Source organism: Desmodus rotundus, chromosome 5, assembly GCF_022682495.2.
Source record: "Desmodus rotundus isolate HL8 chromosome 5, HLdesRot8A.1, whole genome shotgun sequence".
Classification (NCBI taxonomy): domain Eukaryota; kingdom Metazoa; phylum Chordata; class Mammalia; order Chiroptera; family Phyllostomidae; genus Desmodus; species Desmodus rotundus.
In genome coordinates this window covers 8694330-8822996 of record NC_071391.1, presented here as the reverse complement: position 1 = coordinate 8822996, position 128667 = coordinate 8694330, and the positions used below count along the sequence as shown (strand labels likewise).

General features: G+C 40.8%; 6 protein-coding genes and 1 pseudogene across 6 annotated transcripts; all 7 read left to right on the top strand.

Moving 5' to 3' along the window:
- The first annotated feature begins 18860 nt into the window (after positions 1-18860).
- LOC112317353 (oocyte-secreted protein 2-like) lies at positions 18861-28857 on the top strand. Its single transcript, XM_024574472.3, has 4 exons — positions 18861-19002; positions 25994-26172; positions 27413-27516; positions 28743-28857. The coding sequence occupies exons 1-4, from the start codon at positions 18927-18929 to the stop codon at positions 28855-28857; spliced, it is 474 nt and encodes a 157-aa protein (XP_024430240.2). The 5' UTR covers positions 18861-18926.
- Positions 28858-36516: 7659 nt separating this feature from the next.
- On the top strand, positions 36517-45418 carry MS4A2 (membrane spanning 4-domains A2). Its single transcript, XM_024574225.3, has 7 exons — positions 36517-36638; positions 37710-37830; positions 38366-38500; positions 40050-40106; positions 40607-40762; positions 41098-41196; positions 42034-45418. The coding sequence occupies exons 1-7, from the start codon at positions 36577-36579 to the stop codon at positions 42127-42129; spliced, it is 726 nt and encodes a 241-aa protein (XP_024429993.2). The 5' UTR covers positions 36517-36576; the 3' UTR covers positions 42130-45418.
- Positions 45419-54411: 8993 nt separating this feature from the next.
- On the top strand, positions 54412-71813 carry LOC112317354 (membrane-spanning 4-domains subfamily A member 7). Its single transcript, XM_045183110.2, has 9 exons — positions 54412-54419; positions 55656-55717; positions 57069-57252; positions 61539-61671; positions 64825-64959; positions 66832-66888; positions 68881-69087; positions 69657-69758; positions 70530-71813. Exons 1-9 carry the CDS (start codon positions 54412-54414, stop codon positions 70659-70661), a joined length of 1020 nt encoding a protein of 339 aa, XP_045039045.2. The 3' UTR covers positions 70662-71813.
- A 4437-nt stretch (positions 71814-76250) lies between these two features.
- On the top strand, positions 76251-93226 carry MS4A14 (membrane spanning 4-domains A14). Its single transcript, XM_071221360.1, has 7 exons — positions 76251-76471; positions 77843-77971; positions 82346-82396; positions 83684-83833; positions 86415-86513; positions 89941-90888; positions 90985-93226. The coding sequence occupies exons 1-7, from the start codon at positions 76334-76336 to the stop codon at positions 92947-92949; spliced, it is 3480 nt and encodes a 1159-aa protein (XP_071077461.1). The 5' UTR covers positions 76251-76333; the 3' UTR covers positions 92950-93226.
- Positions 78076-81665, top strand: LOC112317113 (nucleoporin NDC1-like; annotated as a pseudogene).
- Positions 93227-98053: 4827 nt separating the features above from the next.
- On the top strand, positions 98054-106545 carry MS4A5 (membrane spanning 4-domains A5). The gene is made up of 5 exons (XM_024574020.2): positions 98054-98209; positions 101663-101791; positions 104138-104194; positions 105149-105301; positions 106435-106545. Exons 1-5 carry the CDS (start codon positions 98054-98056, stop codon positions 106543-106545), a joined length of 606 nt encoding a protein of 201 aa, XP_024429788.1.
- A 5255-nt stretch (positions 106546-111800) lies between these two features.
- On the top strand, positions 111801-127967 carry MS4A1 (membrane spanning 4-domains A1). The gene is made up of 7 exons (XM_024574467.4): positions 111801-111960; positions 119476-119650; positions 120077-120196; positions 121575-121631; positions 123194-123430; positions 124196-124297; positions 126163-127967. Exons 2-7 carry the CDS (start codon positions 119492-119494, stop codon positions 126376-126378), a joined length of 891 nt encoding a protein of 296 aa, XP_024430235.2. The 5' UTR covers positions 111801-111960; positions 119476-119491; the 3' UTR covers positions 126379-127967.
- The last annotated feature ends 700 nt before the right edge of the window (positions 127968-128667 follow it).

The window sequence follows — 128667 nt, the reverse complement described above, 5'->3', positions numbered from 1 at the left end:
CCACTGCTCAAAACAGTTTTTGAACTTGTTGATTTTGATGCCTTTAAGTGCTTCTGCTGTTATTTTGATTCACCTCTTCCTTACCGGCAAAATGTTTTTCCCTTTGAGGACTTTTTCATCCAGGGAAACAAAAAAGTTGCTTGGGGCGAGACTGGGTGAATAGGGAGGGTGGGGCTCAGGGTCATGCTGGGTTTTTTCCATCAAAATCTGCTGAGCACTCAATGTGGTGTAGACAGGTGCACTCGTACATCACCCACCATGAAATGGGCAAATGTGTTGAAAGACTCTAAAAAAAATTCACTGAAGCCAAACACAGCCTCTCACAACAGCACCAGCGGGTACACTGATACAGATGGGTTCCTAGAACCCTCACCTAGAGGGGGAAGCCTCTACTACAAGGGGCCTGCCCTGCAGAAAATAATTCATTTTGGGGGGATTTCCCCCTTGTACAATGGTTCTGCTAGTTTATGCCTGATAACACATTAGAATTCTTTTAGTTTAACCACTTGTGAGTGGAGGTGAGAAAGAACTTTCGGAAAGATGAGTGAGTGGTTCCTATCTGCCAGTTAATTAAGCACATCTTCACACCAGGAACCCTCCTCGATATTAGCAATTGTGTTGATCTCCTACTTTTAAACCAATATTGAGTCTGAACTCTCATCTGAGTCTGAATTCTGTTCCGACTGCATTTCACTTACTAGCGTGTGGCTTAGGGCTGGTTTTGTAATTCTTCCATGTGTCACGTGATTATCTATGAAATGGGAGTAAAATAATATCTCCCTCCTAGGACTCTTTTAATGGCTAAATGAGTTAAACATTTTAGAACAAGTGCTTATTTATTTTTTTTAATTATATTTATTGGGGTGACATTTGCTAATAGAATTATATAGGTTTCAAGTGTACAATTCTATAATACATCATCTATATATTGCATTGAATATTTACCACCCAAAATCAAATCTCCTTCCATCACCATATATTTGACCCCCTTTACCCTTTATTACCTCCCCCCACCCCCCTTTCCCTCTGGTAGCCATTATACTGTTGTCTGTGTTTATGAGTTTTTGTTTTAGAACAACATGTGTTTAAATGTTAATTCATGTCACAGATACAACGGATAAGACAAAGGTCTATCTGTAAATTTAATGAGATAAGAACTGAATTGACCAACAGCTTAAATGAGCTCAGAAAGTTTCTTTCCCAGAGCCTGTAGATAAGAGCCCAGCCTGGCTAACACTGTGATTTTGGCCCCATGGGACCCTAAGTAGAGAAGCCAGCTGAGCCCACTTGGACTTCAGATCTCACATCTGTGAGGTAATGAGTGGTATTGCTTTAAGCTGCCAGATTTGTGGTGATTTGTTATGCAGCAATAGGAAAGTAATACCAAAGGCATTCTGAGTGCTTGAGAGAATTGGGTCATAGTTTCTGGAACTCAGAGAGGCAGGAAAGAATTTTAGGGAATACAACACAACAATAAAGAGGAATAGATTAGATTTCACTTAGAAACATGGAGTTAGCTCTACACAGAAAGGTGAATAAAAGAACTCATGGATTCAACAACAGTATGGTCCTTGCAGGGGGTAAGGGGAGATGAGTTTAGGTGGAAGAGGGTGTAAGGGAGATAAATGGTAATGGAAAAATACAATAAAAATAAGTTTAAAAAACACAAGAAAAACCCCTAAGGCCAATAACAGTACATTGTTTATAAACATACAATAAAATATTTTTCACATTTGCACATATGTAAAAAACACTTGGAAAGTAGTATGGAAGGATGGACATTACCCACCTTTAAGGGTGATCATTAGGAATCAGGGAATGGGATAAAAGAAAAATAATACAATTAGAGGGTCTTCACAAAGATGAATGATACTAGTCGGCTATGCTATAGAGTATGATCAATTGATTTCTGGGTCCTGAGGTTATAATAATAATGAGAACATATTAGGACACACACACACACACACACACACAAGACCATGTGTGAAAACACAAAGAGAGGATGGCCATCAACAAGCCAAGGAGAGAGGTCTCCAGAGAAACCAACTTTGCCAACACCTTGATCTCAGACTTCAGCCTCCAGGATCGTGAGAAGGTTAAGTTTCCGTTGTTTAAGCCAGTCTATGGTACTTTGTCATGGAAACACTAGCAAACAAATAAAAGTAATATTTCTTCTGCTCTAGGATATTGGACTCTTATTGGGTTCACTGTTCAAAAACTTTTTTTCTTCTTCTTGTATTCTGCTCCATAGTATTTCGATTTTTTGAGAAACCTGGAGGGTAGGTGTGATTAAACTATTTATAATACTGCAAACAGGTTTTTTCTGGACACGATTACAAATGTCACCTAAGAAGAGGCCTATCCCGTTTCCGGACCAGTTCTGTCCAGAGGACACTGAAAAGACTTCAGTTTGATTTTGGGCTTGGTGGTGGGATGGGACCAGTAGTCAAAGCACCTCCTGCTTTCATGGTCTTGGAATAAGCTTTTCTCTGTGTTGGCCTTCAGGGCCCCTGTTAGCAAAATGGGAACATTTCCAGGGGTCTTTACCTCCCTTTCCCCTTAGAACTGAATAGTGTGTGTGAAACAGGAAAGGTTTCACACATTAACTCTAACTTCATTTGCTTCCAGCAAAATGAAGGTTATTCTAGCCAGTCCCAAACAAATTAACTAGATTCCCAGGTTGTGTCATTCAGGATGACTAGAATTAACCTCGGTCTCCAGGCACTAAACCACTAATGGCAATGGGCGCTTCCAGATACAAGTTGTACAGGTGGTGAGGTGTCACCGCGGCATACTGCATTAAGAAATAACAGCTAGCCCATTAGAAGAAAAGCCGTTTTATTATAACTCCTTATGAAGTTAAAAACAGAGGCAGAGCCTTCTAAATAAAGGATCGTAAAACAACAAAGTCCATCCCATTAAAATCAAATCATCTAAAACATTAAAAAGTGTAAGATGACAAACAGGACCCCAAGACAGCACTCCAGCTTCTCAGACACACTCCTCCTGCAGTCACAGCTACAGGGACTGTACCAGCTTCTGAATCCCCAGGTGGAGAAAGATGAGCCGAGCTAGTGTTTCCAGTGCAAAAATCCTTGTCGCTCTGCAAAGAGAAAAAGGATCAGCATTCTCACAGTGTAGCCTCCTCTTTCGTCTCAGAGACCCTCGTGTTCCTGAGCCCCAGGGAGGGGTGGACAAGGGGGAGCAAAGAAGTAATGTTTTGAATCAAAATATTTGGATCATGTTCTAAAAGCATTAATATAAGTTGTATATGCCTAGCAGTATCAGTATTTTTGCTTTTCTTAACCATAAAATATATCAGAGGTGTGTAATATATATCTGATTTAATATAACATCCATAACACACCTCAAATTTTAAAAAGTGTTTACCATCTCTCTAAGTGTGCAGCTCCCTCCCTCCAGAGAGCCACATCGAAGTTCATAATATATACATCTGTGGGTATTCAGAATTTCCCTTCTCACTGCTCAGGAAGGGAAAGCCATATCATTTAGGAGATGTACTCCCTGCTAGTCGGGCATTTAATCCTTTAAGGACAGAGTCTAAGATATTCCTGAGTGCATATTATCATGGATTATCTCCACCTTATCAAAGTCCACATTCTCTGGTTTGGTATTAATTTTACAACATTTCTATTCAATATTCTATTGATGTGGACTTTGGTAAAAATGTTCCACTTTCTGCCTCGTCCTCCATGGCTCCTGAGAGACCATCTGAGTCCATGTGGTTCAAGCCGGTTAACATGCCGATTACTGCCAGGCAGACCAGGGGCTGCTAGAAAGATCAACACCCCCAGTGAGGAAGGAATGCCTTAACCAGCCTTTGCTGAATCGGAAGTGCAGGCGTTTATACAATTTCCTTGTCAAAACCTTGTTGTTTCCTGTTATAAAACACCCTTGAACTGCATTAGTCCACATACTTTAAGTAAGCTCACCTCAGCTTCCTGGTTGATTGTCTTTCCAATGTATAAATTTGCTATTCCTGATCTTTTCGCGGGGCCACCTTGTGTATTTGCATCATTTCCTGTGCTTATTCTTATAGGAGCGGGATGGCTAGAGAAAGGGAAACGAAGACATGGAGGAGTGGGGTTGATACCTATGCAAGGCCTGGTGATTGAAGGTCAGACCCCCAACCTATGCTGTCATCCTTTCCTCACCTTAGTTCAACAACAACAACAACACCAAATTAAACTAACAACAACACATTAAACTAACAAGCAAAACGGAAGCAGAGGCATGGAAACATGGGACAGACTGACAGAGACCAGAGGGGAGTGGGGAGGGGATAATGGTGGAAGGAAGGGGAAGGGACTAGTCAAAGAACATGTATGACTGACCCATGGACATGGACAATGGTGTAGGGATTGACTGTGGGGGGGGGTTGCTGGGCAGAGGACAGCAAAGGGGGAAAAACTGGGACAACTGTAATATAGTGACAATAAAAACTTTTAAAAAAAGAAAATGAGTTAATAGTTTAACAGTGGAACCTAGGAAGCTTTATATAAGGGAAGGGTCTCCCAAATATACCACCAGATCGCTATTAGCTGATCAGAAACCATCTATAAAAGGCAGGGTCTAAATGAGCCAATAAGAGTCCTATCTCATCAATCATGGATAAAGTTCAAATATTTAACATTAAACTAGTTAAAAGTACTATTCTAATAAACCTCTCTCCCTAGTCTATGAATTTATAGTGATCAGTCTACTATCATTGATTTAATTAGGACCTCAAACATTCCCAGTGGGTCTTGGCTAAGAGATAAGAAATAGAATTTGTAACATGAACACTATAATTACAACAAGATGATTTCTCAGGCTAAGAGTTACTACATATATGGCAAAATGAGACCTAGTACCTGTATACACAGCTTTATACCACCATGAAGAGAATTAACTGAAGGAACGAGGGTGCCGGCCACTACACACATTTTACGAGTCAAGCGCTGTTTAATCTCTTTACCTGCATTGTGTCATTTACTCCGTACCACATATCTATGAAATAGGCACTATTCACTCCACTTCCAAGGTGGGGAGTCTGAGGCACAGAGTTAGTAAGTAACTTCCCCAAAGTAATAAGTAGCAGGTAATAAGTAGGTAGAGCTACTGGTAATAAGTAGCAGAGCTGAGAGATGGGGAACACAGAACAACGTGGCACCGAGAGAGTAAGAGTCTCCCGAAGGCTTGGTCAACCCCGCACTCATCTCTAGGCTTCGGCTCTCCTCTCCTCCCCTAACCAGTAAAGACAGTGGAGATGACACGAAACCAGTTTGGTAGACTCACAGAGGGACAACACAGGCCACAGGTATTGAAGCTTCGAGATCGGAGAACAGTGACAAAAAGATGATTTCAGATATAAAAAGGAGATGATTCCCTGGGAGTTCCTGAGGAGACAAAGGAAGTGCATACATTGACTTAAAGATTTTGTTAGGAATTAGTTGGTTCAGTCAACATCTCTAAAAAATGGGCACACACATTAAAAGGCATCTTCCTAGTGGGAAAGAGAGAGCTGTTTTCTAAGAGGCCAGAAGAATTAACTTGTTATAGGGCATGGTCCACAGGAGGTGAGAGGACCTGCCCCGTGCGTTTAAATAAGATTGCCTCAAGGTGATCATTTATGTTACCAAGAAAGCATTCATAATTTCTTCTCTTGAGAAGCTTTTCTCCAGATTTTAGGCCTTGAGATACTGAGCACGACCTTAGAATAATAGATGAGTAACAGATACATCTAGTTACAAAGAATACTTTACATAGGTTTATGTTCTTCAGAAATAACATTTTTGAAGGAAATGTGAACGGTGTAGCATAGTCAATGTGAAAATTTAATCTCATCATCTGGGGACCGCACAGTGAATACTGGTGCATGTTTTCCGTTTATCCTCAATATTTATTGACCACAAGGGAAACTCTCCTATGAGCTTATCTGGCCCAGACACTAACTGTCATCAGCCTCCTAATATTTTTATAGGAACATGAAGATAATATTAAACTTTGTTTTAAAAAAGGCATTAAGCCTTTGTTCTTTAGTTTTTAAATAGAGAAGAAGTTAAAGGAAATGACACATTTCTCAGGGTTTCTTACTGGAAGCTGGGTGGGGTGAGATTGGTTATGTGTGAAGGCAAAGCACCCAGGTTACCTGTGAGGCTTTCAACCTACCCATACCCTGCATCGGACTGATGCCCTTATTCTGCCCGTCCCAACCCCCGAACCAGGAAGGGGCACCAGGCTCTCCGGTGGGAGCTGAGATGTCAGGGGACGGGACTGGTTGTCACTTGAAGATGTCATTTGAAAATGTCAGATATGTCAACTACTTAAACTCTTTCTCCACTTGCCTGCAGCCAGGAAGCACTCTAAAAATTTGGAGGTATATGAAGCTATGTAGTTAACTTTTTACAATTGGGCAGGGATGGGCTATGTAGCCTTTGGCCCAGCTACTCCACCTTGCCCTTCTAGAATGAAAATAACTGTGGACAATAAATAAATGAATGAGTAAATGAGCATGGTTGTGTTCCAGTGAAGCTGAATTAATGGACACTGATATCTGAATTTTATACTTCTTAACCTATCACCAAATATTATTTTTCTTGTTATCTTCTAAACATGTAAGCATTTAAAAATCTATTCTTAGCTCATGGACCACATAAGTAGGTGGTGGGCCAGATCAAGCCTGTGGGCTGTAGTAATTTGCTGACCCCTTATATAGAGAACAAAAAAAATAAAACATGCCCATTCTTTTCTACAAGTAAGATGAGTTCCATGTCTTATTTAGTTAAAAAAATTGTTTTAAATCCTTACCTAGGACATTTTTTCATTGCTTTTAGAGAGAGAGAGAGAGACAGACAGACAGACAGAAGGAAGAGAGAGAAACCAGGGATGGACCCCACAACCCTTTGGTTATGGGATGACATTCAAACCAGCTGGGCCTCACTGGCCAGGGTGCATCTTATTCCCTTTTGCATTCTCTGGCGGGAGGTACAACTGACTGACCAGTGGACACTGTGCACTTTTACCTTCCTGCATTATAATAACATCGGGCAAAAATCAATTTGTCTTATTACTAGAATATAAAGAAACTAAAACAACAAAATACCCCCAAACCAAAACCATGGTATGCAGTTTGTGGCCTGAAAGCCTCTAAGAAGATTTAGTTAGTTAGGTAGGTATATCATTACCTGCATCCTAATCTTACAATTACTAGGATGGTATCGAAACTCATAAAATCTTTGATACACCGAGGTTACAGGACAACAGTCTCCCAGAAACACTTCTCCAGGGCCCACCGGTAGATCATTACCAAATGCGGTTGACTTGACTCTGGTCAGGAACAGAGAGGGGCTGCATCGCACGTACACTATTGGGAGGTAGAAAGTAGAAAGTGTCAGATAATCCAACGGTACCACGGAAAGTCAGGGAAGCCCAAGGCCAGTTAACGATAAAAGACACGCCCCCGCCCCTGCCCTTGGTAGAGGAAAACCGATTTGAGAGGTGATTGTTATAGTCTTACCTTCCCCCTTGAAACACTCGCTTGCCCTCCCACCTCCGAGAATCATCCAGGTGACCCTACACCTGCATAAGCACTAACCCAAACAAGATCTTAGATGCCCCATTTTACAGTTCTAAGTGGAAGACATCTCCACTATGGTGTTTGTATTCGTAATTATGGGCAATGGTCAGCCAGCCCTTATTCCCAGCTTCAACTCCTGAAAAGCACAACCTTTGTTCTAATCCTGGTATCTCTGTTTAATCTGGGTACTTTCCAAAGCAATACAGACACTTGACCAAACTAAAACCGACAAAGTTGGAATAGAAATCCAGTGATCATAGATAGGTTAACAGAGGGCACTTTTCTGATACTTTTTTTATTTTACTACTAATTGTACCTAGTAATTATTTGCTCTAAAATATTGTTCTCTTCACACGAGAATGGAAGGTCCATGAGAATGAAGATTTGGTTGGTTTATTTCTCATTGTTGCATTACTTAGAACCAAGAACAAGCCCACAATAAACAGTAAGTATTTGTTAAGTGAATACATGAACAACACCATCCATTGCTCAGAAAGAGGGGAGCACTGGGCTGTGTTTTAGGAGACCTAAAACAGAGGGAAACTTGGAGTTGTGATGAAGTCAAAGGGTGAAATATCCTAGAGGTTGCTGATACAGGATTGAAAAGTGTTCGTGACTTCAAGAAATATTATATCTCATCAACCAGAAGACAGTTGAAGCTATATTTTTAATTAAAGCATTGAAGTTTGCTAAAGCAGGATGGTGAAATACAGGTTTTGGCAGTTAAATCCCAGAGTAATTTGGAACTGCTGGCAATTCAGAGAATACATTGGAAAATCTGAGAAGGAATTCCGTGCTCTTTGAAAGGGGCAGGCATAGAACCACTGGAAGCTTAACCTGTGGAGGGACTGATGAGCTTTTATGGGTAACCGTTCACCATACTAAAGCCATCTTTAGCTGCCAGTAATTTCTAACCACTGGAGAATCTTGGTACTAGAATCATGAAAGTGACTTAACATAAACGCATCGACCTGTCCGTTCTTTCTTTTTGGCTCATATGTGGCAGATAGACTAGGCATTCTTCCTTTACACAGAGAGAAAGAGGGCATCTTGAGCATTAAGTCATTTGTCATTCTAGGCAGTGGGATTAAGAGTGCAAAGACCCTGGCTGGTGACTTCCCAAACCAGGAAGTGGCCAGTGTGGTCAGAATGTAATGAACCACAGCAAGTGTGGTATGGAGTACATAGGATCTGACTTATGATTTGGGAAGCTTGTTCTGGTGGGTAGGAGAATGTTGGGAGTGGAATCAGGGAGATCAGTTCTAAGGATATTAAATTAGACCAAGACTGGCTACTGGAGGCTTGGACTTGAGTTGTTGTGGAAGAGATGGTGAGAACCAGTGGGATTCTAGAAACATCATGGATGCATGTGGATGTGGGGCTGGGGAAGGGAAAGCGATAATTCGAAAGGAACCCAAATAGGCCCTGGCTGGGTAGCTCAGTTGGTTAGAGCACTGTTTCAATACCTAAGATTGTGAGTTCAAACCCTGGTCAGGCCACATACAAGAATCAGCCAATGAATGCATCAATGAGTAGAACGACAAATCAACATTTCTCTCTCTCTCCCCTCTCCCTTCCTCTCTCTAAAATTAACAAATAAAAAAAAAAACCCTGAATAGATGCTGCTCCTGTTAACTGAGATAAACAAAACTGGGGAGAGGGGGGCTTGAGATTTTTTTAAAGAGTGCATGCATTTTATTTTAGATATAATAATTTAAAGATACATTTGGACATCCAAGTTAATATGCTGAATAGCTAGTTAGAAGAGTTCAAATGAGATAATGCATTAGTATTAGATCTCAGAGAATTTGGCATATAGAAATTATCAACACAAACTCATATATTGCAGGGAAGAATTGAAGGGCCTTGGCCTTGTCAAATCTTCTGAGAGTTTATTTTGTTCACTATGAGCATGTGCATAAAGTGACTTCACATTGAGTTCCAATTTCGGTTAGAAGTTATGAACTCTCTGGATTTTTATCAAAATTCTACCGTGAATTCATTTGTAATAATTGTTCAAAAGACAAACACCACGTGTTCTCACCTATTACAGGAACCTAATGAACAAAACAAACAAGCAAAATAGAACCAGAGGCATGGAAACAAGGAACAAAGTGACAGGGACAAGAGAGGAGGAAGGTGGGAGATAAGGGAGGAAAGAGAAGGGGAACAGCCTAGTTCAAGAACAAGTACAAATGACCCATGGACATGGACAACAGGGTGGGGAATGATTGCGGGAACAAGGTTTGGGTGGGGCAGGGGGAAAATTGGGACAACTGTAATAGAGCAACAATAAAAAAATTTAAAAATGCAAATTATTTGGCCAAATTCCCAGAAATCCAATTAATAAGGTGTGGAGTGGGACCCAGAGGTCTACGCGTTTTACTATGTACCTCAGGTCTCCTCTATACAAGAAGCCTTCAAAATCCCTGAGGGATATGGGACTCCCGTTTGTCAGAATCCTGAATTAGTCTCTCCAGCTGTGAGAGTTCATTTACTTTTCTTTAGAAACAGCACTAAGAATGGATGCCCAGAGGTCCTTAAGTGTGTATGTCAAATAACAAATTCTGGGGGTGGACCAGACTCTGTATCTTGAAAACGTACTGGGACATAGTAACTCTCTTGGCTCCATCGTCAGCATTTTTGTTACAAGTAATCCCAATCACTCGACATCTTGCTTTATGAGGCTAAAAACATAAAGGTCGCTGTGAAATAGTTTAGAATCCAGAGTCAAGCTTCGATACATACATGTATATTGCGAATGCATTTCTCTCTTTAAGGTTTATTCCCAAACATCATGCTTCATAGCTGAAGCCAAGATAACCTTTCCATCTCGGATATATGGACACCTGTTCTCTACTCAACCAACCCCACTTTCCTTACAGGGTGATAAGCCCTCCTTAAAGGGGAGGGGATATTGTGGGGCAAAGGAAGCGACCAGGGGTGAAGCCAGGTGGGAAAACAAGGCATTCCAACCACAACCACCCGAAGCTGATCGTGCAGCGTACGCCCTTTGTTATTAACAATGTAGCAGCAGATTGAAATGTTCAGATTCGGAAAGTCAAAGAAGTAGCCTCATTATCGATCATCAGCTTTCCACTGTCTCTCCTAGTAGTCTGTAAATACCTGGTTGTTCTCCAGCGCAAGTCCAAATCAGAGAAGAAAGGAGGTACAGCCCCCCTAACACTGGAAAACCCTTCATCTGGCCAGAGCCCAAGGCAGCATTCATTCGGGGAACAGGAAGCTGTGAGAGGACCGCCTGCCTTGAGTTATAACTGAAGTCTGTCAGGTGTCCACAATAATCCACCACCTCGGACAGCTTGAGGAGGGCCCTTGAGTCATTACAAGAAAACCTCCTAAAAGTTAGCATTTTATTCATACAAGTACTAAAGAATAAGGTGAATAGAGTGAAATGTATCATTTGAATACTTCCATAGAACCGTCTTCCTTGGCGTCAAGGTTATATTTGTGAATCCATCACTTTCAGGTGTGTGTTGAGTGCATTTCCTAGGCTGGTCATTGGGACGTGATCTGAAAGCACAGAAGAGGATCATCTTTATTGCTGATGACTCTGAACCTACACAGGAGTTCTTGCAGGTTTTGGTTTTTCTCTTAACATTTCTGAGTACACCTATTTCTTGGTGATGGTGGTAGGGTGGTGCTGAAGTGAGGAGCTTTAAGAAACACTACATTTTCTGTACATCCCCAAAGCAAAGCTCTGAGTACAATTGGGACCCAGAAAACCAGTTTTATCTGCTCCCAACATCACCAGTAGGAAAACTTGTCCAAAGCTCATTCTTTATTTCTTGCATTTAGGAAATAACTTAATGCTAAAGTGAATCCTTTGTCACTCAGACATCTTAAACAAGATTTTTTTTCAGAACTTACTGAGAAAAAAACCTCAGATCATCATTTGATTCATGGGCAGCATATCCTTTTAAAATGCCAAATCCTTTGCTAGACATAAAAGACTCCACAGTGAGTTTCTTTTTATTATTATATTTTATTGATTATGCTATTAGTTCCAATTTTTCCCCTTTGACCCTCTCTGCCCAGCTCCCCCAGCTCCCACAGGCAATCCCCATCTGATTGTTCATGTCCATGGGCCATGTGTGTAAGTTCTTTGGCTACTCCATTTCCTATGAATTTTTCCTCTGTTGCTTGTTTGAAAGGATTTAGGGCAGGGGTGTCAAACTCATTTCCACCAGGGGCCACATCATCCTTATGGTTGCATTCAAAGGGCCGAATATAATTTTAGGACTGTTTAAATGTAACTACTTTTTAACAGTTAAGTGAGAGCTTGGCGCTGCCGCCTGGTAGAAATAAGGTGCCTGGTAGGATAAAACAAGGTGGAGGGCCAGATTCAGCCAGCGTGCCTTGTGTTTGCCACCTAAATTTTAGGAAGTTATGAAGCTTGACCCAAGACCAGCCATTCATATGGAAAAGCTACTGTTAACGGCTGTAAATTGGGTGGGATGGAGCCTCAGGGAATCTCCAGGGTGGGGCAGTGTTAGCCAGTTTGATGGAGTCTCATAGATGGTACCCGCCTGAGGCCTCTGTGGCTCTGCCTGCCTTTCTATCTGGGAGAAAGCTGTCCCCCAGCTCTTGCCTTGATGCCAGACACTTCTGTTCCTCCCTGTGTGCCACTGGTGACTTTGAAGCTGCTACCCTGGTGCTGGAGCCCAGAGGGATTGAGTCTGGATAGGTCAGTCCATGTGTAGGTTCTATAAGAGGAACTGCTGGGGACTCTAGAAGTTTCTCCCACCAACTCAATCCCTGCTGGTTTTTGCAGCCAGAATTTATGGTAACTTACCTTCCTGGCACTGGAACCCTGGGCTGAGGGTCCTGATGTGGTGCTGGGACTCCTTGCTCCCAAGATATCCCTCCCAAATCTTTATCCACCACACATGTATATGGGACCAGCCTGTTCTGCATCTCTGCCTGTCTTATCAGTCTGGATGGATGTGGTTTCTTTAATTCTGTGGTTGTCAGACTTCCATTCAACTCAATTTCTGATGGTTCTGAGTGATGATTGTTTTATAACTGAGTTGTAATTTTGATGTGGTTGTGCAAGGAGGCGAGCCTTGTTTACCTGTGCTGCCATCTTGACCGGCAGTCTACAGCGATTTTCAAACTTCTGCCTGCATCAGAATCACTCAAGGACTTGCTATTACCAGAGATTCTGATGCAGGGTCTGAAGTGAGACTCAAGAATCTCTAATATTAATGATTTCCCAGGTAAAGGTGAAGCTGTTGGCCCTTGATCTATACTTTGAGAACCATGATTGTTTGTCTAAAATTAAGAAGTAGAGGTATCTTTTTATGTAGATGAGTAATCGATGTTATCACTATTTTATAAGAGGGGTATAATTATTAATTTTTCAGTCTGTAGTGAAAATGAAGGGACACATAAATCCCATGGGTACCTTCAGGACTTTTCTCTTTTTTACATGGTCCAACTCATTGTCTTAACTAATTTCATCCTGGTCTATTTACCTTTGCACTTGTGTGCAAAAAGTGGCAAGTTAAAGAAACAGGAATTAAAAAAAACACACAAATTGACAGTTGTTTCTCTTTGAGACTTTTCTGCCCTTTGCAGGTATGTTTTGTGGTCTGTGAGATGATTATAGATTCTACCCATATGAAAATATAAAGTTTTATTAATTTCATCTTAATATGTATAGGAATCACTAATGTCACAATAAACCCTTATTCGTGGAGATAATGTTGCTAAAAAAGGAAGTACCGTGTGATATCAGACCCCGTGAACACAGGTCCCATTCTCAGACATGCACGTTTCACAGTTAACCATCTATAACTACACGTGTGCCCATTTCCTTACCAATCTGGAAAGCTGACATTCACAAACAAATTAACTTATGAAAGTGATTGGTAGTTTGTATCTTATATCTACCTGGTCAACTCTCTTAGTCTTTTTGTGTTAAAGATGAAGGTGTGTATGAGTGATGAGGTTAGTTGCTCACATTTATAAATTCTGTCAAATTTAATCACATAATATCTGATTCTACTCTACAAAATCCTTGAACTCACCTCCTCTTCTTGATTCCATCATTGTAATTCAGGCAGACCCTCATCCTTTCTGGCTGGACTATTATAATTCAGCTGGTAACTTTCTCAGAGTCCCGTCCCTGGATAAGCAGCCAAGCCTGGAAGTCAGGACTGCAGCTTCCATTCTTGCTTCTTTGGGACACATCGTACATGACCCTGGGTGAGTTGCTACCTCCTTACCGATGACCATTGATGTAAGGACACTGGCCATCTTTCTGTTCCTTGAGGAGGCCAAATTCTTCCTTCTGTCGGGAATGCTCTTCAAATGGACATTTGCACTGATGGGTCTTATCTTGCATGTCTTGCTTTATGTCACCTCCCCAGGAGGACTTGCTTTCAACTCCCTATTCAAACTAGCCGTCTTTTCCACATCATTGTTACTGTCTTTGCTGAATCTCTTAAGCTAAATAGGTAACATAACCTGGGGTTGTGTATTTTCTAACTCTGACTCTGCCACTAGGGGGCAGCATCTGCAAAGGTAGCGATTTGTACACAGCTGCATTCCTTCACTGCCAGGAAGGAGGAGCAGGTAGGACAAGGATGACTTAATGGGAGAAAATGGGAGATAAGAGGAAAGACCCATTAAATTTGAGAACCTTCAGACTGTTTTCGAGAGAGAAGATCATGTGAGCACATCAATTATTCAGCAATATTAACCAGACCCAAGGAGGCCAATTGGGACCCCATTCTCAGTTTTTAGGAAAGAACAATCAAACCTAAGCAATTTGCCAGGAAGCCCCTATCTCATGGTCATGAAGAAACTAGTCTCTCAAAGTACTATCAGCCAAAGTTCCCTTGTACCTGGGTCTTGCCCAGAACGTGTCCAAATCACAGACGCGCAGAAGGTAACTTCACAAAGGCTTCCTTTATGCTAGATCACAGGTTAAGAACACCTGAAGCAACTGGAAGTTGAGAGGATCTGAGAAGTTTGAAATGGGCTTATACCTAACGCTCCGCTTAGTATATGATTACTCGTGGCTTTGTAGAACCCAGAGAAAGCCCTCAACACACTCCTGAAGTCTGAAGTGCAGGGTATTAGTATGAACCAATGGAAGCATTTTGAGAGTCATCTTTGGAATATCGTTAGGACTTTTGAAGTACTGGTTTCCAAAGTGTGCTCCCCAGGGTAGCAGCATCAGCATCGTCTGGGAACTTGTTAGAAGTGTAAATTCTTGGGCCCTGCCCCTGGGAGTGGGAGCCCAACGGTCTGTGTTTTCACAGGCTCCCCAGGTGAATCTGATGCACGGCGAAGGTCAAGAGCCACTTCACTTTCAGGGGCTACCCAGGTGAGGTAGTTCTAGCGATGCTGAGGTACTCATTATTCACTGCTAGAGTTAATTTTTCAGATTTGAAGTCTCTCATCTATCCGGGAAAACCTAGAAGAACTGGCTTCATCCACTTGCATTTTCAGACAAAAATCAAACTAGGTAGATAGACATGCTTTTTAAAGAGATCTGAAGAGTCAGGTTAATCCCATATTATTAGTAGCCAGTGCAAGACCCTTCTCTTGATTTAATTGATCAATCCTTCTGCCATCATAGGCAATTGTTTAATGTTTTTAATAACTATCTTTTAAAAAAATTGATTATTACTTTTACCTTTTTTTGTCACCATTGATCCCCCCCACCATACTCTCTTCCACCTTCACCCCACCCACCAATCACCACGCTGTCATCCGTGTGCACGAGCACACGAGCAGTGACTGTTTTTGAGTCCAATGTGTGCTGTTGCTTTGTGGGAGCGAATCTTCAATTACTTTAAATGGCATTAGTTGAGGTACCTCATTCTCTCTCACAAACTTTTCCCTTGCTGTTCCCTCTGTCTAGATGTCCATATGGCTACTTTCTTCAAAACCATCTTCTCTTTGAGTCCTTCCTCCCCTACCTAACATTCACACACATCAACATTTTATATACTCCCTTTCTTCCTTATTTTTCCTTCTTAGCACTGAACACATACTATATATTTTACTTTCCTTATCGATTAGGATGTAAGGTAAAGAAAGGAAGAGATTTTTGTCTTTTTTTTTAAGAAAAATCAATGTGTTCCTTAGCCATAAACCAATATTTTTCTCATAGTGATCTCTCAGTATATACTTGTTAACTGAATGAATGGTATAACAGACAGGCCAAATCACAGATGTTCCTAATTCAAATATGATTTTGTATAGAAAAATACTCTCTTCCCCGACTGAAGTCAGTTGACGGAATGGGGTAGTCTTGCAGTGCACCTGGCCTGGGCCTCTTGAAATGTACAAGTCCTGGAAAATAAGAATTTTTGTATCTATCTGTCTACATTCGTCCACACACATTTGTGTCTGTGTGTGGGAGGAGGTTGATTTTAGAGTCTTGGTTTGTGTGCATTATTTTTGTAGCTGTTGGTGTTGGCAGTTTGGATTGCTTCTTGAATGGCCCTTGTTTACTAAAACATTGGTAAGATCTGTAAAAAGAAAATAAAAGATCAGTACAAGTAGAGGCGGTAAGAGCGAGGAGGCGGTAGGGAAATTATACTAGCAGTGGGAAAGTCTTAATACCGGCGAGGAGAGTTTCCCAGCTGGTCTAGTATCAGGGACTCTGGCCCAGAGAACATAGAGGAGGGCTGTGCAGGGGTGTTGCTTTAAAAGGGTTGCTAGTGTTGCAGAGCCCAGGAATGCACCTCATCCTGACACTGCCGTCTGCACCCCTGTACGTGCGTGCGCAGCCCAAGACAGGCAATTGGAGTAATGGGTCAGAGAAAGTCAAAGCAAAGCAGCTTTCTTTACCTGTAAGGCAAAATGGTAGTCACAAGAAATAATAAGCAGATGCAGGCTACAACAGCTGATTTCTCAACACCTGAGCCCTACCTAGGGAGGTGTGCAGTCTGGGTCTTGCCCTTGGGCAGACTGAGTCATTGCAGACAGCTGAATGCGGGGAGATGCTTGCATTTTCATTTTTTTAATGGGATTTTGACTTTGCATCAGAAGAGATGAAGGTGTCTGTGCTATGAAAGTTCCTCCTCCTTATTTCTATGATTTGGTCTGCTTTGGGTTATTACCTGATATAATGAGAGAATATAGAAGAGTGGATGTGGTTTATAAGGTGTGATGGCCTTTGAAAAACTGTTGCGTAATTAGTTCCTTTATGGCTTTCTGAAATAGGCTTTACCCTGGTTGTAAACTGGTAGCTAGTTTGATGGGCTAATTCTGTAGCTTCATGGTTTCATTGTGGCTGTCACCTTGATCTTCCTTTATGATCATCTAATACGGTGATTCCAACATATTATTTTCATATTTTATGAACAAGTCAGAAGGGTCTTAAGTTTTGCTAGAGTCTCCTTCATCTTGGTCCTTCTCCTAATACTTAGACGACCTATGCTTGTTATAGGACACAGGACATAAATTCAGTCAAAATTAACAACCTAGAGTCAGTTGCTTAGGTTGGGGGTTAGATTTCTGGGCTTTAGGACTGAGAAGATATGGGCTTTCTTAACTCTTGAGTGTGGTGGCTGAAGGTTGTAATGGGCAGTAAAGAGAATGATGGGATTCTCACGGCTTTGCCTCCACACTCAGGCTCTCTGCAGGCTCAAATTTCTCTGCTGTCTATTCAATATTTGCTGAATTACCTTGAGTGAGGTACTTGAGCTTTCTGTGCCTAAGTTGCACTATCTGTTCACATCCTTCTCTCATGGGCACATGCTGAGGCTGCAATTGGATAATACATTTAAAGCAGCTGAACGGTGCCGGTCACATCGTATACCTTCAGAAGTAAGTTGTTTCCATAATTTCCTTCATCTATTTGAGAAGGAATCTTTTCTTTGCTCCAGGATGCCAACCTACTAATATTGGAGTTGATACTGATTAGTATCAATATGGGTGCATTTCACGCACCTTTAAAGTGTTTGAATTTTGCAAAGAAGAACATCAGTAAATGTATTCAAGCTGCTCTTTTTCTCCCCCCTGGAAACCTATGGAGGCTGTGCCCTTGACTTTGCTGAAACCAGTGCTATGGCTTCATTCTCCAGGCTTTCACATCGTCTCGACCAATTACAACTGAAAGCTAAGGAATTTCTCCTTCTCATAATCCTCAGAGCTGCGGAACTGTGGAAACCTCTAGTAAATCTTGTATCATGTGTGCTTAGTTTCCGGTATAGTATGCTTCCAACCCTGCTGTCACCTTTGAGTTTGTGTGATGTTTTTTTTCATATTAGAGTTTTAACTGCTGTTATGTGACCCTCCTCCCCCCACCCCCCAGTATAGATTAACTTCTTCATTATCATTCCATGAGACCTATGTCAGGTCCTAGGTGATTGGGCTTGGATGGGCAATGGTGGTACAGAAAAAATATTGTCCACATCCTAATCCCTGAACCTGTGACTGATTGTGTTTCCTTATATGACAAAAGGGACTTCTGCAGGTGTGATTAAATTAAAGATCTTGAGATGGGAAGATTACCTTGGATTATCTTGGTGGGTCTAATGTAATAAAAGAAAGGTGGAAGAGAGGATCAAAGGTGAAGGGAGAAGGATCAGATGTGATGATGGAAGTAAAGATCGGAGGATGGGACCACAAGGGAGGGGCCACAGCCAAGGAATGCAGGGGGCCTTTAGAAGACAAGAAGAAAACAGGTTCTCCCCTAGAGTCATCCAAAGGAATGCAGCCCTGCTGGCACCTCGACGTTAGCCTCAGGAGACTCATTTTTGTCTGTACCTGCTTCTCTTCCTGAAATACAAACAGTACCTTCAATCATTACATCCATGATCCATAAATTTGGTAATACTAATTTGTTTTCTACCTAAATACTCCTATTTGGCAGAAGAAAGTGAACCAAGAGCTTTTCCTTTTTGGGTTTATAGTCCCAATCAAGTCACTCGATTGTCTCTGCTGCTGATTCTTTCAGCCAAACCCACAGAAATGAAAAAGTGATCATCTCCTGATTTCAAATATGTATGATGCACTTACTAGGTAACACCTGAAAATTACCTACCGAAAACAGTTTCCTACAACTGAGCATCTGTTGGAAGTGTAGCGTGCCATGCCAACCTCCCAGGTGACTTAAATAGGCCTCTCACGCAGACACAGAGGTCAAACAGCACTTTTTGCTTGATATGCCTCTCTTAACTCCAGTGTTTGGGAAATCAGGAGAGTCTCAGCTTGTAGGAGGTTGATACTATAAGCAAACCCCATGGATTATCCAAATAAGTAGGAAAATAAAGGCAGCTGAGCATGGGAGGCCATATAAAGTCACTTAAGCCAGTTACCCCTTCCTATTTCCTGAGAAGCCCTGTGTGGAGGGTCTGCCAAGATGGAGGTCTCTGTGGCTTTAGAGGTCTTGCTTCTCCTTGCTGCTTCGATGTGGCCTTGCACTAACAACATGTATGGTAAATGCCCAGTTTCAGAGAATGCATCCTTGGAGGGGTTACTCCTAATGTTGGCTTCCCACCTAGGCATTCTCCTCTCTGCGAAATCTGATCTTTCAATTTGCTAGAAGAGAAATATTTTACACCAACTAGACTTGAGTCAGTATGTTGAGGACACATTTTCTCTTTTTACCTAAATGCCTGAGGTTTTTCTTTTTCTTTTGTTGCGGTCTTCTCTCTATCTTGATCTTCATTTGCAGGTTCCTCAGAAATAGTCCTTGGCTCTATGTGTCTGTCTGTGTTTTCAAACCCACAGCCAGTTACAACACAATTGCTTGTGTTGTATTGTAATATACTTGGTTGTATCTTAACTGAACTTCCTACTTCCAGACTCTTAATATTTCCCTTGGGGATGATATTGCTCTATTGTTCTTTTTTTAAAGTATATTTCATTGATTATGCTATTACAGTTGTCCCATTTTTGTCTCCCCTTTATTCCCCTCCACCCTGCATCCTCCCTCCTACCTGCATTCCTCCCCTCCCCCTTAGTTCATGTCCATGGATTGTACATACAAGTTCTTTGGCCTCTCCATTTCCTATACTATTCTTAACCTCCCCCTGTTTATTTTGTACCTACCATTTATGCTTCTTATTCCCGCTACCCTTTCCCCCATTCCCTCCCCTCCTGCTCCCTGCTGATAACCCTCCACGTGGTCTTCATTTCTGTGATTCTGTTCCTGTTCTAGTTGTTTGCTTAGTTTTTGGGTTTTTTTTTTTTTAGGTTCAGTTGTTGATAGTTGTTTGCTGTTGCTATACTGTTCATATTTTTGATTATCTTCTTTTTCTTAGATAAGTCTCTTTAACATTTCATATAATTAGGGTCTGGTAATGATGAATTCTTTTAACTTGACCTTCTCTGGGAAGCAGTTTATCTGCCCTTCCATTCTAAATGATAGCTTTTCTGGATAGAATAATCTTGGGTCCTTGCCTTTCATGACTTGGAATACTTCTTTCCAGCCCCTTCTTGCCTGAAATGTTTCTTTTGAGAAATCAGCTGATAGTCTTATGGGAACTCCTTTGTAGGTAACTCGTTTTCTCTGGCTGCTTTTAAGATTCTCTTCATGAGGGAATGAAGAGAGGGAACAATGCTGCTTGCTTGGATCTTAGTGATTTTCAGTCACTTCCCCCACTACCCACAGGCAAATTGGGCCCTTCTGGTGCTGATTCCTGGGTAAGTGGGCTTGTATATGTTCTAGGACCCTGGGAGTCTCTCCAATGAACTCTTCTGTAAGGCTAGGAGTTTCTCCCACCACTGCAACACCCACAGATTTTTACAGCCAGAGGTTTTGAGGCTTTATTTTCCCACACTGGAAGCCTAGGTTGTGTGGTCTGTCTGGGTCTCCTGTTGTTCCTTCTGGTTTATCTGCACACAAATGTGGTACCGCCTAGTCCTCCAGTGGCCACCTTGCCATGAGTCATCTCTGCCCTGGCTTCCCATCTCTGCCCCTCCTACCAGTCTGGATGAATGTTTCTTCTTTAACTCCTTGGTTGTCAGACTTTCATACAGTTTGATTTTCTGTGAGTTCTGGTTGTTTTTTTGTTTTTAAATTTGTTATTGTCCTTCTTTTGGTTGTGCGAGGAGGCAAAGTGTATCTACCTATGCCTCCATCTTGTCAGGGAGTCTTATTCTTTTAAAATACTGTCTGAACTTCACTCATGTCTGAATCATGAATGGCTTTGCAAAGCCAAGAAGGTAAAACTAAATCAATATCTGGTCTGTCCATAAGCTGATTCCAATACTTTTCTGTTTTATCTGGAATATTTTCTTGTGCATGTGTGTGTATGTGTGTTTTGCATATGCTTTCCAGCTTCAGGGCCTGACTAAATATCAACCACTCTAAGGCAGTATTTCAATATTATTTTTTGTGTTCTTTGTGTTTTTAGAAGATCACTTATACATGTATGTTTCCTCCTGTTTTCAGTGGGTCATTTTTGTGTGGAATGACATGTGGATTTTTTTTGTAAAGGCTACATCACATTTTCCAACTGCCCAGTGCATGGGAGACACAGAACAGATCCTCTACATGTTCTTATGACAAGCTACGTCTCCCTGAGGTCCTGTGAATAGGACTGATGATTTTCTAAAATTTATTTTTCAAAAAATTTATTTTAAAATTTCAATTGACATATAAAATTACATTGGTTTTAGATGTATAACATAGTGATTAGACATTTATACGAGTTATGAGGTGATGACCCGATAAGTCTGGTACCCATCTGATGCCACACAGTTATTGCAGTATTGTTGACTATATTCCCCACGCTGTACCTTGCATTCCCATGACTGCTTTTTTAACACTAGCAATTTGTGATTCTTAATCCCTTCACCTTTTTCACCCATCCCTCACCCATCCTCCCACCTGGTGACCACCAATTTGTTCTCCGTATCTACAAGTTTTTTCTATTTTGTTTGTGTATTTTGTTGTTGTTTTTTTACATTACACATGTAAGTGAAATTATGTGGTATTTGTCTTTCTCTGTCTGACTTATTTCACTTAGTATAATACCCTCTAGGTCCATATATGTTGTTGCAAATGGTAAGATTCCATTATCTTTTATGGCTGAGTAATATTCCATTGTGTATATTTACCACATCTTGTAAATTTCTTCTTTATCCGTTTGGACTGTAAACCCTTTGTTAGTAAGGACCTCATCTAGTTCCTGATCTTTCCATTGTATCCAAGATGAATCTTTCAGAATCCTAGAATGCCACAGCTCACATGTAGCAGTTCATTATTATTGACATTTCAAACATTTCAGCTAGGCACATCTGGAGAAAGGACAGTGACTCGTGAGTCAAGGGAGAATCATGGTGATCTTGGGTGGGGTGAGTGGGACGTTCAGGCCTGGCTCTGGTACATGATGCTTGGGTGCCAGGAAGATTCTGCTCCAGTTAATGTATGGAGCAGCTATGCATGTTCCTCAGGCTTTTTCTCAACTCATTTCTCAGCTATTTGAGACAACCTCAGAATGTCAAATGGAAACTTGACTCTAATATTAGTATGAAAGGAAGTAGTGAAGCCAGAAGTATGGACTTCCTGTATGTCCATGCCCGCTTATCCTTCTGAATCCATTTTTTAAAAAAATTTTTTTGTTGTTCAATTACAGTTGTCCCCATTTTCCCCCATTACTCTCCCCTGCCCTCCCCTCCCCCCCCCACCTTCTGCCTTCAATCCCACCCCCTATTGTCTTTTTCCATGGGTCCTTTATACATGTTCCTTGACTTGACCCTTCTCCTTCTTTCCCCACTGTCCCCACCCCTCTCCCCACCCCTCTGGTCACTGTCAGTTTGTTCTTTATTTCCATGTTTCTGGTTCTGCTTTGCTTGCTTGTTTTGTTGATTAGGTTCCACTTATAGCTGAGATCATGAGGTAGGAACTCCTACCCTTTGTGACAGAATGGATGGAACTGGAGAGTATTATGCTAAGTGAAATAAGCCAGGTGGTAAAAGACAAACACCATATAAATCCATTTTAAATCCAAATTGTTGAAACCTTTTTTCCTTTAGAAGGAATCATCTCAATTATCTTATCTGGGTGATATTAGACTAACATTTCACACACATGGAGAGAGGTGATTCGGAGCTTACAATCACTGATGTAGAACACCTGCCTTCTCCAATCCCACTTTTCCCCCATAACATCTCCCTGAATTTTCTCCTTTTCTTGATGATGATTAACTTTAAAGGCCATGAACTTCCAGGCTCCAGTTGTGTTGAGTTTTAACTAGTAATTGGGTGTGTACAGAATTCAAGCCCTGTCCAGCCTGCTGGTAAAAGTCTGCCTCCCTAAAGGTTGGATTGCTAGTCAGGCTTTCCCCTCCCCTTTCTTAAATGGTAAGGTGAAAGTTCAATATGAGATAGGTATGGCTATTTAAGAACAGTCTGGTTGCTTGGAAATTAAAAAAAAAATGTTTATCTCTCATTTGAACTTTGTCTCAATAGGTATGTACGTTTTGTATCATGACTTCTACCTCACAATTGTTTTCATATGTATCTGTTTATATGTATGACTAATTTATTGTCCATGACACATGGAATTTGATGATATGAATGTATCACAGTTTTTGTCTTCATTCTGCTGTTGGTCATTTGGCCTGGAGCATTGTGTTCATTTACATTGGTTATTATTGCTGATATATTTGCAATTCATTTATTGAAATTATTTTTTGTCTTCCCTTTTCATTGGCTTTTATTTTAACATTTTTCCACTTTTTTTCAATCACAATCCACATTTTATATCATTCTATATCAGTTTCAGATGCACAGCTAAGCAGCCAGAAAAACATGCTCCCCAGAGTGGTCCCCCCTGCTTCCCCAAGCACACAGCTGGCCTCATACGTAGTTATCATCACGGCATTATCGACCACCTTCCCCACGCTGCACGCTACATCTCTGCAACTATACCGTAACTCCCAATTTGTATTACTTAATCCCTTCACCCTGTTCACTCAGCCTCTGAACGCCCCTCCCCACCAACAACTGTTAGTGAGATCTCTGTATGTGTGAGTCTGTTTCTATTTTGTCTGCTTATTTTGTTCACTGGAGTCCACATATGAGATCATATGGTATTTGTACTTGTCGTTCTGACTTATTTCACCTAGCATAATACCCTTTATGTTCATCCGTGCCATCACAAAAGGTATGACTTCACCCTTTTATATAGCCGAGGAGTATTCCATTGTGTAAATGTACCACAACTTTTTATCCACTAACTTATTGATGGGCACTTGGGCTGCTTCCAATTTTGGCTGTTGTAAATAATGCTTCAGTGAACATAAGGGTGCATATATTCTTCTGAATTAGTGTTTCAGATTTCTTAGGATATATGCCCAGTATGGGAAATCGTTCCAAACATGGGAAATGTGGCCCAGCCCCCATTCAGAAAAGCCAGTGGGGAGCGAGGTTCTGTGGGCAGGACCCACGCTGACGGATAGGTTCTCCCATGGGGAATCGGGCCTTCATTGTACCTAGACCGCTATAAGACTTGCTTTTGCTAAAACTCCCTCACCCTGAATTGAGGCAGCAAAAGTTTACTGAATATCTTTAAAGTAACTTCCTAAAATCTATGCTGAATCTTTCATGGACCAGTGTAACCAGCTTAACCAGTTTTCCCTTTACATCTGCAAATATCCTTCCTCTTTTATGTAATTAGCAACACCCTCTCCTTTGTTTTCTGTAACTGCCTAAAGCAAACCTGTGCATAGTAAGTAAATAGGGACCATCCTCAATGTAATGTGCCCAGAAAAGCAATAAAAGCCCATCAAGGCAAGGGTTGGGGTGCTCTCCTTTTGAGTGAGTGGCCTTGCCATCCCTTTTCCTCCATAGGACTCGGTAGTAGTCCGTGTGTATTTGTCTATTGCCGCCACAACACAGGATCCTGCAGGCCGGTGGAATCATTGGATTGGAAGGCAGTTCCATTTTAAATTTTTTGAGAAACCTCCCTACTGTTTTCCACAGTGGCTGCACCAACCTGCACTCCCACCAACAGGGTTCCTTTTGTCCACATCCTCATCAGCATGGTTGGTTTGTTGATTTGTGGATGATGGCCTTTCTGACAGGTGTGAGGTGGTGTGTCGCTGTAGTTTTGATTTGCACATCCCTGATGATTAGCGATGGTGAGCAATTTTTCATATGTCTCTTGGCCATCTGTCCATCTGCTTTTAATAGAAAAAAGATTTACAAAATCATAATTATCTCCTTCAGGTGTTAGTGTGGCAAGACAAATTATGTCCAAAGTATTCGTTGACTTAGTTCCTATAGAAGATAGACAAGTGTCTCTTTTTCTCCCTCTTTGTTTTTTCTACTTTTTAAAAATAAATAGAATAAATATTATTAGAAATTTTTACAGCCAAAGCCAGCTTTTCTCTTTTATTCTGTGTGGAAATTTTTGCTTTGATGTATTTATTTCTGCAGCGATATGCTATTTTCTAGTCTGTTTATTCCCCATTTATTCACCTTTCTCTTGGTCAATATTTTGGTTGTTGTAGATTATTTTCCTCTTTCAAATAATTCTTTGATATATTCTCCTGTATGTCTTATTGTTTACATCTTTATTCTTTTGTTTCTTTTGGCTTTTTGTCTTTACTTTTTCTTGCCTTCTATATTGTTTCAAAATTTTTAATTTTTGTCCTTCATTATGTTTCATTCTCCAATTTGGAAGTACAGCTATCTAATTTAAGGTTGCTTTTTTTCTCTGTTACTTATTATGCATTTAAAAATAATTCTAAAGCTGACAAATGTTTGTTTCCTTTCTCAGCAATAGAAAGACCTATGAACTCTAACTCTGGTTGATGCCTGTCCGGAACACGAAATCAGACTCCAGCACACTTTTACCTCTTCCAGAGGAGAAACACATCCATTAGAAATAGTGATTATTATGAACGTACTAAAGATTTCAGTGTAGAGAATAAGAATGGGTTTTACATGAAAAAAATTTCTGGAATTTTCATCCCTGACTTTCATCTCTCTCTAAACTATTTCGCATTGTTTCTGGTTCTGGCTACTCTAGATGTGGCTTCTACTAATACCACACTCTTTGTCCTTCTTCCTCTTTAAAATATTTCTGGGAATACACCACTCCTTTGCCAAAGCGCTGCAATTCATTTCTGTCCCTTATGTGTAGTCCTGAAAATATCACTCTCTTTGGAACCTAATTTCTTTAAGAGGAGGGCGCTCTACAATTATGGTGCTTCTTCTTCTGATGTGTGAATTTTCTTCCCTGTGAAATTACTGAAATGTAATTATTTGGGGATATAATTGGGTAGGTATTTTAGAAAATAATGGTAATACAAAAATCCTTTCTATACTATAAGCTGTGTTTGCCTTTTACTGATCAATTCATGATCAGTTGATTATCTTTTATTTATTACAAACGTCAGAACTGAATATCCTGTGAAGGCTTCTTTAAGATAAATACACATCTGACACTTTGTCTTGTGATTCTTTCTGTAGTGAAAGTGGCTTGTTCTCTGGACTGGATGATGGTCCAAGTTGTCCCACATACTTACAGTGGGCATCAGTATATACTGGCTGAGGAATTACACCTGGGGTCGGGCTGCCCTGCGACTCGGATAGAAACATATGCGTATCATTTTGTATATCTCGTTTCGGACTGCGGCATCAGGGCACAGGTGAGACTAGTGATTGTTCGTAAAAACAATTTAGAAACACTTTTTCAGACCTTTATGCCTGGTGCAAAAATTGGGTTGTTTTTTTTTTTAAGGTTTTGTTTACTTATTTTTAGAGAGAGGGGAAGGGAGGGAGAATGAGGGGGAGAGAAACACCAATGTATCTCTCACACGCCCCCTATCTGGGGCCTGGCCCACAACCCAGGCATGTGCCCCAACCAGGAGTTGAAATGGCGACCCTCTGGTTCACAGGCTGGCATCCAATCTACTGAGCCACAGCAGCCAGGGCTAAAATTGTTTTTTAAGAACAAATTTTGCTCCTGCTTATAATGATTTATGAATAGATAACAACACAGTCCCCACTTACCATGTAATGAACATGGGCCACGTATGTGCACAGGGCCTAGTAACACAGACTAACAGACTGGAAGGGAACTGACCTTAGGTTATCTTCAGGCTACTGTTGTATTTCACTACAGCTTGGCAGACAGTTTTAAATTTCAGTGAAAGCTCCTAAAGCAGAAAGTCCCCGGTCCCGGGCCGGTTTATCATATTCAACCTTATGTCATTTGAACCTGCCCACGTTCTATGAGGACATGGGTCAATATGCGGAGTAGATTTTCACTGGAATAAAATCTGTCAGCTATTTTGCTGGCACAAATCAACTGCATTGTTATCTTGACATGTTATTTTTTAAAACAGACTTTCAAATTTAAACACTGTGTGGTCATACTACAAAAATATTTCATGCCAATTACTAATGATAACAGTCATCTGTGAATAAGGTCTTGTCTCTCCTTTGGAAAGACGGGAACTGGAGCTTCGGAAGGTGCTTTAAAAATGGGCCCCGGGGAAGCATGGCCGGTTGGTGATAGTTTAGAGGCCAAACCAGGATGGTCATCCTCCAGAGCTTATGCTTTGAACCACTCTATTATTTGACCTCCGCATTATCTTTCTCAAAAGAACGGTGGAAAACCTTTTCCATAATAAATCAAAAAGGGGGCTCTAAGTGGCAGTTTAAGTCACTTCTAAGTACTATTCAGATTTTTCCCCTAGACACTTTAAATCCACTCTCCCAGATAACAATCTCTTCTGTCCCAGCGGGTTGTCAGAGGTTTGTAGTTTTCTAAAAGTGAAAATAGCCATTTCTGTGAGCTTGAATGATTTCTACTTCCTGTTCCTATGTGTACATGCCTCCTCTCCCACTAGAAATACCTTCTACTTAAACTCTGTGCTCTCCTAGGTTGTTTCAGAGAATATTCTCCTCTTGCGAAGTGAGCTGTACTATAACCCAAGGGATCTACATTGCCATCGCCAAACAATCCCTCTGCAGTGTTCTACCTCCAGGTGAGTCTGACAGCTCAGGCCCCTTTGCAATGCCTGCACTTCACCTTATCAGGCAGTTCTACGGAGGCATGCATTTCCGAGACTGTCTGCTTCACCCATCAGCCTATCTCCAAACACACACTAAATTAGCGTTACACACATATTTGAATGAATACTCTTGTATTTTGTAAATACAATAACCATTTTAGAATCAACACATAGGGCATCTGGAGGAACTAGGCTATTTTGTAGTAACTGAACTACAAAGCACAGTCATTAAATACGCAGAGTCACTTAGTAAGTGAAAGAATCGAGCATGATATTATCTTTCAAAGCTTTCTCCATCATACTATCTTCTGATACATTTCCGTGTTAGGAGAGTGAATAGCTAAACATTTAAGAGAAAAGCAGTTTTTCATTTTAATACCAAGTCACAGAGATACATGAGAGGAAGAGCTTATCAGCCTAACAATTGAATGTACTTGGCTTGCAGTTTGTGAAAGTGACACATTGAACCCTAAAAGGGCCCACATTGAACTTTGAGACCAGTGGAATGGTATCCTGGTAGACTTGGACCACCTCAGTGAAATATGTACATTGAGTGTTATAAATTTGAATGGCAAATCTGGAAACCACCTGAAAACCACAGGAGAATTCTAACCTTGTTTCATATGTGAAAATAGTTGACACCAAAATGAGAATTTGGAGCTCAGAGCTAATGTGCCATATCTTTTAGCATAATCCGAGTACTACTGGGGGGAGGAGGAGAGAATTTTTTTTAACTGTGGTAAAACATACACGAAATGGCTAAAATGGTAAATTTTATCTTAAGTTTATAATTTAGTGGCATTAAGCACACTCACATTGTTGAATGCCTCTGATCTTCCCTGTATCTCACTTTGATAGGGCAAAACGGAGGCCGGGGGGTTCAGCACTACACACACACACACACACACACGCGCGCGCGCGCAGCAATGGGTCAGATGAAGTTCTGACAGTTTTTATTTGCCATTCTTAGGGTCTGTTTGTCTAGTCTGGGCACTTCAGTATCCTGCTAACGCAGGCATCATGTCACCCTCCTCCAGGAGGTGCAGGTCCTGTTCTGCGCTGCCAAAACACCAAACCGAAAGTGACCATGGTGTTAAAAAGTGATGAAAACAAAAAATAACCTGGCTCCAAGGTTAGCCTCAGAAAGACCCGGTGCCAAGCACGGGAACACTATCTGCTTTCTGTTTTTCTTTCTTTAGGAAGTCAGTGTGGCTTACACCAGTTTCGGCAGATGACATAAGATTGGACCCCAGTCCCTTTATCGCTGACTTCAAGGCAACGCCAGAAGAGTTAGGATTACTATGTTCTGATTAAACTGACTCCCTCCTTAAGGAAAAGTGAAGACTTAAAATTGACATCATGAATTTTGCTGGAAAACATGGGGGTTTATTTTGTACAAAAAATAACTGCTATAAATCTTTCCTTAGGTATCTTGATCCTTAAAAGAACCTTCATTCAGTGATGGTCCTGATTCAGTAAAGGTTTATTTTTAAACAGGATTATTTACCAGGGGTATGGCTTATTAATTTTATGTTAACTATTTGGTACTTGATATTACCCATTTAAATTCTGTTTTCTGTTCCATATATTAATTTAGCAATATGTCCTCAATGACAATAGTTTGATCTATTTGATATGAACCTCTGAAAATTATTATGAGTATTTTTTTTAGTAAGAATAAAAAATAGAGATAGGTATGTAAATGTGCCAGACACTAAAATTTGTACAGAATTTAAAATTAAATATACTAACTCCCAGGAGACATAAAGTCTTTTCATGTGAGGATGCTTTAACTCGGGTGTGGTTTCCTAATTAATCAGTAAAGCTGAGTCTTAAAAATAATGTCCATCATGTTTAAGTAATTATTGCAGGAGAAATAAAATCTACATCCTAGAATTTAAGAACCACTCCCTTCACTGAGACTTGATGCCAGAGTGTCCTTTCTTCCTGACACGACTCTTCCGTGCTTGAAATAATCGATGGGGTGAGATGGTCAAGCATCGCATCGCCCTGACAGGTAAGAGCAATTCATTACACGATGCCTATCGCCAGCTGTGTGTGCTGTCTTCTTTCCACCACGGAGGAAGTCTGCCCAATAATACACCAAAAAAAATTCACTTCTGACTTTGGGGATATTTCTTATATTCAATGGCTTACTGATATGTACATTTTGGGTGCTACATAATTTATGAAACAAATTTTGCTAAGATAGTTTTCATAAAGTTTCTTTAAAAGATTTTATTTATTTATTTTGAGAGGAGAAGGGAGGGAGAAAGAGAAGGAGAAAAACATCAATGTGTGGTTGCCTGTCACATGCCCCCAACGGGGGACCTGGCCCACGACCCAGGCATGTGCCCTGACTGGGAATTGAACCAGCGACCCTTTGGTTTGCAGGACCACGCTCAATCCACTGAGCTACATCAGCCGGGGCTCATTGAGGTTTTTTTAAAGATTTTATTTATTAATTTTTAGAGAGGAAGGAAGGGAGGGAGAAAGAGTGGGAGAGAAACATCACTATGTGGTTGCCTCTCATGCACCCCCCCTACCCAGAGCCTGGCTGCAACCCAGGCATGTGCCCTGACTGAGAATTAAACTGGCGACCTTTTGGTTCACAGGCCCACCCTCAATCCACTCAGCTATATTAGCCAGGACTCATTCAGCTTTAAAAATAATTTAACGTGCTGCTACCTTGTGTTCAATAAAATGTTGCTTATGTCTATTTACTTCTCAGAGAATTTAAACATTGCCATAATGGACACATCCTTTGGCAGTTAAGACACAGGTAAGGGTGACATCTCTGGAAGGCTTAAAATGAATGTCAGACAATACCACCAACTTAAATAAGTTGTGACAACTTATTTAATCCTAACAATCTGAAGAGTTATCCATTACTGTTAAAGATCTTAGTTGCTGAGAACTTTATATTCCTCTGCCACTGAAAAACTGTTTTCTAAGGTGGATACTATGAGCTTAAACTTACAAATGAGGTAACTGAAGTCTTAGAGTTTTAGTAATTTCCTTGCACAGCTCTTTCTACAGTTCTAAATTTAAAACAAGTATGCTCAAAGGAGTACTTTTTTTCACTTTGTGGAGAGCAGGACCAATAAAATGGCATTGGTCCAATCAAGATAGGAAATGGCATTGGTTCAATCAAGATAGGATAAAGTAGAGTCACTCATGTCAACCAGGAAGGCTGTCAGTCAGCCATACCACTTTGGTTCAAGAGGTAAACTACCTAAGTCAGAGCAGACACATCTGACAAGGAGGCACACCTAAGATATCGGCACACATGATCAGAACAGCCATGTCTGCAGAGCAGAACCACCCACAGATAGGCTCCTGGGCAAATTCCCCATTTGCCATCAGGGGTGCCCAGACACTTAACAAAAGACCCAGAATGGTGGAGTGCACCACGTTCAAGGTAAGACTGAGGCAGGTTCCAGACCACTGCCGAGTCAGCTGAGCTCCACACACCAGAGTGCAAATAGCCAAGGCGGAGTGGGGAGGGGACAGTGAGGATAGGGGATTACAGGAACTACTATAAAGGACACAAGGACAAAATCAAGGGGGAGGGTGGAGGTAGGGGAGGGAGGTGGGACAGGCTGGGGTGGGGTGGAGGGATGGGGAGAAAAGGCAGACAACTGTAATTGAATAACAATAAAAATTTAAAAAAATAAATAACCTTTCCTAATTCTGTTTTTTTTTTTTTTGTATTTGTGTTTAGGCATCCTCTCTCTTCTGAGGTCAGCTTAGAAATTAAGATATTTGTTTAATTTGTTCATTTCCCCCATGATGTTTTATAAACTATTATTTACTGACCACTTCTCATCCTCCAGTTTGCTGGTGCTACTCATGGCAGTTTGTGTCCTCATTTTCTTTATTATATTTTTCATGACTCAGTTAATATTTATATGGGTCTGATTTTTCTGTGGATTTTATGGTATTTTCCTTCCAGTGCAACTTTGTATAAGAGAAGGATCACTAATTCAGTACATTTTTTGTTTAATATTTAGTGTTTTAGTTGTTAGGAATAGTGTAAGTGCCCAAACCTTTATGAAGTGCTATTAATGAAATTGTGGAGGAGTGATATTTGTCCATTTTTAAAAGAACTTTCTACTCACCTTCTTCGCTTACTGCTATTCCCATTGGGAGATGTTAGTGACTGGGTCAGACTTTTGCCTCTGTAGCTTCTTCCCCCCATGCCTACTTCACATGGTACAGAAATACAACATCTCTCTCTCTCCAGGAAAAAGATTTCCATGTTTTCAGATTGATGTTGTGTCTCTTACAGAGTGTTAGTGTGTGGCTGTGTATTAAACCTAACTTACGGTTTACTTTGTTCTATTCTGTGGGAGGGAGATATTGTAGTTTAATTTCCTGCTGACATTTTTTTTTCTCTGAATGTTTCTACTGGAATTGATATGAGGCGTCGTATAACCCTAGGGCCTTGGGTTTTTAATTCTGATCTTTACCTTGCTGGAATTATGCATAGCCGTCTCTGTCTCAGCCATGTGGTGCAAAGCAAACTGCTTCAGTTCAAGAGAGGTAGGTTTGTTTAAGTGAGCGATAATTCCCATGGTCTGCCGCCTTCCTCTGGGCTTTGAGGTCACCCCTGACTCTTGAGATTGGAAAGAAACACCTATGCAGTAATAGTGGCTTGTGGGGTTCCTGGAATAACAGATGGTATGAAAGCTAGAGATGGAATGGAGGCTGGAAAAGAATTCTCATGTAAAACATGCAAGAGGAAAGAGTGCACTTCATGCTAAGAGCACACATTTTTTATAATTCTAAGAAAGAATTAAATTGTTATTTTCTTGTAACTTGTCACTTTCTAACTATATACCCAGGAAAAACCCCCACCAATTCCGTTTCGATTTTTGGTAACTGTAAAGTGAAACTGTTTTCATTCATTTCTGATGTTTGTGTAAGGACTCTGTATATAACACTTTAGCACAGTAATAATCAGTGAATTAATATTATTGGTGATGATCATGATGATAATAGAAAGGGATGGAAGGAGAGGCAGGTGATGAGCCTCTTCTTGGAGACTGATGTTTTATTTTTCAGGCAACTTCCTCAACCGCTAGCTCTGCAGAATCAGGCTCACATCCTCATTAAAGTAAATGAGCACAAGGAAATTTGAGCACAAGGAAATTCAGCCTCAGATCTCCGTGAGTTAGAGTTTCAGCCAAGGACTCGAAAGAACGTGAGCCTTGAAGCGCATGCCTACTGTGATGGCACCAATCATGAGAAACATGGACACTTGACTCAACCCTTTCCGTTCTCACTGTAAATTCCATGCTTCTTCAGGCATTCCTGGCTTTGCAACGTCTGTCATCAGCACTCCAAAGTTGTTCCCAGAAAGTGGCTCTTTCTTCTTACCTAACTATGCCATGGTCTTATAAAGTTTAAAGAAGGCAGAGAGAATAATCTCTATCTCATGTATTCTCTCTAACCCCCAACCTCCGTCTACCCAATGAAAAGTTAGATTTTTTTTTTTTACTACAGAAAAATTCTTCTCGACTTTAGGTCAATCAGCATTGCAATCAGCATTGGCAAAAACTGTCAAATGAAAAAAATCAGCATTGTCATTAAGGTAAATTTTAACTATATTTGAGGTAAGGTGGTCAAACCTCAAGATTTTATTTCAATTAGCTGCTGAGATGCATTCACACATATCCTGATACAGAAATAACGGTTTAGATTGAGGGCTTTGAGAGCAAGATCAACATTTATTCTTCAAAGCATGGTGAGAAACTGCACACCAGAGACACAAAGAATAAGGGCTTTAAAGTCTCACAGATACGGGTTCAAATTCCGATACTGTCACTCATAACCTGTGTTAATTTGAGCAAGTTATTTAACTTCTCTGGCCTATTTTTTCTCATCAGTTACTATTTCAACAGTTTTTATGGGGGTGAAATAAAAGTAAAGCAGATGGGAGATAGCACCGCACTCCTTGAAATGATCTTGCTGCTGTTGTTGGTCTTGTTGGTGCTGTTGAGGCTGTGGTGGGATCGTGGGAGGGAAATATTGCATCTACATATTACAGTATCTATAATACTACAATATTTCCCTCCCACAGAAAAGATGGCAGACATCCTCGCTCTTCCACTGTGGCTCTCCCTTCACCCTCCAGCAACTTCAATGGCTTTCTTTTCTTCTGAGATATGCTCAGTCATTTTGAATGCCACAGCCACACAGCACACGTGCTCACTCAATGGTGTCTACCACCCCCACTGACTAGTGAAGTCGTCATTGTTCACGCATGCTCATTCCAGTCCACTCTCCTTGGCCGCCAGGTTATATTGATGTTGCACAAACTGTTCTCATTATATTAACAATGGCTTGACTTTTTCCAGACAGATCTTGTATATATACTATTTTTTTTAGTACATTCAACGATCATTTAGGGAGTGCCTACTATGTGCCATGTACTGCATTAGCAGTTTGGCATACATTAGGGAGTGATTTGGAGCAACTGGGCAGTCTGTATAAATCTTTCTCTTTGCATTTATGAGGTCATATAAATGAAAAGACAAAACTATTCTCTACAAGTTTGGACTCAGCGCTAAGCTTATCGGCGCCACCTGTCTAGTTCTGCGGACAATATTTTTTCATTCCTGTGGAGCATTCGAAGTTTGGTATCAATCTCAGCCTCTCTCAGCCTTGGCATCTTAACCATATTTATTGAATCCATAATTGCCTGTGGGGGGGGTGGGGGGGGAGAGAGAGAGAGAGAGAGAGAGAATTTTCCTTTGGGAGTATCAGAAGACACCTCTTAAGTAATAGTGCACTTTCAATGTGTAACATGCAAATTCATGCCTATTTATTTTGAGTAATTTGAGCATTCAGTTTGAGAAAACAATGGTTCAGATGCAACATGACAGCCAATTTCTTTTGAGTTTGAGGAAAAACCCTTGCTTGTCAGAGAGGAAGCCAGATGGGGAGGTGGATGAAAAGCATGTGCCAATGCGCTGTCAGAAGGAGGAAATGTTTGTGGTGGGAGAGACATGTTAGCTCAATTATCTCTTCCTTTCAGGCAGATGTGTGATTAAAACTCATCTTGATAATTTTGCCCCCACCAAGAGAAAAAGCCATTTTGTCATATGTTTCAGTGTTTGCTGTTGTGAAAGGTGACAGATCATGGCTGTTGAAAGGTGACAGAGCATGGCTGTAAGGACCCACAGTGTGGCTGCAGAAGATGATACGCATCTCAGAAAGCACAGGAAGGGGGTGCTGGTCAAAACTGCGATATGAAACAATTTGGAGATCATAAAGTACGTCTCAGTTTCTGGTTTGCATTTTTCAAGTTTCCACTGAAAATTTTCTTAAAATAACATCATACCCAAACACTGAAGACCATCCTCCATCAGTTTGCTGTCTAAATCTCAAGTCTAATTTCTAATTATTGGCTGCCCACATAATGAACTATTATATACTCCCAGAAAACTCCATAAACAAGCATTTCTTCAGGTCTTTCTCCAACAGAGGTGGTATAATTTCTCTGAGGAAGAGGTAAGGAAGTGAAATCTCCTGAGGCTATGATCTTAAATCCTGGCTCAAATATTCCTTTCTCTGGGAATCTCTTCCTTGAATTCTACATACCCCTTTTCAGGTAGAATTGATATATCACTTGTATGGCCCATCACTTGTCAGCAGCCTCTGACATATTGGTAATATTCTATCATTTATCTTCATTCTATGCTGCTAGATTGTGAGCTGGACAAGGCCTGGGACCCTGGTTCTCATCTGTGCATGCTCAGTGATACCTGCAGTACCTGACATGGTACATTAAGTCCTTTTTGGATGAATGAAGGTGAGTGAGGTTTATTTCTTAATTAAAATAACACATTGGTCAGGCCCAATAATTCTTGAAGACACAGTGGGGAAGATGGCACGTGGGTGAATAAATTTTTATGTCTTCTTGTTCATACAATTATTTTAGTTTCCTAAAGAATGAGGATTTTTATCACACCCCAGAAAAACAATCCAGATGATTAGTGGTACCATTTGTAGTATCTTACAGTTTAATGAAGAGGCATTCGAGGTTATGTCTATACTTAAACTCAAATCAACGTGTCCTAAGTCTGTGTATCTCACCTATAAATTCACTTTGCTATGGTCTAGCTACTTATGCAATCAGAATGAACACAGCAGTTATGCTTTAACCTTCATTGTGGCATACGCTGCTACTGAGACCTACTCATAGGATTTGCCATCAAGTTCAAGTTCATGCCCCTCAGTGTTTTCACTGTCCTGTCCTTGTCATCATGAAAATCAAAGCAACAGACCATCAGTCTAATAATTTAGCAGACAAGGAGTCTTGTGTGTGAAAATGTCTCAGCACTCTATGCATCAGGAATGGCGCACAGTAGTTAGAACTCTTCCCCTCCAGTTTCTGAGACCACCTGTTGCAGAGCGCCATGTATATAGTGTCCAAAAGAGAGGAAGAGAGAGAGAGAGAATAACTATCGAAGTCAGGGATGAATCTGGAGATTCAGAGACTAAGACACACTCCTGCTTGCAAAAAGTGCTTCAGCCTTAGATTAGATTGTGTGTGAATCTCAATATGTCTTAAGTAGGGAAGACAGGCTTTTCAAAGGTATAATTAGAGAAATTCTGGTGTAGAAATAGCTGAACTGGGACACAAGTAGAGAGAGTTCCAAAAGAGAATGACATCCCTTTCTGTTCTGCAGTTCTTCCCCTCACCCTCTCAACTTCCATTAAACTGTTCCATCTTTAGGGTCTGTCCGTCCTGCTGGTCTCAGGAAGAGTTCTCCAGGGGTCTCCCACTAGTTCCTAGTCAGTACACTACTCAGTTTTTCTCCTCAATATAATGAGAAAAACCCTATTGATCTCAATCATCCAGTAAACTTATCTGCCTGACAAGTGTCTTAACTATGAAGATAGCCATCAATGGCGTGAGCCAATCCATCTTAACTGCCCACGAGGAGCAGAACCTGAGAGGAAGCCCACAGGCTTGTTGACAGTAGTTTTCATCGCTGGACAGCTCAGTTAATTAAAAGAAAAATGGACACGGAAAGTAGAAGCAGAGCAACTCTTGCTCTCCCCAGCCCACAGGAGCCTTCCAGGTAGGCACAGGCTATTACTTTTTTCTATGCTCAGTGGGCCAGAGATAGTCACAGTGCTGGGGAAATGTCAATTCATGGGCTCAGTCATGGACTCGTTTGGTTTATTTAATATGTTGATAATATGTTGAGAGTAAGGAAGCTATTTGCTATACTTTACCAGTAGTTCTGTCTGGTTTATGGGGAGGAAGGTTTTTTACTTAGCTTATGAACTGGAAATAGCTTAAGTTTTCTAACAAAAGAAGGTCACATTCTAGGTATGAGGAGGGGAGTTTGTACTAGCAATATAGATCTCTTGCCTCTGTGTCTGATGTGTACTAAGGGAGAGATGCTTTTAAAAATGATCCTGGGCTCCTTCTTGGTTGGTCTTTGTGAACCTCAAGCTGTGGGATTCTGCCCCACTGTTTAGAGGGGAAATGTCTTGGAGTGAAGGCCACTAGAGGTGGATAATTTAGTTTTCCTTTGAATGGCCAACATGAACTCATGTTAAGACTTCCTTTGAACAGTTTTAGGAGAGGCTGAAAACAGCACTTTGTGAATCAATGTCAGATTGAATATTATTGCAAAATGTTAAGTATATTCTAAATCTTTAGAAGGGAGAGTATTTCCAGTTAACCTCCTCTGAGGATGAAAATAGGATTAGAGATTCAACTAACCCTTCAAAGCCATTTCTTTGTGCACCTGAAATGGGGTGTGTCAGTGACAAAATAAATCCCAACACATTTCTATGTTAAAAGGACTGAGAAATACATAGGTAAACCTGTTTGATCATTTTTATTCTCACTCATCAGTACAGATTAATGGGAAGGAACTTGGATTAATTCTTGGATTAATAAGAAGACTTGGCATAGTTTTCATTCTGTTTAGTCTCCTCTAATCACTGACTAGACGGTGATCTTGGCCAGTTACTTGGACACTTTGAGCCTCAGCTTTTTATTCATTTCAATAAAGATTTTAATTGGAAGATTGTTTTGAAAAATAAACAATCAAAACTTCCCTTTTTGGTGAATTTATAACTTTGCACAGGAAGTTAGAACATTTTCTCATGAGTGAATTTCTGTTTCATCTTCACAGAGGGTCTGAAATTGAACTTTCAGAAGCACCTTTCTCTGGTAATATCCTGCTGGAGAAGGATATCTCATTATCACGCCAGACATGGCTGATATTTCTGAAGAGGGAGGTGGAATTCCTGGGGGTAAGTGGGCCTTCTCCAACCTCAATTAAAATAAGGACTGACTCTAGGAAAGAGTATATGGCTGCATCAACAGTGTGCCCACTTGTATTTGTAAGGAGTAAAGAACCCAGTAGATGAAGACTTGATACCAACTGGGCCCTGTTGGGTAGAAAGAAGCATTTCCCCATGAAGATTAGAATGAAAATGACAAATAGGATCGGTCAACTCTGGCCAGCTGCTGGTGGATTAGTGTAATATCTTGCTGTGAGGGATTTATAAACTTTATCTTCTCTTAGATGGAAAGGACAAATATTGATGTCCACCATGACTACCCAAGTGAGGGGACGTGAGAAATATATTGGCCATTCCTGCATCAGGTCATGCCTGTATCAGTTCTTAGCATCGGAGGATACTGGAAATATCACATTTGGACCCTTTCTCAGGACTGCCTACAACACCAAAGCAATTTCTCACACTTGGCTTCAATTGTAATGAAATTTATGCAATCTTGGGAAAATATCTTGTGATTTCACAAAATTTCTGCTTTTTTCTACAGGTAACACAAATTCTGATTGGTTTCATATGTCTTTATTTTGGAACAATTGTCTACCCTGGGATCACAATTTCAGAATTTGAGAAAAATTTTTTTTCATCATTTCAAATAGGCTATCCATTCTGGGGAGCAGTACTTGTGAGTATACGTGTATCCATGGCTGTCTCGGAAATAACACTGCTCGTAGCTCTTCTCTTACCCAGACCAGATCTACCCAATTGTTTGTTTCTAGCATTCATATTATATATGGTAATATATTTATATTATATATTTGCATATGTTTGCATAAAATATGTTTGCAGTTTATAAATCACCGAGATTAATACAAGTTAAATAAATTGCTCAAGGGATCTTTAGCCAATAAAAATAGAACCTAAACTTTCAGAATACAATTTTAGAAAAATGCATCTAAGTCTATTCATCAATAAAGTTATTTTAGTGAAGGGAATGGTGAAGAAACTGCTAATGTGAGGGGAACAAGGTCAAAGTCGATGAACTTCTCTTACACCCTATAAAGTTTTTCAGGTGCTTTCTCATAGAATCTGTTTTAATCATTATACTGCTTAGAAAACTATATGACTAAAGGAGATTACAAAGATATATAGCTTTACTGAGGTGTAATTGACATGCAATAAATTGCATGTAGTTAAAGTGCGTGACTTGATAAATTTTGACCCATGTACACACACATAAAGCATTATCACATTAATGTAATGAACATCCACATGTTTCCTTGTTCCCCTTGGTAATCCCTCCTTCCCTATATTCCCTGTCTTCCCATCCTCCAGCAAACACTGATCTGCTTTCTGTCACTATAGATTAGTTTGTGTTTTCTAGAGTTTAATATAAATAAAATTATACAGTATGTTCTCTATTGTCTGGCTTCCTTCACTCAGAATAATTATTTTCAATGAATCCATGCTATTTTTTTTGTATCCCCATGCCATTCATTCACAGGGTATATTTCAAGTCTAAAGAAAGCAGTCACATTGGTTTGGCACTCTGCTAAAGACTTAGGACCAGATCAGGAGTCTTCTTGAACCTTGGTCGTGTTTCATTTGAAACTTCTCTCTACTGTCTTTTAATTCTAAACACTTAGCTTATTCATGTCTCTCAACTCCTCCTGTAATCTGAATCTTTAAAACGGTTTTGAATGTATGCTATGGATTTACATTTTCACCATGCACATTCTCATAATTACTAAGTATCTATTTGATATATCTTAGTCTCTAGAGATATACATGTCATAAACACACTTCCTGCACAAAGGAGCTGACAGCCTAACACACAGGGTGCTCATACAAACAGCTGCAAGGCAAGGAGAGTAGCGTTACAGCAGAGTCGTGCCCCAGGTGCTGCTGCTCTTGCTGCTCTGAAAGCAACCTGTGGCCTATGAGCGTCAGCATCACCTGAGAGGCCTGGTAGAACAGAAGAATCTCAAGTCCCGTTTAGGACCTACTAAAAACAATCTACATTTTAACAAGACCCTCATAATTCATGTGTACTTTTACTTTTGAGAAGCACTCTCCAGAAACTAAGAATAAGAAAATAGTGAGCTCATGGAAAACCTGAAAGGTTAACTTTATAGAGAATCCACAACTTGACCTTACATTTGGAGAAGGGGAGGTGAAAGGGACATAGAGGAGAGCAGAGACTCACTGTGTTTACCCTTCCTTCCTTTGGACAGTTTGCTATTTCTGGACTTTTGTCAGTCATGTCCGAAAAGAAAAATGCAACATATCTGGTGAGTCACAGTTCTGTCATTCATACTTGAAAAGGTAAGAACAGTCAAATTTTAGGAGTCTTGAGGGAGGCATGTCGTCGTCTCTTATGTTATGAGATAATGTGATTGTTCTTCAGTCTATTTTATGTTGGATATAATCATTAAAATATCAATTGTGTCATTTGAAAATAATAAAATGTAATTACCTGACACTTGTTTAGAAAATACCCTCGCACCAGCCTTATCCTTATAAGTATAGGCATGTGGTCAAGTGATTAATTTTCAATTCAGGAGACTGTTTGAGGAGAGACTCTGGGTGCCCACGTGGGTCTTCCTGAATGTGATCCCAGCAAGAAAGTTATAGATCCTTATTAAATAAATACATTTTCAAGATTTCCCTTTTTAATCTATATTTTGTATAAATGCAGAGTTTACTGGATACGCCCAGCCCTGAAATGCCGATGGCTTAGTTGAATGTGCTGGCAGGTGCAGGAGTGGCTCTAAGGGTTCTTTATCATCAGGTGCAGGGAAGCCTGGGAGCAAACGTGGTCAGCAGCGTAGCTGCAGGAATAGGAATCGTTTTTCTGGTCGCCAACCTGAAGAACACGATGGCTTATCACGACATTTGCAGGGAAGCTTATCAGGATGACTTCTGCTTCATGGTTTTTTTTTCCACTGTAAGTATTTCTTGGGTCCTAATCTAAGTAAGAAGCCCTCATTTTCTTTTCCACGAACACAACCCTTTTTTATTTTGCAATCTCTGTCACGTAATGTGGTATTGTGTAGGCTCATGCACAGAGATGCTGACGGCCTCTTCCCCCCTCCACCCCCAGCTCAATTCTGCAAGGTTGGAATCATCCGCCTTGAGTAACCATCCCCTGGTTTTCTCTGTGTGTGTGTGTCTTTATAGGGACTGATCGTGTGGGGGTGGGTGATATAAGGGAGAGCACCTTGAGGACCTACCTTGTGGCTCTACTTGTCTTTTTGGTTGTTGTTGGTTGTTGTTCAACAGGAAATTGTGGCAATGATCATGTTCCTCACCATTCTGGGATTTGGTGTTGCTGCGTTACTCATAGTCTACAGAGTTGGGGAATTACTCAAAGAAGATAAGGTAGGCAGAGACCTGATACTAAATCCTGAATGGCAGGCTGAAGAATTTGAGCTTACTCGCTAACATATGGCCTAGATATCCTGGAACATTTCTTCCTGAAAAATATTTCTCCAAGTTTCAGTGTTTTGGTGGCCAAATCTCATGTTTTAAAGCACATTTCCCACTCATAAGTAGCACAATAACAGAATATCTCTGTGACTGAGGGTTAGGACAATAGAACCTTCATCATTTTCGAAAATGCAAACATTTTGATAAGTGTTGGGCATGAGATGAATGAGCAAGTAGCATGTGATGGAACCACATGGATACCTGGGCTTATTTTCTATCCCAGAACAGATTTCACCCTCTTGGCTTTTACCTTCATACTTGTTCTGAAGCCTCAGATTTTTTTCCTTTTTAATTCACAACTACCACCTACATTTCCACCTGCCTTGCCCACCCATTGCACCTTTAATGTATTAAAAGAATTGCCAATCCTTGAGGCACACACACTTTCTCAGATCTTCCAGATGAAACACACTCTTCACATCTGTCCACTTGCCTGAAGCATTCAAGCGTGGGTGCCTGGTTTGATCGCTTTCCTCCAAAGACAAGCAAGGCTGCAGATATGCCCACGTTCAGACACACTCACCAACTTGTCATTGGCTGACATACTTTATCTGGGCCCACAGCCAGCCAGTCTGGCTTGGTTGTTTGAAGATGGAGGGAATAATTAGAGTGTAATGGGAGAGAGTGTGAGATTCAGAGACAAAAGGAGCTGCTCTACATCTCTCAAACAAGTCTTCTAGTGGTGGAACGTTCTTGGTGATTGATATTGAATAATTTTTCCCTCACCAGATTCCAGAAGAACGCCTTTATGAAGAATTAAATGTATATTCACCAATTTACAGTGATTTGGAAGGCAAAGAAGAGACATCTCCCACTGATTCATAAGAATCATGTTCAGAACATTCTCATTTGTAACAAAGAGTGTAGAAAGCCAAGATCTTTGTTTAAGAGGCTACTGGCAACATTTCACTTCTCTCTATAATCCTCCAATTTTACATTGTGGTTTCTTCTCCAGATGGCAATATTCTGTTTCTGTTGTTTCTGTACATCTAAGTACCCTGCTGCTCGATTTGTAGGTCTATGATAGACTCCCATTTTTCGTGTTTTCTATTACTATTTTACACCCATCTCTTCTGGGAAATCAACATTTACTCTGTGCCCGTAACTGTGCAAATAGGAAAACTAAGAAGGCTGGTTGAGATTGAGTTAAGCTTTAACAGTTTTAGGTTTGGTTTTCAACCCTTTTTAGCATTCTCAAAAGTGATGGGCATGACACATGTCTCCCACTAGATTGTAAGCATCATTCATCAGACATATCTTGAGAACTAATTAAGTGTTTGAAGTTTTCCACGCCTGCCTCTTTCACATTGTATATCCCAGTGTTTCACCCAGAGTCGGTGCTCAGTGTATTTACGGAGTGGATGGGTAGAGATTCGGGAAGGATATCCTAGCAAGCCAGGCCAGAGATAGAGCAGACGCGGAGAAAGAAATGATTCTGAAGTGAATTTGGAGGTGATAAGGAGATCAAATTGGCGGATTTAAGAACAGAGTAAGGAGGATGCTCAGAGATTTGAATGGAGATTCTGCAAGCACGTATTAAGTATTTTGGTGGATTCATACCGGCTTAGCAATGAATGCTTCCTGCTTATATTTGATCTTATTCTATGGAGAAAACAGCATAGTATGTTAAAAGATCACCAATTTTATACAATGTAGGAAGTTTGTGTTGTAATCTCAGGCCTATTGCTTATTAGTTGAGTGAGTTATGGCAAATAATTTAGCCAGTTACTTAATATGGGTTTCCTCATCTGTAAAATTAAGATATTAGGAATGATTTACCTGCCATCACTAAAGGTCTGTTGTGGAGACACACATACATACATATATGTGTCACACATTAAAAGTGCTCCATAAGAGATTATATAAATTATTTAATTTATATATACATATAAGCAATCTCCAAATCTTAGTCATCACCAATTATATAAAACTTAAGCCCATTTTATCTTAACTTTAGGAGCTTTACTCTGTGGTCCCACTTTACCTTTCTCTTTAATATGCCTTGTGCTTGACCACCTAATATCAGCACCCTGGCTTGACATGTTCTGCCCTCTTTTCTGTACTTGCTTCAATTTTTTCTTTCTCTACCGCCTCTCTTAAATACCACCTCATTCTTTAAGGTATTCTAGCCAACATTGCTCCTCTCTCAAGATGATTACTTTTTCAAGCCAAATATATACACAACCATATAACCTACACCATATATAACTTTTTAAATGCAAATATTTTACTTTTCATTAATGATAATACAGTTTTTTCTAAAGACTCAAAGTCATACGAAGATCTGTGTATTGCCTGAGTCATTGGCACATTCACTGATACAATATTCAATAAACTTTGCAGATTGATGGTGAGATGAACCCGTAAGAAGAAAGACCATTTAAGGAGGAATTTGAAATGAAAGAGGAATAAATTAATGAAAACCTTAGCTAAAATGAAGTCAATGGGCATGAAAGAAATGGTCATATCTAAAACATAGAAAGACCAATCAGTCTTCTTGTTAACAAGTTGAATAAAAGGATAAACTTAGGCAAGCAATTGGTTAGGTAACACATTAAGAGTTTGAGTGTAAGATCAAAGGAGAATATCTGGAAATGTTGACAGAAATGGTAGGGAGTCAGAAATGTGAATTAATGGGGAGGAGTGTAGGTCATTTTTGGGAGGCCAAAAGCAGTGCAGCTGGAGGGAGGGTCTGACGGCATTTACTCCAGCGCTCGGGTACAGATGAAATGTGCTGATGGAGATTCGTGTTGTTACAGGACGGCTCATTATTCAGTGAAGCAGGTTAACACTCTTAAGAGAGCTATTTTAAGATTAAAGTGAAGCCAAGTTAACCTTTGCCTGCCTATAACCAGAGGGAAAGTAGAAGGAAAAAATAACCTAGGGTGGAAGATAGAAGAATTATTCAGAAAAGTGCCTCGTGAAACAGTGGACAGCAGGTAGCCCAAAGTGGAGAGCAATTAAACAAAGAAGGGAAAAGGTAACCATCAGAGACAGGATCTGCAGGTGTGGGCAAGTCTACAGTGATAAGTCAACTCCAGGTAATGCATGGAGATGGGGCAGAGAACAAATGCAAAGGTGCAGAGAAATTTGAAACAGTGTGGCGATGAGGAAATGAATAACATTTACAGAGGCATTTAGAGAGAGAGAACAGGGGTATATGTGGCGTTAGAAGTAAGAGTAGGTTGTGAATACAATGTAGTAAAAGAAGATAAGCAAAATAATTTTGCTGTTAATGCTTTTATTATTAAGAGAAGGAAAAGGAATTTAAATCTTTAGCCGAAGGAGAAGCATCCCTCAGAGGCACTGGAAAATCATGTTGGGGTATTATTCACAATCCATTAATAATTTATTACATTTTATGTATTTAGGATGCCAAAATTAAAAAGAGACAATTAAATGTTAATTTCCCAGACTATAAAAGTGATCACATAGCCACATGATAAGCAATTAAGTGACTTGGTATGCCTAACTAACCTCGGGACCTCAGGGTTTTATTTTCATTTTTCTGAAATAAAACTTTGTTTCTCCAAATTTGACAGCAGAATGAAAATATACCCTTTCACTGTTTAGCTTGATATGCTGTATCTCCATGCTTGATCACCCATAGGTATTTATCATGTCACATCCATGGCGTAGGCATTCACATCCAAACATGAAGCCTGGTCTACCAGGAAGTCTTGCGTTGGATCCAGCTATCATTACAATTGTATAATGTTTTACGCCATGCTTTCTCCCACTCAGTTCATTTTGTAACCACACTGTTGACTGCATTTTCCATGTACACAACATATTTTTTGTCCCAAGACCATTCTGACAGTTGTCCTGTCCCTGCCTGTCTTTTATCATGTGTCCACTTCAGGCAGACACTGAGCATATAACTGCCATGTCCTCTACCCATTCATTCTTCCAAATTACCTTTTGAAAAATTTCAACTTAAAGGTCATATTCTCCATGAACATTGCCGGATGCACTCCTATTCATCCGGCCTTGATTTCTTGCTTCATGACAACCTTACCCCACGAAGTATTGTATTATCATTTATTATTAGTGTACTTGTGATCTCCTTGATGCATCAACTACTAGTGCTTATACAATAAATCGTAACCATTTACCTTGACTTCTTGTCTCTCTTCGCGTGCATAGAAGGGTGAAGGGCTGATGAAGAATACTAGAAGTGAAGCAACAATTCAATGATGCAAAGGACCAAGAACAGTTTCTAGAGTCCCCCCTTTTTAAAATAATCAATGCTTTATCAAATGAGACAGTCTATCAATAACCCCACAGAGAGAAAAACGTTGTAAGGACAGTCATCAGCCATCTCTTGTCAACAAATGGTGGGATGCAGTTGAAAGGACGCTGGACCATGAGTCCCACTTTACAAGTTCATTTGGACTCTAATATATTTGTGAACTTGGAACCGTCTGTTCCCTTTGTGGACCTCAGGTTTTCCATCCGAAAATGAGCTGTTTGGAACAGAGGATTCCCACCCGATCTTTTTGTTTCCACGTCCTGTGCTTGTGAGAATCACAATTGCTAGGTTTGTGGTTGGGGTGGCAACAGCAATCAGAGCCCTTTGTCGTACTGAGTAGCAAGACATCTGGGATGATAACATTTGTTCTGAACCTTCCTGACAAAAGCCAGTTAAAGGGTTCTTTCTGAAAATTATCTTCGAAGTAAAATTTCCCAAATCATTCCTATTGTGTGAGGTATAGCTCTACGTACAAAAATCACTGATAAAATTGGGTACCATATGCATATTTTACTCCATCTTGAGTTGGAGTATTGGGGTATATTTATGTGTACAAGAGTGTGAGAGTTTTTGGTAGTTGCCACCTGTGTTTCCCGAGTATTTCCCTCCACTGGAAAAACATTGCTGACTCCATAGTCAATGGGCTCATTTATGGCTCCTAAAAAGCTTCTATCTGGGAACTCTGCATAGGGTTTTAATGAACAATGTTGGGGAGAAGGGGTCTTGCAAACCTCCAGTCTGAAGCTCCCCATGGGTTAGAAGCACCTGGACTTGCAGTTGATGTTCAAAGTGTGAAGGATGGGACCTGGGAAGGAGTTGGGGGGGAGTCTTGTAGGATTAAGGCCTTAACTTATGGTATTTGACACTATATCTGGGTAGATAGTGTCAGGATTAATTGCTTGGTATCGTTAAAAAACACACATTGTGATAATCAAGTAAAAATTTTATTTTGAAGACAATTACTTGTGGGGAACCATTCCAAGCATGGGAAATGTGGCTCAGCCCCCACTTGGAAAACCAGTGGGGAGCGGGGTTGGCGGGCAGGACCCACGTCCATGGATAAGTTCTCCAGTGGGAAATCAGGCCTGCATTGTACTTAGACTGCTATGAGACTTGCTCTTGCTAAAAAACTCCCTCACCCTGAATTGAGCAAGCAAATGTTTACTGAGTATCTTTATCTTTACAGAATCTGGGTTAGACCCTCCAGGTATGGGGACAAAGCCTTTTCACCATTTCACCATTTACATTGCAAATGTCCTCCTTTGATGTATTCAGTGACATCCTCTCCTGTGTCTGCAAAGATAACCACCCAAAACAAACCTTTGTATAGTAAAGAGGACCTTCTTTGATGTTAAGGGCCTCAAAAACCTATAAAGGAGGGTCACGGCTAGGCTCTTGGCCCTCCCCCCTTGAGAGAGTGGCCGAGGCGCTGAGAGGTGCCCTCCTCTTGAGAGTGGCCGCGCCATCCCTTTTCCCCCATAGGACGTCTGTAGTCCGTGTGTATGTGTATTGGAATACTGCAACCTCAACAGCAGATCTTGCGGGCCAAGATCTGTGTCAATTACTTACATAGTTTCCAAGACTTAATTGTAGGGGCTTATCCACATGCACCAAGAAGTGAAGTATGTGTGATCAGACACTGTACTTTTTTACAGTCCTACTGTAAAACAGCCTGAATGCCACAATAAATCAGTGGATGGCTGTTGTCAACGAAAGGGTACAAGAGAAAGTTGTCTCCTTTACTTCACCGTTATCTACTGAATGAATCACCATTCTGCCTAATTTTACAGGAAATGTCTAGTCAATGGCAATTTACAATTCTGTGCTTTTCTGAAGCCCAAATCTGGCAGATCAAGAGACACCCCCCCCCTCCCAAGCACATATATTCAATGCCAAGAGAAAAATACTATTTAAAAATATTCATTATATAAAAATCTACATTTCAGGGAACTCAAACTTTACCTTCTTGGGTTGGGGTTCTTTGATTGGTCTTCATATATTATCATAAAGACCAAGTAGCTGATAAATATTTCCCCTTTTTCCCCTAAGAAGGCAATAGTTCTTCATATCCAAGGTTAAAAATTGCTTTTACAGGCATGCCAAATTTATTCCTGTCACTCAAAGGGAGGAAAAGCACACTCTAGAAGAAACTAAATGTAATAGTTTTTCAGGCTGCACTCATGTTCAACTTAATATACAATGAGGTCTGTCCAGAAAGTATCCAGCCAAGCACTATGAAAAATAGAGACATTTATTGAAGAAGACACAAGATACAAAAAACATTGTACATAGGACAATGATGTCTCAGTCCCCTTCAAAGTTGGCACCTTGGGACCTCACACAGTTCTCCCAACTGCAGCATGATGCTCCTTCTGCTCTGGTAGCAGAAGCTGCGGGACAAATTTTGCCATGACACGTTTCATGCCCAGATCTTGCTTCAGAATCTTGGACACGGTAATTTTTGGAATCCCCAGGTCAGCTTCTAGTTCTCTCACTGTCAGTTGCTGATCTTTGTTGACTGCAGCCCGTACACATCCAACATTCTCAGGTGTTCTGCTTGCTGCAGACCTTCCAGAACGTGGATCACTTCCAACACATTCTTGACCATCTTTGAAGCATTTGTGCCATGCTTTTATTTGCACTGCACTCATTGCATCATCCCCAAAAACCTTCTGAATCATCTGAATAGTTTCTGCAGAGGAATGTTCAAGCTTAATGCAAAATTGATGCAGATTTGTTGCTCTACTTACTCAGTCATTTTGAATGCAATGGCCAGACAGTACACATGCTCACTCAATGGTATCTACTGTCCCTACTGACTAGTACAGTGAGGTCACCATTGTTTATGCATGCACATTCCAGTACACTCTCCCTGGCTGCCAGGCTGCATTGAGGTCATGCCAACCATTCTCATTACATTAACAATGGTTGGACTTTTGCTGGACAGACTTCATATAGTCTTTCAAATTAATGTTTCAGGATTCTTCAGATATATTCCCAGAAGTGGGATTGCTGGGCCAAAAGACAGTTCAATTTTTAATTTTTTGAGGAAACTCCATACTGTTTTCCACAGTGGCTGCACCAGCCTGCCTTTCCACCAGTTTTATTGCTGGTGTTTACTGGACGTCTGTGTAGGCTGTTGGCTAGAGGCCACTCTCAATTCCTAAAAGCTGTTCACAGTTCCTTGTAACATATGGTTCTTAATAGATGCCTACTTCCTCAAAGCCAACAAGGAAGAGGAAGACACAGATGCTACAACCTTCTGCAATGCAATCATGTAATCACATACACATAATCTCATACATCCTGCCACCTTTGCTGTATTCTATTGATTCAAAGCAAGCTGCAGCCCTGGCTGGTGTGTCTCAGTGGAGTGAGCATTGGCCTGCGAACCAAAGGGTCACTGGTTTGATTCCCAGTCAGGGCACATGCCTGGGCTGTGGGCCAGGTCCCCAGTAGGGGGCATGTGAGAGGCAACCACATTTGATGTTTCTCTACCTCTCTCCCTCATTTCCCCTCTCTCTAAAAATAAATAAATAAAATGCTTTAAAAATAGCAAGCCACAGATCTTGCCTATACCCAAGGGAAGCAATCACACAAGACATGAGTGAGTGCCAAGGGTCAGAAATCATTAGAGGCATCCTAGAGTCTGTCTACTATAGCTATTCAGGAAGGGTAGGTGGTATTGGGTTGACCTCTCCTACTGCAATCCATGTCAAAGAGACTTCTGCTGGGTGGTCTTAACAGCTTACTCCAAATGGACACCAGGTGGAAGCAAGGAGACCTTGAAGCTAGGTATTTTCGCTGGGCCCTCAGGGATGGGCAAAGGAGGAACTCATGAACAACTAGCTGAGTAAGAGCATTAGAATTCTGAGGGAACCATGCCAATGAATTCCAGTGATAGAACCACTGGACACTCAACCCTCACCACCCTGACATCAAGTTGGGAAAGTACCGATGAAGGGAGAAATTTTCTGCTCCTCAGCATTGCTCATTCCTACCCTTCGTTCAGCAAGAATCAGAAATCGCTCTCAGCAAGCTAGCTAGAGAAAAAGGAGAACACTCTTTCCTTCTTCCCATTTTAGACAAGTGTCTTGTCTAAGCAGACCCAAACTGAGGAGAAGAAGACATTTTCACTGTAAATGACAGCTGAGTTTTGATTCTTGAGTAAGACTGTACATTTTAATTACTGCAGTGACTGGAAAACTCTTCACTCACTGTCAGTGATTTATCTTAGATTTTGAATTAGAAGCTGAGGGGAACTAGGCACACAGAGTGTTTGGAACTAGGCACACAGTTGTGGGGGAAAGAGTAAGGTTCTTTTTTCTGTGAGTCCTGCTTATTTAACTATAAGGCACAAAGGCTTTGAAAATCTAAATAGGAGAAAAAGTGCTACATTATTTTTGGGTTTTCCATGTTGTATATATTCATGTTTTAGGGATTGAACTATTAAATTCCTTAACACCATGTGATTCTCCTTAAAGAAGAATTGCCAATGATACCTCTGATAAGGGGTTAATACCCAAAATTTATAAAGTACTCATTCAACTCAACAACAAAAAAACAAACTCCAATTAAAAAATGGGCAGTGAACCTGAATAGACACTTCTCCAAAGAGGATATACAGATGGCCAGTAGACATATGAAAGGATGAATAGTGTCACTAATCATCAGAGAAATGCAAATAATACCACAATGAGATATCACCTCACATCTGTCAGAAAAGTTGCAATCAATAAATCAACAAGTGCTAGTGAGAATGTGGAGAAAAGAGAATACTTATGCACTGCTGGTGGGAAGGCAGCCTGGAGTTTCCTCAGAAAATTAAAAAATGGAACTGCCTTATGACCCAGCAATTCCACTTCTGGGAATATATCCCAAGAAGCCCAAAACACTAATTCAAAAAGATATATGCACCCCTATGTTCACTGCAGTGTTAATTACAATACTGAAGATAAGCAAGGAACCCAAGTGCCCATCAGTAGATGAGTAGATAAAAAAGTGGTGGTACATATATACAAAGAAATATTACTTGGCCCTAAAAAATAATAAAATCTTACCATTTGCAGCAACATGGGTGGACCTAGAGGATATTATGCTAAGTGAAATAAGTCAGAGAAAGACACCATATGATTTCACTTGTATATGGAATCTAAAGAATAGAATAAATGAACAAATGAAACAGAAACAGACTCATAGATGCAGGGAACAAACTGTTGGATGCCGCAGGGGTGGGGTTTGGGGGGCTGTGTGGAAAAGGTGAAGGGATTAAGAAGTACACATTGGTAGTTACAGAATAGTCATGGGGTGTAAAGCACAGTGTAGATAATATAGTCAATAATATTGTATAACTATGGTCAATTAATATTCAACAAAGGGGGCAGCAGCATAAAATGGAGTAAAAATAGCCTCTTCAACTAGTGGTGTTGGGAAAGCTGGACAGCTACATACAAAAAAATGAAACCTGAGCACCAACTTACACCATACACAATAAATTCAAGGTGGATAAAAGATTTAAATACAAGTCGTGACACCATTAAAGTCCTAGAAGAGAACATAGGCAGGAAAATTTCAGATATTTCACACAGCAGTATTTTCACTGATATGTCCCCTAGAGCAAGGGACATAAAGGAAAGAATAAACAAATGGGATCTCATCAAAATAAAAAGGTTTTGCATGGCTAAAGAAAACAGTATTAAAATGAAAAGAGAACCAACCGTGTAGGAAAACATATTTGCCAATGATATCTCAGACAAGGGTTTAATCTCTAAAATATATAAAGAACTCACATGACTCCACTCTAAGAAGACAAGCAACCCAATTAAAAAATGGGCAAAGGCCTTGAACAGACACTTCTCCAAGGAGGACATACGGAGGGTCCAGAGAGATATGAAAGGATGCTCAGTATCACTAGCCATCAGAAAGATGCAAATTAAAACCACAATGAGATGCCACCTCACACCGTTGAGAATGGCCATCATAAACAAAGCAACAAACAACAAGTGTTGGATACGTTGTGGAGAAAAGAGAACCCTAGTGTACTGTTGGTGGGATTGCAGACTGGTGCAACCATTATGGAAAACAGTATGGAATTTCCTCAGAAAATTAAAAACGTAACTGCCTTTTGACCCAGCAATTCCACTACTTGGAGTACACCCTAACAATCGTGAAACACCAATACAAAAGAACCTATGCACCCAATATTCATAGCAGCACAATTTACAATCACCAAGTGCTAGAAGCAACCTAAGTGCCCATCAGTAAATGAGTGGATCAAAAAACTATGGTACATTTACACAATGGAATTCTATGCAGCAGAAAGAAAGAAGGAGCTCCTACCTTTTGCGACAGCATGGATGGAACTGGAAAGCATTATGCTAAGTGAAATAAGCCAAGCAATGAAAGACAAATACCATATGATCTCACCTTTAACAGGAACCTAATAAACAAAACAAACAAGCAAGCAAAATATAACCAAAGGCATTGAAATTGAGAACAGGCTGAAAGTGACCAGAGGGGAGAGGGAAGGGGATTTCAGGTGAAAAGGGTGAAGGGTTTACACAAACAATTATAAAGGACACATGCACAATAACAAGGGGGGGTAGAAACAGGGGAGGGAGGTGGGAAGGGATGGGGTGGTGGAGATGGGTGGGGGGAAAAGGCAGAAAACTGTACTTGAATAACAATTTATAAAAAGAAAAAAAATTGTATAAGTATGTATGGTACCAGGCATGTACTAGAAATATCAGGGGAAATCACTTGGTAAGTTATACAATTGTCTAACCACTACGCTGTAAACTTGGAGCTAATGTAAAATAATATTCACTGTTAACTCTAATAGAAAAAAGAACTGGGATTTCTAAAGTGCTCCATACTCAAATTCTATAATTAAAGAGCCATAACTGTAAACCAATTGTAATATTACTTACTTATTTTAACTAACCCACTGTTTCTACTTAAATAAATGCATTTAAAAATAAAATGCATGTTTTTGTGCAGTATTATTAGTTACAATAAACGGTGACCACAAATGTAATTTAAATGAAAAAAGTTACATTTTAGATAAATATATATAACAATACATTGAGATGACTACTTAATGATAAGAATTAATGTGATTATAATTAATTAAGTGACAAAGAAATTTCATCTGAACATCCCTTACTTAAAAGGAAGATGACATTTCATATTGATGAGAACTTTAAAAAACTTGAACCAATATTAAGAATCTCAAATCACATGTGTATTATTGATTCAGAAGGTTCATACGATTTTAACTCCATTACGTGGTATGATTTGACACATGTCAGAGTGAAATAAACATCAATGGGGCTTCCCAAAAGTGACTAAATAAATAAAGCTGAGTTGATGTGTTTCTATACATGCCCAGTAAGCAAATCTCAGAGAGGAAATTCCCTAAGTATTCACTGGGGAGGAAAGTTGGGACTCTTTCTACCAGCTGTGCAAACTGAAGCCTGAAAACTGCGCTCTGGGTGGGAAGAATGAGTTGTTTAAAACAAGTCCTGTTGTCCAAAGTTTATAATCATTCGTCAGATTTGGTGGGTTGAATTGGTTGTAACGAGATACAACACTCAGCTTTATTTCCTAGAAATAGTTACCTTTTACATTCAATATTAATTGTTAGCTAAAATTTTAGGGAAAAATTGGTGAACAAATCTTGTTTTTTTAAAAATACCATTAACATCCGATATAATTTAAGGCCTGCATGTGTGGGGTTTAAAGATGAAATATAAAATTCTTCCCAATGGACTTTAATAACATTGGAAAGTGATGGTAAAATAGTTCTATATCTACTCACTGTCTGGTTTGAGAAAATACTCAGGAAGAAATCATCTTAAATGTGTTATTTCATAATTTTTCAAGTATTTGCAGCTAAATCTACAAATGAACTCATAATCGGTCTACTTGAAGTATGCAAAACCCACCAAGAAGTTATCATGCAAATTCAACACTAACTGTGAACAGATAATTTGCCTCTTCACTACCTGGCCTCCCTGTCTTCCTTACAGAACCATGGAGACTGTATTCAGCAACAGTACTGGGCACAGCTGAGAGACGTACTCTCCAGTCTTCCTTGTGGATGGAAACGGCAGTGTGGTATGGCCCTGGACCGTGAGTCCTCACAGGGATTTTGCTGGGAGATTTTGGGAATGTGTCAGTTTCTCATGTCGGTATCACCCCTTCTCTCCATATCTTTCTTCTCCTTCCTACAGGGAAGGCGAATGCACAGATGAAGGTGAAATGTCCAACTTGTGACTGTACAGCTCCCCTGAGGATGAAAGCCCACTGTGGATAGCTGAGCAGAAAGACAAAGGAGCCCAAAACTCTGATGACATCATAGATCTTCTTTATTAGCTCCACACAGCCTCCCCAGACTTCTTGGATAACTCTAATTTCCTAAGCTTTGGTGTTTAAGAATCGGTGGTATAGAATTAAATGCAACCTCTATTTGATAGGCTAACATAGGCATCGGTACAAAGAATAAATGTAGTCGATGCAAATGAGAAAATAAACCTGATGATGTTGTACTAAAGCAAGTTTCAAAATGATCTTCACTAGTAATGACCTCGTGTACCTCTTCCAACACTTTGGGACACACCCTTATTTAATGTTGTAGTCAGAATGGCCTTAGAGAGTCACTGGTTTTGTTTGTCCCTAGCATCAAGGAAGAGGGGAAGCTGGGCTGCCTGGAGTTATGATTCAGACTCAGAGCTCCTAACTCCAAGGCCAGCGTTGTTTCTGACACAGTGTATTGCCTACAAGGCTCCGTGTCACCTGTTCTCCTCCATGTATTGTTAATACTCTCAGGAAGCAAGATCAGTTAATAAGGGAACATGTATCGGTAATGCCAAAATGGGCTAGTTCTCCAAGGTAGGAGTGATAGCATTGCACCAGTTTGGATTCTCAGGGTCCCTATAATTGCATCAAAATATCTCAAGGTGACTCTGGACATAAGTAGATTGTGGGTGTAGGCAATTAATTACCTACAAATGCAATTGTGAGGGAGACCACAGACTTAGCTAGCAAATTGCCTGTTCTAGGACTAGGGACACCTCGGTTTGTTTTCGTGAAATTTTCATGTATGGAAAATGCAATGGGCCTGGAAGATGAAGAACAGGATTCTATTTCTAGCTTGTACAGTTATCAGCTGTGTGAATAATCATATGGAAATTTGGGCAGCAGTGTTATTTGTGTTGTATTTTCAGGGGGTGAGGGGATGGGTTATTTGCATGTATATCTGTGTCTGTATTTTTTATGTCTTTTTGGTTCTGCTGGTCTCTGTGGCTTCTCGTGTCTACAGTGGTCACATCAGCCCACGTAGATTCTTTAACCTTCAACTAGATGGCTTCCCATTGGTTCACTCAACATAACAAGTGTAGAATAATCTAGATGTGTGACTTTATCATATGTGCATATTTCTAGAACTCCCAGTTCAAAGCCACAGGTCCTCTTTCGCATGAAGGGATAACCCACTTAGTGCCACCAGAATGACCTGCTGTCACCTGTGAAGGTACGTGGGTGGGAGAAGCTCTCTGGTGCTGTGGAGAGTCGGTGGAGTTGCAAAGAATTAAAGAAATAAAGCCTATTATCTATTAATGTTTTTCTCCTTGGTGGTATAAGAATTATCCCTGGTGGAATAACAATGCTAAAAAAGAGTAAAGGCATTTTTACCTACCTGTAGAGGGAAATTAACTTTATTATAAAGCCTCTCAAATTTAATGAAGCCCTATTGGTTTCTGGAGCCTTCTCAGAGTTTGTAAAAGTTTAGAATAGTAAGTATCAGGGCCTCTCAGAGGGAAAAGGAAGAAACAAGTGCACAGCAAAGGAACACTGTCGTTTCCGCTAAGGGAAGTGGACAACCATCTGGGGAAGATAAGACACAAAGAAGCTCACCGTGTTAAGAGATCCTTTTGTATTACGCTACTTTTTAACAGACAACAACAACAGTTTATAAGTGTTCATAGTATTTGGTTTACAAAATGATGTGCGAAATTTACTTAACTCTCCTAATTATGGCAAATTCTTGGAACAGATTGCTTAATTCTGTTTTAAAGACAGTTATCTGTCCTCTCCCCAGGTTTATCAAGAATAAAGAAACTGCCAGTATTTTTGTGTTTGGGGACTTCAATGATTATATGAGTAAGGCTTGAAGTCAAATTAATTGATGCTTCCTAAAATTCCTTACATGACTTCTAAATCAGATAAATGATCACTACTCACACTAAACATTTAATGCTGTGTAAGTATAAACTTTATGTTAAACTAAATTGGGCTGTAATAACTAAAGCCTTAATAAAAATGGGCTCACATTCAGACAAGTACCACAAATTATGTGACTAGTGGACTACTATCAGAGTCTACTAATATTAAACAGAAGAAAATAATTAAAAATCTTTATTAACACAATCATTTTAAAATAATTTAAAGTTCATAGATACAAAGATCAATAATTGCCATGCTCCAGGTTTTCTGCTTAGAGTCAACACTTTTGTTCCTCATAGCATGGAAACGAGAGGGGAAAGTCCATCTAGAGAAAAACCATTGTCATGTGTTTGATACAATGTGTCTTATATTTTAAAAGTAAACAGCAATGTTCTAAATAATGTCATCTGACAATCTTAAATACTAATGTATTTAAATATACATATTGTTAAAATTAATATGTTTCAAGAATATTGAGAATATAGGGGATAGAACTGGTAAGTTTTTGCCTCCTATGAGTTTTTAGAAAAAAAAATGTTTATTTTTATAACTGCATAATGAGGTCTAAATGTGTTAATTGCTAATTTTTCAAAAGGAGGTGCCCTATTGACAAGTAAATCACATCCACTCAATTCGTGCATAGGTTCCTAGACTCTTCTTTAGTCTTACGGTCAGAGCACCAACGGTAAAACACTTCTGCATGAAGGACAGCGTGATGGAGTAGTAGTCCACTGCATACATGTGCCACCACTTTCTTATCCACCCACCTACTGACGGGCACCCCGGCCGCTTCCAGATCTCGGCTGTTGTCAATAACGCTGCAATGAACATAAGGGAGCACACGTTATTTTGAATTCGTGTTTTGGGGGGGGTTGGATATATACGCAGAAATGGGATCGCTGGGTCAAAAGGCAGTTCCAGTTACTCAGTTTGTCAAGAGCTTGGGAAATGGGAAAATAAATTCTTCCAAATTCAAAATTAACATCACAATTATCACTAGTTATTGAGTGCCTACTTTTCATTAGTGCTTTCCATCCTTTGTTTTTAATTCCCTGAACAGCCATATAGTGGAATTCTTATTTTCCATCCCCATCTAGTAGGTAAGAAAATTCAGGCTGAAAGGAACTAGTTGAATCACCAATAGGAAGGTGGGAAATGAATTCTAAATGGAGCCGTGTAACTCACAAGCTCTTTTTGTAGCATGTTACTTCTCCTTTGTATCACTTTCCAGACGCTGAAATTTAGAAAGAGGAAGCAGAGGTATTTTAATATATCAACTATGTATAAGTACAGCGAGACTCTTGTGTAATCATCAATACCACTCTGAGGAAGGGGCAGGGCGTCTCAGAGGCTGGAGAGCAAAGTAGCAAGGTCATTCTGGCAGGAACAGCCAGGAGGAAGTTCTGGCTGAGAGCTCCCCAGGGGCGACCTGGCCCACCAGCCATTACACACAGGACTGGGCTGCAGGAAAGGTAGGCACCTTGTTTTGATCATACCTTTTGGGGGTGATTGCTGGTTTCTTAACAGACAGCCAGGAATTAGATTCTGACCTCGCCTGTGCTGCTGACCAACTGCAAGGACTGGGGAGACAATTTCCCCTTTGGGTCTCAGTTTACTCACTTTCCAAGTAAGAAAACTGGGGAGACCATTAGTTAGGCTTCCTTCACGCTCTGAGGTGGTGATTTTCTCCAGGTCTCTGCATTTCCTGATGTGTTGCTCAGTCTCACATAAAGTACCCTCTCAACAAAAACTGCAATTAGATTACCGTAAATCCTGCATCTGTACCCTATCGTTCCACTCTAATTCTGCAATAGAGAAAATTGCTGTGTGCAGAGAAGTTGTCCTCCAAGCTACGGTTTGTCTCCCAGGTGGGGATTTTAGAACTGTCTCGAAAAGTTGGAGGCCACCTCAAGTTTGTCTCCATGTGGTGAATGTGAAAGGCCAAAGATCTTTCTCAGCCTGCGGAGTTTGGAGATGATGGCGTCAGTGTGGAGATTTCTTGTGAAGCCACCCCCACGACGGAACTCCAAACCTTTGTCAGCTTCCCAAACTGAAACTCCATGCCCGTGAAACAGTAACTCCATGTTCCCCTCTCCTCCCACCCCCTGTTACCATCAGCCTACATTTTTAAAAAATTAAATGTTAATAAGATCACACAGGTTTCAAGCATACAATTCTAGGACACATCATCTGTATATTGCACTGTGTGCCCACCACCCAAAGGCAAATCTTCGGTCACCACACATTCGACCCACTTCACCCTTCACTACGCCCTGACCCCCCTTCCCTCTGGTGACCACCATACTGTTGTTTGTGTCTATGAGTTTTGTTTGTTTGTTTGTTTGTTTTCTAGTTTGTTCATTTGTTACTTTTAGTTTTATGTGTCTCTATGGATTTAGGTACTCTGGCTGCCTCCCGGAAGTGTAATCACATAATATTCGTCCTTCCATGACCAGCTTAGTTCAGTTAGCACGTTGTATTCAAGGTTCATCCATGTTGAAGCATGGGTCAGAATTTCCTGCTTGGCTTTGAAATTTAGAATTGTTATTGTTTCTATGTATGAGTGTCAGTGATATCCACAGAATAATGTTGAGTGCAAAAAGATTTGGAAATAACATGGAAAATTATTCAGTTTATGTAGAATTATGAATGTATATGAACATAGAGAAAGAAAGAGGAGACAAAATGAGAAAGGAGAAAAAGAGAATGTAAAGGATATGCATGAAATAGTGTGTGGTAGTTAAGATTGAAGGAAATTTTTTATTTTCTTCTTCAAACCTTGTTTCCTTTTTGATTCTATTTGCTGTGTCATGCACTCTTGTGAACAAAACAGGCAGAAATAACTAAACAAATTAAGTGTGCATGGTACCCAAGAGTGCAGTGAACTACCATCTGGGCCTGCGGGTCCTGGCTTCAGCCTTAGAATCAAGCACACGCTGTAGTCCTTGAGTATGAGAACTGAAAATTACAACAAGGAATTCAGAAGGACAGAGGCTTTTTTTTAATCCTTAAGTTGAGGTCGGTCTTTGGTTTTCTTTCTTCCCAACTTCATTTCTTTATTTTTTTTATTGTAATAAAAATGTTTCACATAAGATTTACCCTCCTGACAGCTTCTTAAATGTACAATACAGTATTGCTGTCTACAGGGACAATGTCGTACAGCACATCTCCAGAATTTATCTTGAATAATTGGAATTTTATACATGCTGCACAGCAAATCCCCATTTCCTGCCCAGGTCCTGGCAGCCACCATCCTAGTCTTTGCTTCTATGAGTTTGACTATCTCCCACACCTTATATAAGTTAAATCATGCAACATTTGTCCTTCTGTGACTGGTTTATCACACTTAGCACATTGTCCTCAAGGTTAACCTTGAAAGAAGGAAATCTTGCAATATGTGACAAGATAGATACACCTTGAAAGACTGGTTACTAAGGCTAGAAAGAAGAAGGGGTCTACATGGCATATTTGGGCCATTGAACCACAGGAGAAAGGCAGAAGCCAAGTTACCAGAATACAGGAATAATTCTGGAGTTAGAGACCATCAACCCATCAACCCTAAGGTCAGCAATGTTACTGTGCATGATGGAACTGATGAGTGGAAACAGTGGACAATAGCTATAAGGGATGAAGGAAAGGATACAGGGGCTGAGGATTATGTGTAAGTGGATGGGCAGGCCTAGACCTACAGGGCGTAGAAGAGCTCCGGCATCAGATTACCTGGGTTGAAGTCTTGCCTTCACTACATGTCAAATCTTGTGCAAACTGTTTGAGTTTCTAAGCCTCATTTTTTATCTGCAGAACTCAAGGAAAAATAGTAACTATGTCAGAGAGTCATTGGGTAGATTAAATAAAAACCCACACAAAGTTCTTAACAGAGTGCCAGACTCATAGTAGGTGCTTAATATTGTTAGTAATTATTATCATTTTACCAAAAATGTAGTTGGTTTTGAAACCTAGAATCTCTCCAAATCTGATTATTTTTCTACTTCTCTGGCTTTAAAGATGTGCCAGAAGGGGCCTGGACCATCAATGGCATCCTCGCCCCAGCTCGATTGTGAGGATTTGGTGCCAACACTGTTCCTCTCTCTGTTCATGTAACTTCACCCAAACTTCTGCCCAGATCCCAACATCCCCCTAAATGATCATTATTTCCATAGACAAGGAGACCTTTATTTTGATAAGTCTTTGATTAAGGTACTTGATGCCATGAGAGCATGAGAAACTTGACCAAGACATAGAGGTAGGAGTAGAAATGGGGTAGAGGTCACTGACCTCTCATTGAGGATGATGGAGCACCTGACCAAGACCACAGAGGTGTGACAAAGAACATTCATGTCCATCACCTCATTCCACTCCTCACAAAAATCCTTTGTGATGCTATTTTATAGATAAGAAAACTGAGGATGAATGAGGGGAAATAACCTGCCTGTGGTGAGCTAGTAAGTATCAGAGCTGGAATTCCAATGAGTTTTAGATATAACTAATATATGTTGAGAGTTTATCAATCACTCTGTGTTGAACACATGACATGCATCATCTCATCTATGTAACCCTCACCACAAACGTATGAGGTGGCTAAAATAACTTGTCTATGGTATTTTAGTAATGATTGGAGGGCACAGGATGTAAGCAGAGGACTGGACTCCAACACACATGATCAGAAGTGCAGCTAGATGCTGAAGCTATGACTCTCAGCCCGGTGACCTTTCCCACCTTCCCCACTAGCAACAAGATTGTGGGTGCCAGTTCCAATATTTGGATGTTACACACTCCAAGAACTCCTGGAACCATGGAGGTGATGTGTCAGGGACAGAACTGTGGCACCATCAGATTATCATAAGCCTTTATCCAAACTATGGCCTTCAAGAGGGAGAATGTTGTGCTGAGAACAGATCTGGGGAGCAGCCCAGTGGCTGGACTGTGCTGCTGATGCCACAGAGGCCCAGCAATGCTGCTGAGCTGGTGGACAGCAGACAGCTTACTGCTTGAGTCTAGGTTGGAACTGCCAAAGCCAGGAAGGAAGAAATGGGGAGATGAGGACAATTAATGTGGTAATGAGAAAAACAGCACAAGCTTGAGAGCAAGATCAACTTGGTTCATGCACTTTCTGGTTATGCAAATACAGGCTAATTAGTAATTATATTTGCTACCATGTATTAAACACTTTCTATGTGCCAGGCTTAGTGCTTTGTGCGACTATTTTATTTAGTGAAAATCACTTGAACTTAATTAGTTATGAGTTTCTAGTGTATAAAGTGGATTTAATAATATCTAAGCTGTTATAAGAATTAGAACTGCTATGGCCTAGTGCCTGGAATTCATCAGGAGTTAAAGAAATGTTTATATTAAAAAATTTTAAGCTAATATCGGCAGGGGGTCACTCCAGGTGGTACAGAAAAAGGATGTGGAATAGGATTAATCAACATGTTATTGGAAAGAAAATTCAAGAGAATGATGGAAGCCTGAGCAGGCAGCATAGGTGTAGCATAAAGGTAGAATACAGGGAGATGGTGTGAGACTGCCACAGGTGAAGCAGAGGTACAGGAGGAAGAGAAGCTGGCAGTAGAGATTGTTAGAGGGCGAGCGAAGTGGATTCAAGGCTGCCAAGCAAGTTCTATGTGAATTGTCTGCCTGAGGACAGGTCATCCCTTCGACAGTGGGGAACAATTTTAAGTGCCTGCAAAGTCTACTCCTTGAGAGTTTTATAGCATTAAGTCAAACCTTGGGTCCTAACTGAGTTCACTGCCTCTTTCAGCATCATCAGCATCATGTTATCACAGCCCAAGGCCAAGGAAGCCTTTGACTCCTTCTCTCCAAAGGACACCATTACCCCTCCAGAAGAAGATAAATTGGACAATGATCTCCAAAAAGAAACCACAGTTCTTGGAGTAAGTCCACCTCATATAAGGAGAACCCTGAGGGAAATATTGTGAATGTATCCCAACTACAGTGGATCTGGGAGTTTCTCACTTTTTTCTGTCTGACTCCAGGCTAATGGAGACATGGCATGGGGGCTTTATGGGAAGACTATGTCCTCCTTAGGCCTTTCTGCAAACTAACATAAACCACTGGGTCTTTTCCACCTGAAATCTACACAATAAAGTCTCTTGTAAGTTGTCCTTAATTATACTAGAGATATTGATGTAACCGCATGATTTTACTCAATATGATTGAATTAGATCTTACTTTAAGCTCATTTCTTAAACATTTTGAGGCCACACGATCTGGACTAATCTCACCAAACACTTTCTCCCTGTTCACACGAGTCACTGTAAGACACCCCACCCCAGTGTCCAAGGTCATCGTCTTCCTTCAGATCCAGGACTTTAATTCCCTCACTGTTCTGAATATCCTCTTTTAAGACCCAACTCCTACTCATGCTCAGCTTTGGAAACCTGCCCAATTGTCTTCCTATTACGCTAAAAATGTTGAGGCAATCTGGGCAGAATATCCACAAACTGTTACACATCTACAGTTACCCATACCTGTGCCCTCATATTCTTTTCCCCCACCCCAATTACTAAAAATAAAATGTCCATCTAATTAATGATAACCCTCCCTTCGTGCAGTAAATCCTATCCCTTACCACTTGTTCCAGTAATTCTCCCCTTTCTCTCTGCAAAATTTTAAATTAATTCCATAAACACAGAATCTTACTGCAATTTTTACTGTCTTGAAAAAGAAAAGCAAAAGCAAATACTTTTAAATTCATACTTTCTCCATTGATGCCCTACTCGTTATTTACCTTCCCTGTAACTCTCCCCTATAAGGCAGGAAGTCAATATCTCCAATTACTCTCGAATGATAACCTCTCTTTAATCGTATCCAATGGCATTGATCCCCTTTGCTCCACACTACTAACCCAATTTTCAAGCCTTTGTTGTCAACTTTGTTGAGTTAATGAAAATGTTTGATGCAGTTGACCATTCTCTCCTACTTAAAACACTTTATTCACTTGGCATTTTGGATATCACATTCTTCTGGTTGTTCTCTTTCCTCTTCAGCTGCTCTTTTTATGCATGTGTACAGTTTCTATGAATTTCCCTGGTCCTAAATTTGGAGTGCTCCATAGCTCAGTCCTTGCTTCCATTCTTTTTAAAAATCTGCTGCACATAGAGAAAGAAGGAGCTCCTACCCTTTGCAATGGCATGGATGGAACTGGAGAGCATTATGCTAAGTGAAATAAGCCAGGTGATGAGGGACAAATACCATATGATCTCACTTTTAACTGGAACGTAATCAACAAAAGAAAAAAGCAAGCAAAATATAACCAGAGACATTGAAATTAAGAGCAATCTAACAATAACCAGAGGGGAGGGGATAGGGGACAGTGGGGAGAAAGGTTTTCAGGAACTACTATAAAGGACACATGGACAAAACCAAGGGGGAGGGTGGAAGCAAGGGAGGGAAGTGGGTTTGGCTGGGGTGAGGAGGAGAGGTGGGGGTAGAAATGCAGATAACTGTAATTGAACAACAATAAAGGAATTTAAAAAATCTGCTGCAATACTGACCTCATCCAGTAATATGACTTTAAATATTACCTATACTTATGACTTAGGGGGAAAAGGGCTATGTCCTTGGCCTGGATCTCTCCTCCAAACTTAAGACTCATATGTCCAAAAGCCTATGTACATCTCTGCTTGGATATTTACTAGACATCTCTCCTGTAACCTGTACAGAACTGAAATCCCGATCCTCTTCCTCAAACCCATTCTTCATACATTATTTCCCATCTCAGATCAATTGTCATTTTCATCATTGCAGATGTTCAAGCCAAAACCCTTGGAGGCAACCTTCATTCTTCTCTTTCATAATCCACATTCAAACTTTCAGCAAATCCTATAGGTTTAATCTTTATGGTACATCTAGAATCCAACTACTTCTCACTATTTGTACTATCAAATTTTCTTTTAAGTCAAGATCATCTCACATGAGAGTTAATGCAGTACTCTCCATTTTGGTGATCTCCTTGCTCTGTTTCCTTACAACATATTTTTAACAGAGCATGTGGAATAATCTTTTGAAAATAGAAATTAGATCATGTTATCATTTTGCTCAAAATTATCCCATGGGCTTCCTTTTTTACTAGAAATGAAAGACAGAGTTGGTAAAATAGCCCACAAAGCCCTACATAGTTTGTATCATGCCCATAGTACTTCTCATGTCTCATTTCCTACTACTTTGCTCGTAACTCGTGCTATTTTCTAAGGACATCATTGTAAAGGACATAATACCTGTCAACTGGCAGTGATTTATATTTGCTTTATTCCCCTGATGCTTGGAATACAATAGTTATTCAATAAATCAATTGTAGGAATGGCTCAATTCTCTTGACTTTAGGTTATTTCTCCTATGTTTGCGTCATCATACAACTGCATATTCATTAAACAGTGAGTAAGAGTGTGGGCTCTAGATGAAACTGACAGGGCCTAAATCCTAGTCCTTCCATTCAGCCATTTGTGTGGGTTTGTACAATTTATTTTAACTCCTGGTACCTCATTTTTCTTATCTGTGAATAAGATGAGGTGAATAGCCAGAAGCAGAATGTGTTATCATCATGGCTGTCATAAAAATAGTAATTATTATTAAAATCCAGTGATGATGAAGATGAGATGAATTACAGCACTAAAGAATTCCTGCTCTATTCCATTTCCATTGAAATCGAGCCCTTTATTAACACTCCCTTGGTAAGTTTGCTTTCTATATCCATCTAACTGGACTGTTGTCCAGAAAAAAATGTTCTCTAACTACTTCTCCTAGAACCACAAAAAATTTGTCAACTTTTTCAAAATAAAGTTAAGATGTGCATATAATCACTCCCTGGTTTGCTAGTTTAATAATCCTATCAGAAAATAAAAATTGTTAGTAACACATGAATTCCTCTTAGAGATTGTCTATTGGCTCTTTGTAACACATTTTTTTCCTTTTTAGTATGACAAATTATAACATTTTAAGACTTTTTATAATTCACGATTTACATGCAAAAGCCACTTTTATCTATTTAAAGTGTATTCCAGAACTTTCCCTCTTGTCTCTTGTAGAGTATCCAGATCCTGTGTTGCCTGCTGATTTTAAGTTTGGGGGCCATTTTGGTTTCTTCTCCCTACTCTTCCCACCTCAAGCCAGCAGTTTCCACCATGTTGATGTCCGGGTACCCATTTTTGGGAGCTCTGTGTGTGAGTAGAGTGGGGTCTCCAAGAGGGGATATGCTTTATAAATGCTGACAGGGTGCTAAGTCATGGAGTATCTCAGTCCCAAGAGGAGGGGAGAGAGGCAGGGAAAAAAGCAAAGGCCTTCAACTTTCCCTCTGTTATTATCCCTCATCATGTCTCTACAATTCAGGAGGAGCAGAGAGGGGCTTAATCTGCTATCCTGAGTGAGCATCCCATGGAGTCAATGGATGGGACAGAAGGCAAGAGGGTAATGCGATGGGCATACCAGCATCTCTTACCTGGCCTTACACAGTGTTTCTGGAAAAGTGGAAGATTTTTTTCACACCTTTCTTTGGGCCTTCGATGACCCATTGGCTTCCCTTCAGTTTGAGAATAATTTACCTGTCAGGTAGAGAGTAAAAGGTCATTTTTTAAATAAAACGAGCACCACTGGTAGATGCCACAGGTTTGCAGAGGATTAGACCAGCAACAGTAAAATTCGTGGAAAGCAGGGATACTCTTGCTTTGTGTTCAGAGGCAATCAGTGCTTGGAAAGATTTTTTGCTGCCTTCCATTCAATGGCTCATGAAGAAGGACCCAGTGGATTTCTTTATTTGGACAGTAGCCAGGGTCTAATCATATCTCCCCCCTACATTTTTTTTCTTTGTAGTATCCTCTCCAAAGAGGAAAAAGGCATACATTCTGGGCAGATGAATTTTACCAAGGCATCAGCTCTGTATGGATACAGTCCTTATGTGGACACAAAAAGGACCTAATTTGTCTTTGATTTTTCTATCTAGCCAGTCGTTATGGCTTATATATTAGAATTAACTCCTGCTGGACCCTATTTGTGACAACCAAATCCCTAAATCACAGCTTAACCAACATTTTAGTTTCTCAGAATATCCTTCTAACTCCAGCTGAATCCCTAACACCAGTGGGATCAAATATTGACTTCCAGGGCTTTCTGATGAAAGACTATTCACATCTGGCCCTGTACTGCCCACCTTCCTGCACTCCCAGTCTAACTCAGGCCACCTACACCAATGGCTTGAAGCCCATGTGTTTCTGCACCTGCCCCACCAAGTGCTTCTGTTGGCTGCTCCCATCTTTCTATCCCTTCAAGTCACTGGACTTTCTCAACTTCCTTTCTTTCAACCTTGTAAAAAATTTTTAAAATGTACAATGATGTTTATTATGGAATTACTTTAGGTGGTGAGACGTTACTAACATTGCAAGACAAAAATAATGATTCAATGAGAAAAGGCTTACCAGATGATGTTTAGTAAGAAAAAAAAAACAAACCCAACCCAAAACTCTATTTACAATCAACTTCAGGGAAGAAGAGCCATGCACCTAGACTGTATTTATAGTCAGATTCTGTGATGAAAAAATATAGCTCTAAAAATAAACAAGGCTAATTAAGAAAGATCCCTACCTATTAAAAACAGTTGATTGTAAATGAGGAGTTTCCAGATGTTTCCATCTCACATCAAGTGCTTTGCAGATACAGCTTCTAGACAAGTGTGGCCTGTTGCAACAAGTAGACATCCCTAGAACACTGCTGTAGGGAGATTTCTAGATGATACACTAGGCCTGAGTTAATAGTCAATCTTGTAATTTATAACACTCTTCTCACACCATGCACACCTCCTCTCCAGGCTCCCTCAGCTTGCAATTATTTCCACTAACATGAATTCATTCCCTTGTGCATCTGCTGATTCTTCAAAGTCAATGTAAACATCCTGAAGGCAGAAATCAGGTCTCTCGATCAGTATGGATCCACACGATTCCTACAGTGTCATCTTTCTAAAAGTTTTACAATACTTACTGATTGAGTGATCGACACATTTCCACAAAAGAAATGAATTGATTATTTCTCTCTTTTTGGAACAGTTTGCCATTGCTGGATTCTTCTCCATTATCTCTGGGAAAAAATCAACTAAGCCCTTTGTAAGTATAAGAACCATCACATCTCAGCTGGTTAGTGTAAGTGGAACTTCAGGTTAATTCTTCCAGTTCAAAATCTCCATTTGAGTGTCTAGAGAAATAAGGCTCAGAACAAGTGAGAGAGCTCAAGTTCCCCCTGCAGGTCTGCTGGCAAAAGTAGGAGTAAAACCCAGATTCCTTGCCTTTTGGACCAGAGCTCTTCCCTCTACAAAATGGATCATGTTCCAAGCTTAGAGGAGGTTTTCCTCAGTTGCTTAAGCAGTGGAAATTTTTACATATGCCAAGAATTCTTTAAAGCTTTTTTCACTTTTTATTGAATTTTTTTAGGTGACAATGCTTATGAAAACTATATGGGTTTTAGGTGTACAGTTCTATAATACCCCATCTGTACACTGTATTGTGTGTTCACCACCTGAACTCTCTGGTCGCCACCATTTACCCCCTCCATACCCTCTTCTACCTACTCCTACCCCTTTTTCTCTTTGGTAATCACTATACTGTTTAAAACTTATCTTGGCCTTATTAGGGTACATCCCAGCCAGACCCCAGAGATTCTTTTTTTCCTAGAAAAATCGACCTAATAATGAGTCAACATCCCTAAATGGCATGGACAGAGGCAGAGGTGTGTGGCCTTTGATCTTCTCTGCCTATCTCCTCCACTCTTACAGGAGCCAGAAATGATCAGACTGTGGCCCCTTTCCTGACAAAGGTCAGGAGTTGGGTGTAGTGGGCAGAAGCAGCTGAGGCCTTTGATCTTCTGCATGGCAACCTTTCCCTCTCCCCTGACACAAATGCACAGAGATGACTTAGGGAAAAACCACATCCTGACTCAGGAAGATCCAGGGTCTGGTTAGCCAAGGATGAGGGCACGTAAGATGCACAAGGCTGGTATATGCTCCTGATGCATGAAGCTAGAGTCTGAACCCCAGAACCAGTGGACAGGGTTTTGAAGAGTTCACAGCATTAGATGGAGTCAGAATTCTGGACTTGGAATCAGGAAACCTATTCTTCTGTCCCAGCTTTGTCTCTGATGCATCTCTGTGCTTGAAACAGTTCCTTCCTTCTCTGGGCTTCAGTTTTCTTATTTATAAAATGTGGAAGATGAATATGTGGATCTCAGAGGTGGCTTCCCAAGTGCCCTGAGTACACTTAAAGGAAAGACTGTACTTGGAATGACCTGCTGCAATATGGGCTCCATATATGGGACACAGGATGATAAGTGGGCTCACATGAGAACTTTGGGACAAGGCTGCCCTTTCACTCTGTTCTTCCTTCAGGGACTCAGCATCTTGACGCCATATAGCTACTGGGCCAAGGGAGAAGAGGATAAGACAACCATCCTCCTCAATGCCCAGTACCCAACCATGATGCTCCAACAGAAAAGGGCATGCCCTGGTACAGAAAGGAGGACTGGTACAGAGTCTGGCCCATCAGTGTCTTTGCAGAGGAATGACATCCAATAAGAGCCCTTTTCCCCAAAATGTAGACTATGACCCAGGAGTACATGTTATGAATGAGGTTCTCATAGGCCTGACTCACCTCTAGAATGTATTCCAACTTCTCCAGTGTGCTTCTTCCTTTTCTCTGAAGCCACTTCATCATGGAAGAAGAAGCCATAGATTGGTCTTCCTGGGAGGGAAGCCCTTAAAGCTTCTAGAATGATTATAAGTCTATTGAGGAAGTCAAGGGAGATATTGACAATACCATTTCTGCCTTCAGTGCTGCAGGGAGTCAAGGGGCCAGAACCCCTCTCCCAAAGCAGGAACTATTCACAAATTCTCTTATTCAACAAACATTTACTCATTATATGAGGTGATGAACTAGATAGTGAGGAGGGATACAGGGATGAATGGAACACAGTATGTGCCCATTAGGTGTACACTGGTTAGAGTGGCGACAGACCCAAGGAAGCTCCGTTGCAGTGCAGTGGAAGGAGGGAAACGGAATCACATGCTGCTTCTGTGATGAGATTCCAGTGCAGAATTTCTCTTCCAGGCCGTGAGCAGCCTGACGTCCAACGCAGTGAGTTCTGTTGTTGCTGTAACAGGCCTCATCCTCCTTGCTGACAGCCTGGTAGCCCTGGGGAGTGCGTCTCAACTATGTGGCTCACAAAGGGAACATCTAACCTCATTGCCTAATTCGGAGTATGATTATCCAACATACAAAGTTGAGGGCTGTGTCCTGGACAGTGTCAGTCTAACAGTAAGTACTTTCGGATCAAATATCCTGTCATCTGAAATCTCTGTCCCCCACCCTAGTATAATCTTGCTTTTTCAGTAGTCCCTAGCCTTGTTGGTCTGAACATCTGGAAGCAGACAAAAGAAAAAAAAATATCGTTGAAAGAGGCCCATCAGCAGACTGCATAATATGGGAGATGCATTGTGTAAAATCAAAAAAGGAAATCAAGAAGGGATGTGGGTTGTCCCTTCTGAAGTCTCTCAGTAGGTTTAACTCTCAAACTGCCCCTTTAGTTGAATAGGCATTTTTTCCCCTCAATGAAATATCCCAGAAATATCCCTCTTTATTTGAATTTCATTGATTGGGAATGAGTGTACCCTGCGTTAAGTTAGATAAGGATTTTGAATCTAAAGCCCAGACATATGATTATTATACTTTGGCAGGCAGAGAGTGAGAAGGGGATAGGAGATGGCCCACCAACGGATTCAACCCCTAGCAGAAATGTCCACTGCTAGAGCCTCCATCTCCTGTCTCCTCTCAGTCAGGTGCAAGGGCTAGCTTAGGGTACCAACCATCCCCGTCCTGATTTGCAGGGTGTGCTGGTGGTGATGTTTTTCTTCACTGTGCTGGAGCTCTTGCTGGCTGCATACGCTTCTGTCTTTTGGTGGAAAGAAGTCTACTCCGGCAACCCTGGGGTGAGTACTTTGACGTGTCACAGGATACCTGCTGGGTCCCGAGATCTGAGCTATGATGACCCAGGTCTAAAAAGAGAAGTCCCTTATTGGTCACTGGGTACGTGTGGAAGGTGACTTTTATAGTGAGAAAAGAGTTCAGTTAATGGGCTCCTTCATTAATGACCCTCTGGTCATCTGAGATCAGTTGGTGCCAGTTGGGTAGCAAACTAGTTGGAGGATTGCTTAATATGAAGCTAGATGACTTTAGAAATCACCTGGCCCAGTCCCTTGTAAAAGAATCAAGGTGTGGATTAAATCACATGGAGAAGGAATGATGCAGGCTAATGGGCTGAGGCTGAGGACTTGCATCTCTTTACTCTTGTCATGAACAGCCACCTGTCTCCCTTCCCAGTCCCCTTGCTGGTATGATGAGATTTGACCAGAACATCCTCTGTTCTGTTTATGCTTTCCCATGTTCTTCCTTCCTCCTTCTTAGGTCTTGATGTTACAACTTTTTCAAACCCTTACTTAAAAGCTGTAGTAGAAAAAAGGAGAAATATTTAAAGAGAACAACTGAATTGTGATTCAGTTATGATCTTATCAGGAAATGGTAACATAATTAGCAGATTAGAGAATGGCATTTGCTTGAACTAATATTGATGCAATTATATATTACGAGAAAGTTGGGAGAGCTACTACTCTACAATATTTGTGGGGAAAGCGTTATAAATATGTATCTTAAAAGCCTCGAAAATCAGTTAAATATCTATTAACAAATTTTATCTTTCCTAGAGTTCATTTTCTTTGCCTCAGTCACAAGATTATATCAAACATGTCAAAGACTTCTTCAAGGTCATGGATGTGAGAACTCTCAGCCTTAGAGAAAAAAAGAAGGAGAAACCCAGTGCTCAGGGCAAAGTGTGATTAGACTTCCCTGAACTTTCAGCTATTTTAGACTCTAGGAGAAACTTAAAAAAAAAAAAACAGCTACTGTTTTGTAGTTTGTCAGTGTGAGTAATTTTCTTGCTCTTGAAAATAATTTCCCAAAAGGCCGGGCTAGTAAAATTTTATCAGCCTGTTTTCCAAAATGGTCATAAACTTTATAAACTTCTTTGGGTAAACTGAACAGAAAGTAATTGTCTATCATTAACGAGAGGAGAAAATGTGCCCTCTTGTGCTCGTGTGAATTGGCTACGTTATGTGGCTGCGCAGGCTGTGTTTCTGTATTATTTTCGCATGCATATTGCTTGAATAATAGATATGAGGATTGCAGGAACATTTTAATTAAAAATACTTAAAATATATGGCTTCATTTCCGTCAGTTGAATGAGTTAAATTTCTGTCAACTAAATATAATAGCTTAATGGCCTGCCTCATTTAATGGCTTTATTCTTAAATATCTGGGTTCAAAGATTATAATTAATTACAGTGCTCTGTCCCATCTTAGTTCTAAACCAAATAAGAAATTAGACCTATAGAAATAATGTCAAGTTCATTACATGTTGGTGTAAACAACATGAACTACCTAATAAAGAGAGTCTTAGTACTGCTCCTGGGTCTAGGTCTTGGGTCCTGTCCCAGAGGGGCCTGTGTGACAGAAATGCACATGTGTGTTTTCCAAATGACATGCACAAAAATGGTCACAGAAGTCATACACATGATAGTCCTCAAAGGAAAATTATCCAAATAAAGAGTAGAAGAGACAAATACAAATTGTGGTATATTTAGATGATGAGGTACTACTATACAGCACTGTGAGTGAACACACTACAGTTCCTGCAGCCACATAGACAAGCCCACAAAATAATGACCAGGGGGACAAAAGCTATGTGTGAGAGAGAATATACTGTATAATCCCATTTACATAAAATAAAGTTTAAAAACAAGCAAAACTAACATACAGCGTTAGGATCAGAGGCATGGTCACCTTCGTGGGTCATAATTGGAAGAGGACCCGGAGGGCCTGCGGTTTCCTGGAAACGTTCTTTTCCTTGATCTGGATGTTGAGGCTGTGCATATGTGATGTGTTCTCTTGCTTCTCTGTTATAACAAAATAAAAACCACTTTTAACAGTTACTTTTGACCTCTTGTGCTTGTCTAGTTATTGAGCCATCCCTCATGTCTTCTCCATAGACAAATTCTTTTAAAACACCATCTGCCCCAAATCTTGGAGTCATCCTTGACTCTCCTATTTCTCTCGTACATCATATCTAAGCTGTCATTAAACCCTGCCAGTTCTAACTCCAAAATGTATTGAGTCTGATTACTTCTTGCCATCCCACAAGTACTCTGGTTCATCACTGCCCTTTGACGTCATCACAATGAGCAGCCAGCTGGTCACCCACCCCACTCAGCCTTTTCTCCCCATAGCAGACAGCAGGAGTTTTGTTTTTTCATCTAAAATAGATCATGTCCTTTCTCTGCTCAAATCCATTCCATTTTATTCCAGATAAGAGCGAGAGTCCTTAAGTGTCCTTATAAGATCTAAACTCTCGTTTCCTCTCTGGTCCTGTCTCTGACTTCTCTCCCCCTTGCTCCCTCCACTCCTGTCATACTGGCCTTTTGCTGTCACTTGACATATTCTTTTATTTTATTACACAGCCTCCCTCTACCTGAAAGGGTTTTCTTGCAGTCATTTTCATTGCTTGATTTCTCACTTCTTTCAGGTCTCTCTCCAAATCTCTGAGCCTCAATAAAAGTCACCCCCCCACAACTTATATAAAATTGTAATTCTATAAATATAATTATATCATATTTATTGTAATTATAATTATATTGTAGTATAATAATTGTATGTTATACAATTGTGTTATAATTGTATAATATACAATTGTAATTATATTATATATAATATATATAAATTGCAATCATGTAGAAATATAATTACAATTGTATAATACAACAATACAATTATATTGTATTATAATAATTGTATGTTATACAATTATATAATAATAATTGTATAATTACACAATTGTAATTATATTTATATAATTACAATTTATCTTTATAATATAAAATTTCTATGATATTTATAATATAAAATTTATATGGCATTTACAATATAAAATTTATATGATATTTATAATATAAAATTTACATTGTATTTATAATATAAAATTTCTATGATATTTATAATATAAAATTTATATTATATTATATTTATAATATAAAATTGTGACCCTCTTCCCTTGTCACTTGCTTATTTCTTTCTCCATGGTATTTACCACCATGTGACTTACTATGCATTTCACTTGTCAGTTGTATGTCTACTCCAGTGGTCTGTAAGCTACATTAGGGCACTCAATTACTACTCCCTGCTGAGGTCTCAGCTCCTATTTGAGTGGTTTTTAAGTGTGTGTGCAAGTGTGAATATTTTAAACTTGGGTGCAGAACCTTTGAGATTCCCCTTTATCCCGTACATCAAGCAATGCAATAAAATTATATTTTATGCAGGGCCTATTTCTTATTTGTTTGTTTTTTGCTGTCAATTAACAGAAAGTTTCTTCAGGACAGCTGGAGAACTATATTAAGAATTACCTGGAATATTCCAAACTGACAGAAGATGCAGTAAAGCTGCATCTTTTATTTTCAACTCTCCTCTGCTACTCCCCAACCCCCAACCTGGTTGCCTTTCACAAATGACACGACCAGCCACTCAGTTTCCAAAGACAGAAATTTGGGAGTTGTTCTTGACTCCTTCCTTTGCCTCTTTACCACATTCCCACTGGGACAACTGTTAGGCAAAGACCACTGACAGGAAGGTCTAATGGACTCATGGCAAGAGGAGTGAATGGTTTCAACCAAATCCATGCAGACAGTGCAGATCTTTAACATACACATTGGAACTCTGGGTTCTCACTCTTAATTTTTTAAAAAAATGCATCTTTCCCGAAACGGTAACCCCAGATCAGTGACCGAGCCACACATATTCAGATCGTTATCACAAACTCTCCAATCCTTCCTCCCATCTTGCCTAACTTGGTGCAAGATCTCCTTGCTGGTCTGATGAAGTCAGTAAGCAGCCAGGTGAGGCAGCAAGGCATTGAGGGGACCCCTAGGATCTGATGGCAGCCTGTTGCCTCCAGCCAGCAAATCCAGAGTCACCCATACTCAGACACTCACAAGGAAACAAATTCTGTCACCTATCTGAACATGCACAAGAGTGGGTTTTCCTCAGCTGAGCCTCCAGGTGGAAATACAGCCCGCTGACTCATTGACCGCAGCCATTCGAAGTCCTGGGCAGAGGCACCCAACTAAGCCATGCCTCCCTCCTGAGACACGAAAGGCGCAAGGTAACAAATGTGTACTGTTTTAAGCCACTAGACTTGTGGTAGTTACATAGCAATAGAAAACTAATACACACTGAATTGTTGCATGGAAAATGGAAGCGAAAAAGCCAAGGTCAAATTTAAGCCTCACCACTTACCAGCAGTAACTACAGTACTCAGTTATGTCTTCAAAATGCTTATGACAATAAAAGCCTACTTTCCAGGGTTGTTGGAGGGGTGACATGGTAATACCGGCAGAAAGACGAAGTTAATGAGGGAGTGAATATCTCATTTGACTTACAGCAGTGTTGGCACATACTAAGCACTAAAGGTTACTTGTCAAACTCAAGGAAGAGAGGTCTCCTGCAGGCTGAAGGCAAGAGGGAATACCATTTCCACTCAAAGAATATCTCCCTGCTTGTAGATGCCCCTTAAAGGTTCTGTCATTTCACCTCTCCATGGAAAACCTAGTTCCTGCCTTCTGGTCTGACTCCACAGATGGAAATATTGGAGAGCCCATTTTTAAGAAGTTTGTAAGTCTGAAGCAGGAGGCAAAGGCAGAGGCTGACAACCAAAATGATAAAATGAGATGCATTTTGAAATAACCAAGGCATATAGAGTTATAAGCTTCTTCTGCCTGGTATCAGTAATTCATTCCTAAAAATCAGGGATTTTGCAAGAAGGCAGCTCTTTTTCATCATTTTAAAGGAAAAGAAATTCTATGCTATTGATCAACCCAAAGTCCCATCCAATTTTCTAAAACGTGAGTAAAAGCAAGTAAACCATTTACATGTAAGTAGTAGGTTAACAGGCTGTAAAAGGCTTAAATTATTGTAATCACTTGCTCACCCGGTAGTCACAGTGGTTGGTAAAGACGCTGTGTGCGCAGTTCGTGGCTGCAGTTAGAGTCAGCACCATCAGGGGCGCACTTCCCTTTTCTTGCACGACAGGCTTCCAAAACTCCACATGATTCTGATGGCCTGTCAGTTCTGCTTAGAATTTACATACAGACTTGTCCCACATGTTGTTTTGTTTAAAATGTTGCACTGCACTTTAGACACAAATTAAAATTTACCCGAATTAACATGGGCAGAAAAAGGTTGTGTTGAGAAATACATACCTTCTCCGTGGTTTGGTTGTAAAAAACTAACAGGCATTCTATAAACAAATTAACAGAGAGAACAGTCTGCGATTATTTCTATACATCAGTGGTTCTCAACATGGAATGATTTTGCACCCCAGCGAGCAAATTTAGCCATGTCTGGAAACAGTTCTGGTTGCCATAGTTGGGATGTGCTGCGAGCATCTAATGAGTAGAGGCCATAGATGCTGCCAAACATCCTACAATGCACAGAACCCCCACAGCAAAGAATCATCAGGCCCCAATCACCCGCCAGCAGTGCTGAGGCAGAAACCCTGCTATGCATGGTTGCCACAAATGAGGTAATATTCAAGATAATATTTGTATATATATATATCACTGGTTTTCTGAAATCATTTTGCCTTTATGATTTAATAGTTAAAATCATAACAGATGTAGGAATATAAAGTATTGACGTGGAAAGCAAAATTCCAAAAAGGCTTTCTATTGTCTTAACTGTATTTGTATAATTTAAACCAGGAAGACCTCGAGTGGAATTAGTTTCACTGCTCTTTCTGAAAGCTAAACCATGCTCTGTTAAAGTGGCAACTACATTGGGCCTACACCTTCTTAATGACTGATTTTTATACTATTGAACAATTCATTAACTACAAGTGGGAACTTCCTTCTGAAAGAGGGTGGAAGCATGATTGAAAAGAAATGGCACAGATTTTGGAGACAGATAAGCAAAGTTTGGCTCTTCCCCCTGTCCCTTAGTATGTGACCTTGGGCAAGTTAACCTTTCTGTACCTCGGTTTCAGCATTGTAGAACTGTTTTTTAAAAACTGAATGCATATGAAAACAGAACACCTTCTACAGTGCCCAGAGCATAGCGCATATTCTGTATGTTTTCGTTCCTCTGTATCTCATGAATACAGATACGGGACTTTGCTTTTGTGTATACTGTCCATTTATGTTGTGTTTACCGTCTGTTGCTAAACAAATTGACGAGAAAGTAAGTCCTCCGGATAACTGGCTTCTTCACCAGGAAGATACGGGGCTGGAGAGGCGCTGGAATTCTAAGACTCTATGACTTAATGACTGTGGTTCTGTGGTTCTAGTACTGAGGTGAGGAGTCAGGATGGGCTCATTGCCAAGGACTCCATGTGGGACTGAAGGAAGACCATGACTGTGGCTGCGATGTTCACTCACTCAGTTTTCAGATAGAGTTTCACCATTGAACCATGGGGTCATCATTTGAGGTCAAAAGATCGACCCATGCCATCACCGTACAACCAAATGAAACTGTACTGACTGCGCTTCCCTACGGGCCGCATAGCTCTCTGCTGGACTTCCTCAGGGGAGAGCCAAGAGTCTTGGGGGTAAGTCCTCTCCCATCCGTGGGTCTTCCTGGAAGGGAGAAAAGAAATTATTTCTCCATGTATGTCTCCAGAGATACTTTTCAGGGAGGGAGTGGACCCCCTTCCCCCTTCCTCACCCTTCAACTACAGTGTATTGTTCTTGATTGTTCTTAGAAGTATCATAAATACTTCTAAGTCATTTGTTCGTACAAATTGGATCATCAGTAGAAGAGCCAATATGTATCCAATACCATTTCCCTAGATTTTGGATAAATGAGAGAAATAAAAATTCTGTTTAGAAACACGCACAGTTTGCCTCATGTCTTAGAAATGTTTCTGAGGGCTTATTTAACTCTGCAAAATAGAATATTTAACTATAATTACTAACACCCTGAGGAAATCCTATGGCTGTTTCATGAAGAGTTATTCCTGGTCTTTGAGTCACAGCAGAGGAGATGTGGGAAACTGGTGTAATTTTTCCAAATATTTTATTGAGGAGGTGACCTCAGGGAGTGGTGGCACCTCCGAGCTTGGAACAAAAGTCATTAGAGTTTAAATTTCCTGTCTGTGCTGTTACGGGCATTGGGAAGTCTTTGAGAACCATACTCAGTGCTCCATGGTGAGCGACAAAGTAGACACACCCATAAAAACAATCATAGTCATAAATGTACCTTCCATCCTTAGCACAAGAGTAAAATCACTACTTGTGGCACCATGATGCAGAGATGTAGCCTGGGGACAAAGCCCAGAATGCTGGAGGAACAGCTTTGCACTGAGAAGAGCCACAGACCCACCACAGAGCTCCCTTCCCTGCAGGCTGAAAAGCCCACTAGGTTACTCTCCACTCTATTCAGGCTGTTGCATGAAGATATGGGACATAATCTCACCCTAGCTTCTCCACTCTGCATCAGTGAACTTTATAAACTTTTAGAGAACTGGGCTGAGCTACAATCCCAAAAGCAGACAGTGAATGTGCAAAATGTGTGTGTGGTGGGGGGTGGGGAAACTAACAGGATGCTGGGGCTACAGAAGGGGAACAGTATAAAGGTGAATAGTCTGTAGTCTCTGTCTTTAGGGCGTTTGCAATCTATAGGTAGAGTCAGACATATACTCAAATTTGTTTGATACAAGACAAATTGGTAACACCGGGGGTTATAGCAAGTAGTGATGGATGAGAGTAAAGCATTTGAACCTGAAGGACCCAGGCAGGTGTGATAAGGAGAAATAATAGGCCTTCTGAAAATCTGAGAGTGTTGGTCAATGGAAAGAGGAAGGCATTCAGAAAGAGGGAAGTGTGACAGAGGCTTAGAGGGAAGCCCAAGGGACCTGTGAGAGCCAGGCTATAGACACTGGGGCACCTGTGACCTCATGTACCCATTTCTCTCCTCACAGGCTGTCCAGATCCTGCTTGCCTTGATCATTGTGAGCGTTGGAACTGTATTCGCATTTAATTACTTCAGTTATTCCCAAAGATTTCCGCTTGTTTTCTGCACAGGATATCCATTCTGGGGAGCACTTATTGTGAGTACTGTCAGGGACTTTAGAGCTACTACTATAAAGACTGGCCTCAAGTCCTGGGATAATGAATCCCACGAATATGGTCCCCGAGAAGACCAGTCCCTTCCATGGGAGAAGTGACTCCACTTAGTAGCCACACTGCCATCATCAAAGTAATAACTACTCGTAGGTGTGCTGTGTTTAACGGTTTCCAAAGCCCTTGAGTGTATAACAAGACACTGGTTCCTTTCTATCAATCTGGGAGATGAGATGGGTGAATACTCTGCTTTTCCCTTTGCAAATAAGGAAACTGAGTTTGAGAAGAATTAATTTAAACATATCGGGTTGGCCAACAAGTCTGTATGGTTTTTTCCTGTAAAATAAAAGACATTTTTTATTTTCACCAATAACTTTATTGATTTGGATATTTTGAGTATATCGGCTACCTCCTGCATGGTGGAATGTTGACTGTTCTCAGTTAATGTCTCAATTTGATCGCTAATAACTTCAACTGTCTACACAACTGTGGAGCATCGTCCAGTGAGAAATCTCCAGCATGAAACTTCGCAAACCACTTTTGATACATTCAATCAGTCACAACACCTTCTCCATACAAATCTCCTTTTGCATTTCAGTTGTGTTTTTACCTTTCTTGAAATAATAAAGCATAATATGCCACAAATGTTGTGTATATTCTATTTCAATATTAAAATGGCCACACAGAAATTCACCAATTTTAAGTTTTTAAAAAAAATGTCCACTGATATGACAGTTATCACAATACAAGGTAACAGAACTGTTTCTGAATAAAGTTAAAGATAATTACGTGCTCCCAGAGCCATCTTATGGAAAAAACCAAGAGAACTTTTTGGTCAGCCCAATATCTAGCTAGCACTCATAGAATCACAGACTCTCATAGCTTAGGGAGAATTTTAAGATGAGCATAATGGTTCAATCCCCTTGTTATCCTGAAAGAATTTTATGAGTGTCACTCATCTAGTTAATTATAGAGCTATAAATAAAATTCTTAGTAGAGTACTATTTCCAGCCAATCCTCACAGCCTTGGTTCCTGTTCTTGCACCGCAATATTTAAGGGTAGACTCATTAGAACTCTCCCCACTAGAACACAGTCCCCAAGAGGGCAAGAATATTGTCTTGGTTGTTACATTTTCGGGATCTAGACTCATGCCGAATGCACAGTAGGTGTGAATGAATGCATCATTCAATGAACAAGTGGATGAAATGAAAAACGAATGAGACTACTGTCTCCATTAAAGTCTCTGCTCTTTTGCAGAACATAAATATTCTATGCCTTTTTTATCATCTGTATTACAAAGACAATCAGTAGTGTTTTCACTTCCAAATACAAATAACCTAATATTGACTATGATTTTCAAACCACACACTCGGCACTGCAGAAAAACCAAACAGACCAACTCCTCACTTGTCCTTTTCACAAAGAATTTTCCCAGTGTGACTTCGTGTGATTTGCACGCATAAATTGTAATGAGGTTCTGGCATACGGCTTGTTAAAACTCCACTTTTCATTGAGAAGATATTTAGTGGACACAAAATATATCTTCATCAGTGTCCTAGCTGCTGAGAGTTCTGGTAAACAGACCCTCTCTGAGAGAACTGGTGGGCTGCTCTTAGCATTTGTTGGGGTTTGCCATGGAATAGGGAGGCTAGAAATAAAGAAGTAAAAATAACTTGTACTTGTGCTAAGCACTTATAAGAAAGGAGTCTCAGGCACACCATGTGAGGATTAACGGAGGATGTATCTGGCCTGGGAGGTCAGGGAAGTGCTTGGCACGTAGTTGTCATGTAGTTGCTGTGCTTGGGCTGGAGGAGAGTTGCAAGTATTGTCTGGTCAGTGCTGCTTCTATCCATCTGTACCACAGTATTTACAACCTTCGGCAGCAGCAATTCATTTCATCCTGTACAGTGGCTGTCTGGTTCTTTCAATGATCCACATAGTTTCTGTGTAATTTTTTACTTCCTCCTGCTGTCAGTAGGAATAATAATAATTATTTTCAGTGAAGATTTGTATGCATTGTGCCTTCCATTCTCTGCTCCGGACTGGCCCTCATTCATCCTCAGGGATATCATTCATCCTCAGTAGCTCACGTACTTATTTACTCATCCTGCAATGGGAATGATGGTGGCTTCATATGCTGCGGAGATAACCAAGGGCTGATGCAGTTTTCTTGTGGTTTCCTGCCCTGGTACTGAGAGCTTAGATGACCCAGCTGCACAAACCTGCTTAAATAAGTATCACCTTTTTTCCTACTGGCTGGAGCATTTATGGGCTATAGCTACAGCCTCCTGTATTTTCTTAACAATGTGAACTACCCTCCATTTCCCATCAGACAGCAATACAAGTTCTTGTGCTTTAGGAGATCTTTGCTCTTAGTAGTTAAACACAGTTGTATGGGATCCCTGTTCTAGATTTAAAATATCTGTATTGTGTATTATTGTCTTGGCCATATTCCCAAAGCTTAGATTAGCACTGCTATGGATCTTCAGATTGGTGAGCAAGTTCACAGGCCTCTTGATACTGTGAGTGGCCTCTTGAATCTCATTACTCTACCATGTCTGGTTATGTGGGATCTTTCTCTTGATGACTTGGTACATCTCACGGATACTCTTCGAAATCTATGCTACAGAGGGTCATCTGTTCCCTATTCAATCACCGTTTGCAGAAGAGTCAGATGAAGGCCTCCGAAAAGTTTTAAACCACAATCTGCCCCTCATCATGAAGTATTTGGCCTTGCAGAACCTGAGGTTGCTTTCTCAATACTCTTCATGAAGACAGGAAAAAGGTTTTAGTCTTATCCAACCAAGTGGCCATTCCCACAACTGGACAGCCATTTCCAGGGAGCGTTTGAATCTTCTAAATGCTATGACTCAGGAGCTGGATCTCTACCATGAAGCTGCTGCTAAAAATGGAAGGGTGATGTCTACATCATACCCAGTGGAACCTAAGAAATTGAATTCTCCAGAAGAAACTACTTTTCAGACCCCAAATTTAGCCAGATTCCCTGGCCTTCTGTACTGAATGTTGCAAGACCCTTAGGGTCCCCGTTTGGCTCTAGTGTAATTTTATCAGATGGCTGGAATTTTCAATGTAAACACCTGCTATGGGTCACCTCAAAGTTCTCAGCTGATAAGAAGAGGGCCAAGTTTATGGACTTCTGCTTCTAATCAGCAAATGAGTGAACTTTCTGATCTTCCATCTAGAGCAAGACAGTGAGACAGCCCAGTGTGATTATTCATGGATTCAGAATAAACATGAACAGATTAAGAATTTCTTGTCGCAATGGGTGCTGATAATGTGTCTTTTTCTGTAAGGACCCAGAGGCCTCTATTCAGGCTGTTTTTTCATTGGCAGGTCTGTCTCACTTAGTAGCAGCGTCATGTAGAGAAGATGGATTTGGAGTTGTCCAGACTACATGACCAGCAATTCTTAGTACTTTGTTGATGCTGCAAGAGGCAGTTGACAAGTACTTCAAGTTGCCTCATGCTTCCAGTACACCACCTCAGATTTCAGAAACTCTTGTGGCCCACCTCTTATAAAACATTAGGATTTGCATTCAGAGCATCACGAAAAGCTGCCGTCTATCAAATAACTACCTCATCTGGCGAACATCTGCATGCTGTGCAAACATCTGCTGAACCTCAGAAAAGATTCAACAGTTCCTGGAGTTCAAAGAATAGTTAAGTCATATAAACTGTGTTCATTTCATGGCTGATACAACTACAGATGGGACAGTAAATGTTCAGCATTCTGTATCTGAATAAAATGGGCTAATTAACACTTCCTTTGTCGTGGTGGTTGCTTTGAGAACTATAATGGGAGAAATTATGGGAAAAAGTTCTCAACAAAATAACCAAAAATGGCCTTTTCTGTACCAGTTTCTTGTTGTGTATGTGGTATAATAAAATCTTTATTCAATTAAAAAAAGAAAAGAAGTGGCTGAGATCATTACCAGATTCTAGTCTGCATATCAGCCTTTAGAGAGTTCTGCCCTAGAAAGTCTCCTTCCATCTGCTCAGAGCAGACACAGCTCACCCTTCCCTTTTCCAGACCTAGAGCCCAGGATTACCTTTCTTTTTGGAGCCCAGCTGGGCCAAACATCTGAGTGGTATCCTTTGGATCTTAAAGAGAGGCTTGCCTCTCCCAGCTGACCGTGGCAAAGAGGCCTTGGTCCGTGCTGAGCATGGCCAATGCAGTATTTCCGACATCAGTGCTACCCTCCTCCTCTAATGCTCCGGTAGAGACGCTGGTTTGGGAGAACCACACACCAAGAGATCACAATATAACCTCCTAAGTAAATTATATTGTAAAGTGGTCAAATCCATCCCTTGTTAACTTTTGTCTCTTTTCTTCTTAAAAGTTTGTTATTACAGGATATGCCACAGGATTCAACAGGAAGGATAAATGTCTGGTAAGTCACTTTTGTGACTCCTATGTCATTTAAAATCTTCTACTTGCCTTACCTCATCTTTGTGTACAAAGCCTTCAGTGTCCCAGGGGCCTAATGCAGAGTCTGACACATAGCTGGTGTACACTAAATATTTATTAAAATAGGTGAATGAATGGGTACTGCCCTAAAATTAGGTGACATCACTCTCATTTTTAAAGGTAGAAATTGAGACTACAAGAGATTAGCTATCTTGTATGACATTCTATTAATAGCTCATTAGCACTCAAAATCAGGCTTGATTATAAGGCCAAGATAATTTCTTTTTTAAAATTTTTTTTATTGTTATTCAATTACAGTTGTATGCCTTCTCTCCCCATCCCTCCACCCCACCCCAGCTGAACCCACCTCCCTCCCCCACCTCCACCCTCCCCCTTGATTTTGTCCATGTGTCCTTTATAGTAGTTCCTGTAATCCCCTCTTCCCACTGTCCCCACCCCACTCCCCCCTGGCTATTGTTAGATTGTTCTTAACTTCAATGTCTCTGGTTATATTTTGTTTGCTTTTTTCTTCTATTGATTATGTTCCAGTTAAAGGTGAGATCATATGGTATTTGTCCCTCACCACCTGGCTTATTTCACTTAGCATAACGCTCTCCAGTTCCATCCATGCTCTTGCAAAGGGTATAAGCTCCTTCTTTCTCTCTGCTGCGTAGAATTCCGTTGTGTAAATATACCATAGTTTTTGGATCCACTCGTTTGCTGATGGGCACTTAGGTTGCTTCCAGTACTTGGCTATTGTAAATTGTGCTGCTATGAACATTGGGGTGCACAGGTTCTTTTGGATTGGTGTTTCAGGGTTCTTAGGGTATAATCCCAGCAGCAGAATTGCTGGGTCAAAGGGCAGTTCCATTTTTAGTTTTCTGAGGAAATTCCATACTGTTTTCCACAGTAAGCCAAGATAATTTCTAACACACAATTTTTCTTATCAATTGTGAAAGGTGTGCGTCAAGATAAACATTTTCTTTTTTAGAAACAAATTAACCTTTGTTGTATTTTTTTCATTACCATTTTAGTCCCCTTATCCTAAGTGAGATAAGCCAGTCAGAGAAAGACAAATACCATATGATTTCAGTCATATGTGGAATCTAATGAACAAACTGAACTAACAAGGAAAATGGGGACAGACTCATAGATGAGAACATTTTCTTAAGCATTAACCACAGAGCACCCTCCTCTACCCATTCTCTTTCTTGGCTTCCCAACTCATTCTAAAACTGTTTGCCTTTATTATTTTTAACAACTTTCCCAGGGGAAAAGGGTCATGGCCATGAATGTGATCAGTTCCTTGGCTGCGGTGGCTGGGATTGTTCTCACCCTTTTCAGCTTTCAACATCAGCACCAGTACTGCGGCGCGCCTTCCATCGAAGGAATATGTGCTATAGGTAGAATCCTTTTCAGCGTAAGTGGTCTTGTTCTGTACAATGAAATCTTTGTAATCTTATCTGAGATATTCACGATGCATCGATTCATTAATTTTGATGTCAATAACTGATGTGTCCACATTTGAACTGACTATTGAAAAGCATGTTGTGGTACAAGAGCCACAGTGTCTGGATTTGAAATCCTGGTTTTGTCACGAACAAGCTTGTGGCCTGGCCTAACGTTTTGACTTCTCTGAGCCTCAGTTTTCCTCATGTGGAAAAAGACGATAATAAGAATATCTACCGTATTGGGTTGTTGGAAGGATTACTTAAATTAGAATACTACTTGGTAAAGTATAGTCAACAGATTTTAACTATTACCTTAAGGGTTGGCATGGATTGAATTAAATTCTACCTTTTCAGCCTTAATGAGGAACAGAATGATCTAAAAAGTTTACCCCAAACTAAAAGCAAAATACTGTGGGAGAAGGCATTTAAGTCACTTAATAAAATATATTAATAATTTTAGAAGATAAATCATTGCATATAAATGTGGCCATTTTATTCATTAAGGCAGATGAGAGATGTGTCTTTACCAGGAAATATAATTGTAGGTGTAATTTTATGTATTTATCTAAAAAGTATTCAATGAGATTATTTTTATACATGTCAATAAATCCAAAAAGCCATTCCCTCTGCTTCCCCAAGTGAATGCTGGGGCTTCATTCTCTGTCTACAAGCCACATCTTCACAGCTTTCGTTCTAGATTGTTAATGAGATTTGACCCATTCAGATGGTAGTGAAGTGGAATCATGGGAAATTGTCTCCCACAACAAAGAGGAAAAGGAAAAAAAGCTATTAGTTACTCAGTAGGGGATCTTATTTGATCCTCACGATCACTCATTAAAGTGAGTCTAAGGATGTTCCATGTGTTCTGAGATAAATTCCAGATTAGACTCATAAAAGGCTACCAAAGAAAGCCAGAGATCAATCAATATAAGAGATAAAATCCTGTCCTAATTAGGCCAAGAATATTATATGACATTACAATCCTTACCCTTTTCCTAGTGGGCAGAGGGCCACCATTGCACATTACTTTAGTATATACCAGGAGGAAATTGTGTGCTGAGAGGGTTAAACTTCCATATAAATGAAACTTTGCTGTCAACTTCCTGCCCCTCACGGTTGGGTATTGCAAGATTAGTTTCTGCATACAAATCAAATATATCTAATTTGTTTCAAGACTTCATTTTTATAACTCCACAATTCCTTTCTGTAACGCATACATCATAAACCAAAGATGCCAGAGCAATGGGCTTTAGACATTTCATGGGCTGACTTTTGTTCCAAAGACCATCCATTGTCTACACTTCAGCCTCTACTTCAACAGGTGAATCTGAGGACATTAGTCAATGGCTTCCTGTTAAACACAGAATTAAGACCCCAATCTGAAAAGGCTTATAAGACTCTATAGAAACTGTCCTGCCTACCTTTCTGACATTATCCCAGGCCTTCATCTTTCTCACTCCATACTCCCTCCACTTCCTGAAATTCCTTAAGGTATCAATACTCACTGTCCCAGGGCCATAAGACCAGTTTTCTTTGTTTCAAATGTTCCCCAGACCCATTCCTACCCTTTTCCACCTACTCGTTGAACCCCTCCTCTTTCCTTAATTTCAATGGAAACATCACTTTTTTAAGGACACCCTTCCTGATTGCAGCTCTACCCTCCCCAGTGCAGACCTGGTCAGATCGTCCATGAGAGTCATGCATAGTTCTCAGTACTTTTTCACAGCACCTAAGACAATTTAGTTGAGTAAGTAATTGCCTATTTATTCCTGTCTGCCTTCCTTACTATGATAGTAGTTCCACAAAGATCAAAACCAGGTATCTCTTGTACAATAGCTGAAACCAGTAAATTTACAGTAGGTACTTCATACCTAATAGTTTACCAACAAACAGGATATATCTAAGCTTTTGAATGTATTGCAGAAAGATCAAGATTCAGTTAGACTCAGTCACTTGCCCAAGATTAAGTGTAACCTTGGACCCAATTGTACCAGCTCTTTCTGTCTCCAGAGTCTATGCTTTTTGGACGCCATGCTATTCCATACTGCTTCTTGATCTAAGCATTACCTTAAAGCAGAGTGTGCAAAATGGAAATCTGTGGGCTATATTCAGCCTGAAGATAGGTTCTAGTTAATTTACATAAGCAAATAAATAACTGAAAAATTTCACATTAAAAATATGCATATCAGGCTTTCTTAGGTGAAAAAAAAGACCAGGCATCATGAGGCCCTTATTCCCACATGGAAACTATTACCTGAAACTGAGTAGTGGATGAATCCTAGAAAAAGCTTTATTCTCCACCATTTCCCCTCCTATCTGTTTAAGTCATGTAAGATGGTTGCCTGGCCTCTATAGGCACTGGAATTTGTTTCCTCTGCTTATTGGGAAGACATAAGATGAAAATTATTCAATCGCTGATGGCTATGGAAGCATCTACAATATGGGTTTTGCTTTATTTGGCCATACAGTGTAAGTGGTCCTTTGCTTAGATCTGTAAAATGAAACAGTTTTCATCCCAAATGCCATTTATTTATATTTATTTTTTTGCAGGGCATTTTGTCAGTCTTACTAATTATCAGCTTGGTAGAGCTCAGCATCTCTGTGACTTTAGCCTCCTTTAGAAGCAAGTGCTGGGCAAGGTCAAATGAGGTGAGTTCAATTGTTGTTATGGGAACAGATTCCCACTGGGACACTCCAAGGTGATGTCTGGCCTATCAGTGGGCAGAGCAATATTCTCAGATGCTGAACTAAAACTTTTAAATTTAGGATGGTGAAAGAGGTACAAGCTTAAATTTGAAGGCCTATTCTAACCTTTGAGACAACTATACTACTTTTTTTTTACTCTACTTACTATCTCCATTCAGGTAGCTCCTTATCTCCCTGACAAAATATATGAAAGACTGGACTTAATGGGAACTCATATCACTGTTGTATGAGGAGCTTATACTTTGGTCATACGGGTGTGTGAGGCAATTCCCTCACCAGAGAGAAAGCAGAGAAGAAGAATATTTAGCAGTGATACTAATATGACTTATAATAATTATTAGAGATTACCTTTACTTCAGGCTATGTCAGTCAGTCATTATTATGATCACTTAGCACCAACTTACCCAATCTTAACAAAACTATTAAAACACCTGTATTTTACATATAAAAGAACCAAAGCACAAAGAGTAACCTCTCTAGTGTCTTATAACACCAGGAATCTGACTCAAGTAATGCGGTTCCATTGTGCGCTCTCTATCCCGATGACAATTCTAGGCCCTGTGTTAGTGGTTCCCCCCCTTTTTTACATCAACTTCATAGAACTATAATTTAAAATCATTAAAATGCACCAATTTTAAGTGTATTATTCAAGGAGTTGTGATGGTAGTTAAACTAACATCAAATAAAAATGTTGTGAATTCCTGACACCCCAGACGGTTCCCTGGAATCTCTCTTACGGTCAAATTATCTTCATTACCTCTTTCAGTTGTTACTTTCTCAAACTTCATATGCATGGGATTTTGTAAGTGCCCTTTGTATTTGGCTTCTTTCATTCAGCAACATGTTATAAGATTCATCCATACTGTTGCATGTATCAATAGTTTGTTCCTTTTATGTAAGGATACACCACAATTTGTTTATCCATTTACTTTTGATGGGCATTTGCGTTCCCGTCTTTGTGTGGACAGATGTTTTCATGTCTCTTGGCATGTTGTGTCTAGATTTGATTGCTCGGTCATATGGCAAGTGGATGTTTAACTTTATAAGAAAATGTTAAACAGTTCTCCAAAGTGACTGTACCATTTTGCGTTCTTATCAGCAGTATGTGAAAGGTCAAGGGCTCTATATAACTACCAACACTTGGAATTGTCAGTTGTGTTAATAATGTAGCCATTCTAGTGAATATTTAGTGTTCATCATCGCTTTAATTTGCACTTCCCTGATGACAAATGATGGTGAGACCCTTTCTGTATGTTTACTGTCCATCTGTGTATCTTTTTTTGAGATGTGTTCAAATCTTTAGTGAGCTTTTATTGCATTATCTTATTGAGTTATAAGAATGAGTTATAACTTATTCTTAATGTAAGTCTTTTTGTGAGATTTATGTATTGCTAATATTTTCCCCAGCTTTGGCTTACTTTTTCATTTCCTTGATAGTTTCTTTCAAATAACAAATTGCATAATGTATAATTTATTATTTCTTTTCTTTTATAGTTAGTCTTTTCTGTGTTCTAATAAAAGTTTGCTTACACCACAACTGTAAAGATTTTCTTTTCTATTTTCTTGTAGAAGTTTTACAGTTTTAGTTTTTATGTTTAAGACTGTAACATATTTTGAGTTAAATTTTATGTGTAGTTGTGAGGTAAGGTTATATATTCATCAGCACACACACCCATACCACCATGGACAGTTTCAATGTTATTTGTTGAAAATGCAATACTTTCCCCTAATACCCTGGCAACTTTGTGAAAATCAATTAACCTCTTATCTATAGGTCTCCTTTGGACACTTGATTTTGTCCCATTGATCTACGTATCTGTCTTTTCACATATTTCACACTGTCTAAATTTCTGTAGGTTTAGAATAATTCCTTCTCATTGTGGTAAAATATACATACTATTTATCATTTTAACCATCTTACAAGTACAATGGCATTAAATAGACTCATAATGAATATAATTATCATCACTATTTATGCCCAAAATTTTTTCATCATCCCAATACAAACTCTATACCACAAAACACAAAATTATTCCTGGGATTATGATTGGAGTTGCATTGAACCTGTAAATAATCTAGGAAAATTTTATTAATCAGTAACATTTACTGAATTTTGTTATGTATAATGCACACTTTTTGCCCAAATTTTTGAGGGAAAAATAAGGATGTGCAGTATACATGGGTAGTGCTAATTCCATACCTATATAAATTTTAAAATTTATTTATGCTTATGTGTTAAGGGTATAACTCTAGAAAGCAATAACGATATCCATATACAAAATGATACCCTGGAACATGATAATTGGTTTTGCTTCTAAGTACAAATAAATAAATAATTGAATTAAAAAATTAAAATAGAAGATTTTTTTTCTTGAAAGTCTGGGCTAAAATGTGGGTGCGCAGTATACACGGGGGTGCATTATACACAGCAAAATGTGATAGTCTTCTTATTCATGTCCATAGGCTGCATCACAGTTTCTTACATCTCATTTCATTTCTCTCAGCAGTATCTTGTAGGTTTTAGTGGACAACTCCAGTGCATGGTTTACTAAATTTATACTAAGTATTTCATGATTTTTCTGGCCATTTACATTGTATTTTAAAATTTTATTTTCCAAATAGCCATGATTACACATAGAAAGATTTAGTTCACGGCACCTAGCATACCATCTATCAGTATCTACCTGTCTACCATTGGCCATCACACTATGCTGCGTCACAACCTTATGTTTTTGCATCCACTGCTTCCTCTTTCCGGACTCGGACTCCTATCTTACTTCATATTACCTTTTTGCCTGAGGAATTCCTGCTCATCGAGGTATAGATCAAATACCACCTCTTTCTTCTATGAAGCATTTCCTGACTTTCTCAGAATTAGGTTATCTTCTACATTCCTATAAAGCACTTATTAGCTATTTACACAATAACTTTTCCTCAACTATATTGTTATCTAGTTTTGTAATGAGCACCTTATGGGCAAAACCCACATCTAATTTTCTTTGATCTCCAGCATTTAGCTCATTTAGTAGGTGATCAATAAATAAATAAACCTGAATATATGAATACTGACTGGATAATTTAAAATGTCTTAGAAGTTTTATAATGTTAAGTATAGAAAGACTTTCAGACTATCTTAATCAAATTGCCCTATTCAATATTTGAGATAATAGAGGGTGATGACTTCTCCAAAATAAAACTGGTGAGTTGATCATAAGGGCAGTACTGATACTTGTTTTCTTATTCCTCACGTAGTTGTTAGTTTCTATCTACTGTCTTAAGGCAGAGATGAAAAGAATTTGGGAATACAAGAAGAAAAGAACATCAAAAATGACTGTTATACTAATTTTTCTCCTACCCCTTGGTTTTATAGATTGTGTTTCTCTTGCCTTTGGGTGCTACTCACGAGAGTGAATTATCTATCCCCGAAGAAAATGCTGTAATACAAATGGACCTTCCAGAAGAGTCAAACAGAGATGACTCACCAACAAACATACAACCTGTTTTCTTTGGAGGTTATACTTTCTTCAAGTTAAGAGTCTCGAGAAATCCTTTAACTTTCCATCATTCGGGGAAAAGAGGCAGTAACAATTACTACACATCTACTTCATCTGGGTCAGATGAACAAAGGAAAAATATCCCTTCCCCTTTTAGTAATTATGAGGAAGAAATTGAGCCGAAACCTTTGCCTCCCGTATTAGAGAAAAGGCCCCCAGAAGATACCACACACACTGAGCAAATAAATGATGATCTACAATTTGCTGTCGAACACCCCTCAGAAAGGCAAACCCAATTACTGCAGGCTGAAGCCTTGCCACTCCAAGTTTTTCCATCCCATTCTGTAAAAAATCTTAAAGTATTACCACTCTCTCACTTGCTGTCTCAAGCTCTGTCAGCAGAAACCCTGATACGTGAAGCCCCCACACACCACATCACACAGTCTCGTGACCTGATATCCAAAGATATGCCAGCACAAGACATACCTTCCCAATATATGCTTTCCCAAGTACAGGTTCTGCCAACACAAGCCCTACTATCTAAAGTCCCAATACCCCATATTACACAGTCTTATGACCTGACATCTGAAGACATGCCATCCCAGGACATACCATCCCAAAACACACAATCCCAAGACATACCATCTCAAGACATGCCTTCCCAAAATAGGCTTTCCCAAGTACAGGTCCTACCAAAACAAGCCCTACTATCTAAAGTCCCAATACCCCATGTTACACAGTCTTATGACCTGACATCTGAAGACATGCCATCCCAGGACATACCATCCCAAAACACACAATCCCAAGACATACCATCTCAAGACATGCCTTCCCAAAATAAGCTTTCCCAAGTACAGGTCCTGCCAAAACAAGCCCTACTATCTAAAGTCCCAATACCCCATGTTATACAGTCTTATGACCTGACATCTGAAGACATGCCATCCCAGGACATACCATCCCAAAACACACAATCCCAAGACATACCATCTCAAGACATGCCTTCCCAAAATAAGCTTTCCCAAGTACAGGTCCTGCCAAAACAAGCCCTACTATCTAAAGTCCCAATACCCCATGTTATACAGTCTTATGACCTGACATCTGAAGACATGCCATCACAGGACATACCATCCCAAAACACACAATCCCAAGACATACCATCTCAAGACATGCCTTCCCAAAATAAGCTTTCCCAAGTACAGGTCCTGCCAAAACAAGCCCTACTATCTAAAGTCCCAATACCCCATATTACACAGTTTTATGACCTGACATCTGAAGACATGCCATCCCAAGACATACCATCCCAAAACACACAATCCCAAGACATACCATCTCAAGACATGCCTTCCCAAACTAGGCTTTCCCAAGTACAGGTTCTGCCAACACAAGCCCTGCTGTCTAAAGCCCCACCCCATGTCACACAGTTTTATGACCTGATATCTGAAGACATGCCATCCCAAGACATACCATCCCAAAACACACAATCCCAAGACATACCATCTCAAGACATGCCTTCCCAAACTAGGCTTTCCCAAGTACAGGTTCTGCCAACACAAGCCCTGCTATCTAAAGCCCCACCCCATGTCACACAGTTTTATGACCTGATATCTGAAGACATGCCATCCCAAGACATACCATCCCAAAACACACAATCTCAAGACATGGCTTCCCAAGGTATGCTTTCCCAAGTGCAGGTTCTGCCAATAAAAGCCATGCAACTTGAAAACCAAACATTTCATGCTGTGCAGGCCCTTAGTGTACAACAGCTAGAACAGCAATCCTTGGGTCTTCATCTACAAAATACCCAACATCTAGACCAGCAATTTACACATATGTCATATCAGGACATTCAATCAGAAGTAAATTTGCTGACCCAAGAATGGAAATATGAGAAACACCAAAGCAGGAAATCCACCAAGCAGCATTCCTTCGACCAGCATAGTAAAGACCGGCAATCTCCAACAAAGAAATTCCTAGATGTGCCGATCCAAGCCCCACAACCCCCAAGGAAGAAATCCCTAGACCAATATATCAAAGGCTGGCTATCCCCAAAGAGGCACTCTATAGATAAACAAGTCCAAGATAAACAATTTTCAGATCAGCGAGCTGAAGACCAGCTGCCCCAAGGAAAGCAATCCCTAAAACAACAATCCCCAAATTGGCAAGGTGAAGACCAGCAGGACAAAGAGGAGAGATCCCTGAGGAAACAAAGACAACATAAAGAAGCTGAAGACCTGCAGGCCCAAGAGGAGAAATCCCTAGAGCAGCTAGACCAACATCTACAATCCCAAATCCAGAAGTACCAAGACTGGCAAACTTTAGGCCAACAATCCCAAGAATGGAGTATGCAAGGATGGAGAAACAAAGAGTGTAGAGCACAAGAATGCCAATTTGAAATGAAGCGTGCCCTAAACTGGGAATCCCAAGCCTGGCAAACCCAAGATCTCTTAGAGAAAGAATTCCTAAAGCAGAAAGTTCTATTCAAAGAGACCCACATGCTGCACGCCATACCTCAACATCACCTGGATCAGCAATCACAAGACGTCGTGTTTCCAGACAGTCAGTATAAAGATAAGAACCAACAAGATCTTCGATCCACTGGTGTCCCAAAAGAAGATATGCAAATAGTCCCTATCCAATCAAAAGACCTCAAACTAGTGGACAGGAAAAGTCTATGCCAAAACTCAAGTGACCTACGATCAGAAGACACAAAGCTGGATTTTCATCATGCCTCCTGCCAAAGCTCAGTACAAGACGCATCTTCCACCTATTCCTCCAATGTAGGCTCGGAACAAGATATGCAAGACGTGCAACCAAACACTTCAATGAGCTCCACTTTAACCTCGTGCTATGCAAGGGATCAACAGCAATCTGAAGACTCCGACTAACCTGCAGGATCTACCCAAGTACCACACTGCTCCCAATTATGGAACCAAATCAGGGGAAAACAATGTAGTTGCCTCCAACCTATATTCTCTGGTGCTGTTGCCACCTTATGTTCTCACCAGAAAATGAAGGGCAACCAGAAAACTCAAAGGATTTGTCCTTAAGTGAAATAAAATGACAACAAATATTAATACTGTTTCAGAACTTTGTGAGGGTAAAGGAACAATTCATATTTAAACTCTTTGTCATCATGTTAGTGTCTCAATTTATGATCAGCAATCATTTGACCTAATACCTACCAGATCTGCTTTTCCATGGTGCTGATATTTATTGCCTCATCCTCTGTGTATTATAAGAGCTTACTACGTCAACAAGGAAGAAGCCTATGTAGGCTCTTTAAAGGCTCAATAACCAAAAGAGTCAGCAAAGGATAAAAGTTAATTCCTCCATTCTTCCGTTTTGCTGTTTCCAATCACCTGATTTAATCCCCCACCCCCAAGGGATTAACCCCCAACCCTAAGGGGTTGTTAACCATCCCTTCTTTCTGCAGTCTTCATCACCCTTGTTGTCTTCTGTGTTTTTCATCTCATTTCAAAAAGTCTCAAATAATGTACACTCTTTATTTGTACACTCATTTGTAAAATCATGTACACTCTTTATTTTTATTTTTTTTTCAATTTCAATCTGTGTTGAGAGTACATTCTCTATGTCTGTTCAGTTATTAATGGGGTTATGTGGCAACGAGGACAGAATGTGGCATAGGGAGAGAAAAAGAAGTAGGACACAGAACAGGTTAGATATGGGGAACCTTTCCACGCATGGGACATGTAGCCCAGCCCCCACTCGGAAAAGCCAGTGGAGAGTGAGTTTGGCAGGCAGGACCCATGCCCATGGACAGGTTCTCCTGTGGGAAATCAGGCCTGCATTATACCTAGGCTGCTATGAGACTTGCTTTTGCTAAAACTCCCTCACCCTGAATTGAGGCAGCCAATGTTTACTGAGTATCTTTAACTTCCTAAAGTCTGTGCTAAACCACCCAAGTATGGAGTGTAACCAGTTCAACCAGTTTCCCCCTTGAGCTGTAACATCCTTCTCTTTGAAGTAATTATCAGTATTCTGTCTTTTGTTGTCTGTAAAAGGTAATCACCTGTGGTGAACCTGTGAATAGTAAATGAGGACCATCCTCCATGTAATGTGCCCAGAAAAGCAATAAAAGCCTCTGCAGGCAGGGGTCAGCTCTCTCTCTTGGGCTCTCTCTAGCCCTCTCGCCCTCTCTCACTTAGAGTGGCCATGCCGTCCCTTTTTCTCCACAGGATTTCTGTAGTTCGTGTGTATTTGTACATTGCAGCCACAACACAAGATCCTGCGGGCCAGGATCTGCGTCAGTTAGAGAATGCGTGTCATCAAAGAAAGTATGGAAGACTGCCATCTGATGAGCGATGCTCTGGCTCCCTTCCACATGCCTGCATTCACTGTTTTGAATTTCTCAACACTTACGACATGTAAATGCATCCTCAGTGGTCAGAGGAAATTGTGTGAAAAGCCATCAGTTATCCTCCATCCTCCAAGCCCAATGACATTTTTCTAATTCTCTCTGTCCTTGACCCCTTTGATACAGTTGAGGTTGTTAACCATCCCTTCTTTCTGCAGTCTTCATCACCCTTGTTGTCTTCTGTGTTTTTCATCCCATTTCAAAAAGTCTCAAATAATGTACACTCTTTATTTGTACACTCATTTGTAAAATCATGTACACTCTTTATTTTTATTTTTTTTCAATTTTCTTTTTTTTATTGTTATTCAAGTACATTTGTCTCCACTTCCCCCCCCCACCATTCCTCCCACCCCAGCCATCCCCACCTCCCTCCCCTTATCCCACCCCTCCTTGGTTTTGTCCATGCATCCTTTATAGTTGTTCCTCAAAACCTTTCCCCCTTTCCCCCAAAGATCAGCTCCCACCTCTTCTCTGGTTACTGTCAGTTTGTTCTTAATTTCAATGTATCTGGTTCTATTTTGCTTGCTTGTTTGTTTTGTTGATTAGGTTCCACTTATAAGTGAGATCATATGGTATTTGTCTTGTAGTTCTCTTACATTCTTGTGAATACCCAAACTGTGTCCTATCTGTCTTCAAGAGAATTTCATACAAAGGCTTGCTTCTAGCAGGCATTCAGTCATTTTTAAAAGCATGAATGAGAGCCTGAACACCTAGAGATGAGTGAAGTTATGTGTAGTAGAATAATGAGCACAGGGCCAGAGAGACTGGCCATATGTTCCCTGTCTTTGCCTCTGTAGTAAGAATTAGACTCATGACCTACCCAAGGTTGTTTGACCTTGGTACAGGCCCTACATGAGTTTGCATCCAGTTCCTAAATGATTGTCACTTCGTACTCCACTTACTCTGACTACTACTAATCATTCCCCATTTTGCTTTGACTGGATTCGCACATGTTTGTAAGGTGCTTGTATAAGGGCTTTCCCTTTCAGTCCACAAACTCAGGTGTTCAGGAAACACATATTGGCAATTCTTAATCAAATTCTTTGAGAATCCAGTCCACATAGTCTTTCCTGCCCATAGAGCCCTGTACCCATCCAACACACTCATTCACATTGATGCACTCCTGCACAAGGGTTCGGGGGTCTTAAATAGTGCCAAGTCATCGCAGAGATGATTCCTGTTGTCACTGACAAGTCCACACCACTTACCACTGAGAAACTCATTGTCTCAGTTCACATTGACCCCACATGTACTATGAACTTCATGCCTCTGTACCACGCTTGGAACACAGGTTTTTCTTCCCTGGTAATTATAAGAATACAGTGCCTCCTAGGACAGGGGTGTTAAACTCATTTTCACCTGGAGCCACATAAGCCTCAAGGTTGCCTTCAAAGGGCCGAATGTAATTTTAGGACTGTATAAATGTAAATACTCCTTAACTAGGGGCAAGGAGCTCGGCACTGCCACTGGGTAGAAACAAGGTGCCAGGCCAGATAAAACAAGGCGGAGGGCCGGATTCAGTCTGTGGGTCTTGTGTTTGCCACCTCTGTCCTAGGGCGTAAACTCACAGTATGAAAATGTAAAAATGTTTTTAAAACCCATCATTTCTGAGGTTTTTCCATCCCGGTGGGAACGACGCTAGGGAGAAAGTCAGAAACCCCTTGTGCCCCTCAGACCCTTGGGCACCTTTCCAACGTGCAAGAATCTCCCATTTCTATCTCTGCTTTCCAGGTACTCTCCCCCTTTCAGAGATACCTAATACTGTCCCATCAATGAGTTTGGGCCTGGAGTTGACAAAGTCAGATGTGTTTAGGAGCCAATAAAGGAGTATAAATATGTGATGTAGCAGTTTATAAGGCCAGGGGCAAAAGTGGATTGTGCCCTCAGGGAGAAATCTTATATTGTACTAGGCCAGGCAAAGCATAGAATTGTTTGTCACAGAAGTTATCCTACTCTGAACAATAGTCACTAAGGCTCAAAATGGTAGAGCCTTGCCCTTAGCCCTTTGTATTGTCTATCGACATGTAACAAATTACCACAAGTAGAGTTACTTAATGAAACACAAATTCATTCTCTCAGTGTCTGTAGGTCAGAAGTACTGGATAACTTGGTTACATTATTTGCTGTCTCACTTAGCTACAGTCATAGTACTGGCCAGGTCTGTGGTTCTCAGGCATGGGACCCTCTTTTAAGCTCACTTCTTGTTCGAAGAATCCAGTTCCTTGCACTGTAGGTTTCATTGTCAGCTGTCAGTTGTCAGCTGTGTGGGGGTGGGGAGGTGACTCTCTCTGCTCCTAGAAGTCACCTGATCTCTTCTTATGTGGTCCCCTCTATCTTCAACCCAGCAAGGGTTTGTCAAGTTCTTCTCAAACTCCTACTTTTAAGAGGTCCTGTGAGTACATGAGACCCACACAAATAATCCAAGATAATCTCCCTATTTTGAAGTAAACTACTAACTTTATTTGCAAAGCTCCTTCTGACATTTAAGGTAACATATTCATGGGTGTGATATCATTTCCACAGTCCTGGGAATAAAGGAATGGGATTTTCTTGGGGGGCCACAATTCTTCCTATCACACCCCTGATGAGTGATAAAGGTAGCAGAAAAAGTGATTCAATATATTTTGATGTATTATTTCTTCATTTAGTATATTAATCTGCATTGTCACTCATGAAACCAAAGTACATTTATTTTTGAACAACAAGGGTTTAAACTGCATGGGTTCACTTATCCATACACTTTTTTCAATATCCAGTCAGCGCTCTGTATCCCCGGGTTTCACATCTGTGGCTTCGACTAATGGCAGATCAAAAACAGTCTTTTCCACTCAGATTGGGAGCCCACGGAGGTGGAGGGGGAATGTATGCATCGCTTTATGCCATTTTATATAAGGGACTGAAGCATCAGAGGATTTTGGTGTCTGTAACGGGAGGCCATACTAAATCATCTACCTCTGGTCACTTCGCCAGTTGACCACAGGTGCATGAGAAAACCCGAAAGCAAAGAGCTGAGCTGGACAAGAACAGTAGAAACACCCACATGATCCACAGAATTGTGAGCAAAATCAAATAGTGGTTGTTTGAAGCCACGAAGATGTGGGGTCATTTTTTCATGGCTAAAGCTAATAAATTCAAATGGCAAAATGAACAAACAAACCCTGCCAAAGTGACAGGCTAAATAGAGACTACACCGAAAGGGTTTTGTCCTTTGCCTTCCTTAAGATAAATAACTAAAATAAACGTTCACAATGCTCCTCTACTTGGGAATTGAAATGCCTTTGTCGATCAACTAGTCCCACCTGATCGATTTACATACAAGAGAGCTGAAATCAAGAGAGGGGCTGGGACCTCCCCGCAGTCACGGTCACAGCCTGACTGCACAAGGACTACTGGGCAGGTCTTCTTCTCCCCGCTCCTGGGCTTTTGACTCACTCGCCTCAAGCTCCTGACCAACCCTGAGATTCCATGACTCTGTGATTCTGTGGTTCTATGATTCCAAGACAAACTACAACAATGCCAGCACTCCAGACAATGTGGGGGACAGGAGAAGAGCATGGTCTAGACTGAAATACCAACTAAATCACTCAACACTTCAAAATATCAACAACACCATCATGGATTCAAACACTGCGCACAATCCTGTGTTTATGGTACTTCCTCCAGAGGTCGCTGTCCCCGAATCTCATCAGTCATGGGACCACACAGCCACAGCCCACGAGTCTACCACGCTTTTTCCAAAATTACTTACTACAAAAATAAAAATCTCTGGGGTAAGTGCGATTGGCCCTAACGTAAATTCTACTGAAGGTGTGTTATAAACTTAATATTTGTGTTCCCCCAAATTCACATTTGCAACCATAATCTTATGTGATGGTAACTGGAAGTGGGGATGTGGGGGGGACAATGAGTCCGTTGATGTGGAGCTTTCGTGGATGGCATTAATGCCTCGTGAGAAAGGTCAGAGAGCTAGCTAGGTTTCTTTGTGAGGACTCAACCGAGAAGTCTACAGTCTGCAAACCAGAAGAGGGTCTTCTCTAGAATCCAATCACTTTAGCACCCTGACCTCAGACTTTCAGCCTCCAGAACTGTGAGAAATAAATTTCTGCTGTTCAAAAGCCACTCAGCTCATGAGGCTTTGTTACAGAAGCCTGAACTAAGACAGGAGGTGAGGGGGGAAGAGGGAGGGAAAGTATCTGATAGCACAATGTTCTAAGATAGGAGCCAGTTCCAACTTTTGTTTCCATCTGATTCAGGAAGTATCACCTTCCTATATTAATTATGTGCAAGGATCTGGGGAGAGGAAAGCATAAAATAAATAAGCTAAGGTTTCTGGGCTCCTAGAGGTCACAAAGTAAAAATCTCCAAACTGACCACTTCAGAGATTTCTTACAGTCAAGCTGAAAGAAAGGAAAGAGAAAAAGTAAATAGAAATCAATAGATCAGATTCTATACCCTGGGCTACTGAGTTCTACAGTTTTATATTTCCCCAACAACAACAACAACAACAAAATCAGAATTCGGTTTGACAACAGGACATGGTATTTTTATATGTGGGGCTTTTGTAGAAAATCCCCTAATGTTGCAAGCGCTCATCACTCCATTCACCCATCTCTCTATTTCATGAATATTATCTTTTATTTACCAATCCTCCTTTCAGACAATGTGGGAATTCAGGTATGTTCGAGGCTGTCATATTGCCCATATCTTAAAAAATATTTGTTCTTTTAATTCCTAGCCTCCACGAATGATGTTATTAATATTTCAGAAAAAAAAACACACAGAGAATTAGAGAAAGATGGCTCACTGACATGCCAAAGAGGTCCTCCAGTCTAAACTTCCCTGGTGTGATTCATATATAATGGTATCCAATCTGCTAAAGAGTTCAAATTATTTTAACAAATGCATATTTAACTGTGTGTAAGAAACTATGTTATACACCGTGGGAAATAAATGTAACTCAGTTAAATTTTTCTCATTGAGGAGAATAAATATGTAATTTAGAAGTAATAAATTGAAAATATTAAAAACTACACTTCAATGTACCATCTAAGAAGAGCCATAAATGGTGTTGGTGGTTGAGCAGGGGAACCCGGAGAGGGAAGAGTTACTTCCCTCTAAAGGAGATGAGACAACAGTGCAGAGAATTTGGCATTCATCTGAACTCTGCAGAAGTGACAGAATTTTTTAATGGGTGGAAAAGAAAGGAGAGAAGGGAGGCGGAATGTTCTAGATGGAGAAAGTACCATGAACAAACCCTCAGGGTAGCATAGTCTGGGAACAGCAAAGGAGAGCCGGGAGAGAACAAACTAGACTTAAAAGATGTGAGAGGATTAAAAATACAAATTAAGGAATAAGAAAAATAAGAATGGATAAATAAACTGTGGGACATCTATACCATGGAGTATTACTCAGTGCTCAAAGTAAATGAGTCATCAGGCCAAAAAGAGACACAGAGGAACCTAAAATACACACGGTTCAGTGAAGGAAGCCAGCCTACAAAGGCTACAGACTGCACGATTCCCACTACATGACATTCTGGAAAAGCCAAAAAAATGGAGACAGTGGGAAGATCAGTAGCTGCCAGGGGATGGAGGGGAGAGGGAGGGATGAACAGGCGAGGGGCAGAGGATTTTGAGAGCAGGAAAACTATTCTGTACTGTAATGGTGGATACATGTTATACATTTTCCAAAATCCATGGAATGTACCACACAGAAAGAAGGGAAGGTTTAAAGAGAGAAAAGTGAACTTGTGTTTGGACATGTTGAATGTGAGGTGGGGGTAACCATGGGACATTCAAGTGGGGACGTTTGACAAGAGCTAAAATTGTGGGCCTGCAGTAGAGGAAACGAGACTGTTTACAGCTCAGCTACTTAAAGGTGAGTGAGGTTGGTCAGATTGAGAAAGTGGGCGGGAATAGAAGAGGGCAGAGGACACAGACTCATACATTGTACACCTTCCTTTCTTCATGTTGCTCTCATCCGTCGCCCCTAACATTCATCGAACCACTGCTTGGTGTTATAGTGCACTACAAGTGTGAAACAGGGAGAAAAGTAGAGAAGACGGGGGTTCTGTGAGCCCCGGGATATGGCAGTACCTTCACAGGCTCAGAGCATTTGGTTGTCCACAGAAGGGTTTTCAGACAGTTTGCTTCTGCTTGAGGCTTGGTGACTCAGAATTCAGTGCTTCTCAAACTTCAGCATTCATATGCCACAGACCTGGAGGGGTCCCCCCAGCCTCACTGAGATGTAATTGACATGAGACATTGTGTAAGTTTCAAGTGCACAATGTGATGTTTTGACACACACATGTATTGCAAATGCTTAGCGCAGTAAGATTGGTAAGTTAGTTATCACGTCCTTCACTTCACATAATTGCCATTTTGTTGTTATGGTGGGACCATGAAAACTCAACTCAACAGCGAGTTTCAAGTAGGCAATACAGTGGTGTTAACTACAGTCACCACGCTGGACCTCAGATCCTGGGACTTCTAACTGAAGCTTGTACCCACTGACCAACATCTCCCCATTGCCCCCACTCCTCAGCCCCTCACAACCGCCATTCTACTCTCTGAGGTCAATGTTTTTAGATTCCACATATAAAGGAGACCAGACAGTATTTGTCTTTCTCTGACTTACTTCACTTAGCAGAATGCCTTCACCGTCCATCTATGTTATTGCAAATAGCAGGATTTCCTTCTTTTTTATGCTGAATAATATTTCACTTCCTTTACCCATTTATCCATCAGTAGACAGTCAGGTTGGTCCCCCGTCTTACCTATTGTGAACGGTACTGCAGTGAGCATGATAGTGCAGGTTCCTCTTTAAGAAAATGATTGCTTTTCCTTTGGAAGTATACCCAGAAGTGGACTCCTGGACCACATACACGGTAGTTCTATTTTGAATTTGAACTTGGGGACTCTATTCAGCAAGTATAGAATAGGGCCTGATAGTTTGCATCTCTAGTTCCCAGGTGATGCTAAGGCTGCCAATCCGTGAACTACGCCTTCAGGAGTGTTGATTTAGGTCATTTTGCTTATTACCAAATGCCAGATGGAGGGATCTGAAAATACCTGGGTGCATGATAAATGAGGCTTCTACTACCCAGCCCTTATTCATAAAAGGGGGTAATGCCAGATCCTGTTACCAAAAGGAGATCTAACTTTTCGAAAGGGGAGCCCACCATGTTGCCTTGACCTGACCACGTCTTTTTCCTCTGTTCACAGGCTATGCAGATCCTGCTTGGACTGATGAACTTCTCTTTTGGAGTTATTTTCGTTTTCACCTTTGTAGATCCGTACCCCAGGTTTCCCTTTATATTTGTGACAGGATATCCATTCTGGAGCTCCATTCTGGTGAGTTTGGTCAATCAAGTTCAATTTAAAGCCACGTCATCAGGGATACTAGAGAATTCTCAGTTACAAAATGAGCTACATTCACTTGCATGATAGGTTCCGAAACGTCAAAATAAAAATCAATCTTGTTGAAATTATTTTCCCATTAATTCATCAGAGTTACTGATATTCCATCATTGGGTCTTGAAGGCCCTTTGGGAATATATCTTTGGATCTTGAGGTTATTTGTCCATTCATTCATTCATTCAAAATGATTTACTGTCTAAGTCAGATAAATAGAGGAAGTCAACGACGATTCAAAAGTTAATAATACATGGGCCCAACACTCTGGTTTCTCTTCAGATCATATAAATCTTTCGCCTTTTAATACATGGGCCCTGACTATGGCAAATGGTATGGAGATTCTTCCAAAAACTAAAACTAGAACTATCATATGATCCAGCAATTGCACTTTGGGGATATATCTGAAGGAAATGAATATACTACGTCAGAGAGATATCTACGTTCCCATGTTCACAGCAGCCTTATTTACATCAGCCATGACATGGGGAAAACCTCAGTGTTCATCTATGGACAAATGGAGAAAGAAGCTTACGCGCACACACACACATATAGGAATGTTCTGCCATAGAAAAATGAGGATACCCTGCCACTGTGACCACATAGATGAAACCTGAGAGTATTGTGCTAAATAAAGTAAGTCAGATAGAGACCAATACCGTATGATCTCACTTATATGTGAAATCGAAGGGGGTGAAGGATAGTAAAGAAAAAAGAGGGTCAACTATATGATGATGGTGGGCACACAATGCAATATAGAGATGGTGTGTCACAGAATTGAAATCTATGTCATTTTATTAACCATTGCACCCCATCAAATTTAATTTGAAAAAACAAACAAAAAAGAAAGAAAAAAGGGGTCAGATTTGAGGTTACCAGAGGCAGAGAGGCATAAACTTCCAGTTACAAGATAAAAAAGTACTAGGGATGAAAATACACCCCGATACATGATGACTATAGTAAACACTGCTGTATGATGTACATAAACACTCATATGTACGTATATGAGTAGATCCTAAGAGTTCTTATCACCAGGAAAAACACATTTTTCTTTCTCTTTCCTTTTCCTCGTGTATCTGTATGAGATGGTGGATGCTCACTAGGGTTATTGTGGTCATCATTTCATAAAATATGTAAGTCAAACCAATATGCTGCACACCCTAAACTTATACAGTGATGTGTATCAATCCTTCTAATAAAAGTGGAGGGAAAACAACAATCAAACAAACAGAAGTAATAATACATGAAAAATCACCATAGTGTGTGATGAATGGTGACAGGGGACATACACGCCACCTCTGTAGAAAGCTGCCTTCAGAGCAGAGGGGTGGTTGCTCGGATACATTTCCTCTCCGGCTTGACTGAGTTTCAGGAATGTTAGTCAGATGAGGACATATTTACGGAGGAACGGAGTGGGGGGTGGCTGGGTGGAAGGAGTAGGATATCTTGCTGTATGCCAAGGAAGAGAGATAAAAACAGTAGAGAAAAGCTGCAGGGGTGTCCAACCCACAGCCCATGGTCCGCATGCAGCCCGGGATGGCGATGAATGCAGCCCAGCACACAATCGTAAATTTACTTAAAACTTTCTTCTGCTTGTCAGTTTTTGTTAGTGTTTGTGTATTTAATGTGTGGCCCAAGACAACTCTTCTTCCAGTGTGGCCCAGAGATGCCAAAAGGGTGGACACCCTGGGAGAGAACACTTTCTAAGAGTTCAGTGCAGAGAGTAAGAGTGGGGGGATGAGGCTGAAGAAACGCCAGGCCATGGACTAGAAATTTAAAAATGCCTGTGCTGTGATAGGATTTGAAATTTCTACTAGACAAAGATGCTACCACTGTGACTCATCTCCATGGAAATTCTTGGGGTTTTCACAGAATTCCCAAAATATTAGCTGCAACTCTGCCTATATTCCCACCCAAGAGAAGACATTGGATTGCAAGTGGGTGTGAAGGATGTTTCTTAAAAGAATGATGGAATCTGATTGAGTCGACACCAGTGTGTCCTGAGTCTGTAATAGCTGTAAAGTGACGACGGGTGAGAAAACTAAAGTCCAGTGAAGTTTAAAAACATGGTCATGTTTAGATAAATAGTTAAGGCTAAAGCCAAATTTCTAGCCCAGTGTTCTGTCCACTATCCACTAGTGCGCAGCCCATACAGAGCATCTCATCGCCCACGCTCCCCTGAGGGTTGTGTGAAGTACAAAGGGGGGTCTGTGAAGGAAACACACAGAAGTCCATGCTGTGTGAGCTCTTCACACCCATCACTAAGCCATGCCTTCTTTTGAACAGTTCGTTAATTCCGGAGCCTGCCTGATTGCACTGGAAAGAAAGGGCACAGAAACTCTGGTGAGTTATGTCTCCCCTTTAATAAAAATTTATTTATAACTTTGAAAGGATTCATTCGAGCTTTGAAAGTGAATTTGGAAAATCATTAAGCCTCTGTAATTCTATCAGCTGTCAATCACTGCTGCCAATCAATGTTATTTTTTTTTTCATAGAATCATAAAACGTTAGTGCCCAAAGCAAGTTTTCTAGGTCATCCAGTTTAATTCTGACTTTATACATAAAGACACTGAGGTGTAGCATAAATGACTTGTCCAAGTTCCTCAGCCAAATGGCAGAATGGGTTGTCATTCCAGGAGCTCACTCGTTCTTTCTGGAAGTGTATTTGGAGCCCACTGCACACCAGGCGCTAGGACAGGCAGTAGTTTGACGGTCACGTGATAGGCACACTATTCAGACACCGCAATGAAAGCCCATAAGCAGAATCTGAAAATAAATAGGTGTTAGTGAATGCAACCTTTTAACTTACAGATAAATTATAAGTAGAATATCTTTACTTTTCTCAAAGAATCAAAGCTATGAGATATTAATGACCCAATAAGTTATTTTCAGCAAAGAACACTCCCTGCAGGTTTGCAGTTTTAGGAAGATATAAAAATTGCAAATAAATAGATATGTTTAGTTAGACGGAGTCATAAAACAAAACTGTAAATAGGCCATGACTTTGGCCAGAGCATCGAAGTGCAATGTCGTTACCTCTCCGAACTGTTTTTACCTCTTCGGTGTGCACCCCTGCGCCCAAACAAATGGCACAGACTATGGGGGATGGAAGGGTGATTACAAGTTCCCTGGACCCTCGCGTTCTGGAGATGAGGGCCCAGAGCCCAAGGACAGGGAATGACACACACCATGGGGCGGGGCAGCTCGGAGGCGCTGTGGCGCCAGGCCCCGCCCATTGTCCTGTCTGCAGACGTGGCCTAGGCCTGGCCATCCTGTTCTGTTTTCATTCTCTTTCAGGTGAAGATGAGCCGAACAATGAACTTTTTCAGCTTCCTGGCAGCAATATTTGGAATCGTTCTCCTCGCATTTGGTTTCATTGTAGATCGAAGCTACCTTTGTGGCTACTCTGGAGAAGTTAGTCAGTGTAAGGCTGTTAACATCCTATTCCTGGTAAGTACACGGCATTTTTAGGGTGAGGAATAATGGGTAGAATCGTAAATATTTATTAGCACCTAATCAGCCACATCCAAACAATGTTGCAGACAAATGTGGGGGGTTTTTTTGTTACAAACATGTACAGAAATCATAGTATCTAATAGACATTATACCAGGCATTGGGAATAGAAAACTAAACATATTATAACCCCCAACTTCAGGAATTCACAGATGAGTAAAGGAGATAAAACATGTACACTAATGAGTACAGTATATAAATAAGTGATATACTAAAAGAAAAAACGGGTGTAACAACAAGGTAGTAGTTATAGCCCTGGATGTACATTAGACTCATGAGTGGACTGTTTTTATGGTTTTGGTTTTAACATTTAGACTGGACTTCTGACAAAGCATGACAGATTGAAAACAAGCATCTTATTTCTGCTCTTTTAAAATCCCACTAAAATGAGTGTAAATGCATGTAAAAGATATGAATCTACATGGAGAGAAAAAAATAGCCTATGAGACCCACCAAAAATTGCTGAGAAGGCTTAAAATTAATCGTATAAAGAAAAGGGGGTCCTAATAGAAGTAAAATATCTCATATGGCAGACTCTAAGGAACACTGAGCCTTTGGTAGGACCACAGAAAAAGGGGGAAAGAGAAGAAAATAGATTAGTGTTGGCAACAGTAAAATGGGATTTGAGAATTGACTGTCCTCTGGGAAAAAAAAAAAAAAAAAACTACATTAAAAGAATTTTAATAGCTTTAAAAAAAAGCCCTGAAGAGCTGCAAAATCATTTGACCTCCTAGATAAATTTTTAGATGAAAGCCTAAGATCAACGAAACTACTTATACCTCAAGACCATTTGCTGATGTAGCTTATTGGGAGTCTGATTCCAGCCTGAGTGCAGCAGAGGAGAAAGAAACCAAGGGCCTGTGCGGTGCGGTGCTGTGTGGTGCTGTGCGGTGCGGTGCGGTGCTAAAGTAGCTTACACCGTAATGAGCCTCCAGCTCAGAAACAAACATTAAATACACTGGAGATGTGGGGGAGCCTTCTTATCTGGGTATTACTAACTCACTGTCATCAGAAAACCCATTATTGTGCTAATACCATGGCTCTCCTCCTTTCTTTACTCCTGTTACAGGGAATTTTGATCATGCTGATGGCCTTCAGTGTTCTGGAGTTACTCATTGCTATGTCTTTCTCCGTTCTGAGTAGACACTTTGACTGCTGTGACTGTGAGGAATGGTGTTGAAAAGCACTGTGAAAATAAAGAAGTGTTATAATATCACGGAGAGATGGATTATGTTGGTGAGGAAAAGCCAGCAGGAACACAGGACATTAAGGCTGGCAGCTCTTTGAAGCAAAGGGGAGTGACTCAGGAAAGTCGGGTTGGGGGACATTGTGGCTCACTAAGCACATCCCACCTGTTTGCAGTGTCATCCCCAAACCACATGGTCACTGCGGGGTCACCTCCTCTGTCAGTCATGCGTTCACTGACATGGAGAACAGCAGTGTGGGGTTGCTGCCCTAACAAACAGACAAAGGAACCAAAGCCCAGCGTGTGCGGTGACCAGGTCCATGATGGCCTGCTGATCTGTCCAAGAGACTCCACCTAGGGCTCCTATCCACTGTCGGGTGGGCAGATGAGTTGTTGGCTGGAAGAACGGCTTGGTCCACAAATTTTACATTGATTGTGCAAGATCAATATGATCGACTTTTAACAATTACAATAGTAACGATAATGGGGCAGAATATTGGTGAAAGCCACTACAGTGTTCCAGGCACCTTGCAAAGTGTTTTCCGTGTATGATTTATTTAATCTAACAAATGTTCTACGAGGAAAAGTTTACTATGATACTCATTTTATGGACAAGAAAACTGAAGCACAGAGAAGGTAAGCAATGTGCCCAGGGGTGCGGAGGCAGAGCCCTAATGCGGACAGGCAGCGTGGTACCAGGGCCCAAGGAGTAAACTCCTATCCCAACATACCTATGTCCCTGAAACTTGTAGTCTCAGAACCCTTTCACACTCTTCAAAACTGCTGCAGCCTCATGACGCACTACTACAGACAAAACTGTTATTAAAGTAACTACGCTTTCCAAGATAGAAAAAAATCCGTGTGGACAGTAGCACTGATATGTCGTTTTACAAATCTCTTTCTTAAGGTTACTTAACATTCTTTCGTTTTTTAGCTGTACTGAGTTATATTTTGTATACAATAAATTGCACACATTTAATGTACTTCCGATATCATCACCATAGCTGAGATATTAAGCACATCCATCACTTCCAAAAATGCTCTTGTGTTCATTTGTTGGGTTTTGTTTTTGTTTCTGGGTTTTTTCTTTTTTTTTTTTGTTTCTTTTTGGTAAGAACACAATATGAAATCTATCCTTTTAACATATTTTACAGCACACAATACCAAATTATTAACTGTAAGCACTCTGTTGCACGGGTCTTTAGAACTTACCTGCACAACAAAAACTTTATACCTATTGCAAAACAAATCCCATTTACTTAATTGCCCATTCATATCACCTGGAGAACTTTTATAAACCCCAGTGCACCACAAACTACCACATACCAATTAAGTCAGAATGTGGAGAGAGCCAGGCACCAGTGTCTTCCGAAGATCTCTAGGGGACTCTGACTCCAAGGCAGAGCAAAGTTTGGGAGCTACCACTTTTCTCTAACTTAATGGAGGACAAGTGGATTCGCTTCATTTCTTCTGTATTCAACCTACTGTGACACTTCATCTTCTGTAGCCTGTGGAGAATACCACTGTAAACTCATGGGCAGGGACAAACAGGGCTTAGTGTTGTTACAGAGTTGTTCTGAGGTCACAGACCCCCTGAAAGGGTTCAAGGACTCCAGATGGTTCCCAGACCACACTCGGAGGACGGCTGCCTTATACTACGCTGCATCCAGCGATGGAATATCTGCTCATCGTTACAGCCCTTATTAGCTCTGTCATCTCACTTAATTCTCACGAGGGCTCCTGAGAGGTATGTATGACTGGCCTATGTCGCACACATGGAAAGTGAAACTCAGTGTGGTTAACTTTTCTGAGGCCACAAAGGGATATGATTTAGAACCAGGATTTGAAGCGAAGTCCCCACCTCCAAACCCCATTATCCTATGCTTCTTCTGGCCGAGAAAAAACCTGGCGTAGTCAAAGAGATGAATTATTAGGCTTTTGTTTCTGCCGGCAGCTGGGAGGAGAGCGGCCCGTAGGTGCATGTATGAGGGCAGAGGATGGGCCGTGAGGTTCTGATAAAGATTTATTTTTAAATGTTTATTTCCAGTGGAGTGAAGTTCTCATGTAAACTATTTGGTGGCGGCCGAGTGAGGTTCAGACGTGTGAGGTTTGAGGTGTATTTAGGGGTGAGAAGCTGTCACCTCAGGGTTACGGCTTTTAAGTCAGACCCAGTTTTCAATGTCAGTTCTGAAATACAAAGCTGGTTGACTTGAACAGATTATTTAATCTTTGTGGGCTTTAAAGTCCTAGACTAAAATGCAGTAATAATACCTCCACAATGAGTTACATGAGCGTTAAACGAACTCTCTGGACTGGCTGTATCAGTGGCCGGAACTTAAAAATCACTTAGGGAATGGTAGGTTTTCTTTTAGATTTATAATTGAGGTTTCTCTTGCTTTCCAAACATCCCATTTTAACACTTCCTCTGAGTCTGGGTCAATTTCTCCCATTTCCCGAACTTTAGTTTTATGATGATAAAACAGAAAGAACCAAAACTGCGGCGTTGCATTGACAGTACTTGCCGTACACACAGGTATTCAGCTGGTGGTACTTTCCTGACTGTTAAAAACGTGCAGTAGTCCTCCAGGACAGAAAGAAGGCCTCATAAACTACAGAGCTCTTAAGCACTCAAATTTACACTTTCCTTAGTTTTAATTATTTGTAAGTATAACATTGGGACTTTCCAGCTTGTAAGCAAGTTCTATTTGCAAGCAGAAGGAATGGTGGGTGGTGGGGAGGAAAGGGTAGAGGGGTCAAATACGTAGTGATGGAAGAAGATTTAACTGTGGGCAGTGTGTCCACAATGTAATATACAGACCATGTATCATAGAGTTGTACACTTGAAACCTGTATCACTTTATTAACCAATATCACCCCAATAAATTTAATTTTAAACACGTATTTGCAATGATATCTTTAGTTTCACCTCTGAGGGACCCTGAATCTCCCTAACCAATTCTTTGAATCCAAACCCTCCAACAGCAGGTAATTCGGGGCGCCAGGGCTTCCTGCTAGTGGAGAGGGTTGTGATAATGACCTGGATGGGGGGCAGGACCGAAGTAGAGCCGTCCGCTCTCACAGCACTGCAGACCACGCACAGTCGGAAAGCCTGGCCCCGCTCCCCTGGGACATGCGGGTTGAAGGACACAAATAACTGTGACAGCACAGCGTCACGAGATGTAGAAACTACACTGTGAAATACAGTTTTCATTAGAGAGGGAACGCGTTTCCGGGATAAAAATAAATAAGAGTGTTCGGAGGCAAGGGGCATCAAAGGAAGAAAAATTCCCATCAGGCAAAAAGTAACTAAATGAAAGTTAATAAACTTTTATGTGGGCTTCAAGAAAGAGATCATTCTGTGGAAACAAGGACACTAGATAATGACAAAAGGTTTAATACAAGAAAAAAAATAGATCTAATAAAATTCCTTCAAACGTAACAGAGGGAAAAAATAATGGAACAAATAAAGTGCGGCCGACAAACCCACACGGCGCTGGGGCTGCCACACACCCAAACACTTGAAGGTCAGTCCAGCCGAGCCAGCGAAGCGCATGTAAAAGTTCACTTATGTATATAAACTCAAATTCAAGTTTATTCAGCAGCAATCACACACAGAGCCACCTAAGTGATCTCACTTGGCCGCGCCATAACAGGGCAGCAAACACACTGAGGCAGACTTGGGAAAAACGGGACCCACAGTGACAGGGATAAGAAACACCAGACGTGCAAGCCCACTTGAGCCTCACTGATGCCAGACATTTGCTCAGTCTGACCCGCTCCCACGCTCACCGAAATGATCTTGCCTTTAAGTGGAACCTAATCAGCAAAACAAACACGCAAGCAAAAGGTAACCAGAGACATTGAAATTAAGAACAAATGGATGGTACCCAGAGGGGAGGTGGGAGAGGATAATGGGGGGCAAAGGAGGAAGGGTTTTCAGGAACAACTATAAAGGACACGTGGACAAAACAAAGAGGGGGTGGAATCAGGGGAGGGAGGTGGGGATGGCTGGGGTGGCGGGATGGGTTGGGGGAGATGTGGAGGGGAAAGGCACACAGCTGTACTTGAACAATAAAATTTTAAAAAATGGAAAAAAATAAAACAAAATGAAGGCACACCCCTCTAGCTATTCAGCATCCTGGCCCCCAACCTTGGGCCTCACCCTCATCCGCAACCCAGACCTGGTGAAGTCACCACCCCTGTCACCAAGATTCCAGCGCTCGAGCAGATCAGATGCGCACAGACCCACAACCAGAATATTAAACGACGGCAGAGCTTGTGTTGCCACTCCTGTCCTCCCTGTGGCTTTTGTGCTAGGAGACTGCGGGGTTCACGCGCGTGTACTGGATGACAGCGAGTTCTCCGTCCACAAGGAAGTCCGTGCCATGGTTGAACTGCTCCAGTGGTGGGAAAATGGCATTTTTTAAATTTTTAATTAAATTTATTGGGGTGGCTTTGGTTAACAGGATTGATCCCTAAGGCAAGGGAAGTAAAGGCAAAAATAAATGAATGAGATGGCATTACTTTTAATGTATCAAAAACAGCCTCTCCAGAACTACTATTACCCATCGGATCTAACCCTCTGGTTCCAAACCATCCTAAAGAAAAGGGAGGCAAAGGGAGAAATAAAGAGGGGAGAGAAGAGGGGAGGGGAGGGAAGGGGAAGGGAGGGGAGGGGAGGGAAAACAGAGATTGAAACAGTAGAAAATTGTAACGGTGGGAAAGTGTAACCCACCCCACTATTCTTTTGACGTAGTGTCTGTAAGTGCTGACTCTGACTAATACGTAGCTTGTAGATGAACAGCATGTTCGTGTAAGAATCCTAGTATCTAACTTCAGAAGGTACAGACTCTGACCTTTAGGCATCTCAGCTCCGGAAGATTTGCTGACCTTCAACCGTGGAGTCAGAAGCACATTCACAAATGCATGGGCTTAATGACTCTTGACTGTCTGCTAGATGCCTCCTTCCCACCTACTCACTCCTAAAAGTGAAGTAAAAAGGTAAGAGTCCTCACAGCCCATCTTTGCAGAATTTCTAGAGCCCTCGTTGCCCTTGGGGACCCAGGACCCACACCTGCTTGCAGGGTGGGGGCCGCAAAGCCCTTCTAATTAAGGTAGCGTAAAGTACACTATGCAGTCCCCTGGGGTCTTTTTTAAGAAGTGAAACCTCCTGGTAAGGCAGAAACATTTCTGTACATCCCTCAGCTCTGGTAAGTGCATGTTAAACTAAAATAATTGGGGCAAAGCCCAAGGTAGCAGAAGCCAGTGATTTCCTGTCACCTGGTATATATCAGAGGCCCCAGACCTGGCCTCTCTCACTCACCCTGTGGACTTGAGAAAGTAGCCCTCCAGCGAACTCAGCAGCAGGCTTCGAAGCAGCTCCTGAGCCCTAAGGCTTTGGAGACTCAGGTAAGGAATCAATTTATATACTTGGTTTAAATGACTGAAAGGGGGTGATGGGTAAGGCATAGAATGGTTTGGGAGACTGGAGATTTTCAGCTTTAACCCTAAGGCTTCCCTGGTCAAGTTTTCTGATGGTGTCATGATTGAGGAGGGTGAATTCAAGGCTTGTTGCCCACCCACTCCTAATTTCTATCTCTCCCTTTCTCCTCTCCCTCGGCCCTGGCCATGCGCAGAACTTTGAGTCACGCTACAAAATAGCAGATTTCAGCATGTACATTGAAGCATGGACTCAAATCTGCATTCTACCACTTATAATCCATATAACCTCAGGCCAACTTACTAAACCTCTAAGTCCCTCAGTTTCCTCTTCTATAAAATCACGGCAATAGTAATACCCACTGCGCTATGAACATTCGATGAGCTAAAATCCTGAGGCTCTCAGAACTGGTTGCCTGGTGCCAAACAAGAAAGTGACCAGTGGTGGCTACAATGAAAATCTCTATTCCTCTTGCTTTAAATGCTTTTGTCTCCAAAGGTAACTCACTAAATGCAAATATCCCAAGATGTTAAAACTCACAAGCTAAATAACGTTTCTGGAGGGGGTTGGTGGACGCCAAAATGAGCCCCAAATCCTGCCTCAAATCCATCACAGAGGCTTAGAGTCAGAGTGGCCACTGAAGACAAGAGGAAGCTCTAATGAAAGGGGATGAAAATGAACTTTAACCAGGTTATAACTCCTTTCTGAAACCAGTCTATAGTGTGACTCCCCTCCCCGTTTCCCATGAAATGGCTTGACCTCGCTGATCGGATGAACTTTTTGTCCAATGTCCCGAGCATTTTGTAAAACTGTTCTGAGGAAGGTGTTCAATTTAATGTTCACTTTGACATTTCCTGAGCTCAGAGTATGGGGGAAATGGGTTCTCAAAGTAGTCCTAGTAGGACACTTCCCTGCAGGGTTTACATCCCATTGGAGAAGTTACTATGTGACGAAGAAAGAAAACAGTTGGTGACAAGTACAAAATGCAGAGAGCTGTGACTTTGAAAGAGAAATCCTCGCCATGGGTGAGAAGAGGAGGGATGGCCTTGGGTGATGTGACCGTCTTCTGGGGAGTCTGACTGGAAATGAAGGGGTGGGAGGAGCATTTCTTAGGGGAGAGAAGTCAGAGAACAAAGCAGGAGGCAAGTCCAGACCAGTGTCTCCAGCCCCGGTGGGGAGCAACGGGATGGGGCTTAAGCAGTTAGGTAGAGCTGACCTGGGAAGGGCCTCTGCATTGGCAACGACAGCTCGGAGAAAGAGTTCAAGCTCAGGAAGAGAACCACAGAAGCAGTCACTGAGGGAGTCTGATCACACGCCAACATTTCTGGAGGGGGCTAATGGACCCCCAAATGAGCCCCAAATCCTGCCTCAAGACCATCACAGAGGGGTGGAGGGAGGATGGACTAGAAAAAAGAAAGACTGGAGGCAGAAAAGCGAGATTTTTGTGCCTCAGCCGAGAGAGGAAATGAGAATCGAACGCATGAGGTGACACTGGAAGTAGAAAGAGGGTCCCCCTGCAGGATAAGCCCCATTCCAGAGGCTGACGGGGCATGACCTGGCCACTGCGCGACCGTGGGAGACAAAGCAGCAGAGTGGCAGGTGGCTCCGACATTTGAAGCCTGGGTGACAGGGGAACAGAAACAAAGCAACCTGAGGGGTGACGCCGGAGGAAAGGCCAGCGACTCTGCGGCACAGTCCCCGAAGGGCACAGTTTCAGTTCAGTGGCTCCGGCTGCAACTGGCTGTGAAGCGCTGATGAGTGAGGGGCAGGAGGAAGTGGAGGAAGGAGGAGGAACCATAAGCTAGCTTTTTTTAAAGCATATTTTATCGATTATGCTATTACAGTTTTCCCAATTTTCCCCCTTTATCCCCCCTCCACCCTGCACCCCCCAACCCTCCAGCATCCCCCCCTTAGTTCATGTCCATGGGTTGTACATATAAGTTCTTTGAGTTCTCTCTTTCCTATACCATTTTTGACCTCTCCCTGTCTATTTAATGCCTACCAATTATGCTTCTTCTTCCCTGTACCTTTTCCCCCCTATTCCTCCCCTCTCCCTCCCCACTGAAAACCCTCCATGTGATGTCCATTTCTCTGATTCTGTTCCTGTTCTAGTGGTTTGCTTAGTTTTTGTTTTCATTGTTTTTCTTTCTTTTATTTTTTAGGTTCATTTGTTGATAGTTGTGAGTTTGTCATCATTTTACTGTTCATATTTTTTATTTTCCTTTTCTTAGATAAGTCCCTTTAACATTTTATGTAATACTGACTTGGTGATGATAAATTCCTTTAACTTGACCTTATCTGGGAAGCATTTTATCTGCCCTTCCATTCTAATGATAGCTTTGCTGGATAGAGTAATCTTGGATGTAAGTCCTTGCCTTTCATGACTTGGAATACTTCTTTCCAGCCCTTCTTGCCTGTGAGGTTTCTTTTGAGAAATCAGCTGACAGTCTTATGGAAACTCCTTTGTAGGTAACTGTGTCCTTTACTCTTGCTGCTTTTAAGATTCTCTCTTTGTCTTTAATCTTGGGTAACTTAATGATGATGTGCCTTGGTGTGTTCCTCCTTGGGTCCAACTTCTTTGGGACTCTCTGAGCTTCCTGGACTTCCTGAAAGTGTATTTCCTTTGCCAGATTGGGAAAGTTCTCCTTCATTATTTGTTTAAATAAGTTTTCGACTTCTTGTTCTTCCTCTCCTTCTGGCACCCCTATAATTCAGATATTGGAATGTTCCAGGTTGTCCCAGAGGTTTGTAAGACTCTCTTCACTTTTTTGAATTCTTGTTTCTTCATTCTCTTCTGGCTGGATGTTTATTTCTTCCTTTTGTTCCAAATCGTTGATTTGAGTCAACTTGTCACTGTTGGTTCCCTGTTGTCACTGTTGGCTTCCTGTCACTGTTGGTTCCCTGAATATTTTGCTTTATTTCATTTTAGGTATCTTTCATTTGTTCTTTCATTTTTTGACCAAGCTCAATTAGTTCTGTGAGCATTTTGATTACCAGGGCTTTAAATTTTCCATCAGATAGGTTGGCTATCTCCTCATTGCTTAGCTCTTTCTGAGGTTTTATTCTGTACTTTCATTTTGGCCCTATTTCTTTGTTTGGGGCCCCTCTTAAGTTGTAAGGGGGTGGGGTCTTAGGTATTCACCAGGGCAGGACAACCTTCCTTGCTGCGCTGTGGTGCAGCCTGTGGGGGAGGGGCCAGAGAGGGAATAATGCAGCTCACCTGCTCCTCTCTAGCGCATTTTTCAACGAACTCTCATGTGAGACTGGGAGCTTCTCCCACCATGGCAACCGCTGTAGTCCACAGCCACCTCTGAGTCTCAGTTTCCCTTAAGTCAGCCCCTCCCGCATGGCCTGCTGCGTTGTTGCAGCCAGCCCCGCCCCCACGGTCCACTGCCTCACCACGGTTTCTCTCCATTCACAGCCTTACTGGTCTGGTTGTTCTGTTTCTTTGATTCCGTGGTTGTCGGAGTTCCATGCAGTTTGATTTTCTGGCACTTCTGGTTGTTTATTGATTTTAGATTGGTTGTTATTCTCCTTTTGCTTGTGCAAGGAAGCGAAGGGCTTCTACCTATGCCTCCAGCTTGGCTGGAACTCCATAGATTTTTAAGAAGCTGTGGGTAAAGGACAGGGGAGACTGGGCAGTGGCCAGGGGTGCTGCTAGATTAAAGGAAGGGGCTTTAGGATTGGGGGATACCCCAGCACATTTTAACCATTAAAAAAAGTCCAGTGATTACAGTTATTCTTTGAATGTTAAGTCTTTTATACATTATAAGTTATGTCATGTTCTTAAGATAATACTTTCAATAGAGAGATCACAAATGTAGCAAGCAACAGAGGGGGACCAACCCTGGGTACATAGCACCACAAACAGTGCGAATGATGATGCAAAAATAGACTTCTTTGAAGAACTAAAGTCTTGGTGGAAGGAGGTGGGCTGAGATGCACAGGCAGAGGGAAAGGAAGCAAGACCATTCTTCCTCAGAGATAAGTACACAAGAGGCCAGAAAGGATGAAAATGCAAAACTATTTTGAGTGGCAAAGGAGGAAGTTGAGGTAACAAAGGGGGAAGTTGAGGTAACAAAAGCTTTGAACTTCTCAGTAAATGATGGAATTATTGGACCTAAAGTTCCTAACTCAAATCACAACCCATGAAGGTTGTGAGCTCTTCTTCAGCGGATGGACAGAAACAGTGGTGCCTTTCAGTTCAGTTTTTTTCATAGATTTTACTTATTTATTTTTAGAGAGAGGGGGTGGGAGGGAGAAAGAGAGGGAGAGAAACATCAGTGTGTGGTTGCCTCTCACATGACCTCCGCTGGGGACCTGGCCCGAAAACCCAGGCATGTGCCCTGATGGGGAATCGAACTGGCGACCCTTTGGTTCACGGGCCCGTGCTCAATCCACGAGCTACGCCCGCCAGGAACAGTGGTGCGTTTTAAAAGTCAAAAGAGATTAGCAGAAGTTGCTGTCATACAATGGGGCAGTGTCTGGTAAAATGAATCCTGATTTTAATATAGTTTAGTGAAAATAAGATCCTCTTGTCACGACATTTTGATCAATGTGGTGAGTAGCCCCAACTAGCATACCAACTAATCTTTAGGCATAACTATGTGGGGCATTGTTTAAGTAATTGTGGACTTTTTTTTGGATAGGGCAAAACTTCAGCAATTTACAATAGCCTTAGGAGTATGGGGTGTAGTTTTTTATATTCCCATGGAATGTAACTTTTCATTACCCAGTCAGTCTAGGACTTCCTGGCATTATATATATATTTAGAGTGGCATATAGAAACAAGTATGTCTGTGTTTACAAACTACCATCTTACAGTAATGTTTACTGAAGGCTTTGTGGAAATTTCCATAGCAAGACATAACTTTAACAGAGCACACAGTTCTCCCCAGTGGTCATGACGGCCATTAGCCACTGCAGACACAGCCTAGGTAGAACTCATTTGCATAAATGGCTTGTCTCACCAATAATAGAGACACAGTCTTAGGCAGTTGAAAACTATGGGGAAATTAAAAACGACAGTAGTTCAATCACTGAGAAAATTGATAGCCTTTGCTCTTTAAGTCATCGTCACTAAAATGAGCCCTCTGGAGAGGGAGTGTGGTGAGTCTAGCTCTTCCCACGCTAGCCATGGGAAAAATAACCTCTGTGAGCCTCCATTTCCAGGTCTGCAAGAAGACAACACGCCTACTTAGTAAGGAAGGTGTTGGGAGATTTGGAACTACGTGCACTCACTGTCCCTGGTGCACAGCAGGGGCTGGGTGGACAGCTCTGTGGGGTCTGGCCTGTGGGAAGCACAAAAAACACCAGCCTCAGAGCCGCGGTGACTGCCTTCCAGTTTGGCTCGGCCACTAAGTGCAAGGGCTTTAACAGGGCATGTCCCAGCCCCGGGCCACAGTTTCCTCTTTTGTCAGATGAAGAGAATGGTTTCTGAGGTTCCCCTGACTAGCTCTAAAAGTCCTTCCTGGTGACCAGAATCAGTTTGTAAAATCCCTACTGGGCTACATTAATATAATGCTTTTTGGTTGGTGGTCTGGTGGGATGGTTTGTGGTACAAAGCAGATCCCCAAGACCACATGACATCTGATAATCTAGAGGTCAGGCAAAATCAAGTGCAAAGCACCCAAAGCCTCCTCTCTTCCCTTCAACCCAGACAGATATGCTGTTGGTAATTGATTTATAGCCACTCATCTATTTGAAGGAGAAGGAAGAGGTTCATTAGTGAAATAGACTGAATTCCTGTTCCCCACAGAGGACAAAGCAGCCTGGTACTGTAGAAACCTCCTCGGAGAGGTCCAAGTCCTCATTTTAAATCTCTCCTCATCATGAAACTTTGAGCAAGTTATCTAACTTTGTCAGGTCGGGTTATCTTCTGTACATAATACAGGCAATGACTCATCTCTAGTCCATTGTGGGAGGCTCAAATGGCTTGTCAGGTGTGAAGTCCCTTACTATAAAGCGGGTACAAATGTGAGGCCTGTCACCTGTCTCATGGCACACCCACAGTTGCCCAGCTGTGTGTGACTTCAGTAAGATAAATGAGATAAACAGACAGCCTTGGTCTTCAAGGCTCCTTATGTGGCTTGCAGTCAGTAGAGACAAGAGCACTGACCTGTCCCTAAAGAGAGATTTCCAGGGTCCAGAGAAAACCTGGTAGAATTCATGTAAGTAATTGACATAAACAAATGAGTACCAAAAGGAAGCACAAGGTGAAAAAGGTCGAGCAGTCTTAAAACATTAGAGCTGGGAAGGACCTTGGTAATAATCACTAGCTTCAGAAATGAATAAATCATAAATTCTAAGAATAAATAGCATTTACTATTTTTGCCTTATGTACTAGGCACTTTCACATGTTTACTTACTTATTTCTCATAAATGTCTGTGAAAGGGGTATTGTGTTTATTTTTCAGATGGAAACAATGCTCATAAAGTTAATAATATGAAAAATAAGAACAGCAACAAAAATAGCTAATAATTATTCAGACATGGGTACTTTACATACATTTATTTTTTAAAACATATTTACTAAGAAACTACTGAAATCCTGGACAAGAAAGAACTATGTCTCTGCTTTGATGGAATTATATTATAGTGGGAAGGTTGAGACAGAAAACAAGTAAGAAAATAATCAAGGTAATTCCCCACAGGACAAGTGCATGAAGCAAATACAATGTGTTGCAGGAGAGAGTAACTAGGGGGCTGCCTCATGCATTGAGGGTTCAGGGAAGGCTTTTCTGAAGATCTGACATTTGAGCTACACTTGAATAAAAAGACACCAGCCACCCACAGACCATTTATGATATAGTGACCCTGTGAGACAAGAATCATTTTCATTCCCATATTACAGTTGAATTTGAGGCCCAGAGACTTTTAAAAAATGTGCCCGCGGCTTCACAGCAAATAAAAGAATCATGATTTAAACCATACAATCTTAGAGAACCTCCTTGAAGTGACTAACTCAAGGTCACAGAGTTAGTGGTAAAGGGCAGACTAGAAATAGAAGCCCCTCCTGATTCCAAGGACAGTCATCATCATACTCTGTCATGATGCCTCCGGTCCATCACCATGGACAAAAGCAGGTAAGCAAAGGTACAAGGACAAGTCAATACATTTTCAAATATTAAAGCATAGGAAAAGCATCCAGGGATGAGAGACAAACAGAACATGCAGATATACGAGCACTGAGTTCTCTACTAAGATCAAGTACACCCCGATCATAGTTGTCAAGAGTACTGGCAGCGGCCCTGGGCCCATATGTCCTTGCCTGAGATGCCCTCCCCCCACCGCAGATCCTACCTTAGAACGCAGCAGTAGGCCTTGCTTCAGATCCAAAGCGGAAGGAAGAGGCCGTCTCTACCCTCAATGACACCCATGGAAAGAATACAGATAAAAAATATTCAGGTTGAATGACTCAAAATAAAAGACTGCTGAAATCCTGTTCTCTCTCTTCTCATTTTATTATTGGTTTTATTTTTTAGGAGCTTTGAAGGTGAAATGACGACACCCAGAAATTCGATGAGTGGAGCTTTCCCAGCACAACCCGTGAAAGGCTCCGTGGCCATGCAACCTGCTCAAAAAATTATTCCCAGGAAGGTGGCTTCCGTGGTGGGCCCCACACAAAGCTTCTTCATGAGGGAATCCAAGGCTTTGGGGGTGAGTCGGTTGTCCTCCATTCCATATTCTAGGGATTCTCTGGCCTGAAGAAGCAGATGCTGTTGGCCAACTGCAGGACTCAATCCAAGTTGAAGGTATCTGATCCAACCTGAGGTGTTCTTTATGTCTGAAATGCTGGGTCAAATCAGCGATGTACTGAGACGTTATCACAGTGATTTTATGTCCCCTTTTGATCTTGAGGCTTGCATAGCTAAGGATCTCCCATCCCAGTTCATCACTAGCTTCCTAGGTATATCTGCCTTGGAAATGTCCCAGGTGATGGAGAAAATGGATCTGAGCAAGACAAATGTCTTGGCACCTTTACCACTCCCTTTGGGCATCTCACACAGGCTTCCAGCCTTACCTGTGCTTGCTGACTTGAAGATGATTTCAGTTCACCCACCAGTGCCCCTGTTTTCTCCCCAGGCGGTCCAGATTATGAATGGGCTCTTCCACATTGCCCTAGGTGGTCTCCTGATGATCCACATGGAAGTCCATGCACCCATCTGTGTCACTGTGTGGTACCCTCTCTGGGGAGGCACTGTGGTGAGTAGAAATTTACAACCATTTGGGGAGTGATGCAGACAAAAATGTTGAAAAGCTCCACAGGAATATGCCAGATTATTTCTGTGTGGAGGAAAGTTGAGCAGGAAATGGGTTATCCGGTACGGAAAGGGTTGACTAAATTGGGTGTGAATGCCATGGTTGAGTTAGCCGTCACGCGTCATGTGAAGTTGGAGGAAGATGCCCTACACTAATCTACATGGGGAGGAAGATTGTTCAAAGCACAGCCTCTCCACAGTCAAGTTGAGTGGGGCAGGGAAGAGGAGCACTAGATATTTGGACCCTGTAGCATGGTGTTTCAGAAAGCAAAAAGGGGTAGGAGCATCCCACTTCCAACTGGTCCTTCTTCCCTACAATTTTGCTTAGTTACTATTGCACGTGGTGGAATTAGTCCCATCCCAAATAAACCTCCCGTTGCTTACCAGGAGAGCAGTGGTTTCATGTACGTATTTTCCAAGCTTATAACCCTGTCTGGTTGTGGGATGGGGCAGTGGCGTTTAAATGACCATTACATTTTTTAGGTGCCCTGATAAAGATGAGTCCAAGATTGAAATTTCCAAAACAAGGGGAGACGGATTAGAACAAGAATTTTCTCCATTTTACAGTTTGAACCATAGAAAAGGAAAATGATAAGTCATCATCACCACTTCCTGTGGCAGCCAGCATTTTAATGGGGTGCCTGTGGCAGCAGGCCAAGTATTCCCTACACGGATTCATTCTTCATTGGTGTCAGTCATGTAAATCATTGTGTGTTACAAAAGGCAATTCTACAGGTTTTTTTTAAAGAAAGAAAAACTAAAAATAGTTTAAATTCACATTGTGGCTATTAACTGATGGAAGTGTGAATTCTGCCTTTTTGGTTTTATTATATTCCTAGTCTCAGCTCCCCAGTTCATTGAATAAAAGGCACAGGTTAAGTGTAATTGAACCTGAATAAAGGAGAAATAGGACCACTGAAAAATAAATGAATCCAATAAAAAAGGTTGGATAGTTTAGTGAAAGTGGTTGAAAGTGTGGATAGCTTTTTTACAACCAGTTCCCGATGTTAAAAAGTAACAGACTGAAAGTGACCGGAGGGGAGGGGGAGGGGGATAATGGTAGAGAGGAGGGGAAAGGGCTAGAGAAGAACATGTACGAATGACCCATGGACTTGGACATTAGTGTGGGGCCTGACTGTGGGAACAGGGGGTGGGATGGGCGGAGGAAGGTAAAGGGGGAAAGACTGGGACAACTGTAATAGAGTAACAATAAAAATGATTTAATAAAAAAGTAATCTCCTTCTCCCTCTGGGCCTCTCTTCCCCTCTCCCTATTCTCCCATCTCCCACTCCCTTCCCCACCCACTACCTCTCTTTTTCCAGTATATCATTTCTGGATCACTCCTGGCAGCATCAGGGACAAGCTCCAGGAAGAGTCTGGCAAGTAATCGTATGTTTTTCTCTCCCACACCCGAGAAATATCTAAGGTCTCAGTTGAAAACAAGAACCCTTAATGACCTTTGGAATCACAGTAACATTGAGTTCTCTCAAGCCGAAAAAGCAAAAGATCCTTTACAATGCTGTTTCGATTTTATTTATGAAAAAGTTGGAAATGAGAATCCACCTGAAATGCATCCATGGAAACAGAATTAAAAGCAGACAGATGAAGAGCATGCTTTTGATCTTATGACTGATAAATGCCAAGTGAGGCTAGCAGATCCCTTTAAAAGCGGCGTCATTTCTCCCAGGCCACCACGGAGGACAACTGTCTAATCAATGCTATGACTAACTCAAGTCCTCGTTAACGTCGAGTTTTAACTTTGAGCTCTGTTTACCTCCATGTAACTCTGAGTTTTCACCTGTAGAATGGGGATAATAGCCCTTGCTACCATGTGAAATCGTTGCTAGGGTGAAATGGAGTAGAATAAAGGCAAGTGCTTCAGAGGCTGTAAAGAGCTACAGAGTGGTCTTGTTCATAGGGACACATTTACACCCAGGAAGAGCTCCCCCTGCTGTATGGGTCACGAGCTCACCAGCAAGTTAGTTTCCTTGCCCTACTTTTGTTTTACACCTACTAAGCTATTACCCACTTGAGTCACTTCCAAAGTCAGCGAGGGACTGAGTGAATTGAGTTGCCCCTCTCTAGGGGTGGTCTGACAAACTCAGTTTTGGGGAAAAAAAACTTTATGAAGGTCACATTGTTTTATTCTCCAAATACAGCCAGTCCTACTGACTTGCCATCTGTAGGTCATATAGTCAAAGATGAAACATGTTTGTCTTAAAGTAATCATCAATAATCTCCTGTTATTATGGTACTTGTCACATACATTTTCCTGTTTTGACCTTTTATTGTCCTCGCAAGGTAGAACCTGCCCACTGACATCCTCTTACCTAATGCTACCGGAGTCGTCAGCCCTAAAAGTCTTTTAAAAGATGGCTGACTGGGGCTGATTGCAACCAATGTCACTAGGAAGTAAGAGGTGGTGTCATTCCTGCTGCTCTTTGTTTCTACCTGATGGTCTAGACTGGAGGGTTCTGTCTGCTCTTTCCCTGCTTACACCCACAATACTGCCCCACGTCATTGAGACGAGAGCGCCTCCTCTCTCTCCCTTCTACCTTCCTACACAGACATGGTCTGTGTAGATATGGTCTGAATATTTACCTTTATTTACTCAACAAACATTTATTAAATGCCTTCTAGGACATTGACAATAGCAGTAAAAGGAAGCACAAGGGGATAATTCATAAGAATTATTCCCACAATTTTTTCTTGATAAACTGATCGGATGGTGATGGCATAAAATGAGATGGGGAAGGCTGAGACAGATTGAGAGATGAAGGTTTTTATTTTACAGGGACAGAGACTGAACAACTGAGAGAAGAGTGGTGTGGATTATTTAGGTGCAGGGCCTTTGTGAATCAGACCTGGAATTAACAGCTGGCTTAAATTCTCCCAATTGAAATCAAACCCAACTAATGACTCCTTTATGTATCCATTTCAGGTCAAAGGGAAAATGATAATGAACTCAGTGAGCCTCTTTGCTGCCATTTCTGGAATAATCCTTTTGATCATGGACATATTTAATATTACAGTTTCCCGGTTTTTAAAAATGGAGAGTCTGTACTCTACCAAAGGTTCTGTGCTACCTATTGACATACACAACTGTGAACCAACTAACCCCTCTGAGAAACCCATTCTACCTGTGCAGTATTGTTACAGAATTAGATCTGTGTTCTTGGTAAGTGTGAAATTTGATTTCTTTTCAGAGAGGAAGTGTGGTATTTTTATTATGCGCATCAACTCTAGATCCAGACTGTCTGCATCTGGTACTTACTGTCTCATGGCTTTGGGCAAGAATTTTAACCACATTCTGTCCGAATTTTAATTGTAAGATGTGGAAGGTAATAGTACTTATCTTGGAAGGCCATTTTGAGGGGTGACTTAACATATGCAAAGCATTTAGAACAGTGCGTGGTACATAGAAAGTGCTATATAAATACTTGCTTTAACATTAATAATAGTGTTATTATTAATGGCATTAATATTTATTATTAAGGTGAACACTGAAGAACTACCTGAGTTGTCATGAATATCTTTTGCCTCAAGAAGTTTTTAGTGTAGAGTTTGAAGAGGAAAACAATGTATCTCCCAAGTGTGAAGAGGTTTCCTTGGTGTGATACCACCTAAATAAAGCTGGATAAAATTTAATTTGGGGCTCAGTAATTACTCTTTCCTACACAGAATTGATTCTTCAACTAATTATTAGTCTCTCATTTTTCTGTCAGCAACATGTGTTAACTATTTGTTATATGTCAGGAGTTGTGCTAAGGGTTAAGGTTATAAAGATACTAGTTTTAATAGTTCTTATTGGTAGTCATTATTCACTTAAAGAATTGATCTTTTAATCATTTAATTTTAGTCAAAAGTCATTTACTAAGCAGCAACCATAATCTTGTATTTTTTATTATTACATTTTCATCCTCACTTCTCTGTTTTTCTTCAGAGCCTTTTTGCAGTGATGCTGATCTTTGCCGTCTTCCAGAAACTTGTCACAGCTGGCGCTGTGGAGAATGATTGGAGGAAGCTGTGCTCCAGACCCAAAGCTGTAAGCAGTAGCCCATCTGTGTACAACCTTCCTCTAGGAAAATCATGTCTTACTAACAAAAAAACCCCAGTTCTTTATAGGAGAATGTAATGCAATGAGACTTTGAGCCTGGGAGCTTCATGAAAAAATGGCCTTGGTGTGAAGGAACATGTCTGGAAATTTGAAATAAGTCTATAGGTTAGACAGAAGATATAATTCTATAATGTGCCACCCTCTTACTAACCTTGACTTTTGCTTGACTTCAGGCATCCAACTTGATTCCATACTAATGTGTAAAAAAAGCAGGTGGCTGAAGGTTGAAGGCTAATGAAAGCCACTAGTTCTTCCACTTTATTTTTCAGTATGCCCTTCTTCCACCTACCCCCCGCCATACATACCACCTTATCTAATCCCTCTTCCGAAACAATAGTTCAAAGAAGCTCCACAACTGAGAAATAGTGATACCTATTGTCAACTACTCCAAATATGGAATGTCAGATTTAGAACAGAACTTAGGAATCATCACTAATGCCTTAATTTTGTAGATGAAAAAAGTAGGATTAGAGATAGATTTTCCTGAAATTATCTCCAATAGAGGCAAATCAAAATGAAACTCCACTGTAAATTGTGCTGTTATGAACATTGAGGTGCATAGGTTCTTTTGAATTGGTGTTTTAGGATTCCTAGGGTATAATCTCAGCAGTGGAATTGCCAGGTCAAAAGGCAGTTCCATTTTAAGTTTTTTATGGAAATTCCATAGTGTTTTCCACAGTGAGTGCACCAGTCTGCATTCCCACCAACAGTGCCCCAGGGTTCCCTTTACTCCACAACCTTTCCAGCACTTGTTGTTTGTTGATTTGTTTATGATGGCCATTCTGACTGGTGTGAAGTGGTATCTCATTGTGATTTTAATTTGCATCTCTCTGATGGCTATTGATGCTGAGCATCCTTTCATATGTCTCTGGGCCCTCTGTATGTCCTCCCTGGAGAGCATTATGTTAAGTGAAATAAGCCAAGCAGTGAAAGACAAAAACACCATATGATCTCATCCGTAAGTGGAACCTAATCAACAAAACAAACAAGCAAGCAAAATATAACCAGAGACATAGAAATAAAGAAAAAACTGACAGTAACTGGAGGGGATGGGGGAGGGAGACAACAGAGGACAGGAGGGGAAGGATTGTCAACGAACATGTAGAAAGGACCCACGGACAAAGTCAATTGGGTGGGGGTAGGTGAGTGATGGGGGGGAAATGGAGACAACTGTAGTTGGACAACAATAAAAAAAATAGCTCTGTAAAAAAACATGAAACTCTAAATGCCTGTATTATTGCAGTATTCTTTCCCAAATATTGTATGATCATTCCAGGCAAAGTGGCAAAAACTGCTGGCCTTGAGGTTGAGTCTTTTTTTTTAATTTATTTATTTTTATTGTTATTCAATTACAACTGTTTGCATTTTCTCCCCATCCCTCCACCCACCCCAGCCAGTCCCACCTTCCTCCCCCACCTCTACCCTCTCCCTGGATTTTGTCCTTGTGTCCTTTATAGTAGCTCCTGTAGACCCCTCTCCCCACTCCCCTCTGGCTATTGTTACATTGTTCTTAATTTCAATTTATTTGGTTCTTTTTGTTTGCTTTTTTCTTTTGTTGATTATGTTCCAGTTAAAGGTGAGATCATATGGTATTTGAGGTTGAGTCTTGATAAGTGATTTGATAATAATGTAAGCACCTAGGAAATCAATCAATCCTGGCACTTGGAACCACATAGGAAATAAAATAAGTAGCATAAAAATGAGGAGGTACTTGATAAATATTTGTAGAGATTGTTGAGAAATGCATCAGTGGTAAAGATCAAGAAAAAATTGTTTAATTTTGTGTATTCTAGGGTGTAGTTCTCCTGTCAGCAGAAGAGAAACCAGAACAAGCAGTTGAAATAAAAGAAGAAGTGGTGGAATTGACTGAAGTATCTGTCCAGCCAAAGAGTGAAGAAGACATTGAAATTATTCCAGTTCAAGAAGAAGAAGAAGAAACAGAAATAAACTTTCCAGAACCTCCCCAAGATCAGGAACCTTCACCAGTAGAAAACGATAGTGTCCCTTAAGCTAGTCTTTGTTTTCTGTTTGTCTTTTCTAAGCATTAGGGTTCATAGCTTCTCAGAGACGTATTTCCTCCCACTTCTTGAGGCACTCCACATGTACCCTGCACACCTGTCTCTGCTCTTTGCATAGAATGACCACAGCTCCACCTCCGTGTCTCTCATTCAGAGAGTATAGCTATTGCAGCAGACTGTGTCATAATGTTTCCTGTTTGGAGCAGTTTTCTTATATTAAAACAAGGCGGAATGTGATTTCTCACCAGCCTTTGCCTTGGCTAAGCCATAGTAATAGCAGCAGTGGGGTATGCTTTTCATTTCTTCCCTTCTCAACAGGGAAGAAATGTACCTGATGAAAAAGAAAAATGACAGCTCCGTGCCACCCCTGAACTATTTCTAATTCCTTCCACATCTACATTTTTGGTGGAGTTCCCTTTGCACCACTGTTTTAAGGAAAGTAAAAATAATAGTAATGAGGTGCTATAAGCAGCCTATTTCATCTATCTTTCTACGGGGCTGACACTGAGGCACATTCTTAGAGCCTCCACCTCCCCCACCCCAATCAGGGAGGCTCTAAGTGGCCAACACCCAATCCCTTTTTTGTATAAACAGCACAGCTTATACATGGCCATATCTCTGTCTTTTTTAACTTTCCCTAACTCCTGCTCTAGGCCCTTAGTTGCATTGTCTACCTTTAGGCAAGAGAAGAAAGAAGGAAAGAAAAATACTATGAGTGCCCACATCTCAAATGATAATCAACACTTGCATTTGTAGAATATTTTCCAGTCAACAAAGTATTTTATCAAATAATTGCATTCGATTGCCCATGATCAAGAAAAAAAATGCCTATTTCACAAATGACTCAAAGAGGCTTAGTAATTTGTAAATAATTAAAGGTAACTTCTCAATGGTCATAGCTAGCAATTTTGAGAGCCTTTTTTCATACCTAGATCTTCTTACTCAAATACTGCAGTATTTGAAATAATCGAATTGCCTGTCCAAAGTCCACATAAACTATGAGAGCTAAGTCAACAGGTTTTTCAAGTTCCTACTTTCTGACCAGCACCATAAAGGTTTTAAGAGAGACAAAAAAAGAGTCAGAAATATTTATTACTTGCAGATAAAAAGGCTTAGGCATTCATAATCTTTGAAAAACTACTTATATGATAAATATAAAATAAGTTGTCAAACTATATAATGCAGACACTGAGTGAGTGATACAGCCATTCTGAGAATGAAGATTATGCCTGAAAATGACATAAATGGTTACAATCCCAAATCTCAGGCAATAGCTACTCTATTTTTTATTCTTGTTCATATTCAGAGGTACTAGTACCCTATGAAGAAAGGATGTTAACCTAGGAAGATGTCACTAGAATCTATCAACTATATTTGAGGATTTGCTACATGTTGAGTGCCGCCAGATTTTGGTAGGTATATAGACAATATAATTTCCATTCTTTGTGATATTTCCATTTTGTTAGGGGTCACTCATGGAAGCTATTTCCTCTGATTAGAAAGAAGGAAGGTAGGACATTCTTCTATGTAAAGTCCCCAGAATTAGAAAAATAAAATGATATTTGCATTCTTAGTTGCAACATGATTCCCACATGGTGTTTCCCCAGTCTTCTTTATTCTTGTAACGTCAGACCATGCAAAGCTCCTAGAGCCTTAAGTTCGTCTTCATCCTAATCCTGGGTAGGACCTGTGAGGTGTCAGGGTATTGACCATTCATGTCATTCTATTCTTACACACATACTTTCCCAAGAAAAATTTTCATGGAACAGGTCATTAACAACGTACCCCTCACTCTCAGCACTCCAGAACATGACTGAAATATGAGGCAGGTGCTCCTGCCTTGAATAAGGGGAAAAGGAAGAATTTTATTTTATTCGTTTTTAAGATCTCAAATAATTAGTTTTTACTAACCTCAGATAATTCTTTATAATCTGAGACATTGTTAATGCCTATTGTTAAAAATCCCTGCTATGACCTTCTTCCAATTATCCCTTGGGCAATTTGGTCACAGTAGGTAACAGGCCACCTCCATCTGTCCAGGACTGAGAGGTTCCCTGGGATGCAGAACTTTTGGTGCTAAGACCCAGGCAGTCCAAGGCAAACCAGGATGGTTGATCACTCTTGTTCATGGTAACAAACAATTTTACCCATCTGTAATCACTGTGTAATATAATCTGCTTTTTATACTAAACATTTTTTAATAAATACTTTTCCTCATTCATATATAATTTTCATAAGTATTATTTTTAGTTGCAACTTAGCACCTCATTAAATCAATGT

Coding starts and splice junctions, on each gene's coding strand:
- MS4A2 (XM_024574225.3), top strand. CDS start 36,577: ATGGACACGGAAAGTAGAAGCAGAGCAACTCTTGCTCTCCCCAGCCCA. Junction 36,639..37,709: donor AGCCCACAGGAGCCTTCCAG/GTAGGCACAGGC, acceptor TCATCTTCACAG/AGGGTCTGAAATTGAACTTT. Junction 37,831..38,365: donor GGGAGGTGGAATTCCTGGGG/GTAAGTGGGCCT, acceptor TTTTTTCTACAG/GTAACACAAATTCTGATTGG.
- MS4A5 (XM_024574020.2), top strand. CDS start 98,054: ATGGATTCAAACACTGCGCACAATCCTGTGTTTATGGTACTTCCTCCA. Junction 101,792..104,137: donor CATTCTGGAGCTCCATTCTG/GTGAGTTTGGTC, acceptor TCTTTTGAACAG/TTCGTTAATTCCGGAGCCTG. Junction 104,195..105,148: donor GAAAGGGCACAGAAACTCTG/GTGAGTTATGTC, acceptor ATTCTCTTTCAG/GTGAAGATGAGCCGAACAAT.
- LOC112317354 (XM_045183110.2), top strand. Junction 57,253..61,538: donor AGGACTGGGCTGCAGGAAAG/GTAGGCACCTTG, acceptor TGCCTCTTTCAG/CATCATCAGCATCATGTTAT. Junction 64,960..66,831: donor CATTTTTGGGAGCTCTGTGT/GTGAGTAGAGTG, acceptor TTTTTGGAACAG/TTTGCCATTGCTGGATTCTT.
- MS4A1 (XM_024574467.4), top strand. CDS start 119,492: ATGACGACACCCAGAAATTCGATGAGTGGAGCTTTCCCAGCACAACCC. Junction 121,632..123,193: donor CAAGCTCCAGGAAGAGTCTG/GCAAGTAATCGT, acceptor TATCCATTTCAG/GTCAAAGGGAAAATGATAAT. Junction 123,431..124,195: donor GAATTAGATCTGTGTTCTTG/GTAAGTGTGAAA, acceptor GTTTTTCTTCAG/AGCCTTTTTGCAGTGATGCT.
- MS4A14 (XM_071221360.1), top strand. CDS start 76,334: ATGGGGTCATCATTTGAGGTCAAAAGATCGACCCATGCCATCACCGTA. Junction 76,472..77,842: donor GAGAGCCAAGAGTCTTGGGG/GTAAGTCCTCTC, acceptor CTCTCCTCACAG/GCTGTCCAGATCCTGCTTGC. Junction 90,889..90,984: donor AAGACATACCATCTCAAGAC/ATGCCTTCCCAA, acceptor CAGTCTTATGAC/CTGACATCTGAAGACATGCC.
- LOC112317353 (XM_024574472.3), top strand. CDS start 18,927: ATGGAGGTCTCTGTGGCTTTAGAGGTCTTGCTTCTCCTTGCTGCTTCG. Junction 19,003..25,993: donor TTGCACTAACAACATGTATG/GTAAATGCCCAG, acceptor TTCTTTCTGTAG/TGAAAGTGGCTTGTTCTCTG. Junction 27,517..28,742: donor CTGCAGTGTTCTACCTCCAG/GTGAGTCTGACA, acceptor TTCTTTCTTTAG/GAAGTCAGTGTGGCTTACAC.